The sequence below is a fragment of the Corythoichthys intestinalis genome, chromosome 15 (assembly GCF_030265065.1).
Source record: "Corythoichthys intestinalis isolate RoL2023-P3 chromosome 15, ASM3026506v1, whole genome shotgun sequence".
NCBI classification, from domain to species: Eukaryota; Metazoa; Chordata; class Actinopteri; order Syngnathiformes; family Syngnathidae; genus Corythoichthys; species Corythoichthys intestinalis.
Window position 1 is genome coordinate 49,746,250 of NC_080409.1, and position 121,896 is coordinate 49,868,145.

Below are 121,896 nucleotides of genomic sequence, written 5' to 3' on the forward strand. Positions count from 1 at the left end.
AAAGCTGACAGAGTGGAATCACAGACAAAGAGCTTTTATCATTGAAATTCTTGTAAATAAATGCTTAAATCCCAGAATTCTTTATAGATATGGACATATAACAGTTTCCTTTCTTGGTTAAAAGCAAAAAAAAAACAAAAAAACGTGCAGTTAGCATTTATTTTACGTAAATATGTCGAAGTTCGATGCTAGTCTGTCAATGTGGCGACCGTCTTATGTAAACAGCTTTTCCGGTAAAAATTCTTGTGAACAAATGCTTAAATCCCTGAATTCTTTATATATATGGACGTAAAACAGTCTTGATTCTTGGTTAACAGCAAAAAAAAAACATGCAGTTAGCATTTATTTTACATAAATATGTCGAAGTGCGATGCTAGTCTGTTAGTCAATGTGGCGGCCGCCTGATGTAAACAGCTTTTCCGGGGAAAATTCTTGTGAATAAATGCTTAAATCCCTGAATTATTTATATATATGGACGTAAAACAATCTTGATTCTTGGTTAAAAGTAGGGCTGTCAAACGATTAAAATTTTTTAATCGAGTTAATCACAGCTTAAAATTAATTAATCGTAATTAATCGCAATTCAAACCATCTCTAAAATATGCCATATTTTTCTGTAAATTATTGTTGGAATGGAAAGATAAGACAAGACGAATATATACATTCAACATACAGTAAATAAGTACTGTATTTGTTTATTATGACAATAAATCCACAAGATGGCATTTACATTATTAACATTCTTTCTGTGAAAGGGATCCACGGATAGAATGACTTGTCATTCTTAAAGGATGAATATGACTTTGTATATTGTGACTAAATATTGCCATCTAGTGTATTTGTTGAGCTTTCAGTAAATGATAGTGTAGCCATTTAACTGTTCTGCCCAAATGCATGATGGGAAGTGCAACCATGACTGTGCACAGTGGCATCAATTGATATATCTTCTTGGCGTTGGTAAGTAACATAGGGTGTTAAGGAAAAGATCAACCATTACTGTTCTTCCCCACATTGCTTCCCACGATAATTCTAATTGTTGAGAGAGGGATTTTAAGGATTTAGCCAATTAAAAAGAGGCTCCAGAGACTGACAAAATTCTCTCTACTCATTTTACGCTGCCTGTTAGCCTTGTATATAGGTAAAACAGCGCCATTATAGATTCAACGCGACAATGCGTGAGTGGGTCGTGCAGCGCATGCATTAATTGCGTTGAATATTTTAACGTGATTATTTTTTTAAAAATTCATTACCGCCGTTTACGCAATAAATTTGATAGCCCTACTTTAAGCCAAAACTAAAGACACTGGATGAATGTAAGACATTTTGTCTGTAACGTTAAATACAATTAGAAAACGATTTAATTAAAAAATATATATATATATTAAAAAAAAGGCATGTCCGATATTTTTTTGCCTATTCCGATACTTTGAAAATGACGTGATAGGACCCGATCGATCAGGATCGATCGGGACATCTTTACTTCCAACCTTTCCAACTCCCTAAATTCCTAAATTTTAAAACACACTCTCTGCGACTTTGGCAAAATATTCTTCTTGTATTATTTTACTCATTTATACAATTGCTTGGGAACTCTGTCATATGTTGGTTGGTTGGACACACCCAACCTTAGGTAGGCTACTATGAATTCTTGTCAAACTAATGCCCTAAAATTAATTTAGTTCCTGTTTGCTGAAGATAACATTGTTTCGTTTTGACCTGTATCCGAACAAATAATGCTGTGAACCCACACAGGTGTAACATCTTGTAATGCTATATAAGCATAGAATACCCAGACCATTGCATCATTATCCGTTTTGACAGTGGCAAAAATGATTGTCCTTCTATACGCCCTTTCTCTATTTGGTCCCGCAATGGCCTGGGAGGTAAGTACAGTATTTGACTTCTGATTGAGTGTTTTTTTCAGAATACAATTGCCTCTATCCATGAAATGTTCGTTTCAGGATTTGAACCAGTGGCGTGAACTGAGTGCAAATCCCGAGGCAGGAAGCGGGGGTGTAGACTCCTGCACTTGCGATGCCTTTTTGCCAAGTTCTACATCTCCCTTTAAAGATCTGGTGGCGGTGGAGCAGGCAGCCGTGCAGATATGGCACAAGCTAGAGCTGGAGATGGGCAAGGTAATCTGTTACAACGGAAATATAGGGTACCTCTCGTAATGTGGAATTCAAGCAATTGTTTTTCAGTAGGTTTTTAAAACTAAAGAACACATGTCAATGAAACTTCACCTTGTTTTCAGATTGAGGACTATGAAAGTAAAATGACACAATATGCAGAAAAGATCATCGAGCTGACAAGAGAAATCGAGATACTGGAACAGAATCTTGTTGCGAACAGTGAGGCCACTTTGGAGAACATGGAGGTGAAGATTAAACAAGTGGAGGCTCTGATTGAGGAGCTTCAGCTTTCATTCAAAAGCTCTACCACCGTCTTCCAATCTCTTCACCAAGAGGTAAGTTAGCAAAAGTGGCAGCAGTTTTGAAATTTTTAGCCAGATTGCCGTAACCACACCAGCCATACCGCCGGAACAATGTATTGCAATTCCAACGACTCGGGCCGGCGCAAACCCAACAACCCGGCCAAAAGGCCAAAGTCCACGCGTTCACTTTAGTTTAAACCCTTTGTACTGATTCCATTTTAAAAGCTGGAAAAAGGCTTCGAAAAACAAGTTGACAATTTATTCCAAGTCGACAGCAATCAGACAGCAAGGCAAAAACTGCAAACAGACCTAGACAAAGAGGAAGGCTGAATTCAGGGTCACTATATCACAAGTCAACAAAAGATTCCCGATAAAAATGACAACGATTAGTTAAAAATTCAGTCTTTTAAGGCTCTGGTGAGGCGGGCTGTGGTCCGGAAGAAGGTTGTGTTTGGGCATTCTCACGGGTTATTGTCTGTTGTGGATTGGCCAGAAGAGTTTGGGCTTTACTGTTGTCAGGGCAACGAGAGTTGAGGATTTTGCCAGCTTTATTGCCACGTGAATGCTGAGTGTCATCTTCTCAGTCGCGGGTTCCTCCATTATCAGATGTTCCTTGTGTGAGGAAAGGATGTCCTTTCATTGTTCTTGACTGTCCATTGTTGGTTACCAGAAGAGTTTTTGGTGGTCCAGATGTCTTGGCCATCCCGTGCTATTCTCGCTCCGTCAGCGTCAATCTCGCTCAATCAGCTGCATGACCCGCGCATTGGGCTTCCGTAGTCAGCAGGCATCCTGTAGTTGTTGTTGCCCTTATCTGGCCGTTGTCTTGGCGCTGCAAATTCCAATAACTCCAAGTCCAATTACCGTAATTAACGGACTATAGGCCGCTACTTGTTCCCCTCACTTTAAATCCGGTGTTTTATAGTCCAGTGCGACTTATGTGTTGATTTATTTGGGTTAATAGTGAAGGAGATAGTAGCTTTCCTCCTAGGCACCGTCTAACTGTTAGTATTACTCTTAGACACCCAATATAAAATAAATAGCACTTATACCATAGTTTAAGGAAAACAGAATATAGGATATAAAAGATACACGACGCCTTCTTATCACGGACCGAACGTGTGCGTCATGAGCAAGATTGACGCACCAACTCTCGCAGTCAGTTCTCCTGGCGGGACGGTCCGTCCTAACACTAGGAACACAGGAGAACACCCGATATTCAACTGATTAAACGACTGACAAGACTCCAAGAGCCCGTTTGACACTGAGGTGGCAAAATCCACAACAGTAACTCCCAAATCCTCCTGTCCAATCCACAAACAGACAATAATCCCAAACACACCCTTCTTCCTACTCACTGCCCGCTTGTTTTCAGTGAGCCTTCTTTAAACCTATCAAGATGGAGTCAGTACAAAGGGTTAAAACTAAGGTGAACGCGCGGAGTTTGGCCTTCTGGTCGGATTGCCGGGGTCCCGCCGGCCCGGCTCGTTGGATCTGCACCAGCGCGTGCTTGGTGGTTCGGGTGGCGCGATTCCGGCAGTCTGGCTAGAAGGTCAGATTCCTTCAATAGCTAACACTTTATTTGCGCAATAAGACCGTCATAATTATGACATGACACTGTCATGGGCAATCATGAATGCTTATGACAGATGTCATTAAGTGTCATCCGGCAAATTATGTCAGTAACTCCATTTTTGTCCAGCTCGGAACTTTTACATCCATTCAAAAATGAGATCATTTGACGGATAACACAAAATGACATCTGTCATAAGCACTCATTAATGCTCATGGCAGTGTCACGTCATAATTAAGATGGTCTTCTGACAATCTTGTGGCGCCACTGTCAAAGAAAGTGTGACCAAATACCATGAATACCAGTTAATGAAACAATTGGAACAGTAACTGAAGAAATAATTAGCATAGAACATGAATTTGGACTGTTATTTTCATTAGTAGCGCTGCAAAGCATGCTAGGAGGCATGTTTGACGACAACAGTGTTGACAGCAGGTGGCATCAGAGGGTGACTGTCTCCCTCAAGGGAACACTGATGGCCAAATGAAACTTCTTGAAGCAATGAAGCTTTGCAGCCATTTGTTTCGAAGCTTCATGGTGGTTCATTTGGTCTTATGACATGTCATGATGCCGCTGAAAAATAAAGTGTTCCCGGTTAATATCTTTTGGTGTAAATATTCCATTATACAATGAGGACAGCTGCGGCTTAGAGTCAAGTGCAATTTATCTATGAACAAATCCTGTTTTTTGTGTCAAATTTGGTGGGGCTTACAGTCATGTGTGCCTTATAGTCTGAAAATTACGGTACTTATAGTTCAAATATATTTTACCTGTTTTCTTAAAATATGATTTAAATGCTATTTATTTTATATCGGGTGTCTAAGAGTAATACAAACAGCAAATATTCAGTACGTTGACAGAACGCGAGGGGGCGCGACAGTACGGATGGATTTTTAAAAATTATTTCAATGCTCAGATCACAGTTATGGTGAAAAGCCTAGACAAGGTGGAGAAGACCCACGACAAGAATTTGGTTCTAAAAACACGCCGAGAGTACATAAAGATCCAAATAGAGCTGGAAGAGTGTGAAAGACGCTACCAGGAGATTTTCAACCCCAATATTGGTAAGTTCTACCACATATTTCATAGACATACAGTAGTACGAAAAAGTATATAAACCTTTTGGAATTTCTCACATTTCTGCATAAACTCACCATCAAATGTGATCTGATCTTTGTCAAAATCACACAGATGAAAATACAGTGTCTGCTTTAACTAAAACCACCCAAACATTTATAGGTTTTCATATTTCAATGAGGATAACATGCAAACAATGACAGTAGAGGGAAAAATAAGAAAGTGAACCCTCTGTCTAAGAAGACTTAAAGAGCAACTGAAACCAATTTTTACCAAACATTTTAAGTCCGGTGTGTGCCCAATCACTGATGAGTGGTTTAAAGCTGCCCTGCCCACTATAAAACACACAATGGGTAAGAATTGTCTTAATGAGAAGCATTGTCTGATGTGCATCGTGGTTCGGTCAAAAGAGCTGTCTGAAGACCTGTGTTCAAGGATTTTTGATTTGTATAAAGCTGGGAAAGGATACAAAACCATCTCTAAAAGTCTGGATGTTCATCAATCGACAGTCAGAGAAGTTGTCTACAAATGGAGAGAGTTTGGCACTGTTGCTTCTCTCCCAAGGAGTGGCTCTCCACCAAAGATGATGCTAAGAGTTCAGCGCAGAATACTCAGACAGGTAAAAATGAACCCTAGAGTGCCGGTGTGTTGGCTGGATGTCACCTGCTCTGGCGGGGGACCCTGCCCTGCCCTGCCCTGGGCTTGGTGGACCACTGGGCAGGTTGGGGGGCTGCTGATGTGGCTCTTGGGCCGGGTGGGCGGACGGGGGTGGGGGTGGCAGGGGATTTGGTGGTGCGTCCCCTCTTTCCATCCCTGAAGGCCAGTTGATGGGGGCGCGGGTGGCCCGGGGGACCACCCTAGATGCCGGGGAGGGGGGGGGTGACGATCTGTATGGCTGTCTCGTGTTTGGTGGGGCTCACGCGTGGCTGGATGTGATTGGGCGCGCTTGGGTGGGGGGCCCCGGTGCCTTGATTGGCGATGGGGCGGCGTAGGGTCAGTTGCCAACGGGCTTACACTCACATGGGATTCACACGATTACTGGTTTCTAGATCACAGAGCCGATTTGTGTACACTCCACCCCTCCCAATCACTTATCTTATAGACTCCCCCACCCCTTCCCCTTCTTTCCCTGGTCAACAGGCCCCCCACATGGTGTCAACCGGAAATATATCTAGCTGACGATAGCACCAACATACTCATAGTTAGTGTAGGCGTTCAGTGTATTTCTTGTTGTTGTTTGTGTTTCTTTTCTTGTGTTTATTTTCTTCAGTTCTCTCATAACACCTTCCTGTTCGCTGCTTTAAGAGGGAAAAAACCATGATAAGAGGGAAAAAAAACAAAAAGAAGTTATTGCTGCCAAAGGCTGGGCCACGAAATATTAAATGTGATGGTTCACTTACTTATTTTCCCCATTCTGTCATTGTTTGCGTACTCTCCTCATTAAATATGAAAACCTATCAATGTTTGGGTGGTTTTAGTTGAAGCAGACACTGTTTTTCATCTGTGTGATTTTGACAAAGATAAGATCACATTTGATCGGGATTTCATACAGAAATGTGAGAAATTCCAAAAGGTTCAGATACTTTTTCATACCACTGTACTTGGGTGTAAGACTTTAACGTAATGTTCTTCTCTTTTGGTGTAGGTTCCTGCGATCATACAGGAATCACCAAACTCAGCAAGCCTATTGTGAGTCACCTTAATGCACATCTAGGCACCAGCCATATTTATGGAGGCTGGGGCAAAGATTCAAAACCAATTCGTGACAGGGAATCTATGTACTGGTACTCTGGAGCCACGTCTATGAATCTTTACGACATTAGGTTCTACACTGATTACAAAAATCTGCTTTTAAGAAACCCTTTCCATCATCACACCCTGTCAAGTGAATGGCGCGGTCTCGGAAGCAATTATATAGTTCGCGGCAACACCCTATATTATCAGAACTACAATCCGTTTGGGTTAGCGAAATATAATTATACCAGTATGAGATATGAATCCAGGGTGATTCCTGGGACAAGCTCTTCATTTTCCTATGCCAATTACCCTCATCAGATCTTCGATTTTGCCTCCGACGAGAACGGCCTTTGGGTGACGTATGCCACGGATCAGTCAAACGGCAAGATGGTCCTTGCTAAAATCAATGAAAATTCTTTTGGGATTGAGGAAATATGGCAGACCAGTGTCTATAAACCAGGTATTAACAACATTTTCATGGTGTGTGGTGTTCTTTATGCTGTCAGGACAGTCGACATTAAAAATGAGGAGATATTTTACATGTTTGACACTAAAACCAAAGAAGAGAAGTACGTTAGTATAATTTTTGAGCGCTTCCAGGATAAGTATTCCAACCTGGACTACAACCCAACTGATCAAAAGCTGTACATGTACAACGGCGGCTACTACGTTACCTACCACCTATGGTTTAATCACACAGTTAAGGCCACAGAGGAACCCTCTTTTCGTCAAACCAGCTCGGAGATAACACCTATTTGAAAAGTGAATAGTTTTTCCTGCATTAAAATTAAGTATCCCTTTCATGCTAGAATGCTAATAAATCATTTCATGCATCATCCAATGTGTGTTTCTTCTTGTGGAGGTTAGCATGCATTAAACATCAGTGATTAGAACCAGTGATATCTACTATCTTGTCACAGATTACCGTAATTTTCAGACTGCTACTTTTTTCGTTCATTTGGAATTCTGCAGTTTATAGTCCAGTGCGGCTTATTTGTTGATTCATTTGGGTTAATAGTAGGGCTGTCAAAATGATCACGTTAACGGGTGGTAATTTTAAAAAAAATTAATCACGTTAAAATATTTGACGCAATTAACGCACAAATGCCCCGCTCAAACAGATTAAAATGACAGCACAGTGAAATGTGTACTTGTGTATTTCGGAGTTTTGTCGCTCTCTGCTGGTGCTTGGGTGCAACTGATTTTATAGGCTTCAGCACCCATGAGCATTGTGTAAGTAATTATTGACATCAACAATGGCGGGCTACTAGTTTATTTTTTGACTGAAAATTTTACAAATTTTATTAAAACGAAAACATTAAGAGGGGTTTTAATATAAAATTTCTATAACTTGTACTAACATTTATCTTTTAAGAACTACAAGTCTTTTTATCCGTGGATCCCTTTAACAGAAACAATGTTAATAATGTTGTTATAATAAACAAATACAGTACTTATGTACAGTATGTTGAATGTATATATCCATGTTGTATCTTATCTTTCCATTCCAACAATAATTTACAGAAAAATATGGCATATTTTATAGATGGTTTGAATTGCGATTAATTGCGATTAATTACGATTAATTATTTTTTAAGCTGTAATGAACTCGATTAAAATTTTTTAATCGTTTGACACCCCTAGTTAATAGGTAACACTTTTTTTGACAGTGGTGTCATAAGACTGTCATAAGACCATCATAATCATGACATGACACTATCATAGGCCATAGACTTCATAATGATATTAACAGGACACATTCCCCAGACACTGCGCCACGCCTTCAAATAGGGGGCCGTCTCACACTCCGCTTCAGTCGGTCAAAGTCGGTCGCAGTTATTCTCAAACACATGCAGCGATCCAACGGCGGATTTAGGTTGAAAAAGTACGAAAGCTGTACCGCATACAAACAGGAAGGACTGTCTCAGGAGGGATTTGTTTGAGGATTCAAGGTAATTATTCTATTTTTCGTACTATGCATGCATTTTGAAACGTTGTGAAAAAAATCAATGGGAGAAATTAGCAGCCACAGCATTGGCATTATGCTTCACAATATTTACGTAAAATAACTGCTAACTGCCCGTTTTTTTTGCTTTTAGCCAAGAATCAAAACTGTTTTCCGTCGGTATCTATAAAGAATTCAGGGATTTGAGCATTTATTCACAAGAATCTAACGGAAAAAGCTCTTTGTTTACGTATAGCGGCCACTAATTTACTTACCGACTAGCATCATAGTTCGTAATTAGGCTCGAGCGTTTACGTCACAGCAGCACGGGATCGTGCGAGATTTGCGACAACGCAGCCATTGCAGAAGCACGTCTGCATCACGGGACATTTAAACTTAACGGCAAATACAATTGAACTACGAGTGCCAAAGATGGAAAAATGTAGGGAAAATTTGCCAGTTCGATACAGAGACAAACTTGTTACCACGGCGAAGGACAGATATGTGAGCAATTTTAAGGATGTGAACAATGTTGACCCTCACGAGCAAGCCGAACACAAATGGAATAAAGATGTCGACAAGCTTCCACCTCTACGCGAAATGGACATCATGCTGTATTTAGTGTTTGGTGTATGTTACTACACTCATCAGCAATTCCGAAACTACAAATCGCTACAAAGCTATGAACAGTTTTGCTAAGGATGGGTGCAGGATCTGCACATTATGACCATAGCAAACGGCAACACCATCTTTCTAGCAAAGGTAGGCATTGAGTGTTTACATTAGTCTGTGACCACGGATGTACAAATTTTTTTGTAGCAGAAAATGTAGCCTGCGTACAAATTCTTTGCCACTCTCTCACGTCAAAATATTACAGCTTTTTCATTTAGCAACGACAGGAATTATGTCTTATGAAGACAATGCACATGTATGCATGCTAGTTGTTTAGCTGTAGCTATAGCTAACAACAGGCCGACTTAGGGCGTAAAGTTACTGAAATTTGAGTAAACAAACGAAATTAACTTATCGGAGTGGAAGTGCATAGAGCAAACTCAGTGTGTAACTGGAGAATCAAACGTTATGCCCTTCCTTCTGATCGAGGCCACCCATGCCATTCTTCGACGTTTGGTAAGTTCAGATATGACCTTTCCCTCGCCTTTTCTCCATGTAGGGATCTGGAAGAAACTCAATGGTGTTCCGTCGAGCTGTACATTCTCCTTTCTATTCGATCGGTTGTTGCAATTCTTTACCGCACAATAATTTCCAACCATTTTTAAAGAGTGACCTGTGTTGAAATGCCTCATTGTTTATGTTTCTCGCTTCCATAATGGCGATAGCGGCGGAAACCTTGCGAGTGCCACGTCATACGCTCGAGCCTAATATCTACGTAAAATAAATGATAACTGCACGTTGTTTTTTGCTTTTAACCAAGACTGTTTTACGTCCATATCTATAAAGAATTCAGGGATTTAAGCATTTATTTGCAATCATTTTCATCGGTAAAAGCTCTTTGTGTTTCCACGAGGTCATCTTTGACGGAGATAGGCCCCCGATGAATCGGCCCTGCGCCCCGTGTCCCGTCAATATTATATGAAGTCTATGCTAATGAGAGCAATGAGTTCGACGAGACAAGGTAGCCATCAATCACGTTCGCAGCCATACACAATTTCTAAACTTCATGTTTTCAAATAATAATATAGAACTACCAAATAGTAATATGTCGTATGACATAAAATTGTTAAAATTTCCACGTTTTTTTTTTTAACACATTCTTTTCAATTAAAATGAATAAATAAACGGAAGTGACGTAACTAATTTTCGAACTACGATGTCTCAACCCAAACAGTTATGATTTTTTTAAGCATCTTTAGCTAGTGGGCACATGTAAACAATTTAGAAACTTTGTGTATCCAAACAATATGTAAAATTACCAAATAGTAATGTAAAATATAAAAAGAAAATAAATAAAAACAAATGGAAGTGACGCAACTAATTTTCGAACTGCGGTAGTCTCAACCCAAACAGTTTTTTTAGCTTCTTTAGCTAAAGGACACATTTAGACAATTAAGAGACTTCGTTCACGCAAACAGCAATGTAAAATTACCAAATAGTAATATATAATATAAAATAAAAAGAAAATATATTTAGAAAAATAAACGGAAGTGACGCAACCTTTTTTCGAACGATGACAACGCCTCCGCCCAAACGCGGCAGTTATGATTATTTAGCTTGTTTAGCTAGTGGTGGGGTTTGTTTCCTTAGCATAAAACAAAACAAAAAACAACTATGGCATCGCATGAGAGAGTCTTGCCGTGTCCGGACTCTGTGTTCCAATCTCCGGCAAAGGTGTTTGCTAGGCTTAAATCGAAGGTTCAGAGCGAAGAACAAATGGCATGTGGAGTACATACATTCATCTCACCGAGGAAAAACTTAATGGAATCTACAGCGGTGTTTCCACTTCGCACTCGCACAGACCCACGTTCCACCACAGAATCCAATGGACACTGCGGTACCCCGCTAAAGACAACGTTATATGTCGCCAGTTCTGAAGAAGAATTGTCTCCCCTTGGCGTTTCCATGTCTCCAGTGTCCAAGTCCTCCACAGTGAGGATGAACCTACGGAAAAGAAAAGCGGAGCAGGAGATTAACAAAGTTTGCAGCCGTACAGTTGTCACATCAGAAAGCAGAAGTGATAACAAAGGAAATACAGGAGTGGGTCTTTTCACTCCAAGAAAAGCAAGAATGGAAGGTAAGTTGCTTTTATTGCACTTTGTGATGGCTTGGTTTAGTTTTTTGGAGATACGAGCCTTCACTCAGCTGTTTTGCTTTGACTTGCAAGCAAAAAAAAAAACACTGATGGTAGCAGTCAACATTACTCACATGGGTCATTTTTATAGGGTATTATAACAGAGTGGACACTAACAGAGGGGACATTTTGTGCTAAAGTTACCCCTCAACTTAGCTTTGCTAGCATAATAGCTAACATGACTTTGGAAACTTGATGAGAAATCTACAATTTTATAAATAAACCTTTTGAAATGATTCAACTCAATTAATTTCTTTGTTATACACTGCTGGCCAAAAGTATTGTCACCCTTGCATTTCTGTCAGATAATGCTCAATTCCACCCGGAAAATGATTGCAATTACAAATGCTTTGGTAGTAATATCTCTAAAGAGATTAGGGGGGGGGGAGTAAATTATTATCATTTTACACAAAGCTCCAAAAATGGGCCAGACAAATTTATTGGCACCCATGTGATGCTTCTCGAATTTGTGTAATTAAAAGCATCTGTTACTTCCCTGTGGCACATAACAAGTGGTGGCAATAACTAAATCACACTTGCAGCCATTTAAAATGGATTAAAGTTGACTCAACCCCTGTCCTGTGTCCTTGTGTGTACCACATTGAGCATGGAGAAAAGAAAGAAGACAAAAGAACTGTCTGAGGACTTGAGAAGCAAAATTGTGAGGAAGCATGGGCTACAAGTCCATCTCCAAAGACCTGAATGTGTCTGTGTCTACCGTGCGCAGTGTCATCAAGAATTGTAATTGTGGCTAACAACCTGGACAAAAAAGAAAAATTGACGGGATTTCAAGGAAAGATTGTGCGGATTGTGGATAAAGAACCTCGACTAACATCCAAACAAGTTCAAGCTGTCCTGCAGTCCGAGGGTCAACCCGTACTATCTGTCGGCATCTGAATGAAAAAGGACTCTATGGTCCCATGGGAAGATCCCATTCCTGACCCACAGACATAAAAAAAAAAAGCCAGGCTGGAGTTTGCCAAAACCCACCCGAGAAAGCCAAAAATGTTTTGGAAAAATGTTCTCTGGTCAGATGAGACAAAAGCAGAACTTTTTGGGAAGAGGTGTCAACATAGAGTTTACAGGGGGAAAAACAGGGCCTTAAAAAAAAAAAAAAAAGAACACGGTCCCCACAGTCAAACATGGCAGAAGTTCCCTAATGTTTTGGGGTTGCTTTGCTGCCTCTGGGACTGGACTGCCTGACCATTTGCATGACTTTATGAAGTCTGAAGACTACCAACACATTGTGCGGCATAATGTAGGGCCCAGTAAGAGAAAGCTGGGTCACCCTCCGAGGTCATGGACAGGACAATGACCCAAAATACACTTGAAAAAGCAGTAGAAAATGGTTTGAGAGAAAGCACTGGAGACTTCTGAAGTGGCCAACAATGAGTCCAGACCTGAATCCCATAGAGCACCTGTGGATGGATCTGAAAACGGCAGTTTGGAGAAGGCACCCTTCAAATCTCAGAGACTTAGAGCAGTTGGCCAAAGAAGAATGGTCTAAAATTCCAGCAGAGCATTGTAAAAATTTAATTGATGGATACCGGAAGTGGTGTTCGCAGTTATTTGTTTTAAAGTTTATGCTACCAAGTATTAGGCTGAGGTTGCCAATACTTTTGTGCTGCCCATTTTTGGAGTTTTGTGTAAAATGATAATGATTTAATTTTTTTCCCATTCTCTTTTGTGTTTTTTCATTGCAAGCAAAATAAATGAAGATATTACAACCAAAGCATTTGTAATTGCAATCATTTTCTGGGAGAATTTGAGCATTATCTGACAGAATTGCAGGGGTGCCAATACTTTTGGCCAGCAGTGTACGCAGGCCATTTTGATATTTGTATTGTGTCGAACAGGGTGTGTCGTCTCCTTGGAAAAACTAAACACTCCTAAGGTGTTCGCGTACATGAAACAGAAGGTAAGCAGAGGAGTGCTGGAGCAAGACAGTCATGACTTCATTGAAACGGGTGAATCCCCTGATGGAGGTAAAAATAAACTCAAATGTCGGTTTGCTCTACCAGAGCTTTGTCTGTAAATATGTCTTTATTATTGTGTTTTAGTATTCTACGCCAGCGATGGTTGTCATTCCAATGTGGACAAGATTGACAAAAACAATGCTTTAAGATGTGGGCCGCAAATTCTGGTCACCCAAGATACACTCGAGTTTCCCAACGGGGAGTCACATCCTGAGAAGGCCTCTTTGCCTGCAGTAGAGTCAGAACATTTTTTGCTTGAAGATCCCATCCTCCTCACCTCACCCAGCATTTCCATTCCCAGGAATAACTCTGTGCTCATGAAGAAAAAGTGGCCAAACTTTCCAGCAGTACCCGCCGTGAGTAGATGCAAAATATCCATTTTCACTCTAGGAGACATGTTCTTGTACAATTTTCAGACTGCCCTGAGGGAGGTCTCAAAATCTCGCTTGCTTTGTTCTTTTTCTCTTTTTTTTTTTTTGCGGGAGACATGAACTGAAATAGTGACTGCTCTGTTACTTAACAACGAATCAGAATGAAATTTGGTAAATACATTGTACAGGCTTGGTACGGGTCCTGGAATCCTTGAAAATGCGACAGTAAAATTCCAAGCATTTTCAAGGATTCCAGGACCCGTACCAAGCCTGTACAATGTATTTACCAAATTTGAAAGTTTGAAAAATGTTCGAATTTAGCGTAACTTCCTTGAAAATGTTTGGACGTATAAGGCACACTATTTTTCAGCACCCTGTTTAAAAAATGTAAATTATTAATTAGGGTTGTTCCGATCATGTTTTTTTGCTCCCGATCCGATCCCGATCATTTTAGTTTGAGTATCTGCCGATCCCGATATCCCGATTCAATTGCTTCTTTTTTGCTCCCGATTCAATTCCAATCATTCCCGATAATTTTTCCCAATCATATACATTTTGGCAATGCATTAAGAAAAAAATGAAAAAAACTCGGACGAAAATATACATTCAACATACAGTACATAAGTACTATATTTGTTTATTATGACAATAAATCCTCAAGATGGCATTTACATTATTAACATTCTTTCTGTGAGAGGGATCCACGGATAGAAGGACTTGTAATTCTTAAAGGATACATGTGACTTTGTATATTGTGACTAAATATTGCCATATTTGTTGAGCTTTTAATAAATTATACTGTAGTCATTTAACTGTTCTGTTGTACCGTTCTTCCCCATATTGCTCCCAAAGATATTTCTAATTGTTGAGAGAGGGATTTTAAGGCTTTAGCCAATTAAAAAGAGGGTCCAAAGACTGCCCAAATTCTCTCTACTCATTTTACGCTGCCTATTCGCTCTATATATAGGTAAAACGGCGCCATTATAGATCGAACGCGACAATGCGTGAGTGGGTCGTGCAGCGCATGCGTTAATTGCATTAAATATTTTAACGTGATTCATTTTAAAAAATTAATTATCGCCGTTTACGCGACAAATTTGATAGCCCTACTTTAAGCCAAAACTAAAGACTCTGGATGAATGTAAGACATTTTGTCTGTAACGTTAAATACAATTAGAAAACGATTTCATTAAAAAAATATATATATATATTAAAAAAAAGGCATGTCCGATATTTTTTTGCCGATTCCGACACTTTCAAAATGACGTGATCGGACCCGATCGATCGGGACATCTTTATTATTAATGAAGTAAAATACAATAAATTTGCTTCATCGCTGCTACACTCTTGCTCTTAAGTTGTTTTGCCTGTGACAGCATAAAAAAAATCTTAAATAGCATTATTATGTTAATTAGAATCCTATCTTGAGACGATTCGACTATATACAACAATTTGGCAAAGCACAGATGACGAGAAATTAGTCTTTTAATCTGCCGTTTAACATCGCTTGTCATTATAGCGCTCTAGCGTCCCCAACAGGAGGATGACGACGACAGGGTCATGATTTTATCCGATTTAGAATTCAGACCATTGAAGTGGAAGATTCGGAATGAGGAAAATGCGACGAAGAGAGCCACAAAATGTCAGTTTCAATCTCTCTACTCCAATATTATTACTCGGGCTGTCAAACGATTCAATTTTTTAATCGAGTTAATTACAGCTTCAAAATTAATTAATCGTAATTAATCGCAATTCAAACCATCTATAAAATATGCCATATTTTTTTTATAAATTGTTGGCATGGAAAGATAAGACACAAGACGGATATATACATTCAACATACGGTACATAAGTACTGTATTTGTTTGTTATAACAATAAATCAACAAGATGGCATTAACATTATTGACATTCTCTTAAAGTGATCCATGGATAGAAAAACTTGTAGTTCTTAAAAGATAAATGTTAGTACAAGTTATATAAATTTTATATTAAAACCCCTCTTAATGTTTATATGAAAACCCCTCTTAATGTTTTCGTTTTATTAAAATTTGTAATATTTTCAATCAAAAAAATAAACTAGTGGCTCGCATTGTTGATGTCAGTAATTATACCATACTCACTCCCCAAACCCATAAAATCATTTGGACCCAAGCGCCAGCAGATGGCGCCAAACAACAAAAAACAAGTAACAAGCGGACATTACACTGCTGTCATTTTAATCTGTTTGAGTGGAGCATGTGCGTTAATTGCGTCAAATATTTTAACGTGATTAATTAAAATAAAAAAAAAATCCCGGCCATTAACGTGATAATTTTGACAGCCCTAATTTTTACAGGATATTTTTTTATCTAAGTATTTTTCCCCAGTTGCTAAATAAATGGTCATGAGAAATAACAGTCTTGTGCTAAATTGAATATGAAATATTAAAAATGCATTTATTCAGTACTACAGGGCAAAATTACTGCATAAAGGTCAAAACTGTCGACTTCTTGCACCTCCCGAACGGTATTTTATGCCACAGGAATTAGTCCGGCTTTTGTCATTTCCCTGACAGGTAGCTGACATCCTAACCCGAACCAACCAACTTATTCTCGCCTTTCCAAAACGGAAAATCACACTAAACTACCCCGGAACCATGTCACACAGCGGCGGGGTTGATTGTCTTCAACGATCAGCCAACCCCCTTACAGCTCGTCGTTCCCCTGCTGCGGGCAGGAGTGCTCGTTGCCGGGGAAGCCGTTGGAGAATGACCGCCGAGCGGCTGTTCCACTCTTTTTCGCCATAAATGCTAAATCCACAAATCCTTTATAGATATGGACATAAAACAGCCTTGATTATTGGTTGAAAGCAAAAAAAACCCGTGCAGTTAGCATTTATTTTACGTAAATATTGCGAACTACGATGCCAATGCAGTAGCGGCTAATTTCTCCCATTGATTTTTTTTTTCACAACGTTTCAAAATGCATGCACGGTACGAAAAATATAATAATTATCTTGAATCCTCGAACAAATCACTCCTGAGACAATCTTACCTGTTTGAATGCGGTACAGTTTTCGTAATTTTTCAACAGAAATCCGGCATTAGATCGCTGCATGCGTGTGTTTGTGAATAGCTCCTCTTGATGTGGGCGGTCCCCTACTTGAATGCGAGGTGCAGTGCAATACCGAGCTGACCCATCAATGAAGTCTATGCCTGGTCACATTTTGCTTTTTTTTGGAGAGTGCGTTTTTTTTTTTCTCTCTCCCTTTTTGGGTGATTTTGTGTTTGACACTTTGTTTTTGAAATAAATTCAAGACCGCCGATGCAGCTGTGTCCTTTGCTTTTCCTGACCGTCTGTAACAGGATCACTGTACATCTTTGCAGACGAAAACGGTCAGTCTTGAACAGTGGTTCCTGAGGAGAAATCGTAATGGCCTGTTTGTGGAAGGGATCCGCATGTAAGTCATTTTTGATTATTTTCGGTAAATGTAGTAGGTAGGTCTCAATGCATTCCGTTTTTGTTTCATCTGCCACAGAGATAACAAGACAACATGGAACAGTAACATTATTATTGAGAGACATTCTAGCACTGTGCTGAAGACGATAACCGACAGTATTTACAACCTAGTGGGCAAGATGAAGCTAGATGTGGATTCTGGTAAGATGGATGACTTGTCAAACTTACACATATGTACCTGTGCCTATTAATATGCCTTTGCATTTGACCTTTTTACTGACTCATGTACAGTGGGGCAAATTAGTATTTAGTCAACCACCAAATGTGCAAGTTATCCTACTTGAAAAGATTAGAGGACTGTAATTGTCAACATGGGTAAACCTCAACCATGATAGACAGAATTTGGAAAAAAAAACAGAAAATCACATTGTTTGATTTTTAAAGAATTTATTTGCAAATCATGGTGGAAAATAAGTATTTGGTCAATACCAAAAAGTTCATCTCAATACTTTGTTATGGACCCTTTGTTGGCGATAACGGAGGCCAAACGTTTTCTGTAACTCTTTACTCTTCGCTTGGTGGAAAGAAATCAACTATAGGAGCAATTATTAGAAAATGGAAGACATACAAGACCACTGATAATCTCCCTCGATCTGGGGATCCATGCAAGATCTCACCCCGTGGCGTCAAAATGATAACAAGATCGGTGAGCAAAAATCCCAGAACGACACGGGGGGACCTAGTGAATGACCTACAGAGAGCTGGGACCACAGTAACAAAGGCTACTATCAGTAACACAATGCGCCGCCAGGGACTCAAATCCTGCACTGCCAGACGTGTCCCCCTGCTGAAGCCAGTACACGTCCAGGCCCGTCTGCGGTTCACTAGAGAGCATTTGGATGATCCAAAAGAGGACTGGGAGAATGTGGTATGGTCAGATGAAACCAAAATAGAACTTTTTGGTAAAAACACAGGTTCTCGTGTTTGGAGGAGAAAGAATACTCAATTGCATCCGAAGAACACCATACCCACTGTGAAGCATCGGGTCGGAAACATCATGCTTTGGGGCTGTTTTTCTGCAAAGGGACCAGGATGACTGATCTGTTTAAAGCAGCGGTCTCAAACCGACTCCACAAAGGGCCGCAGTGGGTCCTGGTTTTTGTTCCAACAGATCCAGCACAAACAGTTCAACCAATGAGGTTTCTACTAACATAAGCAGCACCTGATTGCAATCAACTGATTACACTTGTAAGAAACCAGATTGGTGAAAAGGTATTTGTCTCGTTTGGTTGGAATGAAATCCAGTACCCACTGCGGCCCTTTGAGGACCGGTTTGAGACCACTGGTTTAAAGGAAAGACTGAATGGGGCCATGTATCGAGAGATTTTGAGTGAAAATCTCCTTCCATCAGCAAGAGCATTGAAAATGAGATGTGGCTGGGTCTTTCAGCATGACAATGATCCCAAACACACAGCCAGGGCAACAAAGGAGTGACTTCGTAAGAAGCATTTCAAGGTCCTGGAGTGGCCTAGCCAGTCTCAAGATCTCAACCCCATAGAAAATCTGTGGAGGGAGCTGAAAGTCCTAGTTGCCCAACGACAGCCCCAAAACATCACTGCTCTAGAGAAGATCTGCATGGAGGAATGGGCCAAAATACCAGCAACAGTGCGTGAAAAGCTTGGGAAGAGTTACAGAAAACGTTTTGCCTCCGTTATTGCCAACAAAGGGTACATAACAAAGTATTGAGATGAACTTTTGGTATTGACCAAATACTTGTTTTCCTCCATGATTTGCAAATATTTTTTAAAAAAATCAAACAATGTGATTTTCTGTTTTTTTTTTAATTTATTTATTTATTTATTTATTTCATATTTTGTCTCTCATGGTTGAGGTTTACCCATGTTGACAATTACAGGCCTCTATAATATTTTCAAGTGGGAGAACTTGCACAATTAGTGGTTGATTAAATACTTATTTGCCCCACTGTATTTCATTTTGCTGTCTTAGACCTTCCTCCCTGGTTTTTGAGGATGTTTGTGAATGGATTCCCTGCAAATTGGAAGAAGCTTTTTAAGAAGTGTTCGTCAGAACTCAAACAGTAAGACTTTTATGCAATATTTAACATGTACACTTTGTTTGGGTAATTTTTTTGTTGTGAATTTTTACATGGGGTTCTAGGTTTAGTACAGCGTAACCATTCCAATGGTGGAGACATTGCCTTAATTTGTTTTAAATCACGCATTATTACCTACACCAAGGCATTAGTTAAGTCATATTTGTAATAATCATTTCAAGTATTTTTAAACCGCTTAAAGGGAAATCTGTAAAACTCGCTTGCTTTTGTCTTTTTGGGAAGGACACTAACTGAAATTACTCCCCTGTTATTTGTGGACAGATCAGAATGAAGTTTGGTAAGGATATTCTAGGCATATATATAAGCCTGTAACGATATGCAATAGGTCCATTTATCGCATGGTAAATAAAATCGAGGGCGGTAATTTTCACAGCTGAGTTTTAACGCCGCGTGTGTGCCTGCATACATTTGTGCGTGTGTTTACACGTGCGTGTTGATAGCATATGGCCCCGGTAGTACACCAAACACGTCTCAGCGCGTCATCGTGACGTCATAGTCATGAAAAAAATTGCTCGTTGACAAAATATTTTCATTATCGCCATTGTTGACGAAAACACTGGTCCCCTGAAAAGGAGAATACTATTTTTAACTAATATCTGGATTTATTCCTTTTCACAGAAAGGGTAAAGAGAACACTGAAAACAGAAGCAAAACTGCTGGGACAACAACAACAAAGATGTCTGATCTCAAAACAAGGAAGAAAACTCCTGAGCAAAATACTGTCAACACAAGTGAATTCAAGCCAGAAACCCCCACAGGTGAATTCTCGCAAGATGAATCAGATACAGTGTATCGCAAAAGTGAGTACACCTCTCGCATTTGTGCAGACATTTAAGTATATCTTTTGATGGGACAGCACTGACAAAATGACACTTTGACAGAATGAAAAGTAGTCTATGTGCAGCTTATATAATAGGGTTAATTTATTTTCCCCTCAAAATAACTAAAAATATGGCCATTGATATCTAAACCCCTGGCAACAAAAGTGAGTACACCCCTCAGAAACTACGTACCCTAATTTTCGGACTATAAGCCGCTACTTTTTTCCCTCATTTTGAATCCTGCAGCTTATAGTCCAGTGCGGCTTATTTGTTGATTTATTTGGGTTAATAGGTAACACTTTATTTGACAGCGGCATCATAAGACTGTCATAAGAACATCATAATTATAACATGACACTATCATGGGCATTACTGAATGCTTATGACAGATGTCAATATGTGTCATGGTGCATATTATTTCACTAACTCCATTTATGTCCAGCTAATATTTTTTACGGCCATTCAAAAGTGAGATAATTTTCTGGATGACACTAACCGACCTATGTTATAAGGATTCTTCAATGCTTATGACATTGTCATGTAATAATTATGACTGTCATATGACAGTATTATGGCACCACTATCCAAGAAAATGTTACCAAATACCATAACTAGCAATTAATGAAACAACTGGAACAGTAACTGAAGAAATCATTAGCACAGAACATAATTGTTATTTACATCTGTAGTGCCGCAATGCATGCTAGGAGGAATGTTGGATGACAACAGTGTTGAAAGCAGGTGGCAGCAGAGGTTGACTCTCTCCCCCAAGGGAGCAGTGATGGCCAAATGAAGCTTTTGGAAATAATAAGGCTTTGCACCCAATTGGTTCAAAGCTTAATGGTGGTTCATTTGGTCTCATGACAGTCTTATGATGCCATTGTCAAATGAAGTGTTACCAGTTAATATCTTTTTGAGTAAATATCCCATAATACAATGAGGACAACTGCGGTTTATAGTCCAGTGCGGCTTATCTATGAACAAATGCCGTTTTCATGTCAAATTTGGTGGGTGGCGGCTTATAGTCAGGTGCGCCTTATAGTCCAGAAATTACGGCATCCCTAAATGTCCAAATTGAGTACTGCTTGTCATTTTCCCTCCAAAATGTCATGTGACTCGTTACAGAAGTGCTGTCAGCATTGCTGCTGAGATTGAAGACATGGGGGGGTCAGCCTGTTAGTGCTCAGACCATACGCCGTACTCTACATCAAATTGGTCAGGAGGAAGCCTCTTCTGAAGACGGTAAACAAGAAAGCCCGCCCGTCTCATCAGACCATAGGACATGGTTCCAGTAATCCATGTGCTTTGTTGACATGTCTTCAGCAAACTGTTTGCGGGCTTTCTTGTGTATCGTCTTCAGAAGAGGCTTCCTCCTAGGGTGACAGCCATGCACCCCAATTTGATGTAGAATGCGGCGTATGGTCTGAGCACTAATAGGCTGAACCCCCCCACCCCACCCCTTCAACCTCTGCAGCAATGCTGACAACACTCCTGTAATGAGTCACATGACATTTTGGAGGGAAAATGACAAGCAGTGCTCAATTTGGACATTTAGGGATGTACAGTTGTGGTCAAAAGTTTACATACACTTGTGAAGAACATAATGTCATGGCTCTCTGGAGTTTCCAGTTATTTCTACAACTCTGATTTTTCTCCGATAGAGTGATTGGAACAGATACTTCTTGGTCACAAAAAACATTACTGAAGTTTGGTTCTTTTATGACTTTATAATGGGTGAACAGAAAAAAGTAATCAAATCTGCTGGGTCAAAAATATACATACAGCAACACGAATTAGCAATTTCTTGTGAGTGATTATTGACTTGAACAAGTCAGGAAAGTCACCTGGAGCCATTTCAAAGCAGCTGCAGGTCCCAAAAGCAACAGTGCAAGCAATTGTTTGTAAGTATAAAGTGCATGGCACTGTTTTGTCACTGCCACGATCAGGAAGAAAATGCAAGCTATCACCTGCTGCTGAGAGAAAATTGGTCAGGAGGGTGAAGATTCAACCGAGAATCACCAAAAAGCAGATCTGCCAAGAATTAAAAGCTGCTGGAAAACAGGTGTCAGTGTCCACAGTCAAGCATGTTTTGCATCTCCATGGACTGAGAGGCTGCCGTGCAAGAAGGAAGCCCTTGCTCCAAAAGCGGCACCTTAAGGCTCGACTGAAGTTTGCTGCTGATCACATGGACAAAGATAAGAGCTTCTGGAGGAAAGTTCTGTGGCCAGACGAAACAAAAATCGAGCTGTTTGGCCACAATGCCCAGCAATATGTTTGGAGGAGAAAAGGTGAGGCCTTTAACCCCAAGTACACCATGCCTACCGTCAAGCACGGTGGTGGTAGTATTAAACTGTGGGGCTGTTTTGCTGCCAATGGAACTGGTGCTTTACAGAGAGTAAATGGGATAATGAAGGAGGATTACCTTCAAATTCTTCAAGATAACCTAACGTCATCAGCCCGAAAATTGGGTCTTGGGCGCAGTTGGGTGTTCCAACAGGACAATGACCCCAAACACACATCAAAAGTGGTAATGGAATGGCTAAATCAGGCTAGAATTAAGGTTTTCGAATGGCCTTCCCGAAGTCCTGACTTAAACCCCATTGAGAACTTGGGGGCAATGCTGAAGAAACAAGTCCATGTCAGAAAGCCATCAAATTTAACTGAACTGCACCAATTCTGTCAAGAGGAGTGGTCAAAGATTGAACCAGAAGCTTGTGGATGGCTACCAAAAGCGCCTAATTGAAGTGAAAATGGCCAAGGGACATGTTACCAAATATTAGTGCTGCTGTATGTATATTTTTGACCCAGCAGATTTGATAACTTATTTCTGTTCACCCTTAATAAAGTCATAAAAGAACCAAACTTCATGAATGTTTTTTGTGACAAAGAAGTATCTGTTCCAATCACTCTATCAGAGAAAAATCAGAGTTGTAGAAATAACTGGAAACTCAAGAGAGCCATGACATTATGTTCTTCACAAGTGTATGTAAACTTTTCACCACAACTGTACGTAGTTTCTGATGGGTGTACTCACTTTTGTTACCAGGGGTTTAGATATTAACGGCTTTATTTTGAGGGGGAAATAAATTAACTCTATTATATGAGCTGCACACAGATGACTTTTCATTGTGTCAAAGTGTCACTTTGTCTGTGTTGTCCCATCAAAAGATATACTTAAATATCTACAGAAATGCGACGGGTGTACTCACTTTTGTGATACACTGTATATTCGAGACATTTTTTATTTTTAACTCTCTTAATTCATACATCCACTCTTTATCTGCAGATAACACGTTTCATCTCACTGGAAAAGTGACTCGGAGTGGTCGGATGGTCAAGCCACCCCTGGAACACTGGAAAGGAGGCAGGGTCTTTTTGGACAGGGATATGAATGTTGTCGTCTTTGAAGGTTACAACACCTCTATCTTTTGCTCCGTAAGTGCTACATGTCAGGTGGGCTTGGGGTGGGGGGGGGGCAAATCCTACTTAGCGAGGAAATGGGAGATAACTGTACAACCCTAGACTTCACTGTCAGTTGACGGGACACGGTTGCCTGGCACGGCCAGACTGTTCTCCCTGTGTTTTTCAAACACTGAGAGAATAGTCTGGGACCCAGCCCATTAACGGCCTCTCGAGCAAGTCCAAAATCAGTCGACAAATCAGATTAGTTTATTTGCGTGTCGTGTTCTTAACGAGCAACGCCACTCTTCCGCGTCGGAAGTCGTCTCCACAACAACACAGATGGTGAACAGGAGAGCCAAGAATATGTTCCAATCCACGGTAAAATCAGTTTTAAATGACCAAAAACACATCGACACAAGTCATTGACAACAGTCTACCTCGCGCTAGCCATGTTGAAAAAACTCCGCTCTCCTCATATGTTTACATCCGCGCGCAACTCACTCGTCCTGCCCGTCGCTGATTAGTCCACGCCGCTGTCTGTTTGCTGTGGCTTGCTCCGCCCTGGAAATTTTATCCGCTTAATGGTGGCCAGACTCAATAGCTAGAACAGCGGTGAGTCTGGAGCAGAGGTTGCGCTAGACTTTTTCGTTGTCTGTCATTTTGACTGACACGGTCATAAAAATCCGGTCATAATCTATTTTTACCCGTCACTTATATTTTTAAAATGCTAATAATGACATATTCAATAGTATTTAGTTTTCATTCATTTTAAATTAATATTCTGTCCGAACAAGCTTAACAGAGAATCCAAACCGTGCCATCACACATCAAGCAGATGAATATGTAACTTTTTCTCCGTAGTGACAAAAATAGCTGACTGTGGCCCCAGTAGGTAGGCTACATATGGAACAATGAAATTAACAGTTCACCTGCTGTGGCCTGAACGCAGTCTCACACCTTCCTCCTGGTGCGCATGGACTTGAATTGCGTGCCTGATTGTGCAGTCCCTCTTTTTTCACCTCTTTTATCAACACCATCGTCGTTTTGGGGCATTTTGAAGAAACTTCGGACACTCAGTTGCCTTGACATTTTTCCGAGTAAGGCCAACGACGTCATGCATCAAGAGAGACAATAGCTAATTAATATGCTCACTCGCCACCCTGTGGTCTGGGGTGTGAATTGCAACCTGTCAAAATGACAGATGAACTTCAGTTTTTTCCGTCACCGTCTTAAAAAATCGGTCAACGATGGAAAATATTCAGTTAACGCGACCCCTGGTCTGGAGTACCAGGCTAGGGACACGGGGCTCAGGGCCGATCCGTAGGGGGCCTAATTTCAAAAACTTCGAATTCAAATATTTATTCAAATATCAAACAAAAGCCGCAAGCGACCTAAAACCAATACAGGCACATTCCTTAGGCATGTATGAATCTCCTTGAGCAGCGACATCAAAAATTCAAAATCGAATGAAGAATTTTTTTATCGATGAAAAAATTGAGTGTTTGTTGGCTGTCACTGAGTAGCATTTGCGATCGCTACACAAAAATAGCAATGTAAATTACCCCCAAGAACGGTCAAAGACGTAAGCCAAACAGAGGTTATAATATATAAGAAACCCCATATGGTTTTAAAGGATAGCTTGTTGAAGCAGGAGAATGTCATCATCAGTGTCGTAAGGCAATGCACACAAGAAAAAGGTGTCAATAAAAAAGCTAAGGCTAAGCTTACGTCTACTCGGCTCTTTTTCAGCCCTTTACACACAAGCCATCTCTTTAACTGAACATTTGTATGTTCTTCCACATCTTTACCAGTAGATTTGGCACCAGTGACATCATTTTCGGACAGAATTGGTAGATTTAGCTCAGTAAACATCTCATTCGTACACTATTTACAGTGGGGAGAACAAGTATTTGATACACTGCCGATTTTGCTGGTTTTCCCACTTGCAAAGCATGTAGAGGTCTGTAATTTGTATCATAAGTTCTCTTCAACTGTGAGGGACGGAATCTAATACAAAAAAACAGAAAATCACGTTGTATGATTTTTAAATAATTAGTATTTATTTGCATGAAATAAGTATTTGATACATCACAAAAATCGAATTTAATATTTGGTACAGAAACCTTTGTTTGCTATTACAGATACCGAACGTTTCCTGTAGTCCTTGACAAGGTTTGCACACACTGCAGCAGGGATTTTGGCCCACTACTCCATGCAGATCTTCTCCAGAGCCTTCAGGTTTCGGGGCTGCTGCCGGGCAACACGGACTTTCAGCTCCCTCCATAGATTTTCGATATGGTGACTGGCTAGGCCACTCCAGGACCTTAAGATGCTTCTTACGGAGCCACTCTTTAGTTGCCTTGGCTGTGTGCTTTGGGTTGTTGTCATGCTGGAAGACCCAGCCACGACCCATCTTCAGGGCTCTCACTGAAGGAAGGAGGTTGTCAGCCAAGATCTGGCGATACATAGCCCCATCCATCCTCCCCTCAATACGGTGCAGTCGTCCTGAACCCTTGGCAGAGAAGCAGCCCCAAAAAATGATGTTTCCTCCTCTATTTTTCACGGTTGGGATGGTGTTCTTGGGGTTGTACTCATCCTTTTTCCTCCAAACACGACGAGCCGAGTTTAGACCAAAAAGTTCAATTTTGGTCTCATCCGACCACATGACCTTCTCCCATTGCTCCTCTGGATCATCCAGATGGTCAGTAGCAAACTTCAGACGTGTCTGGACATGCACTGGCTTCAGCAGCGGGACCTTGCGTGCGCTGTAGGATTTTAATCCATGACGGCGTAATGTGTTTCCGATGGTTTTCTTCGAGACTGTGGTTCCAGCTCTCTTCAGGTCATTGACCAGGTCCTGCCGTGTAGTTCTGGGCTGATCCCTGACCTTCCTCATGATCAGTGATTCCCCACAAGTTGAGCTCTTGCATGGAGCCCCAGAACGAGGCAGATTGACCGTCAACTTGAACTTCTTCCATTTTCTAATAATCGCTCCAACAGTTGTTACCTTCTCACCAAGCTGCTTGCTTATTTTCCTGTAGCCCATCCCAGCCTTGTGCAGGTTGTTATTTTATCCCTGATGTCCTTACACAGCTCTTTGGTCTTGGCCATTGTGGAGAGGTTGGAGTTTGTTTGTTTGAGCATGTGAACAGGTGTCTTTTATACAGGTAACAAGTTCAAACAGGTGCAGTTACTTCCGGTAATGAGTGGAGAGCAGGAGGGGTTCTTAAAAAAGAACTAAGAGCCGAAATATTTACTAGTTGGTAATGTATCAAATACTCATTTCATGCAGTGAAATACAAATGTATTATTAAAAATGATACAAAGTGATTTTCTGGATTTTTGTATTATATTCCGTACCTCACAGTTGAAGAGAATTTATGATACAAATTACAGACCTCTACATGGCTTGCAAGTGGGAAAACCAGCAAAATCGGCAGTGTATCAAATACTTGTTCTCCCCACTGTACATGAATCTAGCATGAGGGACAAACAGTTTGACCCCCCATAGCAACAGTTGCTAACGTTATGAATATTAATGAGCAAAGGTCACATGTTACTTGCGGTACGCTATTGTGTTACATACAGTGCCTTGCAAAAGTATTCGGCCCCCTTGAACCTTGCAACCTTTCGCCACATTTCAGGCTTCAAACATAAAGATATAAAATTTAATTTTTTTGTCAAGAATCAACAACAAGTGGGACACAATCGTGAAGTGGAACAAAATTTGTTGGATAATTTAAACTTTTTTAACAAATAAAAAACTGAAAAGTGGGGGATGCAATATTATTCGGCCCCCTTGCTTTGTACTTTGTAGCGCCACCTTTTGCTCCAATTACAGCTGCAAGTCGCTTGGGGTATGTTTCTATCAGTTTTGCACATCGAGAGACTGACATTCTTGCCCATTCTTCCTTGCAAAACAGCTCGAGCTCAGTCAGATTGGATGGAGAGTGTTTGTGAACAGCAGTCTTCAGCTCTTTCCACAGGTTCTCGATTGGATTCAGGTCTGGACTTTGACTTGGCCATTCTAACACCTGGATACGTTTATTTTTGAATTATTCCATTGTAGATTTGGCTTTATGTTTTGGATCATTGTCCTGTTGGAAGATAAATCTCCGTCCCAGTCTCAGGTCTTGTGCAGATACCAACAGGTTTTCTTCCAGAATGTTCCTGTATTTGGCTGCATCCATCTTCCTGTCAATTTTAACCATCTTCCCTGTCCCTGCTGAAGAAAAGCAGGCCCAAACCATGATGCTGCCACCACCATGTTTGACAGTGGGGATGGTGTGTTCAGGGTGATGAGCTGTGTTGCTTTTACGCCAAACATATCGTTTTGCATTGTGGCCAAAAAGTTCAATTTTGGTTTCATCTGACCAGAGCACCTTCTTCCACATGTTTGGTGTGTCTCCCAGGTAGATGTGGCAAACTTTAAACGAGACTTTTTATGGATATCTTTGAGAAATGGCTTTCTTCTTGCCACTCTTCCATAAAGGCCAGATTTGTGCAGTGTACGGCTGATTGTTGTCCTATGGACAGACTCTCCCACCTCAGCTGTAGATCTCTGCAGTTCATCCAGAGTGATCATGGGCCTCTTGGCTGCATCTCTGATCAGTTTTTTCCTTGTTTGAGAAGAAAGTTTGGAAGGACGGCCGGGTCTTGGTAGATTTGCAGTGGTCTGATGCTCCTTCCATTTCAATATGATGGCTTGCACAGTGCTCCTTGAGATGTTTAAAGCTTGGGAAATCTTTTTGTATCCAAATCCAGCTTTAAACTTCTCCACAACAGTATCTCGGACCTGCCTGGTGTGTTCCTTGGTTTTCATAATGCTCTCTGCACTTTAAACAGAACCCTGAGACTATCACAGAGCAGGTGCTTTTATACGGAGACTTGATTATACACAGGTGGATTCTATTTATCATCATCGATCATTTAGGACAACATTGGATCATTCAGAGATCATCACTGAACTTCTGGAGTGAGTTTGCTGCACTGAAAGTAAAGGGGCCGAATAATATTGCACGCCCCACTTTTCAGTTTTTTATTTGTTAAAAAAGTTTAAATTATCCAATAAATGTTGTTCCACTTCACGATTGTGTCCCACTTGTTGTTGATTCTTGACAAAAAAATTAAATTTTATATCTTTATGTTTGAAGCCTGAAATGTGGCGTAAGGTTGCAAGATTCAAGGGGGCCGAATACTTTTGCAAGGCACTGTATCTAACCCCATACCATTGCATCCAGCAGAATATTTTGCTGTTCAGGATCATTGTTTTCTGTTTTTTTTGTTTTGTTTTGTTTTTTAAACCCCAAGTTGAACAACATTTTTTTCACTCCTTGTAGGACGAGTCTATGGATAAGTCGAAGGGAATTAGCCGGACATTTCTTCTCAGCGATGAAGGTAAATACTTTCCTTATTTTGATTAAAATGCATTATTGGGGAGAGTTTGCCAATTTTACATAGTGTCTTTAAAGGGACAGACAAGATATTGATGAAGTGCATCTCAGCAAGAATAATCTTGTTCAATTTTGGGAGGGGCGTGTATAATATATTTTCTTGTTGTTGTTTGTCCTTCTCCTCTTCTGTCTGCTTCTTTCCTATCTCTCCCCCCAAAACATAATGAACAACCAGAGTATATCAAACTCCCATGTGATACATTAAAACTGTTCAAACCATATGGACATTCGGATTCCTCTTCTCAGTGTTTAAAGAGCTAAACAACACAGGTTTAAAAAAAAAAAACAAAAAAAACATTGACTGATTTTAACTGTTCTACGCTTCCAGGTCATACACAACATAAGCCCAGCAGAGATGGTGTTCAGCTAGCACCATTGACGAAGGTTCAGACGCCATTACGCAAACACAGCCAAGTTCATCCTGATGAGAATCCCTCTATTTTGATCAAAGGAAAAGTGAAGGGGCAAAACCGTCACAACCCCAGCTCTAAAGAAAAGTTGAGCAAAGACAAACCTCTGCCATCAAGTAAACCCAAAAATCTCCCAGTAGAGAGGTCCAAAACAAAAATCCGTAATGCTCCTCCACTGAAAAGATCAGGGAGAAAACAGACACCCAATCACTCTTACACTGATGATGACAGCTTCATTGAGTCTGAAGAGCAGCAGCAGGAGGATGAAACGCAAACGGGTGAAGAGATGTCCCATAAGAACACAACGAAATCTCGACATAAACCCAAAAAGTTCCCTGTGCCGGAGTCCAAAACAGAAGTGTTCAACGCTACTCCATTTACGAGATCAAGGAGAAAATGCACTCCCCCAATGGGTACTGGATTTTACGCAGAAGTCTCTCTATCTGAAGGCGAGGAGAGGCAATACCGTCGAACGATCGTTTCTGATGAACAGTCAGACTTCGAGAACACACTCGAACAAGAAGAGGCAAGGAAGGTGCCCAACACAAAGTGGAAGAAACGGGGCAAAAGGAGACCCGTTAAGCAAAGCAGGGAGTCTCAATGCGAGAACATCAAACCATTGTCGCACACAAAAACTTCAAAAAAGTCAACCCACTTGAAAAAGAAATTAGGCAGAGGACACGATCTCTCTCTGGACTCGGAGGAAGACGAGTGGACCCGGGATGAGCAAGAAAAATTACAGCAGTAAGTCTCACAATTAGCAACATCACTTTTCCATGATTCATCCATAATTAGAAATGTTCTCATATTTATGCTGCTTTTTATTAGGGCTCTGAAAAGGTATCCTCCACATGTGCCAATGTACTGGCAAAAGGTGGCTAAGATGGTGGGCACGCGCTCTGCAGAGGAGTGCCACAACAAGGACCTGTCCAACAAGGACATGTCCTTTCAAGACATTACTCCTGTGAAGACCATGCAGGAAAAACAAAAGAAAAAGACGGGGGCACAAAAAGCCAAAGGTAATGAAAAAGCCTTTGTGTGAGGCACCGTGCGATGCCACAGAGTACAAAGCAAAACATGAGAGCATGGGGTATCCAAACTGTGGCTCGCGGGCCAATTGCAACCAGGGCTGCAGCGATCAAATATTTTAGTACTCGTGTATTCTACTGAAAATTCTATCGAGTAATCGGAAAAAAACATATTTTGTTATGAGGTAAAGAGCAATTATGAATATACACGAGAAAACAAATAATACAAACTAATACTGAACCATTTTAAGACAATCGATGTCTTTATTTTGGATTGTTGAAAACTCTTTGTTTTTTGGCAGCCCGTTTAATTTTTGTCTTTGTCTTTTGGACGACAATACTTTATTAGTCTTAGTCATATCTTGGTGATCTCAAAATGTGTTTGTCTAGTTTTTGTTGATGAAAACTCTAAACAAATTTCATTTAGTTTTAGTCAACGTTTAATAAAAATATTTTCGTCTGTAAAAATTTAAAAAAATAAAAAAAAAAAAACATCCAAAAATAAATCAAGGTTTCCAACTATTTCGAATGAACATTGACAGACGAGCACATATTGTAGCATCTACAAGGACAGTGTCAACATGATGATACACACTCAGCTGGAAAACGGTACATTATTTTCAATTAATTATACCCACCTGGACGCCACAAACTGTGTTTAAAACAAAAAAAAAATAGTTGTCCAAAGTTTAAGAGGACACTTGCCATTAACATTAGCCTAATGCTAACATGAACACGAAACTATGTTAACGCTACAAGTTACATTTAGTGTGTGATGATCACTCAGCATAGACCTTTAAAGGTTAAAGCAACATTGCATATTCTCTCTGGCGTTGGACGACCTAGCAGAACGATCGGGATCACCAGTGTAGCGGATGATGTTGTTGAGTCTGTGTTGCTCGTTGAGTAGAGTCCGCGTTGCCGTGTTCGGCCGCTCGTGTCTCTCGTGACTCTCTAGTGTCTTGTGACTCAGCCGTAAACGCGCACGGCTAAATGGAATCGCAACGACAAGGCAGGGGTAGAATAAGGTGTAAAACACCAGTAGAAGAGCATCTAGTCCTTAGGAGGCGATTAGAAACGGTGAATTATGAGTCTGAAGATAAGACCACAGAAAGAGGAGACATGGATTCAGTAGCAAGATATAAGTGTTCACTGTAATCTGTGCAAAACTTTTTCCAAATATTCTCAATTTCTTTTGACATTTGCTGTTCCAGACATTCCCCTCATATCTGCTGGTATTAAAACCTTCAAGAGAAAGCAGCAGGTCCGTCAGTTCCTGGAGGAAATGCCCAAAGAGAACACCAGTGATGCCTTCAGCGCGCCACAGAGTTATCGCTTTAAGGTTTGCATCGCTTTTTACATTGAGTCTGTTAGAAAACTGTTTCCCAACAGTGTTGCCCATACGAGCCATGCAGGTTAGCTAGCTAACAACAGTGCAGCGGAGTTAGGAGACGCAAATGCTAATCCCTTACGGTGAAACAAACGAGCAGTGACATTACACTCATCAAGCCAAACTAAAATAGAAATGTGTTTATTTTAAGATGGAATGGCTGTCATTTTATTTATTTATTTCAAAAACCTGTCCCGTAAAGCTGATTAGACATGGAGAATAGGAATCTTGAGTGTCCTTACTGTCTGAACTGTTTTAACGTGGGTTGTTTGATATACTCCTAATGTGGTTGTTCATTATGTTTATTCATTAACTAATTATTTACTCACCCATGCCACAACTGGACTTTACCCAGGCAATCACAAATCGTATCGTATAAGGTTCCCAACCCTACTACGTACTGTATCTACAGTGTATCACAAAAGTGAGTACACCCCTCGCATGACTGCAGATATTTAAGTATATCTTTTCATGGGACAACACTGACAAAATGACACTTTGACACAATGGAAAGTAGTCTGTGTGCAGCTTATATGATAGTTTATTTATTTTCCCCTCAAAATAACTCCAAATATAGCCATTAATATCTAAACCCCTGGCAACAAAAGTGAGTACACCCCCAAGAAACTACGTACATCCCTAAATGTCCAAATTGAGTACTGCTTGTCATTTTCCCTCCAAAATGTTATGTGACTCGTTACAGGAGTGCTGTCAGCATTGCTGCAATGATTTAAAAGGTGGGGGGGGGGGGGGGGGGGGCTCATTCCCACCACCATGCTTGACTGTAGGCATGACACACTTATCTTTGTACTCCTCACCTGGTCGCTGCGAGACATACTCGAGACCATCGGAACCAAACAAATTAATCTTCGTCTCATCAGATCATAAGACATGGTTCCAGTAATCCATGTGCTTTGTTGACATATCTTCAGCAAACTGTTTACGGGCTTTCTTGTGTACCATCTTCAGAAGAGGCTTCCTGCTGGGGTGACTGCCATGCACCCCAATTTGATATAGAGTATGGCGTATGGTCTGAGCACTAACAGGCTGACCCCCGACCTCTTCAATCTCTGCAGCAATGCTGACAACAGTCCTGTAATGAGTCACATGACATTTTGGAGGGCAAATGACATGCAGTACTCAATTTGGACATTTAGGGATGTAGTTTCTAAGGGGTGTACTCAAGTTTGTTGCCAGGAGTTTGGATATCAATGGCTATATTTTGAGTTATTTTGAGGGAAAATAAATTAACTCTATTATGCAGTATAAGCTGCACACAGACTACTTTTCATTGTGTTAAAGTGTCATTTTGTCTGTGTGGTCCCATGCAAAGATGTACTTAGATATCTGCAGAAATGCAAGGGGTGCACTCACTTTTGTGATACACTATACAAATCTGTATACTGAAATAACGACCAATTCTTTTCCATCACGACGAATAGCTCCCATCCACCTTGTCAGATGAAGAAGACTTCTCAATGGGCAACCCAGAACCCCTGACACCCCTTTCACAATATTTCCCTCAAGTGAAGACTCCTCGGGGTGAACTTGCCGCCAGTACAATGTATACTCCAAACAGGTGACTACTATTTCTCAATTCTTTCCACTCAAGCTTAGTGTAAATATAAAATCTCTTGACCTATTTACTCATTTATTACTTAATAGAGGATGTAGTGTGCAATATTTCACAAACACATTTTTTCCCTAAGTGACCAGGATGGAACTAGGCCATTAGACAAGGGGGGGTGGGGGGGGGGCGGTTATGTCCTTTACTTAACTTTATGTCCTTTGATGACCCCCTCGATTTCAAGGAATGAAGAGGACAAGTACGCCTTTAAACTCCGGAAAATGGTCAATCAAAATCAGGTTAACGGCCGCAAACAAGTAGGTATTATTTAAATACAACTTCCTTGTCAGTTTTGGGGAGCAGGTTACTTAATATCAACCCAAATATCCCTCACAGAATCGCAAACATACACCATCAGTAAAACCGACAATGAAACCATTGAAAAACCAAGGTATGTTTCACGTACAGTACAAATGCATTCAAATCCAAATTCATTCATGAAGCATTCCATGCAAAGTCCTTTAATCTTACTGTGGAAAGCACACGGTTTTAATGCATAATGAACAAGTATTGAACCACCTTTAACCTCTTTTTTTCCCTCAGCAAATGATTCCTTCATCGTTTGGGAGATGTTTCCAGAGAAACCTGCAGTTTTGTCGGACAGTAGTGAAGATGAGGATTACTACTTTTCAGATGACGACTGAAACTCTATGACTTAAAGGGAATTTTGTGTGCGGTTGTTCCCTGTATTTCACTTGAATTGGTTGATCTAGTTGTATATAGACCCTGCTAATTGAAATTTGAGTCTTGGGTTGTGTTCTCCTTCACTTGAATTAATTGCTCAAGTTGTAAACAGTTGTTAAATCATTCGTTGCTAGGTGCCTCTCAGTTCAAGTGGATTAGATTTCTATCACTGATCATGACACTGAAACAGGATCATTTGATGTTAACCCTCTTAGTTTAAATGCACTAAACCTTCATCACCTTCAATTGTAGTTAAATTCAATTTGTATTTCACCAAACTTTCATTGAAAACTAGGTTAAGTTGTGAATGCAAATGCGAGTTTGTTGTACATTCCCTGCAATTGGCAGGCACCTATTCCTGAATCTACCCAGGAAATGGACAAAGCGTTATATATAGAGTATATTACTTTTAAGACAGTTTTTATTATGAGACTAAATTCCATATATGTTTGCCCAGTTTCTGTTTTACCAAGAATAAAGATCGTGTTCCAACTTTCTCCAATTTAGGGTGACCATCCCACAGCACCACATAGGAGGACACTTTGTGCCATTTAGTGAGGAAAGATAAATGGCAACATCAAACCCAAGTGTACTCTAACGCAATACAATTTACTACATGATAAATTTCATTTAGTCACCTTAAAGTGCATGTGACACGAAAAAGCATGTTTATTTCATAATACACGCTGTATTTTATGCTCCTGAATGATATGGACTGCTTGGATGTGTGTGGAAGCGATCGCTATATTTATTTAGTTTTTTGAATCCCGCGCCATGTAAATGAGTGACTTCCGGCTTCGGTCTTGCATTGAGGAGGAGGGCGCTGTGAGGTAGAGGTTAGATTTTGTGCCCGAACCCGTCGGGTCGGGTCGGGCCCACATTTTAAGCATTCACGTTCGGGTCAGTTCGGGTCGGGCCGCCATGCCGGACTAATAAATTATTTAAAAAAAAAAAAATTGGAGAGCAGGCTCTCTGTATTGCGCTTCTGCTTGTGCGTGTGCACGAACGCCGTGGCGCCGGCCGCTTTTTCATTTCCTTGTCAGAGAGGCGCGTCCATGTGAGAACAATATCCCACACACTCAGAAATATGTTTAACAAACTTTCCCAGCGTTATTTCGTTGTGTGAATGCTTTGATAATTCTCAAAAAAATATGTAGATTATTTAAACACTAAGAAAACTTGCGTTTTTTTCTGCCAACTCGAAGAAATGAAAATAAATTGCTGCTGCTGCGTTTTTTCCGCGTCACTCAAAAAAAAAAAAAAATCGGGTTTTTCGGGCTCGGGCCTGCAAATCTAGTTAAGTGATCGAGCTCGGGCCGGGTCGGGCCTCAATACCAGCGGGCCGTGTCGGGTCGGGCTGGATTTTTTAGGCCCGAACTAGGCTCTACTGTGAGGTGTACGGGTGAAGGCGTCCTCTTCACTATACAGCTGTACTGTTTATGAGGACTAAGGATTCAGCTGATTTTGCGGATTAATACGTTTATTTTTCGCATCACGCCAGCCAAACAGCTGCAGAAAAATCTTGCTGTATGAGGCAGAGGCATGTGCGCCTTTTTGGAGTTTCAAAAGGTTCCCATTCACGGTGGATATTGGCCAAAACAAGCCCTACTCCTGTGGGACCATTGGACTTACGAGGAAGTGAGTAAACATCTTGTTTTGTATGATGTCAAATACGAATACAGCGATTACAAAGTAAACACTACAAACTTTCTTTAAATAAAGGACAACTTACATTTGATCATTGATAGGCATGTAAAAAGCTCTCCTCATGCACATTAGCTGCACGTTAGCTGCACAACAACTGCAGCCGCCCTCCTCCGGGGAACGAGATGTAAATTGCTCTCCGCCGGGCGGTTTGCCGATCCGCGAAGACAATCGACAATCCAGTCGTCAAATAATCCGGGCTAGTTATGTGTGATTTTCCGCTTCGAAGACTTTGAAACATCACTCGGTTCGGGTTAGCATGTCGGCTAGCTGTCACGCCTCTTGGTTTGTTTATTCTCCGAAGCCGGGAAGGGAAATGACATATGTCCGATTTAGGTGTCATAAAATATCGTTCGGGAGGTGCGACAGTCCAGGTGAAGTGGACATTTTTGACCATTATGGAGTAATTTTGCCATGTCGTCCTGAATAAGTGCATTTTTATTATTTCATATTCCATTTAGCACAAGACTGTTATTTGTCATGACCATGCCATTTATTTAGCAATTGGGGAAAATACTTGGATAAAAAGAATATCAGAGACAGAAACAATGACATTTTGCAGCTCTCTTCGTCGCGTTTTCCTCGTTGTGAATTGTTCCCCCTCGACGGGCTGACTGGTCCTTCTCAAGCCATTTATTTAGCTATTGGGGGAAATACTTGGATAAAAAGAATATCCTGTAAACAATGACATTTTGCGGCTCTCTTCGTCGCGTTTTCCTCGTTTTGAATAATTCCTCCTCAATGGGCTGAATAGTAAAACCGATGAGCCCAGTCTCTATGGAGGTAGATTTGTGTCTTTATTATTCAATCAAAAAAAAAGTTGCTTCAATCAAATAAAAAGTTTTTTCAATCAAAATATATATTTTCAATCGAAAAAAACGTCTCTTCAATCAAAAAAAATGTGTTTGAATACAAAAATAAATTTGAAACTCAAAAAAATATTTGAAAACTATTTTTCTTTGATTGAAAATTTTTTTTTTGATTTAAGTCGTTTTTTTTAATTGAAACACCATTTTTGATTGAAGTCATGTCATTTTGCGTTTGGACCACATTTTGGCTAGGACATTTGTGTCTTTATTATTCAATCAAAATCTAAGTCGCTTCAAACAAAAAAATATTTTCAAAAGAAAAATCACTTCAATCCAAAATTTTTAAAAATTCAATCGTAGAAAAAAAGGTTTGAATGTGAAAAAATATTTGAGACTCAGAAATTTGCATTTGAACACTTTATTTTTCATTCAAACTGTTTTCTTTGATTGAAGCAATTCTTTTTGTGTTCAAGCCATATTAGGGGTAGGACATTTGTGTCAAAATCATTCAATCGCAATAAAAGTTGCTTTAATCAAAAAACTATTTTTAATCAAAGAAAAAAATCATTTGCAAAAATATATATTTTTTGAAAATATATTTTTTTTATTTGAAATATATATTTTTTTTATTGAAGTATCACTTTTTTTGAAAAGCAAAAAGTTTTAAACTTTTTTTTTTTTTTTTTTTTTTTTTTCAAAGTGGAAAAAGTTTTGAACACACTTTTTTTTTTGAAGTGGGAAAAGTTTTGAAGGCACTTATTTTCGATTGAATCATTTTGACACAAAGATTCAACTTCAACGCTAGTTCCGGTGTGTTTGAGTGGCAGCTGATTGCGCCAATGGCATAAAAGTATGAAGCAAGAATAATGGCCATTGGCCACCAGGTCTCCATCCAGCCATCAGAGTCTCCTGGAGTCCAAGCCGAATATATGGCACTGGTACGGGGGTGTAACATCGGCATTTCACCGGAGTACGGTGCCCTGCTGCTTAATGTGATTCAACACGGCGAACTTCACCCGCTGCCCTGACATGACGGTTGGCAATCGGTTCCAACCGGAGTGTCCGCAACGCGCCGGTACAAGAGTGGTCGGCGAGTGGCCCATCACTAGCCTGCCCAGTACGAGAGTGGACTACCGGCGAGTCGCCGGCGTCCACGCCTGGAGCCCCATCTCTTCAACTTTGAATGAGTGTCGTGTCATTCGCGGACCGTCCACTCGACAGCCGGCCTCCACACCTGGGGGGGTGATATCGGGGGCCGACCAGTGTGCCGCGACAGGGCAACGTGCCGTTGCGGGTACTCCGGTGAAATGCCGGTTACACCCCCGTACCAGTGCCCTATATTCGGCTTGGACTCCAGGAGACTCCGATGGCTGGATGGAGACCTGGTGGCCGGAGGCAGGGCCCGCAGATGGTGGGGATTTGCACCTCGCCAGCGGGGGCGTGGGGAACAGGTGCCAGGGCGAGCCACTCCGGCCGAGCCGGCGACGTACACCAGGCAGGCGTCCACCAAATCCAGTGATCGCGGGAGCAGAAAGAGGCCAGGCACTGCTCCGCTTCTCCTCCGGTGTGCCACGAATGTTCGAGCAAAAAAGAGCTTGAATCTCGCCAGCTGACCGCCACGTTTTCCCCGTCGGCGGCGTCGGCATGTAGACCAAAGGAGGGGAGCGGAAGTACAGCAAAGGTGGACAGGTAGCGAGTCCGGCTGTTGGAATGGCCGATACGTCTTAAAACATTTGTGGTCGCCCTTCACCAAATCCTTGGCAGCAGGGCGAAGATCTAACAGCGTTTGGCGATCATAAATAAAAACCGAACTGACGGTCGAGATTAAAAAAGACAAAAACACAAACAGTGGGAGACGGCAAGCCACGTCAACATACACCGGCGCCATCTTTCGCTATCTAATCAATGTGTTTGTGACAACCTTTTTTTTTTTTGCTGTTCCAGAAAACATGCAGATTTGAACCAATCAGAGCTGTCTCTGCTGATCACATGTCAGTATGTCAGCCAATTGAACGGATAAATGAGTCCAAGGCGTTTTGCTTTGCTGCGTGCATTCGCACATTGACGTGACTCATCGTCAGACTCTGATAACTGCAGCAGCTGGGGAAACCTCCATGCAGTCCGCGGAATAAAATAAAAAATATCGGTGGAAATGGATTACGCTACACAAGCACTTTATTTTTTATGCTAGTTGTTTACACTTGTGTATTTAAATCTGATGTTGGTAGATTGTTTTCTTCTTGGACATGAAATACATGTGTGGCAGTTTAGCATTTTTTTTTTTTTAACATAGTGCTTTGACAGTTGCCGTCATATTTTTGGAATCAAAGCACCGTGTACCAGAACTGCGTTCTGGCCCTGAATATTACACCGGAACTGTGTTCCTGACCGTTCTGGCCCACTTTCACTCCTGCTTGTATGTTAATTTTATTGCTGACTGCGTTTCGGGGTCATCAACATGTTTTGCAAACCCCCCGCCACAAAAGTAGAGTCAAACTATGGAAAATGTATCGCAATTCTGCCAACCCAAGCTGTTTAAAAAATCTGTTTAAAATTTAAGAAATCCAAAGCTATTTCAAAATACACGATCCATTGACTTGAATGTCATGGAATGACCCCGATGCATGATGGCCGACAAATGATGACGTCTCTTCCTCTAGGCTAACAGCACATCAGACATCTTGTCCTAAATATGTGATCTCTGCAGTTTTTGTGTGTCGCTGACCACGTGATGACGCTCACGTGATCACTGCACCGCTTCACCAGCCTGTCCTCAAAACAACCTACACTACACTTAAACGCACCGCGAAGGACAACATGGACATGCTGTGAGTTGGTGCTTATACTGTATTCGAGTTTATTCAGTGCTTTTAATTTTGAAATTGTCGAGCTGACGCTCGTGACCCGAACACTCGCATTAAAGTTCAACCTTGTTTCGAAGCACAATTTCATATGACCTACTTCCTCGTACGAGTTCTAGTCGCTGGCTAATTCACCAAGTAAACTGCTGTAAACGTTTATAAAATGGCAAGTGTATGTGTTTTGGCGGTGGTCTCACAATTAATAAATATATTACATTTGTGAGAGGGGTTACTTGCATTTGCTAACGCAGTTAAAATCTCATTTTAACTGACTAAATTGTACGCTGTTGCAGTCAAATTTCGTGATAGTCGTAGTGCTGCAATGATTAATCGATTAACTTGAGTAATTCGATCAGAAAAGAAGCTTCTAATCAATTTTTGTTGCTTCGAGTATTCGTTTAATTATGGTGGTTGTAATAGTTTTTGAAAGTGTTTACATTTAGTTTTCTTGATTTAAGTGGATACACTGCCTTCCAGTGGCAACCGTACTTATGACATAATTCAGTTAACGTGGCTGAATCCAGCTCCCTGTTAAGACCAACATATGCTAATGTGTGTGCTTTTTTATGCATTTGTACTTTAGTTTATTGGTATACTTAGCTGTTTTTTGTGGGAATATGTGCTTGAACGATTTGTAGAATGTTGTTTAAACAAAACAAAAAAAAAAGCATTTTATAGCATTTAGGCTAGCGGACTTTTGCTGTGCAAGTTAGTTAATTGTTCTTTTGTTGTACTTAGATCATTATTTTTTGATTACCATTTGAGGCTAAGCTCAAGTATTTTTGTTTTTAAATCAAAGTGCAGTTCTGCTTGGTTTGAAGAAACTATCGTAAATTTCATTTTGTGTTCGCATTTAATGCTCTTTTGAAAGTGCAATCTTAGCAAGCCTTTGTTTTACACCTCCTAAAATTCTGAAACGCATTAAACGTTACTAATCCTGTTACCCGATTATTCGGAAAAATTAATCGATAGCTGCAGCCCTAGATAATAGTTTACATTATTAGGGCTGTCAAACGATTAAAATTTTTAATCGAGTTAATTACAGCTTAAAAATTAATGAATCGCAATTCAACCATCTATAAAATATGCCATATTTTTCGTAAATTATTGTTGGAATGGAAAGATAAGACACAAGATGGATATATACAATCAACATACGGTACATAATTACTGTATTTGTTTATTATAACAATACATCAACAAGATGGCATTAACATTATTAACATTCTGTTAAAGCGATCCATGGATAGAAAGAATTGTAGTTTTTAAAAGATAAATATTAGTACAAGTTATAAAAATTTTATATTAAAACCCCTCTTAATGTTTTCGTTTTAATAAAATTTGTATAATTTTCCATCAAAAAATAAACTAGTTGCCCGCCATTGTAGATGTCAATAATTACACAATGCTCATGGGTGCTTAAGCCCATAAAATCAGTTGCACCCAAGCGCCAGCAGAGGGCGACAAAACTCCCAAAAACACAAGTAACAAGTGGGCATTGTACTGTGCTGTCATTTTAATCTGTTTGAGCGGGGCATGTGCGTTAATTGTGTCAAATATTTTAACGTGATTAATTTAAAAAATTAATTGCCGCCCATTAACGCGATAATTTTGACAGCCCTAGTTATAACAATATATTACAAACATTATTGCTTGTCCAAAAGTAGGACAGAGTCCATTAAATATGATAAGATAAAATGGAGTTCAGGAGACATCATACAAAATTCATTGTGTAAGCGTGTCATTTAAGAAGTGCAACTGATTCTGCACGTATACAGTTAAAATTTGAAGTGTATGTCTCTGGCGACTGGTCCATAGATGCTTTGCTAGTAAAATCTCAAAAGCAATTCTAAAAACCAATGCCGCTTGATGCTAAATTGGAGTAATGTGGTGCAGCCATGCTTTGTTTTGTTTTTTGTTCTTTTAAAGATATTTTCCAGGAGTGTTGATTTTATCATTTCTACAACATTATAATTCCGATCTCTCCCATTAGGTTAGCTGTGGTCATCCCCTTGTTATTCAGCCCATTGGTGTGGAGTGGATACCTGGAGTATGACCAAAATGTTCTGTGAGTAATCCACTTTTTTAATCATCAATCTTTTTGTGTATCCACAATATATTTTAAAGAGCATACGACAGGAGAAAAAAAGTCTTAAATAGCATTATTATGTGAATTAGAATCATATTTTGAGACGATTCGACTATATACAACAATTTAGCAAAGCGCAGATGACGAGAAATTAGTCTTTTAATCTGCCGGTTAGCCACGCCGACCATTATAGGGCTCAAGCGTCCCCAACAGGTGGATGACGTCAGCGGGAGACTGGGCTCATCGGTTTTACTATACAGCCCATTGAGGGCGAATTATTCATAACGAGGAAAATGTGACAAAGAGATCTGCAAAATGTCATTGTTTCTGTCTCTTTACTTCAATATTTTTACAGGATATTCTTTTTATCCAAGTATTTTCCCCAACTGCTAAATAAATGGCATGGTCATGACGAATAACAGTCTTGTTCTAAATGGAATATGAAATAATAAAAATTCACTTATTCAGGACGACATGGCAAAATTACTCCATAATGGTCAAAACTGTCCACTTCACCTTTACTGTTGCACCTCCCGAACGATATTTTATGACACCTAAATCGGACATATGTCATTTCCCTACCCTGGCTTCAGAGAATGTAAACAAACCAAGAGGCGTGACATGCTAACCCGAACCGAGTGATGTTTCAAAGTCTTCAGAGCGGAAAATGACACATAACTAGCCCGGATTATTTGACATGACGACTGGGTTGTCGATTGTCTTTGCGTATCGGCAAACCGCCCGGCGGAGAGCAATTTACAGCTCGTTCCCCGGAGGAGGGAAGCTGCAGTTGTTGTGCAGCTAACGTGCAGCTAATGTGCATGAGGAGAGCTTTTTACATGCCTATTAATGATCAAACGTAAGTAGTCCTTTATTTAAAGAAAGTTTGTAGTGTTTGCTTTGTAATCGCTGTATTCGTATTTGACATAATACAAAACAAGATGTTTACTCACTTCCTCGTAAGTCCAATGGTCCCACAGTTAGACATGTGCCGGTTACCGGTTTCACAGTTTACCGTGGTGTGAAAACGTCGCGGTTTCAAGACCACTAAAATTTTCCGTCAGACCGTAGTACGGTATTCGCCATTTTTCATGTGTCAAAAATGCAGCCAGAAGTGGTGTGGTGCGGAAGCGCTCACCCCCTCCCGTTTGTTGCTGTGTGTGAAAGTGACTATCGGCCAAACAGCCTGCAAACCCTAAACAAATACTCCAAACATACGGCGTTCTTTTCTTCAATTTATTGAGCTCTCAAATCGTGGTAAGTGGAATATACAAAATGAATACATTTAAAACGTACAATTGTATTTTTCCATGTGTGAGTAGCTAAACAGATTAGCACTATGAAAAAGTTCGCCAAAAACAAAACACATATTTTCCTTTGAAATTCGATATACAAACTAACTAAAAGCTTATAAAAGACGAATGTTAGCCTAGGCTTAGCTGGGAGAGCAACTTCGTCGAGTGTTACAGCCGCAGAGTGAGAAAACAAGCTTGATTCACTTGAATGAAGGGGGAAAAAAGGCATAGCATCAAAGATCGTTAAATGAGGAAAGATGATCTTGCCCTAAGCACAAATCCCCGTTCGCTGGATCAAGGAGAGGTCTCACTCCCAATGATATTTTTTTTTAGATGAAACCTTTCCACAACAATATTTACATTTTAACTAACTTATACATTTTTAACTAACTTATTAACTTTTGAATTCTTTGTTCTTTCTAACACAAAGGCATGACATCATGTAGACTAGAGTTGACACAGTGGCTGAAAATGGCGAAACTTCACTTGAGCTTTTCAATCCTCAAAAAAAATTATGCAGAATAAATTTTTTAAAATTTTAATCAGAAGAGTTTTTACTTTTTTTTAATAGAAATTGTTTTCTTCTTGCTCTAAACTTGAGCAACTTGAGCTGTGGCTGTGGGTATAGTCTACGTTATATTTTAATTTTATTTAAAATATTTGTTTTTTTTTTATTGATCATTTATTTATTTGAACAATAAATTCATATTCCAATTTGCAACTACGTTCTGAAAAAAAAAATCCTGTTCAATGGAAAAAAGTAAAAAAAAAAATTTTTTTTTTAACTCATACATCTCAAAATAACACATTTTGGAGCTATAATTGCAATACCGTGATACCGTGAAACCGCTGTATTTTTGCTCACGGTTATCGTTCCGTCAAAATCTCATACCGGCACATGCCTACCCACAGTAAATATCCGCGGTGAATGGGAACCTTTTGAATCTCTAAAAAGGCGCATACGCCTCTCCCTCATACAGAATGATTTTTCTGCAGCCGTTTGGCTGGCGTGATGCGAAAAATAAACATATTAATCTGCAAAATCAGCTGAATCCTTCGTCCTCATACACAGCAGTACGCTGTATAGTGAAGAGGACGTCTTCTACCGTACACGTCACAGCGCCCTCCGCCTCAATGCAAGACCGAAGCTGGAAGTCACTTATTTTCATGGCGCGGGATTAAAAAAAACTAAATAAATATAGCGATCACTTCTACACACATCCAAGCGGTCCATATCATTCAGGAGCATAAAATACCGCGTGTATTATGAAATAAACATGCTTTTTCGTGTCACATGCACTTTAAGGGCTTACAGTATGTTCTGTTCCCCTCAGGGTGCCCAAGGACTGGACTCGCATTGGAAGGCTCAGGCCAACTGAGGAGCTGGAGCTTACTTTTGCACTCGTGCAGCAGAATGTGGACCTGCTGGAGGAGATGCTGAAAGCGGTGTCTGACCCTGACTCGCCTCAGTACGGTAGGACAACAAAGCTAAAATATTTAGCGTACTTTTCCTGATAAGATCCAGACAGTATTTGTTCACGAACAACACTATTTCCTGTGTGGATTGCTCTCTCATTGCCCGTGTTCAAACACAGCTTTTGCAATGTGGGAAGTGTCACGTCTCTTTCAATTCCTCTTTCAGTTCTACCACCATTCAAGTCAGTTAGTTTACATTAAGGATGACCTGACCTGATCCGACCTGATTTGATCATGTCATTTTTCAGAGGATCGGAATCGGGTGAAACGGTAACCCTAGACCGGAAGATAGTCCAGTGTGTGTGTGTGTGTGTGTGTGTGGGGGGGGGGGGTGTCAAATGTAATTTTTTTTACAGGCCCCCACCACACAATCGTCCAAGCTGAGGGTAGGGCTGGCAGAGATATTTTCACACTCAAAACACTATAATAGAGCACTACACATCATCTTACTTTTCTGTTTGACCTTCCCATCACTTAACCACGCCCACTTTACACCGCACCCCCTACAGGCCCGGGTGCGATCGCATCCCCCTAAGTTCCGCCCCTGACGTGATCGGATCAGGAACATCCATAGTTCATAGTAGGAATTGTCCTCGTTCAGTTTAATTGCCGGCCCAGTTAAGATTCTAAAGCAGGGGTCCTCATCTGCCGGGCTGCAGACCGGTACCGGTCCGGTACTGCAGGAGATTGTCCTAAACCATGTCTCCATGCCTAAATAATAATAATAATACATTTTATTTCTAGAGCACTTTTCAAACACACAAAGACGCTTCACAAGAGGCATGGAATTACAGTACGATAAAAAGGTATTAAAAGGATTTAAAAAATTAAAAGCACAATAAAAAGAGGTAAAAATATGACAGCCAGGGGTTATGGTGGGTAAGAAAGAGTGAACAGGTTTGTTTTCAGTCGAGATTTGAAAAGTGATAGAGTAGATATGCTGCGGAGATCAGGGGGTAGGGAGTTCCAGAGCTGGGGGGCGCAATGACTAAAAGCTCTGGAACCAAAGGTGGAGAGGCGGACACGGGGGACGGAGAGGGGGGGAATAGTGGTAGGGCGAAGTGAACGGGTTGGATTGTTTAGATGGAGAAATGCACTGAGTTGCCGCCATGTGATTGGCTGATTAGAAATTAAGTGTTAACGAGCAGTTGGACATGTGTACCTAATAATGTGGCCGGTGAGTGTATATATATATATATATATGTGTGTGTGTGTGTGTGTGTGTGTGTGTGTGTGTGTGTGTGTGTGTAATTATTAGGGCTGTCAAACGATTAAAATTTTTAATCGAGTTAATTACAGCTTAAAAATTAATTAATCGTAATTAATCGCAATTCAATCCATCTATAAAATATGCCACATTTTTCTGTAAATTATTGTTGGAATGGAAAGATAAGACGCAAGATGGATATATACATTCAACATACTGTACATAAGTAATGTATTTGTTTATTATAACAATAAATCAACAAGATGGCATTAACATTAACATTCTGTTAAAGCGATCCATGGATAGAAAGACTTGTAGTTCTTAAAAGATAAATGCTAGTACAAGTTATAGAAATTTTATATTAAAACCCCTCTTAATGTTTTCGTTTTAATAAAATTTGTAAAAATTTCAACCAAAAAATAAACCAGTAGCCCGCCATTGTTAATGTCAATAATTACTTACACAATGCTCATGGGTGCTGAAGCATATAAAATCAGTCACACCCAAGCGCCAGGAGAGGGTGGCAAAACTCCATCAAACACAATTAACAAGTGGGCATTTCACTGTACTGTCATTTAAATCTGTCTGAGCGGGGCATGTGCGTTATATGCGTCAAATATTTTAACGTGATTAATTAAAAAAGAAAAATTACCGTTAACGCAATAATTTTGACAGCTCTAGTATATGTGTATATATATATATATATGTATGTGTGTGTGTATTTATGTATATATGTATATATATATGTATATATGTATATGTATATACAATGTGTATATATATATATACAGTACTGTGCAAAGGTTTTAGGCAGGACACCTGCCTAAAACTTTTGCACAGTACTGTATATTTTTATCATATTATGTATATACAGGACATACTGTATGTATATATTTTCCCCAAGTGGAAGCTTCCATGATCCTAATAAATTTAATAATTAAAAAAAAATATATACAGGTTTTAGGCAGGTGTCCTGCCTAAAACTTTTGCACAGTACTGTATGTATATATATATGAACTTCCGGAATCGATATTGGATCAGGATCGCAATATTTGGCCTTGATATTACTTTGTATCAGATCGAATCCAAAATCACTGGTATCGCCCATCCCTTGCAGGAAGAAGAAGGCATAGTTTATCTCTTTTATGCCCTATATTCTGCTTGTTTCCTTAAACTATGGTATAAGTGCTGTTTAAATTATATTGAGTGTGTTAGAGTAATACAAACAGTCAAACAGTAAATACGAGAAACAATACTATTCCCTGATTGATTACATTAAGTGTGTTAGAGTAATGCAAACAGTTAGCCATTGCCTACGAGAAAAAGTACTATCTCCTTCACGCATACCAACATTTATTTTTTAAGAAGTAGGAGTCTTTCTGTCCTTGTTTCCCTTTAATTGAACAACCCTGTGTTCGTCCACAGGTAAATACCTTCAACTTGACGAAGTGGCCTCCCTTGTGCATCCATCTGACGTGTCCCAAAAGGTGGTGCGCGGCTGGCTGCGGAGTCACGGTGTCACAAACTGCTCCACTGTTTACACACAGGACTTCTTACAGTGCACTTTGACTGCAAAGTAGGCATATTTTATGAAGCAACTCTTCTTTAAACTCCTCTTGCTTAACGCAATTCATTGTAACATGATTTTTTTCCTTCTCTGATGGCTTGCGCGGAAGGGTTGCGGAGACTCTACTCCCAGGTAGCAGATTCCAGCGTTATGTCAGAGACGGTCAGTCCATCGTGAGGTCCTCAGCTCCTTACTCTGTTCGTGATGATGTTGCCCAACACCTTGATTTTGGTAAGGCTCATTTGTTTAACTCTCGAGTGGCTAGCTCTTGTCGTGAGTTGTTGTTGAAGTTGATCTACTTTGACAACAGTTGGAGGGCTTCATCGCTTCCCTCCTGGAGGACACAAACCAAGCACGGCCTCATCAGACTTGAAGAAAAGGCAGCGGGACAATGGGTTTCACTTAGGAGTGACTCCTTCCGTGTTGAGGGCCCGTTACAATATGACGGCAGCGGACGTGGGATCGGCTCAGAACAACAGCCAGGCTGTAGCTCAGGTGCAACTCTTTCTCTCTCAGAAATGTTAGTATGCTAAAAAGTAGGTAGATATTTAAAATAGGGCTGTCAAACGATAGAAATTTGTAATCGAGTTAATAACAGCTTAAAAATTATTTAATCGTAATTAATCGCAATTCAAACCATCTCTAAAATATGCCATATTTTTCTGTAAAGTTTTGTTTGAATGGAAAAATAAGACATAAGACGGATATATACATTCAACATACTGTACATAAGTACTGTATTTCTTTATTATAATAACATTATTAACATTGTTTCTGTTAAAGGGATCCACGGATAGAAAGACTTGTAGTTCTTAAAAGATAAATGTTAGTACAAGTTATACTATTTTTATATAAAACCCCTCATGTTTTCGTTTTAATGAAATTTGTAAAAATTTTCAATCAAAAGACAAACTAGTAAACGGTTCCATGCTGTTCTTCCACAGTGTCTTTAACTACGTAAGGTAGTGATTGAAATACACCACAAGGTGTCAATGGCGAGTTTTAAATTACTTAGAAATCAAGCCAATGAGAGTGTTTTGTCCCTCGACGGAAGCCGTAGTTTCCTGTTTTACTGCGGGTTCATTGTACCTTACGTTCATTTGAGTGCTGGCTTCACAACGTACGAGACCTCTGATAGTTTGTATATTGTGACTAAATATTGCCATCCAGTGTATTTGTTGACCTAAATGAAAAGTTTGAATAGAGTTTGACTAAAATCTCAGTAAGTTTTATGTGTATTTTTCATAGCTATTTTGAATGGGAATGCCAGTTCTCTTTGCACTGTTGTCTAACTGTGTAAGAACATGGCCTCATTTATCTAGATTGAAGCGCTTTTCTTTTTGTGAACATTTTTTTTTTTTTTTTTTGAGCGATAGGAATATTATTTTTGTTGTGCTTTCACTAAGTGATACTTATGTTTGTTGTGAAAGAGTTGCCAAAGCTTATGCCAATAAATGACGCGCTCCAATGAACGCTTGTGTCCACTCGCCTTTTGTAATATTCTGATATAGAATTATCCAAGGCACCCTGAAGTGCACGCGGCGCCAATGTTCTTTACTCAATTGATGCAGGAGTTTCGGTCTGCCGAGAGCCGTAAGCTGTGTTAATGTTGAAGCTGAATGTGCTAACAAAGAAACAAAGTGCCAGCACGTCGCGTGTGGTATACCTTTGTTAAGAAAAAGCACAAAACAAGACACCTTTCTCTGCCTCTTAGCTCTCAATGAGCATAAAACGGCGTCATTGTAATCTGTTTGAGGCAATGCATTAGCGGGTCATTCCACACATGCGTTAAATGTAGGGCTGTCAAACAATTACAATTTTTAATCTAGTTAATTACAGCTTAAAAATTAATTAATCGTAATTAATCGCAATTCAAACCATCTATAAAATATGCCATATTTTTCTGTAAAGTATCGTTGGAATGGAATGATAAAACACAAGATGGATATATACATTCAACATACGGTACATAAGGACTGTATTTGTTTATTATAACAATAAATCAACAAGATGGCATTAACATTATTAACATTCTGTTAAAGCGATCCATGGATAGAAAGACTTGTAGTTCTTAAAAGAAAAATGTTAGTACAAGTTATAGAAATTTTATATTAAAACCCCTCTTAATGTTTTCGTTTTAATAACATTTGTAAAATTTTCAGTCAAAAATAAACTAGTAGCCCGCCATTGTTGATGTTAATAATTACTTACACAATGCTCATGGGTGCTGAAGCCTATAAAATCAGTCGCACCCAAGCGCCAGCAGAGGGCGGCAAAACTCCATAAAACACAATTAACAAGTAAGCGTTTCACTGTACCGTTATTTAAATCTGTTTGAGCGGGACCTCTACGTTAATTTCGTCAAATATTTTAATGTGATTAATTAAAATAATTAACTAACGCCCGTTAACGCGATAATTTTGACAGCCCTAGTTAAATGCGTCAAATATTTTAACGCGATTCATTAAAAAAAAAAAAATACCGCCCGTTAACGCGATAAATTTGACAGCACTAATTTAAAACCAATGTCATTTTATTACAATTATAGGTTCTGGCATGGCAGTTTGTTCCTTCATTACCTCTTCGGTGTTGCTTTTTTATTTTTACATCCTCACCGAAAAACTACTTTTCTGCCGACCTTCCCTATTTTCATATCTTCTTCCTTATTCTGTCGGACATTTTTTTATTGATTCATCTTTATATCCATGCTTGCGTAACGCTTTCATGCACAATTTGACCAATGCACAAATTAAATGCTACAATATGTGCCCATCTGGAGATGTTCATTCGAAATTGTTCGTTCTTGTTTCTGTTGCAGTTCTTGGAGCAGTACTATAGCCCTTCGGATCTGGCGGAGTTCATGAGCATTTATGGCGGAAGCTTCCAGCATCTGTCCAAGGTGGACCGTGTCGTGGGGACACAGGGCACTGGAAAGGCTGGTTTAGAGGCCAGTCTGGATGTGGAGTACATCATGAGCACGGGAGCCAACATCTCTACGTGGTTCTTTTCCAATCCAGGTTTGTAACCCAATTCTGAGGAGTCGCATTTAGTTGGATATCATATGACAGTTATAGCGTTGGTAAAAAAAAATCTGCACCTAACTATATGTTAACGATCTATAGGGAGGCTGCAGCAAATTAGGAAAATATCATTGAATGTGGTCCACACAAGAAGCCTAAATTTAGCCTACATTCTGTTGCACTTCTCATTTTTAACACTAGGTGGAGTCAGTCACTTAAACTGTGTCTCTCCATTACTCCCAATTGGCAGGGAAATTCAATTTTGAACTCCAAGGCAAGTGTCAACTCAACAGCTCGATGAGAAATGAATCAGACCCCAACCATGGATTTCGAAGGCTTTATAAACAAGAGCTATCGGGTACAAAATGATGTGACTCAGCCAGGAGCTGTGATCACCCAGAAGTACAAAGAAGTACAATAGAGGCTGGATATTTATACTGTTGAAAGGGCGGTGCCGAAGCCCACCGTGAAACGAAACTCATCATCTCACAAACCTGGGTATTTTTCCATACAAAAACATCTTTGAGCTGAGACCTTGAGCACTGGTCCCGGCTGGTAGAGAGTGAGTCAGATCTGATAAGGGGGTCCACAGACACCCATTGTATTCATTCAGGGCATATTGGAAAACACAGGAACATAACAGTCCATATTTGGGCATATTGTGATACAGTCTACTATAGACCCTACTCACCTACGTCACAAAATGGGCGTGTCGCTGTTTCCGGCCGCCATATTGTACCTATTTTTTAGACCTATTCTCATTGTTTTCAATTAGTCGAGCAAGTTATAGAGCAATTCATGGAAGCCCCGGTGTTATCTGACGCTGTAAACTCATTGGATGCATTGCATAAAAGGCGTTACGTGGAAAAGCTTCAGTTTATCCATTCGCCAGATCCGTATTTGATGCCTAAATCGATGTTTTTCGACCCGCTGGCTTCCTGGTCTTTGCCTGACATCTGCTATCCTGATATTTACAACTATCTTGTCCACACAAAATCAGCCTATTGTCACGAAAGTTTGAAAAACTTTAAGAGCTTGGAGGCTTATAAATGCTACGTTGCTGGTTGGGTGAAACAGGTCCTCGTACACGAAAATTCGGCAGGAATCTTGTGCTCGGAAGGTGAGTTACGAAATTTTCAATTCAAAATGTTTTGTTCTTGCTAACATCCACTGTCAAGTGTAATGTATTTCATGTCATTTGTCAATGGAGCTAGGGCTTTTAATGTTTATATGGTTTAGCGATAGCACTCTCACTACATACATACGTGTATGTTGTCGGCGATTAGCTGAGCAATGATCTTAATTGTGGTTGTCAGCCCAAAACCCTCTAAATATATATTAAATGCATCTTACCAGATATAAAATGACTACTACATAATCTGTGGTAGTCGTTTGGAGCCCAGTTTTCTCGTCGAATTGCAGCAGTCAATCTCGGTCTCCTCTTCGGGTCTCTCGGAATACGGTAAAACTTCAAGTCTCTCCGTCTATCTTCTCTGTTTTTGCAACCGACCGCCACACACGACTTCACCATTTTGATTATTAATGTTAACGAGCAGAAAAACACGCCATAATAGGAGGAATTTACGAAGCGCTAATGCATTAACATGACGAGTATACGGACAACATGGCGCGGGGGCGTGGCTGTGACGTCACGTGAGTAGGGTCTATAGTCAAGGCTATGGGAAGGCACACTCAAACAGATTAATATAACAATGATGCTCTATGCTACAATATCATGCAAGCATAACAAAAGCATAAAAAATATAATGTATAATGGTTGTGTTTTAAGCATGAATAAAATTCTCTCACACCAATCAAACTAGAATTTCAGTATTTTGTTTTATATAAATAAAAAATAATACAAATTGATAAATTGCGATATCTGGTTGTGATTTTGTTGACTTTTTTGCAGTTGCTGTTGAGTTTTTCTTGTTCTGCAACACCCTGACTCGGTTGCGAGTCAATCGCAGGGCACAAGGAGACGAACAACCATTCGCATACCTAAGGACAATTTAGAGTGTTCGACTAGCCTACTATGCATGTTTGGGGGATGTGGGGGGGGGGGGGGGGGCGGAGATATGAAATACTCTCGATGATTATCGTTTTATATTTCAGCCCCAATAATCGGCCTGTGCGATTGTTCTATTGTGTTCCAGGCCGTCACGAATCACAGGAGCCGTTCCTCCAATGGTTGGTTTTGCTAAGCAACATGTCTGACCTGCCTTATGTGCACACCATCAGCTACGGAGATGATGAGGACAGTCTGTCCACCGCCTACATGCAGCGCATCAACACGGAGTTCATGAAGGCCGGCGTCAGAGGCCTCTCTTTACTTTTTGCTTCTGGTTAGTACTATAAAGGAACGGTACCGCAAAATATTTGGCTGAATGAATGATAAGATTACGAAGGTATATTCATTACTTTTGCTAAGCAAAGCTCCCCACAGTCTTTTCGTTTGTTTTTTAGCCCACTTGTCTAGGCCCACACCATCTAAGCCCCTAAATTTTCATGATTTTGCCCCCCTCCCAAAAAAAAGTCTCATTCATTTACAATGGGAAAAACTAGGACTGTTTCGAACGTATATTTTTGCACCCGAGTCAGTCACCTGATTTTGAGAATCTGCCAATACCGAGTCCTGATCCAACACTGGGAAAAAAAAGTTTCCAAACATGTGACTGTCCCACCGTGCCACCTTCGTAATGTGAATTATTTTGAAACAAGAATAACTTAGAAAAATGCTTGTCTCTATTACATGCGTCATTGAGTGAGTCCACTCAAATCCACTCACGCTGCTGAGAACAGGCTCTCACTTACACAATAAGTTGCCACAGCACACCTCCGTTAATGTTTAACACCCTAAACCAGGGGTCCCCAATCTACGGCCCGTCTCCACATTTGGTCCGGCCCCCTGAACAATATATATATATCTTTTTCCCAATAGTGTTATTTATTTCATGGCTTTTTTCTGTGAAGAAGCCAGAGAGGGTTATTTGGTTATTATCTATTTAATTAATAGTGTTATTATTATATTATTATTAGGGCTGTCAAACGATTAAAATTTTTAATCGAGTTAATTACAGCTTAAAAATTAATTAATCGTAATGACTCGAAATTCAAACCATCTATAAAATATGCCATACTTTTCTGTAAATTATTGTTGGAAAGGAAAAATAAGACAAGATGGATGCATACATTCAACATACGGTACATAAGTACGGTATTCGTTTATTATAACAATAAATCAGCAAGATGGCATTAACATTATTAACATTCTCTTAAAGCGATCCATGGATAGAAAGACTTGTAGTTTTTAAAAGATAAATGTTAGTACAAGTTATAGAAATTTTATATTAAAACCCCTCCTAATGTTTTCGTTTTAATAAAATTTGTAAAATTTCGAATCAAAAAATAAACTAGTAGCCTGCTGTTGTTGATGTCAATAATTACTTACACAATGTTCATGGGTGCTGAAGCCTATAAAATCAGTCGCACCCAAGTGCCAGCAGAGGGCGGCAAAACTCCATAAAACACAATTAACAAGTGGGCATTTCACTGTACTGTCATTTAAATCTGTCTGAGCGGGGCATGTGCGTTAATTGCGTCAAATATTTTAACGTGATTAATTTAAAAAATTAATTACCGCCCGTTAATGTGATAATTTTGACAGCTCTAATTATTATATTATATTATATTAAATTATATTATATTTTATTGTGTTGTGTTATGTTATTATCATTTTGATTTAATTTTGTTCCGTGAAGAATCCAGAAAGGGTTATTTGAGTGTGGCTTTCTGAAAAACAATAACTTTTTACATTTAGGCACTCCTGCAATCGTCACACTTTTTCTGTTACAAACTGACCCGGCCCCTCATCAGAGAAGGGAAAAGTTATGTGGCCCTCACAGGAAAAAGTTTGGGGACCCCTGCCCTAAACGATGATTGACACATTTGGGCTTTTGATCGTAGAGCTACCAAGCATCTCTGGCAAGATCAAAGCTACAAACCTGTCAATCATCGTTAACTTTAAGTACCAAACAAGCTGACCAGTTTAGCTGCACTGCTAATCAGGAGGAGAGTGGGAGGCTGTGGCGCGAACATGAAGCAGAAAAACATAAATATTAGGGCACTCAAACGATTGAAACTTTTAATTGACTTAATCACAGCTTAATAATTAATTAATCGTAATTTATTGCAATTCAAAACATCTCTAAAATATGCCATATTTTTCTGTAAAGTAGTGTTGGAATGGAAAGATGAGACACAAGACCGACATAAACATTCAATATACTATACATAAGTACTGTATTTGTTTATTATAACAATAAATCCACAAGCTGGCATTAACATTATTAACATTCTTTCTGTTTAAGGTTATCTACAGATAGAAAGACTTGTACTTCTTAAAAGATAAATTTAAGTACAAGTTATAGTAATTTTATATTAAAACCCCTCTTAATGTTTTTGTTTTAATAAAATTTGTAAAATTTTCAATCAAAAAATGAATGAATGAATGAATTTATTGTCATTGTCATCATCATCAGAATCATTGACAGTTTCAGAGTGTGGATATAAATTAATAGCTCGCCATTGTTGACGTAGCTGAGCAGTGACGTCACATGGGCTCCTTGCCGTTCTTCCACAGTGTCTTTAACTATGTAAGATTGTGATTGAAATACACCACAAGGTGTCAATGGCGAGTTTTAAATTAATTAGAGATCTAGCCAAGGCAAAGTCTGAGTAAGTTTTATGTGTATTTTGCATAGCTAATTTTATTGGGAATGCCAGTCCTCTTTGCATTGAGCGCTTTTCTTTTTGTGAACATTATTTTTTTTGAGTGGTAGGAATAATATTTTTGTTGTGCTTTCACTAAATGATACTGTAGTGACTTAACTGTTCCGCCAAAATGCATGATTGGAAGTTGGGCAACTATGACTGTCAGAGGTGGCTGCAAATGGTATACAGTATGTTCTGCTTTGTGTTCAATTAGGCGTGTTAAGAAAAATATCGTCTTCTGTTCTGCCCAAATGCATGATGGGAAGTTGGGCAACCATGACTGTTAGTAGTGGCTGCCAAAGGTTAAGCCAATAAAAGGCGCGGTCCAACTAGCATTTCTCTGCCTTTTTGTCTCAATATGCTAAAACGGCGTCATTGTAAACTATTTGAGGCAACGCATGAACGGGTCATTCCATGCATGCGTTAATTGTCAAATATTTTAACGTGATTGATCAAAAAATTAATAACCGCTCGTTAACGCAATAAATTTGACAGCCCTAATATATTTTTTAAATTAAAAACCCGATCCTTTTCACCTGTTCTTGATTCTTTTTTAAAAAATTGGGCTTTCACCCCAATTTCGAATCGCGTGATTGGATCGGGAGAGCCCTAGCAAAAACATCAAATTTTCAAAATTTGACTTATCCTACAGTTTTTGTCAATCAGACGAAAAATGGCGCACAAAAAATATGAGCTAGTTTTTGGTAAAAACGTACCATTCTGCCAATATTGGACAAAAAAATTTCCATATATTTTCAGATGGCCCAATTCAATTCCAGTGCCTCCATTACTTCCAATACCAAATTTGACCCCCTCAAAAATCCAAATATATAGATACATTTGACAAAAAACATCCCCAAATTGTCCCAAAATCAATAGGAAGGGATCAAAAAATGCCCCAAATTAACAGTGACTGACTCTGAATGTACCGGAAGTGACGAGGGAATGCCCCAAAATCAGGGCTGTCAAAATTATTGCGTTAACGGGCAGCAATTAATTTTTTAAATTAATCACATTAAGATATTTGATGCAATTAACGCACATGCCCCGCTCAAACAGATTAAAATGACAGCACAGTGCAATGCCAACTTGTTACTTGTGTTTTTGAAGTTTTTCACCCTCTGCTGGCGCTTGGGTGCGACTGATTTTATGGGCTTAAGCACCCATGAGCATTGTGTAATTATTGACATCAACAATGGCGGGCTGCTAGTTTATTTTTTGATTGCAAATGTTACAAATTGTATTAAAACGAAAACATTAAGAGGGGTTTTAATATAGAATTTCTATAACATGTACTAACATTTATCTTTTAAGTACTACAAGTCTTTCTATCCATGGATCGCTTAAAAAGAATGTTAATAATGTTAATGCCATCTTGTTGATTTATTGTTATAATCAACAAATACAGTACTTATGTACCGTATGTTGAATGTATATATCCATCTTGTGTCTTATCTTTCCATTCCAACAATAATTTACAGAAAAATATGGCATATTTTATAGATGGTTTGAATTGCGATTAATTAATTTTTAAGCTGTAATTAACTCGATTAAAAATTTTAATCGTTTGACAGCCTTACCCAAAATAATTGTGAAGTGTCCCATAATCAACAGAAAGTGACATGGATATTTCTATAAGTCTAGAATATGTCCCTTATGTTGTGTACAGGTGACAGTGGTGCCAGCTGCCTGCACATGGCTGGAGAAAAGAATTCCTTCAGACCCAGTTTTCCTGCCTCAAGGTAATAACATTGAGCCCTGCAACATAACTCACAAGTCTAAAAATGTATTTAAATACACAAAAACAAATGTTCATGTTTCCAGCCCTTATGTGACCACAGTCGGTGGAACCTCATTCAAGAATCCATTTAAGGTAACTTACGAAGTTGCAGATTACATAAGCGGAGGAGGCTTTAGTAACGTTTTCAAGATGCCCGATTACCAGGTAAGAATACGACGTGAACGCTGTCTTTGCAGCTGATTCGGTGCGAAGCATCCCAGAAAACTGCGGTGCGTTCGGTCCCGTAGGTCAGTGCTGTTGCTAGTTACCTGAAGAGTGTCGCGGCAACACTCCCACCTAAGTCGTACTTCAACGTCAGCGGGAGGGCGTATCCTGACATGGCGGCGCTGTCGGATAATTACTGGGTGATCATCAACAGAGTACCCGTGCCTTGGGTGTCTGGGACATCGGTACAAACTTTCAGATTATTAGCAGTCTTTGAAATCAAAAATTTTGATGCCCAGCCAGTAATTTGTACTCTGCATTTTTTGTCATTACAGGCGTCGACCCCGGTGGTCGGTGGGATGTTCTCTCTCATCAATGACAAACGTCTGATGAAGGGCCTTCCTGTACTGGGCTTCCTCAACCCTCGCCTGTACAAGCTCAAGGGACAGGCCCTGTTTGATGTCAGTCAATATTCCATTCCTACAAGCTCTATTCTCATAGGTTTAAACTCGGTCATAGTGATGAAAATCTGGCTAGGTTCATACTCGTCTGCGTTATTTTATTTTGACTAAATTCTTGTGATTTTGTCCAAAGTATGGCTTTTCCTTTGAATTGTGATAACTAAGTCATTTATGAATATTTTTTCACTTTCAACCACTCAAAAATTTTCATTTGCATCAGACCTATCTACACATACATAGTAGGGCTGTCAAACGATTAAAAATTTTAATCGAGTTAATTACAGCTTAAAAATTAATTAATCGCAATTCAAACTATCTATGAAATATGCCATATTTTTCTGTAAACTATTGTTGGAATGGAAAGATAAGACACAAGATGGCTATATACATTCAACATAGGGTACATAAGTACTGTATTATTATAACAATCAACAAGATGGCATTAACATGAACATTCTCTTAAAGCGATCCATGGATAGAAAAACTTGTAGTTCTTAAAAGATAAATGTTAGTACAAGTTATAGAAATTTTATATTAAAACCCCTCTTCATGTTTTCGTTGTATTAAAATTTGAAAAATGTTCAATCAAAAAATAAACTAAAAGCTCGCCATTGTTGATGTCAATAATTACACCTCTTACTCATGGTGCTGAAAGCTATAAAATCAGTTGGACCCAAGCGCCAGCAGAGGGCACCAAACACCAAAAAACAAGTAACAAGCAGACATTACACTCTGCTGTCATTTTAATCTGTTTGAGTGGGGCATGTGCGTTAATTGCGTCAAATATTTTAACGTGATTAATTTTTTAAAAAATACCGCCCGTTAACGCGATAATTTTGACCGCCCTAATATATGTATTAGGGCTGTCAAATGATTAAAAATTTTAATCGAGTTAATTATAGCTTAAAAATTAATTAATCGCAATTAATCGCAATTCAAATCATCTATAAAATATGCCATATTTATTTTGTAAATTATTGTTGGAATGGAAAGATAAGACACAAGACGGATATAAATACATTCAACATACGGTACATAAGTACTGTATTTGTTTATTATAACAATAAATCAACAAGATTGCATTAACATTGAAATTCTGTGAAAGCGATCCATGGATAGAAAGACTTGTAGTTCTTAAAAGATAAATATTAGTGGTAGTTATAGAAATTTTATATTAAAACCCCTCTTAATGTTTTCGTTTTAATAAAATTTGTAAAATTTTCAATCAAAAAATAAACTAGTAGCCCGCCATTGTTGATGTCAATAATTACGCAATGCTCATGGGTGCTGAAGCCCATAAAATTAGTCGCACCCAAGCGCCAGCAGAGGGCGACAAAACTCCCAAAAACACAAGTAACAAGTGGATATTGCACTGTGCTGTCCTTTTAGTATGTTTGAGCGGGGCATGTGCATTAATTGCGTCAAATATTTTAACGTGATTAATTTAAAAAAATAATTATTATATAATAAATTATAATTTTGACAGCCCTAATATATAGTTTAAATTTTTTTAATGCCCCTATGGACATTAATAGCAGTACTATCCTAATAGCAAAACTATGCTGTATATATATATATATATATATATATAAAATAAAAGTCTAATTCGAATATTTCATATGACATAGTTAGAAGACCAAATAAGTCCATAAGTCATAACAACAGAATTTCTTTGCAAGCAAATTCATGTATTGGCCTTTGGCGCCCCCTAGTGACTTTTGGGTGTTAAGACTCTCAACACAAAAATTCCTCTATTTCCATGTTTTTGACTCGCCAAAGAAGCGATTGCATTAATAATCACGGAAAATGCATTATAACCAGTGTTGTTAATTTTACTTTAAAATAGTAATTAATTACAGTTACAAATTACTTCTCCCAAAAAGTAATTGCGTTAGTAACTCAGTTACCTGAATGTAAGAGTAATTAGTTACTTGGCAAAGTAACTAGTAGGCCTGAACGATATTGGAAAAAACTATTGTTGCGATTTTTTTTAGGTGTGCAATATATTGCGATATTATATTGCGATAGTAAAAAAAAAAAAATAATAATAATAATTTTAAAGAAATATTCACTAGATGACTTGAATAGCTGTTTGGAAATACTTTGCATGACACACCGTGACCACAGTGTATTCATATAATACGGTTTCATTTGTGAATGATTAAGATTTCTGTATTATTATGAAGGGATGTCTGCACAAAATAGATACTTTCTTGAACACAATATTTGACACTTCAACAGCAGCAAATACATTAAATGACAAATAAAAGAGCAGGTGCATTCGTCCCCTGAGTTTTTGACAAAATATAACAATAAATAACAACTTCGGTAAAATAACAACAAAGTTGTAAACATATTTGAACAAAAATATTAAATATGAAAAATAAGAGTTGTTCACAAACTATAACAATAAATAAGAACCTCAGTAAAACAATAAAGTTGTCAACATATTTGAACTTAAATATTAAATCTGTCAAATAAAAGTGCAAGTGCATTAGTCCCCTGAGTTGTTTACACAAAATATAACAATATAGAACTGCAAAACTGCAACAAAGTTGTAAAAATATTTAAAAAATATTAAGTATCAAAACTTTATGTGCAGCTGTACTATAGTTATTTGAAAAATACGATTTACAGTTAATTTAAATATAAAAGAAACAGAAACTCAATTGAACTTGTAAATAATTGAACTGAATAACAGCAAATAACTGATGAATAACAGAACCATTTTAACTCCCAAATTTATGTATTTGTCTGCATATCGTCCACCTTCCTTGCTCAGCAATTCTCAACTGGGTCTCATAGGTTTTTGGCCAAGACTACTAGTTTATTCACCATTGCAGGCTTGAGACAACAACATTGGCACGTAACAATGTTCCCACCTGTACTAAAAAGCCTCTGATGGGAAGCTCGTAGCAGGAATGCATAGATACCTGCGTTTTAAATGGTCCCACATGTTCGACGGATTACTTCTTGTTGAGGCAACCATGGCGAGGCACTGTCAACAGGGCTGTTTTTTGTTCCTTATATTCTTGTCGATAGCCAAAATACTTCCAAAACTCCTTTTGGAGACAGTCTTCCCTATTCAACGTGCTGCTTGATTGCTTGCTTTCACTTTGAAAACGGCCCCTCCTCCCTCCGCTCTGCTGTTCGGCCCCTCCTCCCTCCACTCCGCTCTAGCAGGGGAGGGGGAGGAGCCGATGACTGCGAGCTGGAGAGAATGAGAGACTGTGCACTCTCTTTCTCGCTCCTTGCTCAAAACAAACGTTTGTGGATTTAAAAAAATGAAATGAAAAAACTATCGCACGTCCTTGCGATGGGACTATTGCGCATGCGCACATCGCGATGGCGATGTTTAAACGATATATCGTTCAGGCCTAGTAACTAGTGATATTTTTTTTTTTTCTCAAAAAAAAAACAAACAAAAAAAAAAAAACAGGTCACACAATGTGAAGTTTAAAGGATTTGGGGGACAATTGGCCCTACCCCAATTCTTTACCCTCCACTTAACTAGACACAAGGGTATTGCGATAACTAGCTAGTAACCTTTGCTATGTGTGGAAGTCATTTAAAGTTGTGAATCAACCGTTAAAGTTGTTAAAATTGCTCCCGTTATTGCATTAGTTCCCTTCTGTCTACTTTAAACATGTGTAAGTTTTAAAACTGTTTCATCATTTAAAGATAGATTTAAGTTAAGATTTTGCCGATTTAGAAGCATTTTAGATTTAAAAAAAAAAAAAAAAAAAAAAATAGGTTCGCTAGGAAGGATCTCTACATCAGGGCCTTCCTGAGAGGTCTACTGCTTTAAGATGGCGGCTGTTTACTAACGCATGTAGTCCTTAAAACATGTTGGCAATGCAGCTGTGTCAGTTTTGCATCTAGTTCTATAATATGATATCTACCGTGTCATGTGGGCGTAGTTTGTCGGTTATGGCTACAGCCAGGTATTATTGGAGCCACCTAGCATCGCGGTTGCAACGGCGTCTTCCCCACTGCTGCTCTGCTCTCGTCCCCGTGAGTCCGTTTCTCTCAGACTTTTTTTATTCAACCAACTTAGTAACGCATAGTAACGCACGCCTTTCCCGCCTCAGTAAAAGTAATTAGATTACTCATTGCTGAAAAAAATAACGCCGTTAGTAACGCCGTTATATTGTAACGCCGTTATTAACAACACTGATTATAACACATCAGGTTTACAGCTTATCAAAAACTATGATTTATAATGGAAGTCAATGAGCCAGAACATGGCATTATTACAAGAATTTAGTTCAAATCTCCCCAACCTGTTTGCAATAAGTTAGAAATTGAGGCATGGTCCCATTTTGATCTTTACATGTTTTTACTATCCTCGGCAAATATTAGCTCCTTAGTGTAATTTTTCCAAATCTTTTTCTTTGATGAAACACAAAAAAAAAAAACTAAAAAAAAAAAAAAAAAAAAAGCCAGAAAATGGACAAATAACACCAACGGGTTAATGCACAATTCTGATTTTTTGTCATGTTTTTTTGGCGTGCCCATTCAGACTGCCTTTGTCCATTGAGCCTGCTCAAGTATTACGCATGCGTACTAATTTGCAGTCCGAGACGCGTTGAGCAAACTGACCCACATACGCGGAAGCATCAAAATAAATACAGTCATGTGAAAAAATTAGGACACCTTATGGAAGCCCCCTACACATCTTCAGTAATGGTAATGATGTTGCAACATGGGGAAAAGTAAGTTAGATTACCCACCACTCAAAAAAATGACGCCGTCAGAAATGCTGTTGTACTCTAACAGCGTTATTTAAAAAAAACCAAAAAAACTGATCGTTATTAGAATACATTAACATTGAAAACTTCAGTATATTTGTCCAATTACCGTATTGGCCCGAATAGAAAATTGTGTTTTTTTGCATTGAAATAAGACCTAAAAAGTGGGGGTGTCTTATATTCGTGCTCTAGACGTCATACCCATTCACAACGCCAGATGGCGCCAGATATCATTGAAGCAACAATGTCATGTCAGATCTCAGCTACTCTCAAGTTTAACCAGTTTAGATCATTTTATTGCAATGTTTTTCCTTATTTAGATTTGTTTTAAGACTGCAGTTAGTTAGACTTCACTTTGATGGTTAATGCAGTTATTGGAATTTTGTTGTTTTATCATAATAGATTGGTTTATTTACATTTCAAAAACCAAAAGCCATTCATTTACCAATGTGATTTCACTTTAGTTTACATATTGAAATGTTCAGATATTAAGATTTGAATGAGGCAAAATAACATGCTTTTTCTCTTAAATATATTGTTATTATCATTTGTTTCAGATGTACTGTAATTATTTTCTGTATAAAAATTAATTTGGTGTTCAAAAAGTCTTTTTTCAAACTTGAGTCTTGAAAAAGAGGGGGTCGGCTTATAATCAGGGCCGTCTTGAAAACATGAAAAATGAAAATAGGCTTATTTACCTTAACTGAATTAAGCACATTGAATCACCTCTCAACGATACTATCTACGCCAATGTTTAGTCTCAGCAGTTTTTTTTTTTTTAAAGCTAGTTCAGCTCATTAAAAAACTATATGCACGGTATGAACAGTATTGAATGTGAATTGTGTCTTCAGGTTACTGAAGGTTGTCACCTGGGCTGCTTCGACGAGCAAGTTCAAGGTCAAGGATTCTGCACGGCACCATCATGGGACCCGGTGACGGGCTGGGGAACACCTAACTACCCTGCACTTGTGGCTGCTCTATCTCAATGAAAGTCACGCTTGAGAACAGGTACCAAACATCTACACAGTCATGTTAGCTGCTAATGCTGTGTGAGTTTGGACTTTCATTTGAAGTTGTACGATTGATTTACTCAGGTCTGCAGGGAGGTTTCAAAAAGTGATTGTGTATGTACGATCTGTTTATGATTTTTCAATTGCCAATCAAAAAGTTACTGATTGTTTGTATTTTTATGCTCTGACAAAATTGGAATTTTGCCTTTTTTTTCTGCAAAAGATTTTACCAGCTGATGAGCAAACTACAGTAATGCGATGTTACCATTTATCACGGATGCAAAAAATATTTTTTTTAACATATTTTTGCACTTATGAATCTAGACCATAGACTTCACTATCAGTTGGCGAGAAACTGGGCCTATTTTCGAAAACGTTTAAGTATTTAAGCCTTTCAGTGCTCAGACCATACGCCGCACTCTAAATCAAATGGGTGTGCATGGCTGTCACCCCAGGAGGAGGCCTCTTCTGTGTCAAAGTGTCATTTTGTCAGTGTTGTCCCATGAAAAGATATACTTAAATATCTGCAGAAATGCGAGGGGTGTACTCACTTTTGTGATACACTGTATATATATATATATATATATATATATATATATATATATATATATATACACACACACACACATACTAGGGCTGTCAAAATTTTTTAATCGAGTTAATTACAGCTTAAAAATTAATTGATCGTAATTAATCGCAATTAATCGCAATTCAAACCATCTATAAAATATGCCATATTTTTCTTTAAATTATTTTTGGAATGGAAAGATAAGACACAAGATGGATATATACATTCAACATACAGTACATAAGGACTGCATTTGTTTATTATAACAATAAATCAACAAGATGGCATTAACATTATTAACATTCTGTTAAAGCGATCCATGGATAGAAAGACTTGTAGTTCTTAAAAGAAAAATGTTAGTACAATTTATAGAAATTTTATATTAGAACCCCTCTTAATGTTTTCGTTTTAATGAAATTTGTAAAATTTTCAATCAAAAAATAAACTAGTAGCCCGCCATTGTTGATGTCAATAATTACTTACACAATGCTCATGGGTGCTGAAGCCTATAAAATCAGTCACACCCAAGCGCCAGCAAAGGGCGCCAAAACTCCATAAAACACAATTAACAAGTGAGCGTTTCACTGTACCGTCATTTAAACCTGTCTGAGCGGATAATCTGCGTTAATTGCGTCAAATATTTTAACGTAATTAATTTAAAAAATGAACGCCCGTTAACCCGATAACTTTGACAGCCCTAATATATACACACATACATAAGAGTTTATTTTTTAAATTAAACAAGTCTTATACATATATATATCTTTTTCCAATGCTAAATCTGAATAAACACATTGAACACACACACACACAAAAAAAAAAAAAAATTTATGGGACGGCCTACTTAACGGTTTTTCACTTATCACAGCGGGTTCTGGTCCCCATTAACAACGAAAAATGACGGATCACTGTAATAAGTTACCTCGAATCTTTGACCAAATCACTCGAGAAACTCCTGCCTGCTTGTATACGCTAAAACCTTCGTCCTGTTTCCACCTGTTTATCGCAGTGAAAGCCTACACGACGCTCTGCTTGGCCCGGCCCCCTACGGGAAGCCGTGGCGCAATATCTGTAGGAGCTGTTATATACTTCATACATAATCTATGCTTCATCATATATTGACGTGACACATTCCCCAGTCACTGCGTCACGCCTTCCCGAAGGGGGCCGTCCCACATTCCACTACATTTATTAGCAGTCGGTCACATGCAATGATCCAACGCCGGATTTAGGGTGAAAAAGTACAAAAGCTGTACTGCATACAAACAGGAAGGATTGTCTCAGGAGTGATTTTTTTTTTTTTTTTTTTTTTTTTTTTTTTTTTTGAGGATTCAAGTTAATTATTACATTTTTCTTACCATGCATGCATTTTGAAATGTGTAAAAATCAATGGGAGGAATTAGCCGCTGCAGCATTGGCATAATACTTCGCAATATTTACATAAAATAAATGCTAACTTCCATACCTATAAAGAATTCAGGGATTTAAGCATTTATTCACAAGAATTTTCAATGGAAAGAGCTTTGTTTACAAATGGCGGTCGCTAATTTGCTGACTGACTACCATCATAGTTCGCAATATTTACGTAAAATAAATGCTAACTACCGTAATTTCTGGACTATAAGGCGCACCTGACTATAAGCTGCCAGCCACCAAATTTGACATGAAAACGGCATTTGTTCATAGATAAGCCGCACTGGACTATAAGCCGCAGTTGTCCTCATTGTATTATGGGATATTTACACCAAAAGATATTAACAGGTAACACTTCATTTGACAACGGCATCATAAGACTGTCATGAAACCAAATGAGCCACCATTAAGCTTTGAACCAATTTGGTGCAAAGCCTTATTGTTTTAAAAATCCTCATTTGGCCATCACTGCTCCCTTGGTGGAGACAGTCAACCTCTGCTGCCACCTGCTGTCAACACTGTTGTCATCCAACATTCCTCCTAGCATGCATTGTGGCGCTATATATGTAAAAACAATCAAAATTCATGTCCTATGCTAATTATTTCTTCAGTTACTGTTCCAGTTTCATTAATTGCTAGTTATGGTATTTGGTAACATTTTCTTGGATAGTGGTGTCATAATACTGTCATAATTACATGACACTGTCATAGGCATTATTGAATGCTTATAATAGATGTCGGTTAGTGTCATCCAGCAAATTATCTCACTTTTGAATGGACGTAAAAGATCTGAGCTGGACATAAATGGAGTTGGTGACATAATATGCAACATGACACATTTTGACATCTGTCATAATTCAGTAATGCCCATGATAGTGTCGTGTCATGTCATAATTATGACGTTCTTATGACAGTCTTATGATGCCGCTGTCAAACAAAGTGTTACCTATTAACCCAAATGAATCATCAAATAAGCCCCACTGGACTATAAGCCGCAGGATTCAAAATGAGGGGAAAAAAGTAGCGGCTTATAGTCCGAAAATTAGGGTCCATGTTTTTTTTGCTCTTAACCAAGAATCGAGACTGTGTTACGTCTATATCTATAAAGAATTCAATGATTTCAGCATTTATTCACAAGAATTTTCAACGGAAAAAGCTATTTGTGTTTCCACTCGGTCCGCTTTGACGGAGATTAGCCCCCTACGAATCAGCCCCGCCAATACATTATGAAGTCTACGGAACAATCTTGTCAACTGATAGTGAAGTCTATGTCTGGACCTATTTTAATCCACAGTTTTGCTTGTGTTGAATGTTTGTGATCCTTTTATGACTATATTTAAAAAAAAAAAAAAAAAAACTGGAATAACATTTTTTAAAGTTTTTTTTTTTTTTTTTAAGTAACGTATTTTTTGGAGTATAAGTCGCAGTTTCATGACTTAATGGAGCGACTTATGTGTGAAATTATTAACACATTATTATTAGAGGTAGGAATCGTTGGGCACCTAACGATTCGACTACGATTCGGAGGCTCCGATTCGACTATAAATCGATTATTGATGCACCACAACACCCCCCCCCCCCTTTAAAATTTTTGTACACTAGTTCCAAAATTGTTCAAAAATCCTCTTAGGCTAAACAAACTACTATTTCAGTATCAAGTTAACCTTAAATAAAATACTCAAGTCCCCATTCTGTATCAGCAGCTTTAAACTACATTCAATTAATTTAATGTTGTGAATAAAACGTTAACGTTGTTAAAATTGCTCCCGTTAGTCCATAATTCCCCTCTGTCTACTTTCGACGTGAAAGTTTTAAAACTGTTTCATCATTTAAAGACAGATTCAAGTCAAGATTTTGCTGATTTTTTTTTATTTTTATTTTTTTAGATAAAAAGTAATTAGGTTCGCTACAACAGAGCCTTCTAGAGAAGTCTACTGCTTTAAGATGGCGCCTGTTTACTAGCGCGGGAAAGTGTCATTTCGCATCTAGTTCTTGGTATATGATCTAACACGGCCGTCGTCCGTCATTTCACATCTAGTTCTAGATATATGTGATATATACTATAGCCGTATGTTTGTAGCAACTGGGCGCTGTTGGTAGCGGCTGTCAGCCGCAGTCAGGTATGATTTTTTTTTAATTTAGCGGCATGAGTTGAACATGATATTTACTCTCTGTCCGTTCCTCATTGCGTCCTGAAGACCGCACTGACTGTGTTTTATTACCGCTTTACCTGGTATAATTCAATAATCGGAATTTGGATGTTTGTGAATCGTTCTCGAATCTTCCACGGCCGAATCGTGAATAATCGTAAGAATCGGAAATTTTGCACGCCTCTAATTATTATATCATTTTACATGTTATTTTGTTGTTTTGGAGCGACACTGATGGTTTGGTCAACTTGTTAGCATGTTCTTTATGCTATAGTTATCTAAATAACTCTTAATAGCTGTGTTACGTTAACATACCGGCCACGTTCGCATTTTGTTGTTCATGCATCATGTAACATTATCATACTGTACACTTATTCAGCATGTTGTTCTCTATTGTATTCTTATTTTAATTTGCCCTTCAAGGTGACATATATGTTCTATGTGTTGGATTTTATTAGAGCTGTAACGAATACTCGAGCAACTCGAGTTTAAAAACTGATCCGTTTAATTTTGCCTGGACTACTTTTAATGCGGGACAACGCGCTGATGTTACGTGCATAGAGGAAGAAGCAATTTAAAAAAAAAAAAAACTTGCCGCTACAAACTACGCCCGCATGATGCTAGTTTGGTAGCAGGTAGTGTCCGATGTGTCTCAGATATCGCATGCATTTAGGACTAGATGCCAATTGACAGACTTGGCCGGGTCTGGGCAGCGTGAGTAAACAGCCGCCATCTTTAAGCAGTAGACTTCTCATCGCTAATGAATATAACGTTACTGTCACACGCTCACGTAACGTTAGCCCTTCGGAGGGCTAGGTTTCTATTGATTATGACCACTGTCGATGCATGGCTAACGTGTCTTACATACAGGCTTTATTTAATCTGTAAAAACACAGCGCTGTAGAGTGATGAGGGTGTAAAATTAAAACATAATAAAGCTAACTGTTTTAGCTCAGTAGTCATTGCTGAAGAAATGTGCTCCAATACAGCAGGTATCATACATGTTGAACACTGCAAAAACTCAAAATCTTACCAGTACTTACAGTTTAGACCAACTTAAAACTTAACTTAAAAATAGCTTGACACAAATGGAAACTAAATTGAAACACGTGGGGAAAAACACGTAGCTTTTAAGTGATGTGTGTTATCAAGCGTAATGGCATTTTTAGGTATGAAATATTTATATATATATGAGGTCTAGTTTTTTGAGTGAAAGCGAATATTTTTTTCTAGTCACATCTCTGCAATTGTTGGCTGTTTTCAACAATGTACATCGAAAATAAAGACACTGATTGACTGAAAATGGTTCAATATTGGATTAATTGTCTTTTTTTTCTCATTTATATTTATAATTGTTCTTTACCTAAAAAAAAAAAAAAAAAAAAAAAAAGTTTTTATCTGATTACTCGATAGAATTTTCAGTCGATTACTCGATTACTAAAATATTCGATAGCTGCAGGCCTTGATTTTATCAAGTAAATTTCCCGCCAAAATGCGACTTAAACGTTTTTTACCTCTTTGTTGGGCATTTTATGGCTGGTGCGACTTATAGTCCGAAAAATACGGTACCAATTCCAAAGCTATAAATCAAGTACTACATGTTCTGTGGTGTGATGTCATGATTTTGATAGTGCCAAATACTACCAGTGCTTGAGTCAATGCCAAAACTGAGCTGCCGTGCAGTTACGCTTTCATTGCTGTAACTAATAAACAGTATTTGTTGGTGATTAGACTCATTTTCCAATGACATTCAATTGTGGAAGAATACAATGTAAGGGAAAGCACTTTAATCAGCAATGCTTTTATCTACAACATGACCGATAACGCATTTTACAAAATGAAATCCATTCAATCCCTCAAAGAAAAAGCAAAAGAGATCCTCTCAATCAACACAGCACTTAAGTCAATTCGTGTACAATATGCACACTTAGGAGAAAGTAGAAAATTGAAAAAGGATCACTGCTGCTTGCACCTGTTTTGACGTTTGCTTCCATGTAAAATATTTCATCGTACGATTTTTTAAGGTAAAAATAGGTATGTGGTTGCAGAGATCCAAGTAAAAAGAGTTCAATTTGAGTCGGAAGGCCTCGCCACACTCATACGGAGAAAGTCTTTTAAAGGTCTGTGTTGGAAAAAAGATAAGATTGTTGTCTCCCAAGCAAGCCGGCCCAGGACGTCAATTGTCAAGGAGACGCGGCGTGTGTCCTCAAGTGTCTGCTCCTTTCCCGTTCACTGGTTATTCTTTGCTTTGGCATGTGTGAGGATGTGAGACTTCAGGTTGGTAGACTGGGCAAATTTCTTGTTGCAGCCGTCAAAAGGGCACACGTACGGGCGGTCCCCCGTGTGGATTCTCACGTGGGTACGTAAATTAAAGTCCAGGGAGAACCTCTTGCCGCAGCCCTCAAATGTACACTGGAGATGGAAAAGAACACATTTATTTATATTGGGAAAGGGTTCTCAAATGATGTTCCCTCATAGTTCTAAAGTAGGATGCCTGAGAGGTGTCAGGTGAAATGCAAAGTCCAAACACTTTGCAAGCTGGCGCAACGTCGCTCCAATTTGCCAAAGCACGACTGCAAAATGGCAAAAGCAGTAACCCAAACTGCCACAACAAGATCCCCAATTCCTAAAGCGCGATTGCAAATTGGCAAAAGCACGAACGCCAACTTCCACAACAATGGCTCGCATGACGAATGCAAAAAGCCACAGCACGACTGCAAGATGACGAAAAAAGGATGGCGCTTTGTATATTGCTATATGCGCTTTGTGACCATCTTTACGGACCTCTGTTAAGTTGCCCCCCCCCCCCCCCCCGTCAGAACCAAATTTATATGCAGGCATGAAAATGGGTCAGGGGTTAAAAAGGTGAGAAGAAAATATGTTCCGGTAGGGCTGTCCCAAATGACTAATTTTCTCCCGATTAGTCAGCAAATTTTTTTTTTAAACCAATTTGGCAATGAAATTTTTGTTGACACTTATTAATTCACAAAAACATTTTGGAACACTTAATTTCTTTATTAAAGTACAATAAACATGTAAGTAACAATAATTAATCACACATGAACACTGAGGTCAAATGCTGATAGTACGCCTGAACCCTATAGACCCTACTCACCTACGTCACAAAATGGGCGTGTCGCTGTTTCCGGCCGCCATATTGTACCTCTTTTTCAGACCTATTCTCATTGTTTTCAATTAGTCGAGCAAGTTATAGAGCAATTCATGGAAGCCCCAGTGTTATCTGACGCTGTAAACTCATTGGATCCGTTGCATAAAAGGCGTTACGTGGAAAAGCTTCAGTTTATCCATTCGCCAGATCCGTATTTGATGCCTAAATCGATGTTTTTCGACCCGCTGGCTTCGCCTGACATCTGATATCCGGATGTTTACAACTATCTTGTCCACACAAAATCAGCCTATTCTCACGAAAGTTTGAAAAACTTTAAGAGCTTGGAGGCTTATAAATGCTACGTTGCTGGTTGGGTGAAACAGGTCCTCGTACACGAAAATTCGGCAGGAATCTTGTGCTCGGAAGGTGAGTTACGAAATTTTCAATTCATAATCTTTTGTTCTTGCTAACATCCACTGTCAAGTCTAATGTATTTCATATCATTTGTCAATGGAGCTAGGGCTTTTAATGTTTATATGGTTTAGCAATAGCACTCTCACTGTATACATATATAATACGTAATAAATATGAAGTGCGATAGCACTACTCCAGATTGTCCCTAGTTGAATTTATTTTTTGGCTTTTGACCTCAATAGTGAAATTGTAAATTAATTGGATGACAACTGTCTGATTATCCCCTTATAATTATATATTTTCAGGTAGTTCATTCACAACGTCTGAGTGTATGTTGTCGGCAATTAGCCTAGCAATGATCTTAATTGTGGTTCTCAGCCCAAAACCCTCTAAATATATATTAAATGCATCTTACCAGATATAAAATGACTACTACGTAATCTGTGGTAGTTGTTTCTCGTCGAATTGCAGCAGTCAATCTCGGTCTCCTCTTCGGGTCTCTCGGAATACGGTAAAAATTCAAGTCTCTCCGTCTATCTTCTCTGTTTTTGCAACCGACCGCCACACACGACTTCACCATTTTGATTATTAATGTTAACGAGCAGAAAAACACGCCATAATAGGAGGAATTTACGAAGCGCTAATGCATTAACATGACTAGTATCCGGACAACATGGCGTGGGGGCGTGGCTGTGACGTCACGTGAGTAGGGTCTATTGGAAAAAACTATCATTGTGATTTTTGGGGAGTTTGCGATATTATATTGCGATATTAAAACGAGAACATTTTCACCAAATAACTTGAATAGCTCCGTTCGGAATAGCTGCACTGTTGACGAAGAAAAACAGTTTGGTCGCGCTGCCTAGCTGGAGGGAGAGTGAGACACTGTGGTGCTGTATGAGCATTAAGCAGAAAAGCATGAATGTATGTTGTTTTTAAATTCCGATGCTCTGAAAAATGGCACCATCGGCACTAAATTTTTATAACTCCGTTTAATCCAGGATCTGCACACTTGCTGCGTTCATGAAGTAAAACAAAATTTTAAATGTTGAAAAAAGAAAAACAATTGCACGTCCTACGATGTGACTATTGTGCAGGCTTCGCTGATAGCATTTACTAGTTGGTGTGCGAAAGAATGGAATGTAAACAGATTCAGAACACTGACTTCGCCTTTCCAACATTATTCAAAACAATCCTTATTAAAAAAATGTCTAGCATTATAGTATACTACTATTTATAATAATCATAATATGAATTGCCAATCATATTTTTTAAGTAGGGTGTCATTTAAAAGGGATTCTTAGTGTAAAATCTGAATTCTGTAGTAATATAGTATTTACATCTTATAGTATTAATTCTGAAGTATGTGGGATTAACTCCAGAAATTGTTATTTATACGACAAACGTGACGTGCTTTTATTTTTGAAATGTTTACCGGAAGTATGTTCGCTAAACCGCTAACAACTTTACACTCCGCAAAAAGAACTTTTCGTCATTGCTTGTAGAATAGAACGCCTTTATTGTGGTGTCACTCACTTTTTTTTTTCTTCATTTTTTCGTTTGCAAATGCTTTTGACCAGCGATTTTTCATGTTTGAAGTGTCACCTTTTAACCGCAAGTTTGCGTTTTTAAAAAGACTGCCAATGTTTTATAGCAGGCTAAAGTAGCTAAAGTAAGTTGTCCCCCCCCCAATTAGTCTCAGTGTACAGTGTTTAATATAGATGTGTTTCCTTATTTTGTATGTGTGAACTGTAATACTATGGCGTGTTGATTTTCATTTACCTTGCGATAAATGGACTCATTGCATATCGCCACAGGCTTAGCTGCTTCAATTAAACATGTCGTTAGTTAGATGGACTTGCGAACCCCCCCCACCCCCCCTTAAAGAGCATACGACAGGAGAAAAAAAGTCTTAAATGGCATTATTATGTGAATTAGAATCATATTTTGAGACGATTCGACTATATACAACAATTTAGCAAAGCGCAGATGACGAGAAATTAGTCTTTTAATCTGCCGGTTAGCCACGCCTACCATTATAGGGCTTTAGCGTCCCCAACAGGTGGATGACGTCAGCGGTAGACTGGGCTCATCGGTTTTACTATTCAGCCCATTGAGGGGGAATTATTCAGAACGAGGAAAACGCGACGAAGAGAGCTGCAAAATGTCATTGTTTCAGTCTCTTTACTTCAATATTTTTACAGGATATTCTTTTTATCCAAGTATTTTCCCCAATTGCTAAATAAATGGCTGGTCATGACAAATAACAGTCTTGTGCTCAATGGAATATGAAATAATAAAAATGCATTTATTCAGGACAACATGGCAAAATTACTCCATAATGGTCAAAACTGTCGACTTCACCTTTACTGTCGCACCTCCCGAACGATATTTTATGGCACCTAAATCGGACATATGTCATTTCCCTTCCCCGGCTTCGGAGAATGTAAACAAACCAAGAGGCGTGACAGCTAGCCGACATGCTAACCCGAACCGAGTGATGTTTCAAAGTCTTCAAAGCGGAAAATCACACATAACTAGCCTCAATTATTTGACATGACGACTGGGTTGTCGATTGTCTTCGCGGATCGGCAAACTGCCCGGCGGAGAGCAATTTACAGTTCGCTCCCCGGAGGAGGGTGGCTGCAGTTGTTGTGCAGCTAACGTGCTGCTAATGTGCATGAGGATGGCTTTTTACATGCCTATCAATGATCAAATGTAAGTAGTCCTTTATTTAAAGAAAGTTTGTAGTGTTTACTTTGTAATCGCTGTATTCGTATTTGACATAATACAAAACAAGATGTTTACTCACTTCCTCGTAAGTCCAATGGTCCCACAGTAAATATCCACGGTGAATGGGAACCTTTTGAAACTCCAAAAAGGAGCATACGCCTCTCCCTCATACAGAATGATTTTTCTACAGCCGTTTGGCTGGCGTGATGCGAAAAATAAACGTATTAATCCGCAAAATCAGCTGAATCCTTCGTCCTCATACACAACAGTAAGCTGTATAGTGAAGAGGACGTCTTCTACCGTACACGTCACAGCGCTCTCCTCCTCAATGCAAGACCGAAGCCGGAAGTCACTCATTTTCATGGCGCGGGATTAAAAAAACTAAATAAAAATAGCGATCGCTTCCACACACATCCAAGCGGTCCATATCATTCAGGAGCATAAAATACCGCATGTATTATGAAATAAACATGCTTTTTCGTGTCACATGCACTTTAAAACTTTTCTCCTCAGATCTACACAATTCACGTGGGTCACCCTTTTTGACTTCAAAACGGCGAATTTCGCCGAAAGATGAGTGATTTTCATGCCTGTATACATATGTGCTTTGTGACCATCTCTACGGACCTCCGTGAAGTTGCCCCCCACCCCAATCAGACCCAAATTTATATGAAAATGTCAATTATTTACACTGTAAAAAAAAAAAATTAATTTATGCTGCTATCGTTTTATAGATATTGCGACATTAATTTCGAGTGAAGACGTCAACTCAAGTGGCTGACGGAGCGTATCAACTATGTCTATAACGGGGGTGTCAACAACGAGCACAAATGAATTCGGGTCCATTTTGCAGTAAATGAGGGGCTGAGAGTGACCCCCTCACTCGAAATTCAAATCTCAAGCCCCCCATTTACCCGATGGGCCCAAAAGGGTGCCATCTATTTCTGATACCTTAGTACTAGTTGTTTGGACACCCCTCTGTTATTGAGAAAGTTGCTATGCTACGTCAGCCACGGGTGTTATGACGTCCTCACTCGAAATTACTATGTCAATATCTATAAAACGATAGCAGCTCAAACGATAATTTTTAATCAAAATGGGAGACTGATTGACCTCGGAATAACCTATAAAAGTGTTATATCTCAAATGGTAGCAGGACAAAAAAAAAATTATAGCACAAATGACAGAAATACCGTAATTTTCGGACTAAAAATTGCTATTTTTGTCCCTCATTTTGAATCCTGCGGCTTATTTGTTGATTTATTTGGGTTAATAGGTAACACTTTGAGATTGCCATAAGATTGTCATAATTATAAAATGACACTATCATGGGCATTAATAAATGCTTATGACAGATGTCATTAAGTGTCATCCAGCAAATTATGCAACCCATTTTATGCCCAGCTTGGATGTTTTACATCTATTTAAAAAGATAATTTGCCCGATGACACAAAATGACATCTGTCATAAGCATTCATTAATTCTCATGGCAGTGTCATAATTATGTTGGTCTTATGACAGTGTTACAGCACCACTATAAAATAATGAATGAAACAACTGGAACAGTAACTGGAGAAATAATTAACATAGAACATGAATTTTGATTATTTACGTCTGTAGTGCTGCAATGCATGTTAGGAGGCATATTGGACATATTGGCAGCAGAGCTTCTTGAAACTTTGCAGCCAATTGGTTGAAAGCTTCATGATGGTTCATTTGGTCTTATGACAGTATTATGATGCTGCTGTCAAAGTGTTACCGGTTAATATCTTTTGGTGTAAATATCCCATAATACAGTGAGAACAGTTGCAGCTTATTTATGAACAAATGCCATTTTTATGTCAAATTTGAGGAGGGAAACTTCATGGAGGTCCGTAGAGCTGGTCACAAAGCACATGTCGCAAAATATACAAAGTGCCGTCCTTTTTTTTTTTTTTTAACTTCCAGGTCATCCTCTTGCATTTGTGTTGTGGCAATTGGGGTTCGTGCTTTGGCAAGTGGGAGTCGTGTTGTGCCAACTAGGATTAATGCTTTTTTTCCCCCCCTTTGCCAAGTGTTTGCAATTGGGGTTTGTGCTTTTTCTGTTCGCTAGGTTTTTGGACTTTGCATTTCACCTGACACCTCTCGACCATCGTATAGTAACGGAACTCGTTCGTGTCCCGGGGACTACCTATATGTATTCAGTTGAATTGACTCAACATTGCACATATTGGCATTTGAAATGATTAAGTCTTTTCTGTGGAAAGTGGGTCGGAATGGCTCTTTGGGTGTAAAAAGGTTGCCAACCCTTGACCTATTTGTTTATTCTATATTCTTTAGCTGACTTGAAAAAGTAGAATGTCATAGGAATAAAGCAGCAACATTAAAAAAAATTATAACCTGAACCAACACCCATTTTGTCTACGTATAGTGTAACCTTATGAAAACAATGTCATATCCAGTCAAGATAAAATTGTGATCTGATTATTCAAGCCAAAGTTTGAGGAATGTAGCGAATTCAAAAGATGACCTGAACAATCTTTTCAAGGCGTTAACAGATTTCTGAGATTATACATCACAATTATATCATCTTTTCATTGGCAGGGAACAATTTCTTGTAACTCTAGGGCTACGCATTCCAAACCCCTTGTTTTGGCTACCACTGCTGTAAAGAACTTCATATATGAAGAAGCCCACCTGGAAAGGTTTTTCTCCTGTGTGTACTAGTTGATGTCTTTTCAGTTTGGAGCTCTCCACGAAAGCTTTGCCGCACTCGGCGCAGACGTGCACACGAGGCCCGTGGGTGTGCAAGTGTTTCCTCATAGCGGAGTTATCCCTGAACATCTTAGTGCAGCCCTGAGGACAAAAAGAATGTTGACAACACGCATTTCAAGTCTAGAACATTTGTATTACGCTGCACTTCTATTGTACTATTTCACTGTTCAACTCACTGACAAGTCAGACGAGTATCCCTTATTCAGTTGGGAGTAGTGCTGCAACGATTAATCGATTAACTCGAGTAACTCGGTTAGAAAAAAAAAACTTCAAATCGAATTTTGCTGCCACAATGATTCTTTTAATTAGCGTGGAGTTGTAATGGTTTGTTTTGAAAGTGTTTGCATTTAGTTTTATTGATTTGAGTCGATACAACCCCCTCTCGTGGCAAGGGTTTAATTGATTTTGGTAGATACACAGCCCTCTAATGGCAACAGTGAATATGACATAACTCGTTTAACATGGCTGAATCGAGCTGCTCCCTGTTAAGACCAACATAAGGAAAGTTCTTGTTTGAGCTAATTTTTTTATGCATTCGTAATTTGGTTTATAGGTATATTTATATTATTTGTGGGAATATGTGTTTGAGCAATTTGTTAAGAGTATTGTAAAAAAAAAAAAAAAAAAGTTGGCATTTCGTAGCATGTAAGCTAGCAGACTTTTGATACGCAAGTTATCCTAATCAGATTACACTATTATTCGTACTAACTAGTTGATAGGTTAATCAACTACTAAATTGACAGCTGCAGCCCTAAAACGATTAATTCGAGTAATTTGATTAGTACAAAAGCTTCGACAAATTTTTCTGCTTCGAGGGTTCGTTTCATTAGTGTCATTGTAATGGTTTGTTTTGAAAGTGTTTGCATTTAGTTTTATTGATTTGAGTGGCTACACTGACCTCTAACGGCAACAGTGAATATGACATAACTCATTCAACATGGCTGAATCGAGCTGCTCCCTGTTAAAACCGACATAAGGAAAGTTTTTTGTTTGAGCTAATATTTTTTTATGCATTCGTAATTTAGTTTATAGATTTATTTACATTATTTGTGGGAATATGTGTTTGAGCAATTTGTTAAGAGCATTGTTAAAAAAAAAAAAAAAAGTTAGCATTTCATAGCATGTAAGCTAGCGGACTTTTGATTTGCGAATTATCCTAATCCGATGACACGATGATTCGTACTAACTAATTGATAGATTAATCAACTACTAAATTGATAGCTGCAGCCCTAAAATGATTAATCGATTAACTCGAGTAATTTGATTCGTAAAAAGTGCTTCGACAATTTTTTCTGCTTCGAGGATTCGTTTCATTTGTGTCATTGTAATGGTATGTTTTGAAAGTGTTTGCATTTAGTTTTATTGATTTGAGTCGATACAACCCCCCTCTCGTGGCAACAGTGAATGACATAATTCATCTAACATGACAGATCCAGATGCACCAGGTTAAGACCAACATAAGGTTGTGAGGTTTTTTTTTGAGCTAATACGATTGTTGATGCATTTGTAATTTAGTTTAGAGATATAGTTAGCAGTGTTTGGTGGGACTATGAGAATGATTTGTTAAGAGCTTTGTAAAAACAGTTTTGTAATTGTTCTTTTGTTGTACTTCGATCATCATTTATTAATTTATTTATTAGCTAAGCTTAGGTTTTTATTTCAATTTATTTTTAAATGCATTTATTGCTCTTATTAAATCAAAGTGCAGTTCTGCATAATTAGAAAAAAGCGCTCTTTTGGCAGTGCAACTTCACACGTCCTTTCCTAAAATTTAGTCTGCAACACATTAAATGCTCCTAATCTGTTTACTTGATTATTCGAACTAACCAACTTGAGATTAATCGATTACTTAAATAATTGATAGCTGCATGACTAGAAAATGGATGGACTTGCTACGTTATCACTTACTTTGTGCGGGCAGGCTATCGTCCTGGGTGCGTCGTCTTCTTTCACTTTCTTTGGCTTCATTCTAAATACGAAAACCATCATTTGCGCATTATCCGAGTGCGTTAATCGTATAGTTTCCACTAAACGAGCGCATGAATACCTTGCAAACTCTGCCAGTTGCTTGGGGTCCGAGAGGTCGATCCCCGGGATGCCCCCTGGAGGTAGCTTCTTCCCTGTCATGTACTCTGAATAGTCAGGAGGAGAGTTTTCACCCGTGATTTGCTCTTCATGGTCAATGTCCTTCTTGTCATCTAAATCACAAAAATGGAATTCAATAAGCGCTGATGAGACGTCTATCACCGTCAATGAGTCATTTATGAAATAACATTAAAGCCATTAGAACTAGAAAAGTTTATTGGGGTGGTGGCAGATCGCCCCCTTTTCATCATCTCATGAGAACCTAACTTGCTCAAAACTCGCCTCTTTTTTTGAGATAATAAATTCACATACCTAGGAGAAAAAAACCCTATTGAACAGGGTCCTACAAAAAAGGAGTCGCTACTGAGCTGTGCAGCCCTGCCCTTATCCAAACCAAAATGAATCTTTTAATTGGGCCAATTCGACCAAGTGTGCCAAATTTCGTGGCTCTAAGATGCCTAAGTCCCTGACAAAATCTACTTTTAATGGCTAACAAAAGGTCATCGCGGTAACAGACAGAGACATGGGCCTTAAAATGTAGTATGACTAACGGTCTTAAGCCTACAATGACTAATCTGAAAATAACTGGACATGCATAAGTAAAATGAGTGACTTTCTGTTGCCACCAGTTGGTGCTGCAGAGTTGACCCTTACAGGACCCTTGAGGGTACGACTCTCACCAAGCACAGGAAGTTTGTCGCAGATTTGTTGTATGTCTGCCAAGTTCTGAGTGTTCAAAATTTGAGGCGAGACAAAATGGCAACGGTCATTTTCACTTTTCTGTTTGGACCACTCTGCTTCAACGAAACCTCAGTATTTTTCATCAGCCAGGTTTGAGGGCAACTGATTTTTTTTCCCTTGGAGGAGGAGCCTGTCTAGTAAAAAATGGGTGTTTCAGGTAGTTATTAGTCACTTACTGAATTTGGCTTGTTGCCCAAAAAATGGCCAACTTTGGCACCCCTCCCAGATCAGGCCCGTAATTGAAAACTCATGATTTTGATAACTTAAGATCTTATATGTCTGATGAACAGTCTCACCAATTTTGAGGAGGATCCAACTAACTCTCTCTGTGCCAAGGTCTCCAACATGCACCCTGTATATTGGACTAAAACTGCATATTTTTTCTCATGCAATCCAAAATAACTGATTTCCTGTTGGGTTTCGAATTTGGGTGCAAGAGACTTTTTGGAGCAGTTTTGCACAAAGTATCGACTTCCCAAATTTTATCGCTCTACTTTGAAAAAACCTAATAAGAGAGGCCTTTTTGACAAATTAAAGGGGGCGCACCAATCCATTTTGTGTTTTTCGCAACATTGCAAAATTATCCAAATTAACACGAAGCCACATATATGTGCAAATTTTGGTGAGTTTGAGCATGTTCAGACCTCCAATTTTTCTCATTTTCACATTAAAAAAAAAAAAAAAAAAAAAAACTTATCACTGTTTAAAATTTTCGGGGAGACAAAATGGCGACGATCTTTTTCACTGTCCTTTTTGGGCACCTCTGCATCAACGAAACCTCAGTATTTTTCATCAGGCACCTGAACACATGTCTAAAGGCTCCCCTGATGCAGGTTTTAGGTCAATTGATTTTTTTTTCTCTTGGAGGAGAAGCCCGTCTCGTCTAGTAAAAAAAGGGTGTTTCGTGTTCCAAGCAGAGGGCGCCAGGCCTAATGGGTAATATTTCAATCCAGTCGTGTGCAGGCTAGGATACCTCACATACTTGCCAGATGGTAAAAAAAAAAAGATGTAACCTTGTATTAGGGAGTTATTTGGCGTGTTGCCCAAAAAAATGGCCGACTTTGGCACCCCACCTCAGGCCCGTGAATGAAAGTTCACTATTTTAATAACTCAAAATCTCATGTCTTATGAACAGTCTCACCAATTTTGAGGAGGATCCAACTAACTGCTTTGGCTAAGCTCTAACGTGCACCCTCTATATCGATTAAAATTGCATTTTTTCCCCACATTCAATTGACAATACCCGCTTTCCTGTTGGTTTTGGAATATGGGTGCAAGGGAGTTTTGGGAGCAGTTTTGCACAAGGTATCCAATCCCCAAATTTTATCGCTCCATGTTGAAAAAAGCCAATAGTAGAGGCCTTTTTGAAAAATTTCAAGGGGGCGCCACTGAGCTATTTTTTTGAATGTTTTATTGCAACGTAGCAAAATTATCAAAATTTACGCAAAGCCGCATCTATGTGCAGGTATTGGTGAGTTTTTAGCATGTTCAGACCTCCAAGTTGGCCATTTTCATTTGCCTTGAAAAAAGTTATTTTTTGTAATTATTTGCATTTCAATTGGGCTCTTGCGCCACTTGGTGCTCAGGCCCTAATAAACTTAACAAAATTATTATAATTCATTTATAAAATGAGTTCACGCTCAAATTATATAAACGGTAAGACTTTAAAAGTGGGGTACAGAGACAAACAAATGTTCGTTTTAACATATTTCATGTGGAATTAGCTTCTCGAATTTACCAACTGTCAAGGTAAAAAAAAAAAAAAAAGTGCCGGTTGAACGTTGAGGAAAAAAACGAGGGTACCTGAAGGCACCACCGCCGCCGTCGTCGTGAACTGCGCCATAGAGGCCTAGCGGATTGACAAGCGTACTTAGCTGCACTCGCCGCCATCTTCGCGGGCCAAATAAACGCCATTTTTTCGGGCCGCCATACTTTCTCGACCGGGAAATATGGCGGCGCCCATCGGCACAGAAAACATGGCTTCCCATAAAAACAAAAACAATCCAATTCAATGCAAAACAGTCTTTTCGAGTGGTAAAATTGCCGTCAACTTTTCTCGGAGGACAAGGCCTCGCCGGAGGCCTGGTAACGACGACACACGCACAGTGAGAACAAAGCCAATGCTGGAATTGATTGCAAACTTACCCGAAGCCCACATAGTAACGGAGAACTCTCCTTCCAACGTCTTTATTTGCACTTGCTTCTGTTCCCATTTTCTGCCCATGTCAGCGGCGCTTAAGTAGCTCTTTTTAACCGACTTCTTCCCAGCTCCAGCTCTCTTCATCCGGGCCGCTGCCGAGCTTCTCCCCGCGACTGTGACCAGAGTCTGTTCGATGTAGTCCTCCTCCACGGCGGGCACCGGGATGAGTATTTGGTCTTGGTAGCCGTCATCCGCGTGCAGTTCCGAGTCGTCCTCGCCCACCACCTCCTCCCGGGTCTGCACTAAAATCACCTCCTGGTGGGGGAGAATCGAGTGCGGATCGTCCGTGTCGAGCGGTTGTAAGGCGATCATAGGCTGGTGCTCGCAGTCTTCCCCGACAACAGTTGTTTCGATAGTCTCCACCTCGATTTCGTGCAGTTCCACTATTTCGGTGGGCATTTCGGAGCCGTCCGTCTCAATGTACAGGGTTTCCCCCGAAGCCATGACTTCTTAGTCCGTCCTTCTGCCCCCCCTGCACCCTTTGAAATGTTTTGTTTAGTCCACTGTGGCTTCTGTGTGTACTCTCCTCCCTCTCCGACAACTCAGCAACAACGTGTACTCTCGTCGCCACTCTGCTCTAGTTATCAAGTCTCGCGTGATTTCAAACATAGGGCTACTCTTCAGTTCAGATGTATAAAACTAGCTGTCTGGGGCGCGCTGTGAGCAAACAGGAATAAGCGGCGTCATTTGTCGGCCATTTTGAGTCGGGCCCGCTCGATTTTCAATTGCTTTTTCATAAACGTCAGAGGTTTAAATTAACTACACACCTGAAAGTACTTATAATTTGGTTTCTCAATATAAAGCGCGGATAATAGCAACGTCAATATGGCTTATTTTGAACCAAACTGTCTGAAAATCTTCAGTTAACCCTTTATTGCCAAACGTATCACATTTGATACAGCTAAAATTTCGTCGATTTTGAGACTAATTCAGAATTTTGACAATTCTTTTTGTAAAACAAAAAACAAATGATGGATGCAAGTAATTCTGAATTTTGACAATTCATTTTGGAAAAAAAAAAAAAAAAGAATGGATGCAAGTCAACACATGCATGTACAGGCTCCATGAGAAAAACAAACAGGATTTAGCAAGGGTTATAGACAGGGGTGAACATAATTTTTTTGCCCAGGTTCTCAGAGGAGGACCTGGGGATGTGACTTGGTCCTCATTGAGCTTGAGAGCCGACCTGCCTGATGCGATAAATTTATGACAAGCTTTACTTAGAGCCAATTAACTTTAATTAATTATATTAACAATTAATGCTTGATTAACATCAACTGGCACAACAAAATTGCCATTACTTTGAAGTGAAATGTAAAGAAATAAGGCTCCCACATTAACTCCAAGCCTTTTTAAAAGTGGGATGTCCTCCTCATAAGACCTCATTGAACGTGCATGTTTAGCTTTGTAAAATGCGAGCAAAAACACGTCTGTCAGTGCATGTCGCTATTCATTACCTTTGTTCCGCCCTGTTCCGCCGCCACTTGTCCATAGGGCGAGTGGGGTCCTGTTTGACATCGATAGTTTGCTTAATTGCCACATGGTCTCTGTTTTTTTTTTCTCGTTCTTTTCAAAGTTTGGATGGCTGAAATTCTTTGACCCTACATAAAATGCGCTGCTCTTATCGGCGACATTGGGATTCTCACGGCACATTTTGTACGGCATTTCCGTGCGAGCATCATTTGCTTCTAGCCACGGTACCTCCTGTAGCCACTTTTCAGCAAAAGTCCTTTTTTTCGGTAGCTCCGGTGACGTCTCTGTCGTCTGTCTGTCTTTTGACGGGGTTGGGGGAATACGGAAGTAATTGCTCAGTGTGGCCTGCCTCTTCGACATTTTGAGAAGTTATTTTCTCGTGTCCGCCGCAAATACAGTGGTCAGCCATCGGTACGCAAAAGCGTATGGAAGCCGTTGAGGGCCAGCGCGTTTGTCTACGTCCAGTACGCATGCGCGCATGCGGACCACTTATGTGCACCCCTGGTTATAGATATCAGAGCGCTTATTACACATCTTCATTTTGACTTTTCTTGTTACAAATTTGAAAAGAAGGTTTCATTAGGACCTTATTTTTCAAATTTTGGGATTCTCTGATAATTGCTTCATGTTGCAGGTATTTAAGGGTTAACATTTTATTTCAGAAAATCACTCACTCTACGTTGGCATTGAAGTCCCCCGACGCAAGATGGCCGCCAGGTACGTACGCCGCCTTTAGACATCTAGTCTTCTATGATATAATTGAGTACTCTGAGTTTTCCGTAATCATCCAATGATTAAATTCATTAAATGCTTCATCATCAAACATCTTTCACCACCTTATTTTTCTTATAGCTTTTTTTTTTTTTTTTTAATGTTTTTTTCCTGTTACCAATTGAAAGAGGGGTTTTTTTTTTGTCATCAAATGATGATTAAATAATATAGTTTTCAACATGAAACAAGAAAAAAGGGTCTTCAAAATAAAGATAAAAACGTTTTGACGCCACTGTTATCATGAATAGTGGTATGTTGGCTCCCTCTAGTGGAATCTGAATAAATCCCTGCCTAAATCAAGTTGATTGCGGGGATGCTCATTTTACAACAGCCGTAACTACAAAACGACAGGAACAACAATATAACCAACACACACATCCTCTCTGATGCTTGAAACAATTCCATTTAAGGAGGAGAGTGAAGTTTCCTTTCAGTAACGGATCAAAGCTGTCATTTCTAAAGTGTGCATGACGTCATAGACGTCCGCTAACGACCAAAGTTTCAAAGTAGATAAGCAACTCTTGCACCCTATGAGTAATACCCTGTGTCAAAAACCTACATATTTGCAAATTGGTTTAAAATTGAGAACTTTATAACTATTTCAGGGTGCACGCTCGATTAACTATTATGTATGTGAAATCATGGTCCTGACATAAAACCTCTCTATTGATTTTTTATTTATTTTATTTTTTTTAAATAAAAAAAAATGCTTATTAACACTTGTAAAACACAGAGCAATATACACAATTTCACATATACATACATACACACACAAAGAACAAAACACCATAATTATAGCTTTAAAGAAGACAAACATCACAAAAATACACTATATACAGTCCATGCATTAATAGTTTTGATTGCCTTATCCTTTAAAGAATGTTTGTCAAAATATAATGCTTGAATTCTATACATAATGCAATAAAACATGACTTCCTTGCTGTAAATTTGCTTTTATGAACGTGAAATTTGGTGATGATTATTATCAGATTAATACAATGCAGCTAATCAAGTTCAAGTTCAGATTTATTGTCAAATATGCATATACGTAGAACATACAGCACAGATGAAAATGCTTTCCCCTCTCCCCACGTGCGAACATGCGTATAAAAAACAGAGCATAAAAAAAAGAAATAATAATAATAAATAAAAATAATAATAAATAAAATAGCAACTGGACTAATGTACAAACAAAATGAATATAATTTAAAGGATTAATCTATCAACTAGTTAGTTTGCGTAATCAGATTAGGAACGTTTAATGCGTTGCAGAATAAATTTTAGATGAAAAACAACAGCTCGCTAAGATTGCACTTTCAAAAGAACATTAAATGCTAATACAAAATAAAATTCCTGAGCCTTTATGCCAGGGGTGTCCAAACTTTTTGCAAAGGGGGCCAGATTTGGTGTGGTAAAAATGTGGGGGGCCGACCTTGGCTGACGTCCTTTACGTAGAACAATATATTTAAGCAAATTTTAGCAAGCCATTCAGTGTGTCACATTTGCTTAATTTTTTTTTTCTTTCGACTCTCGGGCTCTTGCGAAATACTGCTGCTGTGACACTAAACTAGCTTCAAGTTGCTTCAATTTCTCGCTGCGTATCCTCCCTGTAATCTTGTTGTACATGTCAGCGTGTCTTGTTTGGTAATATCGCCTCACATTGAAATCTTTAAAAACAGCGACGTCTCTTTGCAACATTAAAATCTTTTAAAAAAAAAAAGCGACGTCTCTTTGCAAATGAGGCAGACACAGTTGTTGCGTATTTTGGTGAAGAAATAGTCTAATTTCCACCTATCCTTGAAGCGTTGGCAGTCACAGTCAACTTTCTTTTTTTTGTTGATTGTCCCCATTTTAGAAAATGGAAGTAATGGGTCACACGGAGTAATGTTGCTTAGCCCTTAAATACCTCCAACATGAAGCAATTATCAGAGAATCCCTAAATTTGAGAAAAAAGGTCCTAATGAAACTTTTTTTTCAAATTTGTAAAAAGAAAAGTCAAAATGAATATGTGTAATAAGCGCTCTATATCTATAACCCATGCTAAATCATGTGTTTTCTTCTCATGGAACCTGCAGATGCATGTGCTGACGTGCATCCATCTTTTTTTTCCCTAAAAGAAATGTCAAAATTCTAAATTAGTCTCAAAATCATGGAATTTTAGTTGTATCAAATGTGATACATTTGGCAATAAAGGGTTAAAGTGCTGCTGCCTTTTAGTTGGTAAATGAGGGGCAGCATTTTGTGTGTAAGCTACTTCATATGCTGGTTGCAGTACTGCTGACCAATTTATTAAGTCTGTTCGGGCCAGGCGTTATTGATTTTATGACAGAGGCTGGGGGCCGGATGAAATTTGACCACGGGCCGCATTTGGCCCCCGGGCCGGACTTTGGACATGTCTGGTTTATGCAGAATTGCATTCTCATTTTACAAGAGCAATAAATTCATTTAAAAATAAATTGAAATAGCTGAGCTAAGCCTCAAACGGTGTAAAAAAAAGAATAATTAAGGGGGTCGAAGTACAACAAAAGAACAAGTGGATAATTTGCATAGCAACTGTCTGCTAGTTTAAATGCTATAAAATGCCTTTTTTTTTTTTTTTTTTTTTTTTTTTTTTTGCAAAGCTCTTAACAAATCTTTCAAACACATTCCACAAAAAAAATGCAAAATATATCCTAAACCAAGTTATGAATGCATACACAATCATATTATCTCATCATCTCATCTTTTGTTGGTCTTTACAGGGAGCAGCTGGATTGAGCAATTTTAAATAGGTTATGTCATAGTCACTGTTGCCGCTAGAAGGCAGTGTATCCATCCAAATCAATAAACTTTCAAAACAAACCATTAAAGATGCATAGCACTTGATTTTATTTACATACATACATACATACATACATCAAACAAAACATATACAGTATATATATCAGGGGTCGCGTTAACCGAATATTTTCCGTCGTTGACCGTTTTTTTAAAACGGCGACGGAAAAAACTGAAGTCCGTCCGTCATTTTGACAGGTTGCAATTCACACCCCAGACCACAGGGTGGCGAGTGAGCATATTAATTAGCTATTGTCTCTCTTAATGCATGACGTCGTTGGCTATTCTGTCAGAATATTGTAGTGTCACCAGGGTCTGGCGGCGGCACCGTGATTGACACATCAACGCGAGGTTCTTATTGGTGCACACGATGTGCTAGCGCGTCATCCAATTGGTGGACTAGATTGCCGCCTGTGTTTAGACCCCAATCACATGACGTCACAACTCCGCCCCCCTGACTGGAGCCGCCATATTGTGTGTCAGCTCGTCGTGTTTACACATTACCGCTACGTACATGCCTCCTATTACGGCATGTTTTTCTGGTCATTAACATTAATAATCAAAATGGTGAAGGTGTGTGTGGCAGTTGGTTGCAGTAACAGAGAAGATAGACGGAGAGACTTGAAGTTCTACCGTATTCTGAGAGACCCGAAGAGGAGAGCGAGATGGACTGCTGTAATTCGACAAAAAATCTGGGCACCAAACGATCCCCACAGACTATGTAGTAGTCATTTTATATCTGGTAAGATGCATTTAATATATATTAAGAAGATTTTGGGCTGACAACCACAATTAAGATCATTGTGTGACGTTGGTGATTGGGGTCAATATAGTTGCCTCTTTTTCTTTGGAGGTGGAGTTGTTGTTTTGTTGGTGTTTTTGGCGGTAAGCAGAGTAAAAAGAGGGAGAAAAATACCACGACGTCCGTTTCTAATTTTTCGCCGCCAAGCAAGTGTTACAATATTAATTAAAAATGAATGAAAACTAAATACTATTGAATATGTCATCATTATCATTTTAAAAATTTAAGTGACGGGTAAAAGATTATGACCGGATTTTTATGACCCTGTCAGTCAAAATGACAGACAACGAAAATGTCTAGTGCAACCTCTGATATATATATATATGTATTTATATATACATATATATATATATATATATATATATATATATATATATATGGCTGTCAAAATTATCGCGTTAACGCGCGGTAATTAATTTTTTAAATTAATCACGTTAAAATATTTGACGCAATTAACGCACATGTCCCGCTCAGACAGTATTCTGCCTTTTGGTAAGTTTTACAGCAAGGGTTTTTGTGCTGTCTAACAGCGAACTCTTGTGGTCGCTTTGCGACATGGTTTATTGTTGTCTTGCCATTTCAATATGGCTGCAGGACGTCTCAGGCTGACGCCTACGTTGTAATGTTGTGCTTATATGATCCTTGGACAAGATTTGTCCGTAAGTATGGTTGTTGAAAATAATGCACATATTATGTTAGTAAGCGAAATGTTATATTTTTTGTATGAGACGCTTTTTGTTTATATTTTGTGAACCTGTATAGCGTGCTAAGGTAATGTTGTTGCTAATGCAATGCTTGTGTACTTTTTTTTGGTAGTTTTACGACGGTCTAAAGAGGACAATGGTTTGAGGCCATTTTATTAATAAATCAGAAGAAAAAGAAAGTCTGATTATTATGGAGTCGTTCACTAGCTGTCTAGCTTTGGAAAAAGTAGACGCTTCGGAGTGAGGACAGCATAGACAGATTTAAATGACAGTAGAGTGAAATGCCCACTACAGTCCTTATGTACCGTATGTTGAACGTATATATCCATCTTGTGTCTTATCTTTCCATTCCAACAATTTATTTTACAGAATATATATATAATTTACAGAAAAATATGGCATATTTAATAAATGGTTTGAATTGCGATTAATTACGATTAATTAATTTTAATCATTTGACAGCCCTAATATATACATATATATATACACATATATTTTTTAAGACATTATTATTATTTTTTTCAAACTGCATTTTTCCATCCAGAGTGAGGGGGCACACTTTAAATGTATTAAAAGTATATAGGCATCTTTGAGTGAACTTCGAGTAAAATTCAAGTATCTTGAGGCCGGGCTGAGGCTGGGCTGAGTGTCCTCTTTTTTAGAAATCAAAATATGGTCACCCTTGCATATAACTGAACGCATTATTTAATGGTTGCTTAAAAGTTGGTGGGGACAATTTGAGCCTCTTGAAAAATTGGAAGTGTTTTGTCCCTACCGTCCCTATGCAAACCTACGCCCTTATTTATTTTGACTTGTCAAAAACCTATAAAAAGTTCTACACGAATATGTAAATTCTATGAGCGCGCCAAATCTTCTTTACTTTACGGGGTTTCTCAGCCAACGTGATGGAGCAACACCGCCCCCTTCTGCTGCAATTACGAACACACCTGCTGAATGAATTTTACTGCGTGTTACCTGCTCAAGTGGGCGCGGCATAGGGGCGGTCTTCTTTACCTCCACCTCCACTGCTAGAGAGACGCCGGCCAGCCACACGCTGCACTATTCGCTCCACTCAGGCTGGAGAGAGGACGACATGGAGAAGACAGGTGGAAGAGGCGACTTCGAATGGGTCTATAACGACCAGCCTCACACGTCGAGGAGGAAAGAGATACTTGGTAAGTCGCACATATAAACTCAATTGTTTAGTGAAATAAGAACGCGTGCGCTTATTTGGTTTTGTCTGCTGTTTTTTTTTTTTTTTTTGCCAAGTTTGTAACAAATGCCATGATCCGGTTCAACCCGTTTACTAGCTCTTACTTAAGCAGCCACCACTGCTCAGTAGACGCAGAGAAAGTGCACGCCACCAGGGATACCTCTAGTCACTGATTCCCAGGGCACGAAATTGGCTAAAACTCCTGTTGTACCGATGCAATTTTTTTGGCTCCTGATATCGATTCCGTCACCTGGCTTTGTGGTATTAAGTGATGCCGATAGTGTACCGAATATATAAGCAGTGGCGCCTCCAGAAATTTTTCATAGGGGTGGCAAGATGGGTCCACTTAAAATCTTGGGGTGGCCAAAACTAAAAGCCATAATTTCAGGTTTTCATTATATTATTGCAGTAAAAAGGTCAGGGGAAAACTATCAGAAAGACTTAAGGACACGGCTACTGATATACTTTGGTGTATTGTGTAATATTTGATGTTACTAATGATTTAATGTGTATAGTCCATAACATTTTGAGTTCCACAACAATTCTGTTTTATCGTGTTATGTATATATCAGGCATAAGGTGTACATTTAACTAAGGCTGTCAAATGATTAAAATTTTTAATCAAGTTAATCACAGCTTAAAAATTAATTAATCGTAACTAATCACAATTCAAACCATCTCTAAAATATGCCATATTTTTCTGTAAATTATTGTACATTCAACATACTGTTCATAAGTACTGTATTTGTTTATCATGATAATAAATCCACAAGATGTCATTAACATTATTAACATTCTTTCTGTAAAAGGGCTTCACGGGTAGAAAGACTTGTAATTCTTAAAGGATAAATGTGAGTTTGTATATTGTGACTAAATATTGCCATCTAGTGTATTTGTTGAGCTTTCAGTAAATGATACTGTAGCGACCTAACTGTTCTCCCCAAATGCATGATGGGAAGTGGTGCAACCATGACTGTGTGTGGTGGCTGCAAATGCTATTCCTTCTGGGTACACTACAGGGTATTAAGAAAAAGATCAACTGCTGTCATTCTTCCCTACTTCGCTTCCCACAATATTTATAGTTGCTGTGGAAGAGATGTCAAAGCTTTTGCCAATTAAAAGGACGGCCCCAATGAATGCTTGTATCTACTCCACTCACTTGACACTAGCTCTTTTCGCTGTATATAAGTAAAACGGCGCCATTGTAGGCTGTTTGCGGCAATGCGTGAATGAGTCGTACCGCGAATGCGTCAATTGCGATAAATATTTTCACGTCATTAATTTTAAAAAATTATTTACCGCCGTTAGCGCGCTAAATTTGACAGCCCTACATTTAACAAAACAAAATAAATGCATTCATTTGGGATGAAATGCATAACTGATGCTACAACAATCTAACGATATACTGGCAAGCGGGGTGGCCAGTGGGGTGGCCAACCAATTTATAGGGGTGGCCATGGCCACCCCTGGCCACACCCTTGTGGCGCCACTGTACATAAGCGGAAAACACTTAGGTGACTTGAAGTTCTGCTAAGGGACCTCCAATTTGGCCAAATTTCAGAATTGTCCTATATGCATGTGTGATACATTATTAGAAATCTTAAAATCTCTGCATTCTGGGGGAAGTAACATTTTGAACAGAAGTGCATTTGTTGACACATTAAAACAGGGGTGTCCACACTTTCTGCAAAGTGGACCAGATTTGGTGTGGTAAAAATGTGGGGGGCCGACCATGGCTGACGTCCTTAACGTAGAACAATATATTTAAGCAATTTTTTGCAAGCCATTCTCTGTGTCATATTTGCTTTATTTATTTATTTATTTTAATTAATAATTTCAGAAATCTCGCAACTAGCCTTTGTGGCGATCTCTTTTGACTCTCGGGCTCTTGCGAAATACTGCAGCTGTGAAATTAAACTAGCTTCAAGTTGCTTCAATTTCTCGCTGCGTATCTTCCCTGTAATCTTGTTGTACATGTCAATTGCCACGTTTACATGGAGCCAAATATTCCAATTACAATCGGTTTAGATGTTCAAACCGAATAAATGTGTTCCATATAAACACCTCATTCGGAATGAACAGGCCCAAACCGAATGGAATTTCATTCCGATTCACAGGGGTGGAATATTCCTTTTCCCAAACCGATTAGAAGTAAAATTATATCATGTAAACAGGGAATCGGAATGGTGTCTGGTTGCGTTCTTTCTGCACATGCTCCGTACTGACGTGGTGACGTCACTTGGTGACGTAAGTAACGTCACTTGCAACATGGCTTCCAAGCACACGCACAGCGCACCTAATTGGAGTCCGGCGGAAAGTTTATATCCGTGAATCCTTCCACCAGTCCACACAACTTTTTAAATGAACGGCGTGTCATTCTGAAGTGTTGTTTCCACTCGAAAAGTTAAAACAGCAGCTGATCTGACGATCGATCTCCATGTTTTGCAACGTGACGCTTTGTTTTGATTAATCTGCGCATGTCGGACGGCAGTTGTCAAACGTCCTTTCGGAATAAAGGCAGACACATGTAAACGCTGGATCGGAATAGATGAAGTGATATGTAAACAGCTGATCTGAAATTTCCATTCGGAATTATTTGAATCGGTATGAATAAAAGTCAGCATGTAAACGTGGCTAGTGTGTCTTTTTTGGTAATATCGCCTCACATGGAAGTCTCTAAGAACAGCGACCGTCTCTGCAAATGAGGCAGCAGGGCCGGCCCAGCCTATACGCAGACTGTGCGGCTGCTTAGGGCCCCTGACCACTAGGGGGCCCCCAATCTGGCAAATGTTTAATTTATATTCTACTTTGTTTACTTCAGTTTGCTTTATTTGACTTTTGTGAGTTTTGATTAGAGCTGAAACGAATACTCGAGCAACTCGAGTTTAAAAATTGATCCGAGTAATTTTATTCATTTCGGGGAATCGTTTAATTTTGCCAGCTCTAAGCATCACGTTTTGCCCGGACTACTTTTAATGCAGGACAACGCGTTGACGTCACGGAAGAAGCAATAAAAAAATACCTTATTGCAGCCGACAGCCGTTACAAACTGCGCCGACGTTGCTAAAAACTACGCCCGCTTGTTGCTACGGTGGTAGCAGCCTAGCAGGTAGCGTCTGACGCGTGTTACGCAACTTATAGCTTGACACAAGTGAAAATTCAATTGAAACACGTAGAAAAAACACCTAACTTTAAAGTCATGTGTGTTATCAAGCGTAATGGCATTTTAGTTAAGAAATATATATATATTTTTTATAAGATCTAAAAGGTTCTGGAGTGAAAGCAGTGAATTCGTCTTTTTTTTTTTTTTGTCACATTTGAGATGAAATTGTTGGCTGTTTTCAACAATGTACATCAAAAATAAAGACATTGATTGACTGAAAATGGTTCAATATTACATGAAATGTCTTGTTTTCTCATCTATATGTATAATTGCTCTTTACCTAAAAAAAAAAAAAAAAAAGTTTAATCAGATTACTCGATTAATTGATCGAATTTTCAGTCGATTACTCGATTACTGAAATATTCGATAGCTGCAGCCCTAGTTTTGATACTTGATTACAAGCTTTAAAAAAAATAAAAGTTCATCCTTAACTTCTTTCTTTCCTCTTTTAGAAAAAGGTTTGGCGCTATCTACTGTAAGTACTGACAATCATTTGGGGTGAGAAATTTGAAGTATGCAGTGCAACAAAATCTGATTAATATACAAAATATGGATGTATGGGTTGGATTGCATGTATGGGTTTCACAGTACACCATGACGAAATGGTGGGCCAAAAATATGGGCCCCTTTGCATTAATTTGCATAGGGCCCCCAAATGGCCTGGGCCGGCCCTGTGAGGCAGACACAGTTTTCTCAATTTCCACCTATCCTTGAAGCCCCGGCCGTCGGAGTCAACTTTCTTTTTTTTGTTGATTGTCGCCATTTTAGAAAATTGGAAGTAATGGGTCATGCGGGGTAATGTTGCTTAGAGTGCTGCTGCCTTTTAGTGGGTAAATGAGTAGCAGCATTTCGTGTGTAAGCTACTTCATATGCTGATAGCAGTACTTCTGACCAATTTATTAAGTCTATGTATGGGCCAGACGTTATTAATTTTCTGAGAGAGGATGGGGACCGGATGAAATTTGACTTAAAAGTAGACCAAATCTGGTGAGTGGATAAATAGACATTTTTGAGACCCTTGGAATTTTCTTTAAGTTTCCCTTTGAAAAAAAAAATTTTTTTGGACACCCGCCCGGGTACATAATAAATAACAATCACTTCAAGATGATCCCAATTAGTCTACTCAAGTCTTTGATAATCAATACGCATGCACCAAGGCTTGGTTCATACCCAAGGGTGTAGGTTTGCATAGGGACGGTAGGGACAAAACACTACCAACTTTTCAGGATGCTCAAATTGTCCCCGCCAACTTTTAAGCAACCTTATTTGCATTATATAATGTGTTCAGTTAGACTGTCCTCTAGAGCTGCAGCTATCGATTATTTTAGTAGTCGATTAATTGATAAACCATTAGTTCGAATAATCGAGTAATCGGCTAAGGAACATGAAATATTAAATTAACTGAGCCTCTAACAGTATTTAAAAAAAAATTAAAAAATAAATGATCTATGTACAACAAAAGAACAATTGGCTAACTTGCATTGCAAAAGTCCGCTAGGTCAAATGCTATAAAATGCAAAAACTGTTTTACAATGCTCTTAACAAATGGTTCAGACACATATTCCCACAAAAATAGGCTAAATATACCTATAAACTAAATTATGAATGCATTAAAAAAAAAACATTTCCCCAAACAAAATTTTGCTTATGTTGGTCTTAACAAGGAGCACCTGGATTCAGCCATGTGAATTGAGGCCGAATAGAAGGCAGTGTATCCACCCAAATCAATAAAACTAAATGCAAGCACATTCAAAATAAACCATTACAACGTCACTTTAATTAAACGAAAACTCGAATCAGCAAAATTTTATTTCGAGTATCTTTTTCTAATCGACTACTCGAGTTAATCGATTAATTGTTGCAGCTCTACTGTCCTCCCATATGTTGTAACGATAGAATTGATCCGACCGTTATTACCGTAATGGTCCAAATATAAGACGGCCCTGATTATAAGACGACCCCCTCTTTTTCAAAACTCAAGTTTGAAAAAAAGTTTTTGAACACCAAATTAATTATTATACAGAAAATAATTACAGTACATGTGAAACAAATGATTATAACAACCTATTTGAGAAAAAAAGTGTGTTATTTTGCCTCATTCAAATCTTAATATCTGAATATTTAAATATGTAAACTAAAGTGCAATCACATTCGTAAATGTATGACTTCTGGTTTTCGAAATGTAAATCAACTAGGGCTGTCAAAATTATCACGTCATCAGGCGGTAATTAATTTTTTAAATTAATTACGTTAAAATATTTGACACAATTAACGCTAGGGGTGTGACAAAATATCGAAATGGTGATATATCGTGATACTTTGTATCCCAAAAGGTTATCGATATGCTCCTGCCAAGAATCGAGATATCGTTTTGAAACGGTGTCAATGTATAAAAAAGAAAAAAAAAAAAAAAACAAGTTCCTACCAAAATTTTCCACCATAATAGTGTCTCAGTTAACTCTAAGGCTGCATTGACGTTGCTTGACGCCCTATCCATTTAGACTGGGAACGTTCGTTCATTCGAAACCAGAACATTTACATTCCACATTTCCATTTCATTCCACCTGATTTTCAGGCCATTTACAGGTCATTTGCTGTTCATTTTAGGGCATTTACAGGTCATTTTCTGTTAAGTTTGAGTCACTGCCTATTCATTTGGGTGATTCCCAGGTCATTTCCTGTTCTGTAACTCAAAAGAAACAGGAAGAGACCCATAAAATACCCCCAAATCAACAGAAAATAACTGAAAATGAACAGGTAAATGACCTTAAATGTCTCAAAATTACCTCATTGCCTGGCATTGGCTGCCCCTACCGGCCATAGACGATGGCAGTGAATCATTCGCTGCCATCCTCCCAGTTCAAACGGATTGGACGTCTACTAATGATAAACTCATTCCAATTCACAGCAGAAGCTTGTTTTTCTGTTTATTAGTTGTTTGTAGAATATCCTTTAATGATTTCCTGACCGATGTATCCATAATCGTTGTATTGTCCGATCATCGTTATCGTGAGCTTTGTATCGCAAATTGTATCGTATCTTGAGGTACCAAGAGCTTCCCACTCCTAATTAACGCACATGCCCCGCTCAAACAGATTAAAATGACAGCGGTGTAATGTCCGCTTGTTACTTGTTTTTTTGTTGTTTGGCGTCCTCTGCTGGCGCTTGGGTCCAAATGATTTTATGGGTTTGGGGGAGTGAGCATGGTGTAGTTATTGACATCAACAATAATTTCCTCAATTTTACAAATTTTAATAAAACGAAAACATTAAGAGGGGTTTTAATATAAAATTTCTATAACTTGTACTAACATTTATCTTTTAAGAACTACAAGTTTTTCTATCCATGGATCTCTTCAAGAGAATGTTAATAATGTTAATGCCATCTTGTTTATTTATTGTTATAATAAACAAATACAGCACTTATTAGGGATGTCCTGATCCAGGTTTTCGCACTTCCGATCCAATACCGATATTGTTTTGCACTTCCGATCCGATACCGATACTGACCGATACCGATACCGTCCTATCTGAGCATGTGTTACAGTTTAAAGTTATTTAGCCCCCTTACTTAGTTGTCAGACTCATGTTGAAAAAGGTTTTAGTACTCTTGATAACAACTAGCCAGCTGAATTAGGTGAGTCTGAATAACACACAACGGTTAGTAACAAGAAACTGACCTGTTTATTCAGTGACAAACACAAAACATTATAAATAACAAACAGAAATGGCATAGTCAGTCAGTAAAACGTGCAAATAATATTGTAAACTGTCTTAAAAAAGCAAAACACACAAACAACCTCAGTGGAAAACCCCACAAACCCCCCCCCCAAGCTATTAGATGCTTTTAATGTTTCGTGCATTAGTTACAAAAATTGCATAAAAAGCGTCTCAGGTTTAAATAAACGACTATTTCAGTATCGAGTTAACATTATAAAACAGTAAATAAAATACTCAAGTCCCCATTCTGTATCAGCAGATTTAAAGTACATTTAATTTTGCAAATCAGCTGTTAAAGTTGTTAAAATTGCTCCCGTTATTCCATAATTTCCCTTCCGTCTACTTTCAGCATGTGAAATCATTGTCTTGTTGCAGCATCCATCCTCTTTTTAGCTTCAACTGTCAAACAGACAGCCTCAGGTTATCCTGCAAAACATCCTGATAAACTTTTGAATTTATTCTTCCATTAATGATCGCGAGTTGTCCAGGCCCTGAGGTAGCAAAACAGCCCCAAATCATGATCCCTCCACTATGCTTCACGGTGGGGAGGAGGTGTTGATGTTGGTGAGCTGTTCCATTTTTCCTCCACACATGACGTTGTGTGTTCCTTGCAAACAATTCAACTTTGGTTTCATCAGTCCACAAAATATTTTGTCCAAATTTCTGTGGAGTGTTCAAGTGCCTTTTGTGAACATTAAACGTGCAATGATGTTTTTCTTTAGACAGCAGTGCCTTCCTCCGTGGAGTCCTCCTATGAACACCATTCTTGGCCATAGTTTTACATATAGTTGATGTGTGCAAAGAAAGATTAGATTGTGCCAGTGATTTCTGTAAGTCTTTAGCGGACTCTCTAGAGTTCTTTTTTACATCTGAGTATTCTGCGCTGAACTCTTGGCGTCATCTTTGGTGTATGGCCACTCGTTGGGAGAGAAGCAAGAGTCCCAAACTCTCTCCATTTGCAGACAACTTCTCTGACTGTCGATAGATGTTTTTTTTATCCTTTCCCAGCTTTATACAAATCAACAATCCTTGATCGCAGGTCTTCAGACAGCTCTTTTGACCGAGCCATGATGCACGTCAAACAATGCTTCGCATCAATACATTTCTTACCAGGTGTGTGATTTATAGTGGGCAGGGCAGCTTAAACCACTCATCAGTGTTTGGGCACACCTGACTTAAAATGTTTGGTAAAAATTGGTTTCAATAGCTCTTTAAGTCTCCTTAGGCAGAGGGTTCACTTACTTATTTCCGCTCTTCCGTCATTGTTTGCATGCTACCCTCATTAAAATATGAAAACCTATAAACGTGTGGTTGGTTTTAGTTAAAGCAGACACTTTATTTTCATCTGTGTGATTTTGACAAAGATCAGATCACATTTGATGGTGATTTTATGCAGAAATTCCAAAAAGTTTCAGATACTTTTTCATACCAGTTTAGGTGTGTTTTGCAGTGTGCAGCCCTTGTCCAAATATTAACTGTAAGAAATTAACATCACGGTTTCAACTTGCGTGCCATTCAAGGTTGAATTTCCACAGGAAATTAAAACAGAACTCCGTGATAAACCAAAGACTTCCTGTGGAGAAGTTTCTGGTTTATGATACACTGAAATAAAACCACTTGTGTGTGAAACAAGGCGTACTGAAAGCAATAACATGATTTTTGGTGGTCGGCACAAAAAGAGTCAACTTTATTCTTTTCCTGCTTACTGAGTTTGACTTTCAAGCCGTATTTTTCCCAAATGAAATGCTGCAACATCAACAGGTGTGAAACAAGACAATAGGATGCTTGACACCTCTGAGTCATGAAATTTTAATGGGGTGTATTTTGAATAATTCTATGCCCGGCCGAGCGAAAATGACAAAAGGTTATTTTGCATGTTGGGTCACATCATTTTTCCATCATGTGATCAACGCTGGCGGTTCTTTGGTTACCACGCAGCTCGACAATACTTAGGTTCAGTGCCTCGTATGACGACTCCCTAGACAAGCTGTTATCAAAGGGGTTTTTATGATGTCTGGTTATTCATTTAACATCTTGTCCTATATGGGCGGGATAACTCACACAAAGTAAATAAAGATGTAACATTAGCAACACGGCTATATAATTGAACTAACAATCTGGCTCTTTGTGGTGATATCAAGTCCTATACTGGCTTGAAACAATTGAATCCTTAAATTGGAGTTACGCGTTTAGTATGTTTCTTTACCATTCCTTGAAACGAACATGGTGGCAATTTAGTTAAACATTAACACTGTAAAGAAGGATCGGTCAAGTCAAAGGCAGGTAGGCTGCAAAAATGCTATTAAATCCCACTTACGTGTCTTTTAAAGTGCGTATGACACCAAAAAGCATGTTTATTTCATATTTCACGCGGTGTTTTATGCTCCTGAATGAAATGGACCGCTTGGATGTGTGTGGAATAGGGGTGTAACGGTACAGAAAAATCTCGGTTCAGTACGTACCTCGGTTTTGAGGTCACGGTTCGGTTCATTTTCGGTAGATTAAGAAAACAAAATGCAAAATATAAATGTGCTAGTTGTTTATTACACACCTTTGTGCTTTCAACAATAGGCAAGGCAAATTTATTTATATAGCACAATTCAACACAAGGCAATTCAAAGTGCTTTACATCACATGAAGATCATAAAAATCACATTAAAATGGAACGTAAAAAAAAAAAAAAAAAAAAAGACAATCGAAATAAGAAATAAAATTATACATAAAAATCGCATTTAATCACGAATAGAATAAAAAAATAAAAAAATAAAACAAATATTACTACTACTGCTAATAATTGTTTGAATAATTGCAACAAAATGTTCCACAGCAAACAGATGCAAAAATGTCAGGGACATGACAAAATCATAACCTTGTACTCCCTAAAATTAATCGAGCTGCTTGACTGGACGCTTAGTCACTAAACCCAGATTCTTGACTGTGTTAGTCTACAGTTTTGATGTATGTTCCATGCCTGTATGTGCATCTTTAGTTGTATGGGGGACGGGAAACTGATAAGCATATGCTTCATCTCGTCCGCCTTTGTCGTCTTCTTCGGTTTCTTCGGGCAAATCATGTCACATTTTGTAATTGTCAATGATTGTCAATGATACCGATGATGATGACAATAAAATTCCATTTAAAAAAAAATAAATTTTGAAATCAGCAACGGAGATAAAAATAGAAAGCAAATAGAATGAAATATATAGACAGTTATGGATATGCAGTGCTAAACAGAAGAGTTTTTAGCCCTGATTTAAAGGAGCTAACAGTTTGAGCATACTTCAGACCTTCAGGCAACTTGTTCCAGTGGTGAGGAGCATAATAACTAAATGCAGCCTCACCTTGCTTGATTCTTGTTCTTGGAACATACAGGAGACCGGTTCCAGACGACCTTAGCGGTCTAGATGTTTCATACGATTCTAACAAATCAAGCATGTATTTTGATCCAATTCCATTAAGTGTTTTGTAGACGAGCAGTAGTATTTTATAGTTTATAGTCTATAGTATTTTTTTTTCTTCAAAAAGAAATGTCAAAATTCTAAATTAGTCTCAAAATCATTAAATTTTAGGTGTATCAAATGTGATACAGTACACCTAACAGGCAATGCTGCTGCCTTTTAGTGGGTAAATGAGGAGCAGCATTTCGTGTGTAACCTACTTCATATGCTGGTTGCAGTACTGCTGACCAATTTATTAAGTCTGTGTGCGGGCCAGACATTATTGATTTTATGACAGAGGCTGGGGACCGGATGAAATTTGACCACGCGCCGTATTTGGCCCCCGGGCCGGACTTTGGACATGTCTGCTCTATGGGGTTCCGTTAAGGACAGTTACATAAAGTAATCCAATTAGTTTCAGTGAATATGGTTAATCCCAAGACTGCCTCTGTGTTTGTGTTGGCGGTCCCTCAGGAAAGCAACACCTTTGCCAATTAAAAAAAAAAAAAAAAAAAAAAGCCGTGAGCAGCATTCTCCCATGACAAAAATATCTGCCTCAACACATCGTTCTTTGTTTTGTGTCTTGGTCTTCCTGTTATCAAGCTTGTAAAAGTTACTTTCTGTCTTGATGTTGAAGAATAGTTCAGTTTTAAATGGTTATTGTGTTTATACGGACAGTGGGGCATAACACTACCAACTGTTTAGGATGCTCAAATTGGACCTGCCAACTTTTAAGCAACCTTATTTGCATTATATAATGACTTAATATGGTGTAATGATAGAATTGACCCTACCATTAGTAAGTGAATTTGAGTACTTTCATTATGTTCAGACTTACATTGACCCCTTTTCACTTGCTGAATGTGCAAGTCCATTTTTTTCCCTCAGACGCGCGTTTGATTGGCTGATGACTTGACACCCCCCCCCCCCCCCCACACACACACACACAAATACAACATGCTGCCTCCTCAGCCCCCTTCAAAGACGAGGGACGTTCATTTTTTCCCACCAGCAGCAGACATGTAAGTAATGTAAAAAGACGTCAATGGTGCGGAGGTGGGGAACACACTACTAATGTTGTTACTGAAAGTCCGACCTGAATCAAAGTTACCATAACATTAATCTGTGGAATAAAATTTCTCGAACTTTGGTTTGAGAGAAATATCCTATTTTGTACTGTTAACTCATTCACTCCCAGCCATTTTCACCAGAGCAAGGCCCTTCGCTTCCGGCCGTTTTACTGGATTTTGACCGATTTTGCAAGGTCCACAGAAAATTCCGTTTTATTGCTATATAAACATGGAACCCACCAAAAAAAGATTAGACTCTCTTCTTTCAGCAGACAAAAAAATATCAGTTCATATCTCTTTCCATTCTTTAGAAATCAGCATTAGTTTGGGCAATTTTCCAATTTTTGATGAAAAAAACAGAAAATTGAGCTTTTTGTGAACATTTCAAACATAACTTTGACTTTAACACAGCTATTTTTTGCTTTAGTGACATCCCAAACATCTGAATAATGTTTTTCCTTTTACAAAATAACAGAAACAACAAGACAAAAAGAGCTTTTGATAGCAAAGTAACAATTGATTTACACATAACTAACTGAAAGATTACGCAATTGTGGCTGCGACAGCCGATTAAACTTTTCCCTCATCGTTGCCTGTCTCAAAAAGATGAATTTTTTTGGGTCTCTGCGGGCTGTGCTCTCGAGCAGCACGGACTCAACGGCATGTAGTGGTCCCGGTCGTTCTGCTCGGTCGTCCAACGCCTGGCATCCATTCAGTCGTCTTCCACCGGCGCACCGGCTTTGCGGCTTGGCTGTTCGTTGCCGTTGAATAGGGTTGCGGGTCTTACCGAATGCACTACTGCCCTCCAGTGGCCGATTTTATTGCTTTAAAATGCATTTTCAGCTTTGTGCTTTGGAGATAAATTGAATCAGAACTCAGAGATGTCTCTTTTAAAAAAAACAAACAAACGTGAAAGACGTATAAATAAGTCTTTGGGACACTAAAACAATTAAAAATAGAATGTATTTATACGTTTTTGGGAGCAAAGGAGTTAATGTTAATGAAATTGTAAAATGTAATGAACCAAGGTTTTCCCCCGTCTCTCCAGTTTTTATTTTTATTTTATTTCTTCTTCCTGATGAAATTGGGGCATTCCCATGTTGCTTCCTGCATCGTGTATAGCAGGGGTCCCCAAATTACTATCCGGCCCGCGGCCACATTTGGTCCGACCCCCTGAACAAAAACAAAAAAAAAACTTATTATTATTATTTTTTTTTCAATAGTGTTATTTATTTCCTGGCTTTTTTCTGTGAAGAACCCAGAGAGGGTTATTTGGTTATTATCTATTTAATTAATAGTGTTATTATTATTTATTTTTATATTATGATATTATATTATATTATTATTTTTATTTTATTTACTTTTGTTCCGTGAAGGATTCAAAAAGGGTTATTTGATTGTGGCTTTTTGAAAAACAATACATTTTTACTAGGGCTGTCAAAATTATCGCGTTAACGGGCGGTAATTAATTTTTAAAAATTAATCACTTTAAAATATTTGACGCAATTACCGTACATGCCCGGCTCAAACAGATTAAAATGACAGCACAGTGCAATGTCAACTTGCTGCTTGTGTTTTTTGGAGTTTTGTCACCCTCTGCTGGCGCTTGAGTGCGACTGATTTTATGGGCTTAAGCACCCATGAGCATTGTGTAATTATTGACACCAAAAATGGCGGGCAACTAGTTTATTTTTTGATTGAAAATTTTACAAATTTTATTAAAACAAAAACCTTAAGAGGGGTTTTAATATAACATTTCTATAACTTGTACGAACATTTATCTTTTAAGAACTACAAGTCTTTCTATCCATGGATCGCTTTAACAGAATGTTAATAATGTTAATGCCATCGTGTTGATTTATTGTTATAATAAACAAATACAGTACAAATTAGAGATGCACGATAATATCGGTCACCGATAATTATCGGCCGATAATGGCAATTATGACATCACACAGATAATCCAGATAAAACAAAATTCAACCGATAATGCAATCCGATAATAATATACTTGATTTAGCCTCCAAATGTGCGCAATCAACAGTTTTGTCCAATTCTGCTAGTTTTAAGGAGGTGTTTTTGCAGTGTAGTAATGTTATATATGTTAGGAGTGGCTTACTTTTAAAGGCATTTTTGTGCAGCTTGGGTGTTTACTCTCTAAGTAATTGTTACAAAAGTACCATTACAAAATGTCATTGCCATTGTGTAGATGTTAGAATTTACTACTTGTTCACATTTGATGTGGAAAAAATAGCACTAAGTTACATTTTTTCACAGTAAAGTTTGATCTTTGTATACTTTAAAATTTTACATACATATTTGAATAGAATTATCGGCGTGACATTATCGGTTATCGGGTGGAAGGGGCAGGAAATTATCGGTTATCGATATCTGTTGAAAAATGTATTATCGTGCATCACTAGTACAAATGTACCGTATGTTGAATGTATATATCCATCTTGTGTTTTATCTTATATGTGGGGTGGCGTGGCTCAGTGGTAGAGTAGTTGTCCCCCAACCCAGAGGTTGTGGGTTCGATTCTTCACCCTGATGAACTCGCCTAAGTATCCTTGGGCAAGATACTTAACCCCACGTTGCTCCTGGTGCTGCGTCACCAGTAGGTGAATGGCGAGATAGTGTAAAGCGCTTTGAGCGCCTTGAAAGGTGGAAAAGCGCTATATAAGTATAACACCATTTACCATTTCCATTCCAACAATAATTTACGGAAAAAAATGGCATATTTTAGAGATGGTTTGAATTGCGATTAATTACGCTGTAATTAACTCGATTAAAAATTTTAATTGTTTGACAGCCCTAATTTTTACATTTAGGCACTACTGCAATCGTCACACCTTTTCTGTTACAAACTGACCCCTGCCCCCCATTAGAGAAGGGAAAAGTTATGTGGCCCTCACAGGAAAAGTTTGGGGACCCCTGGTGTATAGTATCGTGAGGTACCCAGTGGTTCCCACCCCAACTGCTAGCTAGAAATGCTAGAACATCTATCATTGTTATCCTACTGCAAATAAATCTGCACCCCAACCCAGCCAAGTCTATAAACAAAATACTTCGCCGTCGGATTATCTTCTGTTCTGTCTTCCCTATAGCCAAGTACCCTGAGATCAAGTCCCTGATGGGTCCAGACCCCCACCTGAAGTGGGTGGTGTCGGGCATGGTGCTGTCCCAGTTCCTGGCCTGCTACCTGGTGCGCGATCTCCCGTGGAAGTGGATCTTGTTTTGGGCGTACGCGTTCGGCGGCTGCGTCAACCACTCGCTGACGCTGGCCATCCACGACATTTCGCACAACGTGGCTTTCGGCAACAAGCTGGCCAAGTGGAACCGCTGGTTCGCCATGTGGGCCAACCTGCCCATCGGCGTGCCTTACTCGGCCTCCTTTAAGAAGTACCACATCGACCACCACCGTTATCTGGGGGGAGACAAACTGGACGTGGACATTCCTACGGACCTGGAGGGCTGGTTCTTCTGCACCCCGACCAGGAAGCTGGTGTGGCTCTTCCTGCAGCCCTTCTTCTACACCCTACGCCCGCTGCTGGTCAACCCCAAACCCGTTTGCAAGCTGGAAATCCAGAACTTTGCCGTCCAGCTGGCGGCGGACGCCGTCATCTACTATCTGTGGGGCCTCAAGCCGGTGGTTTACCTCGTCGCGGGGTCCATCTTGTGTATGGGACTGCACCCGATATCTGGACATTTCATAGCTGAGCATTACATGTTCATGAAGGGACACGAGACGTATTCCTACTACGGAGCGCTCAACTTGATCACCTTCAATGTCGGCTATCACATGGAGCACCACGATTTCCCAAGTATACCTGGCAGTAAGTTACCTCAGGTGAGATAATCTTTTTACATATTTACCCTGATTCACCGTAATAAGCAGTGTTTTTTTTGGCAGCCCTTTTAATGTTTGTCTTAGTCTTTTGGATGAATATACTGATTAGTCTTAGTCATATTGTAATCTCAAAACAGACAATATTAACATAGGGATTGCGTAAAAGGGTTTATTGAACCTACAAAAAACATGCGATCGTGAAAAGGGAGACACAAAAAGGCTCCGTGACAGTAGGTCCGGATCAATTAAAAGAAACAAAAAACGGGGGAAAACAGCGGTGAGAGGCAGGAAAAACACACAAAAAAAAAACAAGGCAATGACGCAACTCGCAACGTAGGGATATCCAAACTGTCAAATGGCAGCAAGTCAATATCTCGGCAAGCCGCCTAGGTTTGGTTTAAAGACACTTCTGATGAGCTGGAATTGGATGCAAGTACGACGTTGGGAACTCATCCAACAGCTCTGTAACAAAACAATCTGACCAGCAGCAGATTGTCATAAAATCATGCTAGTCGTCATACTAGCTTCGCTTGCTAGCTAGCTATTCTGCCAGTCCAGCCCAACCCTGTTATCACCCCCAGCGTGCATTACACACGTAAAACATGGCGCCCTCCGTCGGTCAAAACATATACCATAATTTTCACACTATAAGCCGCCACCCACCAAATAAGACACGAAAACGGCCTTTTTTTCATAGATAAGCCGCACGGGACTATAAGCCACAGCTATCCTCACTGTATTATGAGATAGTTACACCGAAAGATATCAACTAGTAACACTTTATTTGATAGCGACATAAGACTGTCATAAGACGAAATGAACCACCATGAATCATTCATTGCTTCAAGAAGGTTCAGTTTGGCCATAACTGTTCTCTTGGGGGAGACAGTCAACTTCAACTGTCACCTACTGTCAACACTGTTGTCATCCATCAGGAGGAGGCATCCTAGCATGCATTGCAGCGCTACAGATGTAAATAACAAATCAAAATTCATGTTCTGTGCTCATTATTTCTTCAGTTACTGTTCTAGTTGTTTCATTAATAGCTAGTTATGGAATTTGGTAAAATTTTATTTGACAGTGGCGCCGTAAGACCATCATAATTATGACATGACACTGCCATGACTAGTGATGTCTTGATCAATCGCCGACCCGTTCCGATCACGTCATTTTCAAAGTATCGGAATCGGCAAAAAAATATTGGCCATGCCTTTTTTAAATATATATATATATATATATATAATATATTAGGGCTGTCAAACGATTAACATTTTTAATCGAGTTAATTACAGCTTAAAAATTAATTAATCGTAATTAATCGCAATTCAAACCATCTATAAAATATGCCATATTTTTCTGTAAATTATTGTTGGAATGGAAAGATAAGACAAGATGGATATATACATTCAACATACGTTACATAAGGACTGTATTTGTTTATTATAACAATAAATCAACAAGATGGCATTAACATTATTAACATTCTGTTAAAGTGATCCATGGATAGAAAGACTTGTAGTTCTTAAAAGATGAATATTAGTACAAGTGATAGAAATGTTATATTAAAACGCCTCTTAATGTTTTCGTTTTAATAAAATTTGTAAAATTTTCAATCAAAAAATAAACTAGTAGCCCTATTCTGTCCTCAATGTGTGTGAGTACACAAATTGACAGATAGCGAACATAAGTTCCAAAAAGAAATCAGACGGTGTGGCAAAGTTGCATGGGCTTTACTGAAGTCATCTCTTTTTGACAGGAGCACGTTTCTTGTATTTTTGTAAAACTGAAAATAACAAGGCAATGTGTCAATAACTTGCATAAATCACAAAATAACATAAAATGTACACACACGTGTCCATTTGAGCAGTAGCACTAGCCAATTAGCTCACAAGCATCTAACAATGTAACTGCATTTCACCATATATGTGAACAAATTCAAATACACGTCATCAATAACTATCTAATGCTCATGAATATAAACAAAGGAGGAATATAACTCACAAGCGATGCATGTATTAGACACAAACAGTGTGATGGGGCTATGAGAACTGCCACTGAATACTGGATGCGGACGTTAGCTGGTCTGAATAGCACTGTCTATTAGTGTGAGTTCGCGTCGACATATAATCACGTCAGAAAAGCGCGCAGAAACCCAAATAATCAGCTGCACTGAATCGCCAGCAGAGGGCGACATTACGCCACATAACATATGCAAGTCACACCCAAGCGCCAGCAGAGGGCGGAAAAACTCCATAAAACACAATTAACAAGTTGGCCTTTCACTGTACTGACATTTAAATCCGTCTGAGCGGGCCTAGTGCGTTAATTGCGTCAAATATTTTAACGTGATTAATTTAAAAAAAAATTAACGCCCGTTAACGCGATAATTTTGACAGCCCTAATATATATATATATATATATTTTTTTTTTGAATTAAATCGTTTTTCTAATTGTATTTAACGTTACGGACATAATATGTTACACTTATCCAGAGTCATTAGGCTTAAGGTAGGGTTATCAAATTTAACCCGATAACGGCGGTAATTAATTTTTTAAAAAATGAATCACGTTAAAATATTTAACGCAATTAATGCATGCGCTGCACGATCCACTCACGCATTGTCGCACTCAATCTGTAATGGCGCTGTTTTACCTATATAGAGAGATAAAAGACAGTGTAAAATGAGTAGAGTGAATTTTGGCAGCCTTTGGAGCCTTTTTTTATTTGGCTAAAGCCTTACAATCCCTCTCCCTACGATTAAAAATATCATGGGAAGCAATGTGGGGAAGCAAGGTAGCCATCGATCTTTTTCTTAACACCTTATGTTAGTTCCCAACACAGAGAAGATATATCAATTGGTAGCACTACGCACAGTTAATGGTTCCACTTCCATTAATGCATTTGGGTTGAATGGCTGCAGTATCATTTACTGGAAGCTCAACAAATACACTAGATGGCAATATTTAGTCACAATATACAAAGTCACAAGTCTTTTTATCCGTGGATCCCTCTTACAGAAAGAATGTTAATAATGTAAATGCCATCTTGAGGATTTATTGTCATGATAAACAAATTCAGTTCTTATGTACTGTATGTTGAATGTATATATTCGTCCGAGTTTTATTCATTTTTTTTCTTAATGCATTGCCAAAATGTATATGATTGGGAAAAATTATCGGGAATGATTGGAATTGAATCGGGAGCAAAAAAAAAGCAATCAGATTGGGAAATATTGGGATCGGCAGATACTCAAACTAAAACGATCGGGATCAGATCGGGAGCAAAAAAACATGATCTGAAAAACCCTAGCCATGACCATTAATGAATGCTTATGACAGATTTAATTTTGTGTCATCCGGCAAATTATCTTCCTTTTGAAGGGATGTAAAAGATCCGAGCTGAACATAAATGGAGTTAGTGACATAATTTGCCGGATGACACTTCATGACATCTGTCATAAGCATTCATTAATGGCCATGATATTGACATGTTATAATTATGACAGTGTTATGACGCTGCTGTCAAATAAAGTGTTACCTATTATCCCAAATAAATCAACAAATAAGCCGCACTGGACTATAAGCCACATGATTCAAAATGAGGGGAAAAAGATAGCAGTTTATAGACCTAAAATTACCATACTAAATATTACTGATTTTTAAATCAATGGCAATAATATGTGTTTCTAATAACATTTTTTAGTAAAAGAGAACAATTGTGGCTTATTAGAGCCTACAAGTCTTTACATCCAGGGTTCCCTTTAAGAGGATGCTCTGCACACGAATGCTATGCTAACGCGACGAGTTACATTTAGTGTGTGATAATCACTCAGCACAGACCTTTAGAGGCTAACGCCACATTGCATATTCTCTCTTGCCAAGATAAGAAAACATATCTTACCACGTGTTTCCAAACAAGCAAGATGGAGCGCAGACAACACTACTCAAACACTGCTATGATGCAATGTGACGTACCCAACGTACAATAGAAAAATGTCAAGCATTGTAAACGTATGACAGAAACTGTTTCGTCAGACGAAAACTGGCATTCCTCTTGTGGTTTTGTAGTCTCTCAAGCCACATTTTAGCTTGTCATTGTCAAGTGTTCGTCATTGAACAAATTCTTTTCTTCCACGAAATTTTTTCGTGACTAGCTGGGGCCTTGCAAGACAAAGGCCCAGATCGTAAAATTCCTTTTATTTCTCAATAGTGTTTCATCGGCGTGCCGCACAGCCCAAACCGTTCGACTGACCGTCACCTTCCAAACATCAAAATGACTGGAATTTTTGCATGATGCAGGGAATTTTTTTGACTATAAGCTGCCACCCACCAAATTTGGCTCAAAAACGGCATTTATTCATAGATAAGCCGCACTGGAGTATAAGCCTCTCCTTACTGTATTATCGGATATTTATACCAAAATATATTAACCAGAAACTCTTTATTTGACAGCGGCATCATACGACTGTCATAAGATCAAATGAACCACCATCATTGCTTCAAGAAGCTTCATTTGGCCATCACTGCCACCTGCTGTCAGCACTGTTGTCATCCAACATGCCTCCTAGCATGCATTGCAGTGCTACAGATTTAAATAACAAATCAAAATTATTGCTTTAGTTACTGTTCCAGTTGTTTCATTAATTGCTTATTATGCAATTTGGTAACACTTTATTTGACAGTGGCGCCATAAGACTCTCATTAGACAATCATAATTGTAACATGACACTGTCATGAGCATTAATGAATGCTTGTAACAGATGTCATTTATTGTTATCCGACAAATTATCTCAATTTTGAATGGATGTAAAAGATCCAAACTGGACATAAATGGAGTTAGTAACATAATTTGCCAGATGACACTTAATGACATCGGTCATAAGCATTCAGTAATGTCCTTGATCGTGTCGTGTCATGTCATAATTATTACAGTCTTATGATACCGCTGTCAAATAAAGTGTTACCTATTAACCCAAATAAATCAAAAAGTAAGCCGCACTGGAGTATAAGCCGCAGGATTCAAAATGAAGGGAAAAATATTAGCGGCTTATAGTCCGAAATTTACGGTAGTCCTTTTTGACAAATCACACAATTTACACATCAAAAATTCCAGGACGGTAAGGGGCATAAAAGTTGTATCCAGAATTTGCCAAAATCTTAATCTTCCCCCCAAATTCTCCATAAACTATTCATTTCAAATTGGAAGCCATTGACGGCCATGTACAACCAAAGTTCCCATTCATTTTCATCACATTCATCACAGCTCATTGACATTGGCACCCAAGTAAGTCAATGCCATTGACAGCCATGTACGTCCAAATGTCCCATTCATTTCCAATGGCTTTTACATTGCATTGATACCCATGTACACAGATGCCAATGAGGGTTATGCACGTCCATGCCATTCACGGCCATGTATCCCGATTCAATTGATGCCAATCTACTTGGCCATTTTTTGTAATGTACGTCCAAATTTTTAAAAAAAAACCTGTGTGCCCAAACAGAAAGTGACCTGATATCAACAGGACGTGTCCCTGAAATGTCCCCAAATCAACAGGAAGTGACCCAATATCAACAGGACGTGACCCCAAAATGTCCAATTTTCCCTTTCATTTTCAATGGCAGAAAAACTTGTGTGGTTGTAATTTTTTTTTTTACCAAAAACTTACCATTACATCTCATTGATATTGAACTGGCGCCTAAGTTAGTCGATGCCATTGACAGCCATGCACGTCCAAATTTCCCACTCATTTTTTAATGGCAGAAAAACATGTATGATTCTGATTTTTGACCATACACCTGCCATTACAGCCCATTAAAATTCAGCTGGTTCCCAGGTAAGTTGATGCCATTGACAGCCATGAACGTCCAAATTTCCCATTCACTTTCAATGGAAGAAAAAACTGTGGTTGTGATTTTTGACTATACGCTTACCATTACAGCCTGTTGACATTCAACAGGCGCCTAAGTAAGTCGGTGCCATTGACAGGCATGCTCGTCCATGCCATTGACGGTCATGAACGTCCAAATTTCCTATTCACTTTCAGTAGAAGAAAAATGTGGTTGGGATTTTTGACCATACGCTTACCAATACAGCCTATTGACATTCAACAGGCGCCCAAGTAAGCCGATGCCATTGACAGCCACGCATGTCCATTCCATTGATGGCCATGTACAGTAAGTCCAAATTTCCCATTCATTTTCAATGGCAGAAAAACATGTATGGTTCTGATTTTTGACCATATTCTTACCATTCCAGCCCATTAACATTCAGCTGGTTTCCAAGTAGGGGTGTGACAGAATATCGAAATGGTGATATATCGTGATACTTTGTATCCCAAAAGGTTATCGATATCCTCCTGTGACGAATCGAGATATCGTTTTAAAAAGGTGTCAAAAAAAAGATTAAAAAAAATAAATGGTCCATCCATTTAGACTGGGGTCGTCCCTTCATTCAAAATGAGAGCATTCACAGAGATTCGGTCCGATTTTCGGGGTATTTACAGGTCACTTGCTGTTCATTTTAGGGCATTTCCAGGTCATTTCCTGTTGAGTTTGAGTCACTGCCTATTCATTTGGGTGATTCCTGTTTTGTAACGCAAAATAAACAGGAAGTGACCCATAAAATACCCCAAAATCAACAGGAAGTTATTCAAAATCAACAGGTAAATGACCTTAAATGGCCCAAAATTCCCTCATTGCCTGGCATTGGCTACCACTGACGGCCATAGCGTTTGAAGTGGGAGGGATGGCAGCGAATGAACGAATGTTCATTCGCTGCCACCCTCCCACTTCAAATGGATTGGACGTCTATTAGAGATAAACTCATTCCAATTCACAGCAGAAGCTTGTTTTTGTGGTTATTAGTTTTTTGTAGAATATCCTAGAATGATTTCCTGGCCAATGTATCGATAATCGTTGTATCACCGTATCGTCTGATCATCGTTATCGTGAGCTTTATATCGCAAATCGTATCGTATCGTAAGGTACCAAGAGGTTCCCACTCCTATTCCCAAAAGTCGATGCCATTGACAGCCATGAACGTCCAAATTTCCCATTCACTTTCAATGGAAGAAAAAACTGTGGTTGGGATTTTTGACCATACGCTTACCATTATAGCCTGTTGACATTCAACTTGCGCCCAAGTTGATGCCATTGACAGCCATGCACGTCCATGCCATCGACGGCCATGTTGGTCCAAATATCAGCAGAAAGTGACTTGATATTAACGGGACGTGTCCCCGAAATGACCTGATAGATCTGTATCTACCACAGCAAGGCCCATCGGAATTTCTCCAGAAATTGCAGTTTCTAGTTATTAGGATGTCAATGTCAAATGCTTTTGGCCAGCAAGAAAATCCATTTTTTAAATGATTGGAGTTCCTCTCTGGTACTAGCACTTAGGTGTGGCCAGTCTCGGTTTAAACTAAACAAAAGGTGTTTATCAGATGAAACGTCACTACGGGTAACTTATTAACCAACGGCACTCAATTGAGCACCTCGACAACAGAAAAAACTCGCTTTCACAATGAATGCATCTGTCACAAAACCTGTTCTTCCAGTCACTTTCTGCCTTTTTTTTTCCAAAACAAAGTCATAAAAGGAACAATGTTAGAGGAAGGTTTCAGTCAACTGAACCGTGCGCCTCGATTGTCCTCCAATGTATTCAAAGTACACACGCCACATCCTCATCTATTACAATAGAACGTTTGCGTGTCACCCGAGTCATCGGAAGATCAGATGCAGTGCTCATTCAACGTTCTACATCCATCTGTTTTCAGTTGCACGTGTCTTTATTGAAAGCTAATCCGGCTAATTTTTCAACAAGACATACCTTCGACTGGTTGTTCACCAGCTACAGGGGTCGAACACTTTTTAGAATTTGAGAACCAATTTTTGTTCACTGATCAAATTGTGTCAGATAATGCTCAATTTCTCCCAGAAAATGATTGCAATTACAAATGCTTTGGAAGTAATATCTTCATTTATTTTGCTTGCAATGAAAAAACACAAAAGAGAATGAAAAAAACAATTAAATCATTATCATTTTACACAAAACACCAAAAATGAGCCGGAAAAAAGTATTGGCACCGTCAACCTAGTACAGTCCCTGACAAAAGTCTTGTCGGTTATCCATTTCGTAGAAACAATTGCTAATAACAAGGGATGTCAAACGATTAAAATTTTTAATCGAGTTAATTACAGCTTAAAAATTATTTAATCGCAATTCAAACCATCTCTAAAATATGCCATATTTTTCTGTAAATTATTGTTGGAATGGAAAGATAAGACACAAGACTGACATATAAATTCAACATACGGTACATAAGTACTGTATTTGTTTATTATAACAATAAATCAACAAGATGGCATTAACATTATCAACATTCTCTTAAAGAATTTCTATCCATGGATAGAAAGACTTTTGTAGTTCTTAAAAGATAAATGTTAGTACAACTTATAGAAATTTTATATTAAAACGAGGGCTGTCAAACGATTAAAAAATTTAATCGAGTTAATTACAGCTTAAAAATTAATTAATCGTAATTAATTGCAATTCAAACCATCTATAAAATATGCCATATTTTTCTGTAAATTATATATATATATATTCTGTAAAATAAATTGTTGGAATGGAAAGATAAGACAAGATGGATATATACATTCAACATACGGTACATAAGTACTGTATTTGTTTATTATAACAATAAATCAACTGGATGACATTATCAACATTCTCTTAAAGCGATCCATGGATAGAAAGACTTTTAGTACTTAAAAGATAAATGTTAGTACAACTTATAGAAATTTTATATTAAAACTAGGGCTGTCAAACGATTAAAATTTTTAATCGAGTTAATTACAGCTTAAAAATTAATTAATCGTAATTAATCGCAATTGATCGCAATTCAAACCATCTATAAAATATGCCATATTTTTCTGTAAATTATATATATATTTTGTAAAATAAATTGTTGGAATGGAAAGATAAGACACAAGATGGATATATACATTCAACATATGGTACATCAGGACTGTAGTGGGCATTTCACTCTACTGTCATTTAAATCTGTCTATGCTGTCCTCACTCCGAAGCATCTACTTTTTCCAAAGCTAGGCAGCTAGTGAACGACGCCTTAATAATCAGACTTCTTCTGATTTATTAATAAAATGGCCTCAAACCATTGTCCTCTTTAGACCGTCGTAAAACTACAAAAAAAAGTACACAAGCATTGCATTAGCAACAACGTTAGCTTAGCACGCTATACAGGTTCACTAAACATAAAAAGCGTCTCATACAAAAAATATAACATTTCGCTTACTAACATAATATTTCCATTCTTTACAACAACCATACTTACGGACAAATCTTGTCCAAGGATCATATAAGCACAACATTACAACGTAGGCGTCAGCCCGAGACGTCGCGCAGCCATATTGAACTGGCAAGAAAACAATAAACCATGTCGCAAAGCGACCACAAGAGTTTGCTGTTAGACAGCACAAAAAGCCTTGCTGTAAAACTTAACAAAAGGCAGAATACTGTCTGAGCGGGACATGTGCGTTAATTGCGTCAAATATTTTAACGTGATTAATTTAAAAAATTTATTACCGCCCGTTAATGCGATAATTTTGACAGCCCTAATTAAAACCCCTCTTAATCTTTTCGTTTTATTAAAATTAGTAAAATTTTCAATCAAAAAATAAACTAGTAGCTTGCCATTGTTGATGTCAATAATTACACCATGCTCACTCATGGTACTAACCCATAAAATCATTTGGACCCAAACGCCAGCAGAGGGCGCCAAACACCAAAAAACAAGTAACAAGCGGACATTACACTGTACTGTCATTTTAGTCTGTTTGAGCGGGGCATATGCGTTAATTGTAGTGCTGCAACGATTAATCGATTAACTCGAGTATTCGATTAGAAAAAAAGATTGAATTAAATTTTGCTGCTTCGAGTATTTGTTTGATTAAAGTGGAGTTGAAATGGTTTATTTTGAAAGTGTCTGCATTGAGTTTTATTGATTTGGGTGGCTACACTTCCCTCTAGTCTGCCTCAATTCACATGGCTGAATCCAGCTGGTCCCTGTTAAGACCAACATAAGCAAAGTTTTTGTTTTCTAATGCATTCGTTATTTAGTTTACAGTTATATTTAGCCATTCTGTGGGAATATGTGTCCGAACCATTTGTTAGGAGCATTGTAAAAAAAAAAAAAAAAAAAAAAAAAAAAACTAGTGTTTTATAGCATTTAAGCTAGCAGACGTTTGCTGTGTAAGTTAGCCAATTGTTCTTATGTTGTACATTAATCCTTTTTTATTTTTTATTTTTTATAACATTTGAGGCTCAGTTCGGGTATTTTAATTGATCATGTTCCTAATCCGATTACTCGATTATTCGAACTAACTAGTTAATCGATTAATCGACTACTAAAATAATCGATAGCTGCAGCCCTAGTTAATTGCGTCAAATATTTTAACGTGATTGATTAAAAAAATCAATTACCGCCCTTTAACGCGATAGTTTTGACAGCCCTACTAATAACCTGACTTTTAATTATTCAATTGGTTTCAGAAATGGCTCATATGAAAGCTAATCCCCTCCAAACTGATCGTGAATGTACAAAAATATATTTGTCTGAAAAAAGATTTATCATTTAATGAAGACATAAAGGTCAAATTTTGACAAGACAAAAGTTTTGTCGCCTACAAAAAGTAGTGTGAAAATTAACAAAAAATGTACTTCAAATACAAAAATATGTTACATAACATAAGCGAATTAAGTAGTGGTGCTGTGAGATCCAAATTTCATATTTTGTATGACTTCCATGGGCTTGAAGGACTGCATCCATGCGGTTCGGCAAGGATTCATACAAGTCATCAGTAACATCAAAGAAAGCAGTCTTGCATGCCTCCCAGAGTTCATCAGCATTCTTGGGTTTCGTCTTCCATGCTTCCTCTTTCATCCTACCCCAGACATGCTCAATGATGTTCATGTCTGGTGACTGGGCTGGCCAGTCCTGGAGGATCTTGATTGAAGTATGCGATGGAGCACCATCCTGCTGCAGAATTTGTCCCTTTTTATAGTTAGGAATGTAAGAGGCAGCTAAGATTTGTTGAAATTTCAGACTATTTATGTTACCCTCCACCCTGCAGATCTCTCACACCCCCCCATACTGGATGTAACCCCAGACCATGATTTTGCCACCACCAAGCGTCACTGTTTTGTGGCAAAAGGTGGATTTTTCAGATGAATCTTCCATTGAATTACACCACAATCGCACAATTATTGCAGGAGACCTACTGGAGCCCGCATGGAGCCGAGATTCACTCAGAAAACAGTGAAGTTTTTATTTGAGCGAATGTTTTTTAATGCATTCGTAATTTAGTTTATAGGTATATTTAGCCGTTTTTTGTGGGAATATGTGTCCGAACGCTATGCTAAGAGCATTGTAAAAAAAACTAGGGCTGTCAAAATTATAGCGTTTACGGGCGATAATTAATTTTTCAAATTAATCACGTTGAAATATTTGACGCATTTAACACTCATGCCCCACTCAAACAGATTAAAATGACAGCACAGTGTAATGTCCACTTGTTACTTGTGTTTTCTTGGTGTTTTGTCGCCCTCTGCTGGCACTTGGGTGCGACTGATTTTATGGGTTTCAGCACCATGAGCACTGTGTAATTATTGACAGCAACAATGGCGAGCTACTGGTTAATTTTTTGAATGAAAATTTTACAAATTTTATTAAAACAAAAACATTAAGAGGGGTTTTAATATAAAGTTTCTATAACTTGTACTAACATTTATCTTTTAAGAACTACAAATCTTTCTATCCATGCATCGCTTTAACAGAATGTTAATAATGTTAATGCCATTTTGTTGATTTATTGTTATAATAAACAAATACAGTACTTATGTACCGTATGTTGAATGTATATATCCGGTTAGTGTCTTTCCATTCCAACAATAATTTACAGAAAAATATGGCATATTTTAGAGATGGTTTGAATTGCGATAAATTACGATTAATTAATTTTTAAGCTGTAATTAACCTGATTAAAAATTCTAATCGTTTGACAACCCCCAAAAAAAGCCCTCCTCAATTCCACCGACACGCCTTCCTTTGAGGGAGCAGAGTCTGGGGACTCTGAGGTGGGTTCTTCGATCTCTGGGGTTGAAGTCACTGAGGCGGTTGGTAAGCTCCTCGGTGGCAAGGCCCCGGGGGTGGATGAGATCCGCCCGGAGTTCCTAAAGGCTCTGGATGTTGTAGGGCTGTCATGGCTGACACGCCTCGACAACATCGCGTGGACATCGGGGACAGTGCCTCTGGATTGGCAGACCGGGGTGGTGGTCCCCCTTTTTAAAAAGGGGGACCGGAGGGTATGTTCCAATTATAGAGGAATCACACTCCTCAGCCTCCCCGGTAAAGTCTATTCAGGGGTGCTGGAGAGGAGGGTCCGTCCGTCGGGAAGTCGAATCTCGGATTCAGAAGGAGCAGTGTGGTTTTCGTCCCGGCCGTGGAACAGTGGACCAGCTCTACACCCTCGGCAGGGTCCTCGAGGGTGCATGGGAGTTCGCCCAACCAGTCCACATGTGTTTTGTGGATCTGGAGAAGGCGTTCGACCGTGTGCCTAGGGAAGTCCTGTGGAGGGTGCTCCGGGAGTACGGGGTACCGAGCCCCCTGGTAAGGGCTGTTCGGTCCCTGTACGACCGGTGTCAGAGTCTGGTCCGCATTGCCGGCAGTAAGTCGAATTCGTTCCCAGTGAGGATTGGACTCCGCCAAGGCTGCCCTTTGTCACCGATTCTGTTCATAATTTTTATGGACAGAATTTCTAGGCGCAGCCGAAGCGTTGAGGGTGTCCGGTTTGGTGGCCTCAGCATTGAATCTCTGCTTTTTGCAGATGATGTGGTGCTGTTGGCTTCATCAAGCCGTGACCTCCAACTCTCACTGGGGCGGTTCGCGGCCGAGTGTGAAGCGGTTGGGATGAAGATCAGCACCTCCAAATCCGAGACCATGGTCCTCAGCCGGAAAAGGGTGGAGTGCCCTCTCCGGGTCGGGGATGAGATCCTGCCCCAAGTGGAGGAGTTCAAGTATCTTGGGGGTCTTGTTCACGAGTGAGGGTAGGAGGGAGCGGGAGATTGACAGGTGGATCGGTGCAGCGTCTGCAGTGATGCGGACTCTGCACCGGTCCGTTGTGGTGAAGAAGGAGCTGAGCCAAAAGGCGAAGCTCTCGATTTACCGGTCGATCTACGTTCCTACCCTCACCTATGGTCACGAGCTGTGGGTCGTGACCGAAAGAACAAGATCCCGGATACAAGCGGCCGAAATGAGTTTCCTCCGCAGGGTGTCCGGGCTCTCCCTTAGAGATAGGGTGAGAAGCTCGGTCATCCGGGAGGGGCTTGGTGTCGAGCCGCTACTCCTCCGCGTTGAGAGGAGCCAGTTGAGGTGGCTCGGGCATTTGGTTCGGATGCCTCCTGGACGCCTCCCTGGAGAGGTGTTCCGGGCATGTCCCACCGGCAGGAGGCCCCGGGGTCGACCCAGGACACGCTGGAGAGACTATGTCGCTCGGCTGGCCTGGGAACGCCTTGGAATCCCGCCGGAGGAGCTGGCTGAAGTGGCTGGGGAGAGGGAAGTCTGGGCTTCCCTGCTAAAGCTGCTGCCCCCGCGACCCGACCACGGACTAAGCGGAAGATAATGGATGGATGGATGGATGGATGGATGTGTGTTTTGTTTTTGGCAAACTTTTTCATGGATGACTTCCTCACATTCTGTTGTGTTTGTGCTAATGAAGCTACTCACACGTGTAAAATACTATTGTACAACGTTTTAAAACTGTATATTTCAGTTACCATGATTTGAGACCTCCGTAAATTCAAGAAAAGTACGCCTTTTGTTTGGAGTGTTTGTTTTTTTGTGTTTAGCAGAATAGCGTCACTGACACACACACACATCAACAACCGGAGAGGGAGGGGTGAGCGCTGCCGCTCCAAGATGCTTCTGGCTGCATTTTTGAGACTTGTAAAATAGCGAATACCATACTACGGTATGACGGAAAATTTTAGTGGTTTTGAAAACCGTGACGTTTTCATACCACGGTAAACCTTGGAACCGGTAACCGGCACATGCCTAGTGCCAATACTTTTTTGGCCAGCACTGTATTGTTCACCAAAAGACTAAGACAAATGAAAAGGGCTGCAATACACTTTGAAATCTGTCCTTTATCCTCTACACTCTTCTTTGTTGGTGTGTACGAAACCATGCGGCATTCCGCTGCCCCCTGGCGGCCAACTAACACGTTATCCCACGATCCTGACGCTGTGGTTTGCATCTCCAGGTGAAACAGATCGCGGCCGAGTACTACGACTCGCTTCCTCAGCACACGTCGTGGATGCGAGTCCTGTGGGACTTCGTGTTTGACGACAGCATCGGCCCCTACGCCCGAGTCAAGCGCGAGTACAAGCTGAGCAAGACTGATTAGAGCGGACCGAAGAAGGGCCACCACCTTCACGCCACTGTGAATTTCATTGGTTAACGCAGTCCACGTGACGTTCACTTTCAATGCTTTTGACACCTTATTTAGTCTCTTCTCTTACCGTCGAACAAGTTAGAAAAGATTGACACATTTCCGTTTTTCACAGCGCAAGAATTTTCACTTGACCACAAATAATCGTTTTCAACAGTGAACATTTAAAAAAAAAAAAAAAAAAAAAAAAAAAAAGGTCTACATTTTCATGTTACTTAATATTGTTGGTCCCTTTTGCTGCCAGGCCTCTAAAGTGTGACATCCTGGTAGTGACTGGGTTCATCCATGTTACTCCGTTTCCATGGCGACTCTGAACTTGACTTTTTCCAGAAGTTCAGAGCGGTCGCCAGTGAGTGTGAAAAGACGAGCTGAGTTCAGAGTCCCTAAATGTTTCATAAAGGCTAGCAAAGCTAACAAATTGTGCTGGTGATTCACACACTTTTTGGCTTCACCAGCTTCATCTGCTGCAGGGCTGCTCTATCCCATAACCTTGTTGTCTGTTTTTTTCCCCCCCTCAGATGTTGTGATTTTGTTATTTGTATTTAAATGTAAAGGAAAAATTAAAAACAAATTGGATATGGAATTTGAATGTGTGTGCTTGTGTTAGAACTCGTTAGACCTCCTATGAGTGAATAAAATGAAAAAACAAACTTTTTAACTATCTAATAACACCAAGAGTGATGGAAGAAAATATGTGTACAGTACATATAGAGTGAGGAAAATAAGTGTACTATGATTAGGGCTGTCAAAATTATCGCGTTAACGGGCGGTAATTAATTTTTAAAATTAATCACGTTAAAATATTTGACGCAATTAACGCACATGCCCCGCTCAAACAGATTAAAATGACACTACAGTTTAATGTTCGATTGTTACTTGTTTTTTGGTATTTTGCGCCCTCTGCTGGCGTTTGGGTCCAAATGATTTTATGGGTTAGTACCATGAGTGAGCATGGTGTAATTATTGACATCAACAATGGCGAGCTTCTAGTTTATTTTTTGATTTAAAATTTTACAAATTTTAATAAAACGAAAACATTAAGAGGGGTTTTAATTAGGGCTGTCAAAATTATCGCGTTAACGGGCGGTAATTAATTTTCTAAATTAATCACGTTAAAATATTTGGCGCAATTAACTCACAAATGCCCCGCTCAAACAGATTAAAATGACAGCGCAGTTAAAGGTGTACTTGTTGTGTTTTTCGGAGTTTTGCCGCCCTCTGCTGGCGCTCGGGTGCGACTGATTTTATAGGCTTCAGCACCCATGAGCATTGGTTAAGTAATCATTGACATCAACAATAACGGGCTACTAGTTTATTTTTTGATTGAAAATTTTACAAATTTTATTAAAACGAAAACATGAAGAGGGCTTCATTCATTCATTTTCCATGCCGCTTTTCCTCACGAGGGTCGCGGAGGTGCTGGAGCCTATCCCAGCCATCTACGGGCAGTAGGCAGGGGACACCCTGAACTGGTTGCCAGCCAATCGCAGGGCACAAGGAGACATACAACCATTCACGCACACATTCATACCTACGGACAATTTAGAGTGTTCAATCAGCCTACCATGCATGTTTTTGGGATGTGGGAGGAAACCGGAGTTCCCGGAGGAAACCCACGCAGGCACGGGGAGAACATGCAAACTCCACACAGGAAGGCCGAAGCCCGGGATTGAACCCTTGATCTCAGAACTGTGAGGCAGATGCGCTAACCACTAAGCCACCGTGCCGCCTGAAGAGGGGTTTTAACATAAAATTTGTAAAACTTGTACTAACATTTATCTTTTAAGAACTACAAGTCTTTCTATCCATGGATTGCTTGAACATAATGTTAATAATGGTAATTCTTGTTGATTTATTGTTATAATAAACAAATACAGTACTTTTGTACCGTATGTTGAATGTATATGCCCATCTTGTGTCTTATCTTTCCATTCCAACAATAATTTACAGATAAATATGGCATATTTTATAGATGGTTTGAATTGCAATTAATTGCGATTAATTACGATTAATTAATTTTTAAGCTGTAATTAATTCCATTAAAAATTTTAATCGTTTTACACCCCTAGTTTTAATATTTCTATAACTTGTACTAACGTTGATCTTTTAAGAACTACAAGTCTTTCTATCCATGGATCACTTTAACAGAATGTTAATAATGTTAATGCCATCTTGTTGATTTATTGTTGTAATAAACAAATACAGTACTTATGTACCGTATGTTGAATGTATATATCCATCTTGTGTCTTATCTTTCCATCCCAACAATTAACAGAAAAATATGGCATATTTTAGAGATGGTTTGAATTGCAATTAATTGCGATTAATTACGATTAATTTTTAAGCTTTAATTAACTCCATTAAAATTTTGAATAGTTTGACACCCCTAGTTTTAATATAAAATTTCTATAACTTGTACTAACATTTATCTTTTAAGAACTACAAGTCTTTCTATCCATGGATCGCTTTAACAGAATGTTAATGATGTTAATGCCATCTTGTTGATTTATTGTTGTAATAAACAAATACAGTACTTATGTGCCGTATGTTGAATGTATATATCCGTCTTATCTTACCATTCCAATTATAATTTACAGAAAAACATGGCATATTTTATAGTTCGAATTGCGATTAATTACGATTAATTAATTTTAAAGCTGTAATTAACTCGATTAAAATTTTTAATCGTTTGACAGCCCTAACTATCACATATAGTATAATATGCTTAAAAAAAAATATTATGCTGTGTCTATTAGGAAAAAGCGAGCAGGAAGGGGTTAGGCGGGGACAGAAAGGAAGGATGTAGACAGAAGAGAAGAACAAACAACAAGAATCAGCTAAACTTTCAGCTTTCTGTCCCCGCATAACTCCTTCTTGCTCGCTTTCTCTTGATAGACAAAACG

General features: G+C 39.0%; 5 protein-coding genes across 6 annotated transcripts; 4 read left to right on the forward strand and 1 right to left on the reverse strand.

The window, feature by feature from the left end:
• The first annotated feature begins 1,966 nt into the window (after positions 1–1,966).
• LOC130931477 (olfactomedin-4-like) lies at positions 1,967–7,698 on the forward strand. Its single transcript, XM_057860318.1, has 4 exons — positions 1,967–2,135; positions 2,255–2,467; positions 4,921–5,068; positions 6,727–7,698. Exons 1-4 carry the CDS (start codon positions 2,127–2,129, stop codon positions 7,575–7,577), a joined length of 1,221 nt encoding a protein of 406 aa, XP_057716301.1. The 5' UTR covers positions 1,967–2,126; the 3' UTR covers positions 7,578–7,698.
• A 3,182-nt stretch (positions 7,699–10,880) lies between these two features.
• On the forward strand, positions 10,881–34,808 carry mis18bp1 (MIS18 binding protein 1). Its single transcript, XM_057859560.1, has 16 exons — positions 10,881–11,512; positions 13,426–13,554; positions 13,630–13,901; positions 17,283–17,356; positions 17,435–17,556; positions 19,363–19,453; positions 20,108–20,247; positions 23,597–23,745; positions 29,052–29,109; positions 29,494–30,319; positions 30,404–30,594; positions 31,818–31,945; positions 33,436–33,572; positions 33,805–33,877; positions 33,957–34,011; positions 34,164–34,808. The coding sequence occupies exons 1-16, from the start codon at positions 11,050–11,052 to the stop codon at positions 34,262–34,264; spliced, it is 3,009 nt and encodes a 1,002-aa protein (XP_057715543.1). The 5' UTR covers positions 10,881–11,049; the 3' UTR covers positions 34,265–34,808.
• A 4,735-nt stretch (positions 34,809–39,543) lies between these two features.
• Positions 39,544–70,144, forward strand: tpp1 (tripeptidyl peptidase I). The gene is made up of 13 exons (XM_057859314.1): positions 39,544–39,645; positions 41,672–41,746; positions 44,397–44,536; positions 47,171–47,321; positions 47,422–47,543; positions 47,623–47,807; positions 50,131–50,329; positions 52,489–52,677; positions 56,775–56,847; positions 56,930–57,050; positions 57,134–57,295; positions 57,386–57,511; positions 63,114–70,144. The coding sequence occupies exons 1-13, from the start codon at positions 39,635–39,637 to the stop codon at positions 63,249–63,251; spliced, it is 1,692 nt and encodes a 563-aa protein (XP_057715297.1). The 5' UTR covers positions 39,544–39,634; the 3' UTR covers positions 63,252–70,144.
• yy1a (YY1 transcription factor a) lies at positions 68,782–82,102 on the reverse strand. Of its 2 annotated transcripts, XM_057859316.1 has the most exons (5): positions 81,385–82,093; positions 78,461–78,611; positions 78,322–78,382; positions 76,336–76,494; positions 68,783–69,815 (listed from the first exon to the last, which is right to left on the reverse strand). In XM_057859316.1, exons 1-5 carry the CDS (start codon positions 81,881–81,883, stop codon positions 69,633–69,635), a joined length of 1,053 nt encoding a protein of 350 aa, XP_057715299.1. In that variant the 5' UTR covers positions 81,884–82,093; the 3' UTR covers positions 68,783–69,632. The 2 variants fall into 2 exon arrangements, with proteins under 2 accessions (XP_057715298.1, XP_057715299.1); XM_057859315.1 differs by having other exon boundaries at positions 68,782–69,815; positions 78,322–78,611; positions 81,385–82,102.
• A 6,688-nt stretch (positions 82,103–88,790) lies between these two features.
• Positions 88,791–120,964, forward strand: degs2 (delta(4)-desaturase, sphingolipid 2). The gene is made up of 3 exons (XM_057860139.1): positions 88,791–89,181; positions 103,716–104,458; positions 118,805–120,964. Exons 1-3 carry the CDS (start codon positions 89,100–89,102, stop codon positions 118,946–118,948), a joined length of 969 nt encoding a protein of 322 aa, XP_057716122.1. The 5' UTR covers positions 88,791–89,099; the 3' UTR covers positions 118,949–120,964.
• The last annotated feature ends 932 nt before the right edge of the window (positions 120,965–121,896 follow it).

What these genes read in the sequence shown, in the direction of transcription:
- LOC130931477 (XM_057860318.1), top strand. An exon ending in TCCAATCTCTTCACCAAGAG is followed by an intron (nt 2,468 to 4,920) that starts GTAAGTTAGCAA and finishes TTCAATGCTCAG; the next exon opens with ATCACAGTTATGGTGAAAAG. An exon ending in GATTTTCAACCCCAATATTG is followed by an intron (nt 5,069 to 6,726) that starts GTAAGTTCTACC and finishes CTTTTGGTGTAG; the next exon opens with GTTCCTGCGATCATACAGGA.
- mis18bp1 (XM_057859560.1), top strand. Translation starts at nt 11,050, where the DNA reads ATGGCATCGCATGAGAGAGTCTTGCCGTGTCCGGACTCTGTGTTCCAA. An exon ending in ACTTTCCAGCAGTACCCGCC is followed by an intron (nt 13,902 to 17,282) that starts GTGAGTAGATGC and finishes ACATCTTTGCAG; the next exon opens with ACGAAAACGGTCAGTCTTGA. An exon ending in CACAGAGTTATCGCTTTAAG is followed by an intron (nt 31,946 to 33,435) that starts GTTTGCATCGCT and finishes CACGACGAATAG; the next exon opens with CTCCCATCCACCTTGTCAGA.
- tpp1 (XM_057859314.1), top strand. An exon ending in GAGTATGACCAAAATGTTCT is followed by an intron (nt 41,747 to 44,396) that starts GTGAGTAATCCA and finishes TGTTCCCCTCAG; the next exon opens with GGTGCCCAAGGACTGGACTC. An exon ending in CCCAGTTTTCCTGCCTCAAG is followed by an intron (nt 56,848 to 56,929) that starts GTAATAACATTG and finishes TCATGTTTCCAG; the next exon opens with CCCTTATGTGACCACAGTCG.
- yy1a (XM_057859315.1), bottom strand. Translation starts at nt 81,883, where the DNA reads ATGGCTTCGGGGGAAACCCTGTACATTGAGACGGACGGCTCCGAAATG. An exon ending in CGTTACTATGTGGGCTTCGG is followed by an intron (nt 78,612 to 81,384) that starts GTAAGTTTGCAA and finishes TTTGTGATTTAG; the next exon opens with ATGACAAGAAGGACATTGAC. An exon ending in CAGGAGAAAAACCTTTCCAG is followed by an intron (nt 69,816 to 76,335) that starts GTGGGCTTCTTC and finishes TTCCATCTCCAG; the next exon opens with TGTACATTTGAGGGCTGCGG.
- degs2 (XM_057860139.1), top strand. Translation starts at nt 89,100, where the DNA reads ATGGAGAAGACAGGTGGAAGAGGCGACTTCGAATGGGTCTATAACGAC. An exon ending in GAGGAGGAAAGAGATACTTG is followed by an intron (nt 89,182 to 103,715) that starts GTAAGTCGCACA and finishes TCTTCCCTATAG; the next exon opens with CCAAGTACCCTGAGATCAAG. An exon ending in CTGGCAGTAAGTTACCTCAG is followed by an intron (nt 104,459 to 118,804) that starts GTGAGATAATCT and finishes TTGCATCTCCAG; the next exon opens with GTGAAACAGATCGCGGCCGA.